The sequence below is a fragment of the Vulpes lagopus genome, chromosome 5, assembly GCF_018345385.1.
Source record: "Vulpes lagopus strain Blue_001 chromosome 5, ASM1834538v1, whole genome shotgun sequence".
NCBI classification, from domain to species: Eukaryota; Metazoa; Chordata; class Mammalia; order Carnivora; family Canidae; genus Vulpes; species Vulpes lagopus.
Window position 1 is genome coordinate 94,514,355 of NC_054828.1, and position 136,380 is coordinate 94,650,734.

Genomic DNA, 136,380 nt, shown 5'->3' on the forward strand with positions numbered 1-136,380 from the left:
CCCTGCTTGTGCTCTCTCTTTCTCTCTCTCCTTCTAATAAATGAAATCTGGGGAAAAAATTGTAAAACAAATGAACAAATAGGTTCATCAGCATTGTGTATAGGGCAAAAATGGGAAACAACTTGAATGTCAACCAGTAAGGCATAAGCTGAATGAATTGTATGGCAGAGTCAAACTATATAGTATATTCTACTGTTATTAACAGAATGATTTTGCAGAACTTAACGCCACAGATTGTGCACTTAAAAGTGGTTAAAATTATATTTGGCTAAAATTATATGTTTATTTTACTACAATAAGAAAAAGAAAAAAAAATGAATGACTTATTTCCAGTGTCCTGGAGAAATGGCCATGAAAAATTTTAAGAGAAAAATCCAAGTTTCATGTAAAGTGTGTATTTGTGTGTGTGCATGTTAATAGAAAAAGGTATGAAAGGATACAAACTATTTTTTTTTTTATTCATGAGAGATGCAGAGAGAGAGGCAGAGACACAGGCAGAGGGAGAAGTAGGCTCCACACTGGGAGCCCAATGTGGGACTCGATCCCAGAATTCCGGGATCATACCCTGAGTCAAAGGCAGACGCTCAACCACTCAACCGCTGAGCAACCCAGGCGTCCCCAAACTAAATTTTTTTGGTAAAAATTTTGTTTAATGTAATCTCTATACCCAACATGGGGTTCAAGTTCACAACCCTGAGATCAAGAGTTGCATGCTCCACTGACTAAGCCAGCCGCGCACCCCAGATATAAACTAAAATTATTAGTTATCTCGGGTAGTGTGAAGTATTTATTACTTGACTTGTAAGAAATAGCAGGAATTTAGAGCTCAGACCTAAGCTCAAGTCCCAGCTCCACTACCGAATTGATGTTTGAGCTGGATGACTCACGTGATAGCATCTTCATTTGTAAGGCAGGAAAAGAGGTAGTAACTGCTCTGTTAGAACTGTCGTGGGGCATAGATATTAGAACAGTGACGGCCACAATAAATTATATTGTCATCATATTATTGCCTCTTTTGGTGTTTTCATTATACTCTATCCATTCTTCTCTACCTCATGAGTTTTATTGGGATTGTCAAAAGGTTTGATTAAGAATTAGGGGGGAAAAAGAGAAACAAAAACAAATTTCAAGAAGCCTAAAAATGAGGGAATTCACATTGTATATGTTTCAGATCCCACTAGAGCTAGCTTGTATCTGAGGCCATCTGAGATGTCTGAGCTTTGGCCCTAAAGGACTAGACCAATTGTGTAGACATCTGGTCTAGATTTCCTTCTTCTTGGCCTGTCATCACATAGAAGATACTCTTAAGATTCACAGCCTAGCAGCTTTCTTCTCATATCTCCACACCTTCTCTATTGCTCTTTGAAATACCTACTGTTATCTTCCTCTTTTCTCCAGCCCCATCAACAACTCTTTGCATGCTAAATGCTTTCTCTTAGTTACTGGAACTCTTTTCTTCACCAGCAAACTGATAAGACCTGGAGTTACTATATTTGCTATGTGAGTTACAAACACTAGTTTATCCAATCCCAACCTTGCCACTTTCATAGACTACTGACATATTAATATTCTTCGTGTTGAGAAATCTGCATCCTTTAGGCAGTGATTTTTTCTTTGTGCTTTACAACATTTCACATTCAACAAATCTCAATAATATTAAATATGAAATAAACCAATAATTTCTCCTGGTTTATTTTACCCTTAAAGGCACTAATGTATGGAATCAGAAATCTCTTCTCAGAACAGGATGGCAATGAACTTCCCTGTTAGTAAAAGGTCCTCAATTTTATTATGATGCTTGCAATTAAAACCAAACTGTAGCTCTTTTCATTGATCCCAAGGATTTTACATGATCCCCAGGATTTCTCATTTCCCTATTTTCTTCTGCCATTCCCAATATTTATTCCTTCTTTATGTTTCCTATTTTTTGTCTTGCTCTTCTCTCCCCCTCTCCTCAAACATTCTTTTTTTTTTTTTTTAATTAATTTATTTATTTATGATAGTCACAGAGAGAGAGAGAGAGGCAGAGACATAGGCAGAGGGAGAAGCAGGCTCCATGCACCGGGAGCCCGATGTGGGATTCGATCCCGGGTCTCCAGGATTGCGCCCTGGGCCAAAGGCAAGCACCAAACCGCTGCGCCACCCAGGGATCCCTCCTCAAACATTCCTAATCAGCTTCTGTGTATCAGACACTAACAAAGCTTGAGCAAAACAGAACACCTTCTCATTGTCATGGAACTTACAAATTACAGCAATAAGTGCTGTAATTTCAAACAGCACTTAGTAGGAAACACATGACCCTGTGAGAAATCAGTGTAGGTGAAGGCTTCATCCAGGAAGTGGCAGTTGAGCTGAAGTGGAAGGTTGAGGAGGAGTTAGCCAGGCATCTCCTCCCATTTAGAGCTCCGGGGTGGGCAGAGACCAGGACTACCATAGCCCCAGTCCCCAGGTCTGCCTACCAGGAGTGCTCATAAATATTTGTGGGAGTAAGAAACAATGCGAAAAACATACAATCAATGAAAATGTGTCTGCTTTACTTTGAAATTAATCAATAATGTAACTGTTACTAATCAAGAGAAATTCAAACTAAAAAAAACAAAAAACAAAAAACAGGAGAAAGTGACATAAGATGAGCAGCCAAATCACACTCAAGATACGTAGGTATTTTAGTCTATATCTTAACAGCAATTAGAAGTCACTGAAGGGTTATTTTTTACAACTGATGTTTTTTAAAAAAATCTATTACGTTCTAAAGCTAAAGACTATTTGCATGATTTCATTTAATCCTTGAAGTAATCCTATGATAGTACTATTAATATGCCAATATTATAGACTGAGGACACTGAAATGCAGAGGCTGTTTGCTCAACACTGTTAAGAAGTGGCAGAGGCTTGACTCCAAAACCCCTTATTCGTAACCACTATATTACACATGCTACGAGCAAGAAAGACGTAGCTAAGCAAGTATGAACAGCTGATTCTAATCTCCTTGGCAGAAACAGCCCCGCTATGGAGTTGGTAGCATAGGGGTATCAGGGTTTAATTAGCTAATCATTAAATTTAACTAATCCCCTTGTTCTGACTCTATATTAATCAAATAACCTTCTAATTATATTCTGGCTTCCCATATAGATTTTTCTGCTGGGAGATAATGCACTGACCAGCCTACACATGCAATTTGTTCCGGTTGGCAATTTTATTACTCATTGTGAGTTAATAAATTTGCATTCTGCTTTAAAAAAAAAAAGGTGAAATACATTAAAACAAGAAAAATTATGAAATAGTCTTATACAGTTGCTTTTCCGTGGTTATTTTAAGAATCAACAACAACAAATAAAAGCATACATGTCTCTTTTGAGATTTAACCTTGCTGCCTGCTTTGAGTGACCATGGATGTGGTCCGAAAGTCTAGAGCTCATGAGTCCTTTCTTAACCTTCTTTGTCAAAGCCCCTAGCACAGCCCAAGTGCTGCCATTGTTTCCCAATGGCAAACTCCCACCTTTCCTCCCACTGCCGACAGGATTGTTCTTCAGAATTTAGCTAATTCTCTGAGCGTTAAAGCTGCTGGAAGCTGCTCCCAGGATGTGTGTGTGTGTGTGTGTGTGTGTGTGTGTGTGTGTGTGTGTGTCTCATTCATCTCCCCAGGGTAACGTGCATCCTATCAGGGCAGCAGATCGTTCCCTAATATCATTCAAGTCGATGTCGATGCACTCGGGACCACTAGAACAGCAGCCCCTGTCAGACCCTGGCCCAGTCTCAGCCCCTGGACCAGAGCGGGTGACACGGTGACACCTGCCCTCCTTTCCACTTGCGGGCTCCTTCCAAACGCAGACTCCATGAAATCCCTTCCTGACTCCCTACTCCTTGTGGGCTCAAGTGTTGTTGTGTTCTTCTTTTTTTTTTTTTTCTTCTCTCCCTATAATTCCCTTCATGGGCAGAACTGGGACAAACGCAGGCGGATATTTTAAAGTGAAAGCTTCACGAAAGGCACCATTTCACCTTAGCAGGACATTTGCTTAATCCCTTACAAAGGCGAACATAAGGCTTTTCCCCTCAAGTAAAAAGTCTCCTGAACAGAGGATTGAAAGGACACCCTCCACATCGATTACTACCCCTTACAGACACAGGGAAGTCTGCAAGTGCAAGGTCAGCCTCGCAGAGGGCCTCCTTTCTTGGGCCGAGAAGGCGGGGGCCGAAGGGGCCGGAGCGCGGGCCTCGCTGCCCGAGCAACAAAGGGCAAGGGCCTCTCTCAGAAACTTTAGCGCTGGGGTGGAAGTACGAGGGCAGTCGTTTACATCGGTGGCAGACTCTGGTTATTCTGCTTTTCGGCCATTTTTCACCATCGAGGCATTAAGCAAGAAATCCGTAGCAACCCTCAGGACTTCCAGCCGCCAGCAGGAGTAAGGCCGTGCGAGGTAAGGCGCGCTGCCCAGCCAAGATGGCCACTCTCTCAGGGCCGAGGGCCCCTGGCTCCCCGCCGCCAGGACATCTAAAGGCGGGGCGCCCGGAAAGACCCTCCCGGCAGAGCCTGAGGACAAAACCTCGGCCGATTCTCGCCGCCACCACCGGGGGACGCGGCCTCGCGGACAGATAGCCCGATCAACGGTCGGAAGGGAGGTGCCATGTCCCAGCAAGGGGAACGGGCCCATTAAGTCCTCCGCGCTTTTCCTCCCACTTCGGATCGGAAGGGTACAGGGGCCCCACCCACTCGCCCGTCCACTTAGCCCCTTGTAGGAAGTGCTCAGGGTAACTAAATACCCGCAGGAGGGTCGCGCTGCCTCCGCTCGCTCCCCCTGCCCCGCAGGGTGGTTCAGCCCGGGCTCCCCTGCCGCGCCCCGCCCCTTCTGCCTACCCCCGCGCGAGTGGCGCATTGGCGCGCGGCGCCGGGGGGCGGGGTCCGGGCCGGGCGCGCGCGGGCGCTGTGTATAAATACTGGGCCGCATCGCCCGCCGCCTCGTTTGCTCCGCGCCGCCCGCCCGAGCTAGGTAGGACGCCGTCATCTGCTTGTGCATTTCGCAGTCGTCGCCTCGCCGCTCCCTTTTTTCTCAACGCCACTTACACTCACCGCTACGAACACCAACATGAACGGGCAGCTCAACGGCTTTCACGAGGCGTTCATCGAGGAGGGCACATTCCTCTTCACTTCAGAGTCTGTGGGGGAAGGCCACCCAGGTGAGGTGACGGGCCCTGGAGCGAAGTGAGGGGCGGGGCGTGGGCAGGGCAGGGCCGGGCCGGCCGGGCCCCGCAGGTGGCAGTGCCCACGCTGGTTGCCCTCGCCCGGCGGGCGGTGGGAAGAGCGGCGGCCGCGCGCTTTCCTCGTGGCGCCGCCGGTGCCGAGCGCGTGGCCGCCGCTCCCCTCCCCCTTCCTCTCCTCTCCTCTCCTCCCATCCGGCCGCGCGCCTCGGCATGCGGAAGATTCCAGAAAACGAGAAGGGCGGGGGCCGGGGCAGCTGTGCTCCTCTCGGGGAGGGCACTATTTCCTCATCTCCGCCCTGCTGTCTGAAAGCCCTCGAGTGGGCAGCCGGCCCCGAGTGCTCGCGTCCGGGCCTCGGGAGCGCGCGCCCCGCATTGCAGCCGCAACCACGTGTTTGCCGCATGTGGCATCTGGGCTAGGGGGAGCCGTCTGGCTACCGGCGCGCTCGGGTGTGCGGACGAGGGGGCCCAGGCCACCGGATGGCTCCCGTTTCCGTTAATTCCTTGTTTTGGGCCATTACGGCTCCAGAAGACGGTGGCCGTGCCCTTCGGCAATATATGGCCTTGCCGTCAAGGTGACAGCCTCCAACTAAATATAGCGCAGGTTGGGGAAGGCCTTTCCTTATTTGGACCGCGTTTGAAGAGGATAGGAAGCATGAATTAAGCGTAAGCTATCATTGCGTTGGATTTCCCTTTAAAGTCTTTGGTGCTTTACCGTTAGGCAAGGTTTTACCGAACAGTTCCTTCTCCGGGCTTTGTCCACTAGTCCGCCATTATGGAGATCAATTTACACGTGAACGAGTGAAGCTATTTCAAGGAACTTTGAATCTCAGCCTGAAAACATCATCTGATGAAGATCACTATTTAGCTTTATTGGTTCTGCCTTTTCTTAGGATAACCAGGATGACATAGTTATCTAGTCTAATGGTTTTAAGGATCCATTTCTGTATACTAAGTCTACTGTGCCTCTGATGAAATCCCACAAGCATCAACCTAGTGGTGTAGGAGAGGACAGACATCAAGATCCTGATTAGGGAAGGTCACGTGTTCTGGTGTGGGTTACCCACCTTCCCTCAGTGTTGAGAACTTCACACATATTTGACCCACCTTTTATTAATATAATCACTTAAGTCATAGGCATTTATAGCAGTTCATAAAATAAGCCTTGACCTTCCTCACTTGAGTGCGATATACATTTTGCTTTAGTTACGGATGGTTGTAGAAAATTCAGGAAAGTGGTAGCTCAGGGGGAGGTATTTCTGTTCTCTCACTTTTTAATGGCAATACAGTGGGGAAAGAAGGATTCAAAATACATTTGGATATTTTTCAGTTTGTTCAGCTCATGTTCCTGGACTATACCTCTGGCAAAATAAATATTTTATTCCTAATGTTTGTAAAGTGTCCTTCCATTGTTTTTAACTTCAATTGACATTATCTTTTGTTGCTCTGATTAGTGTTCCTTAGGATCAGGGAGAAATTGATAACAAGGAAAAAAAAGTTCAACTTTCTGGTTGGTTAGATTTATAATGAAGACTTTAAATTTGGGGGCTAAAATGTAAGTATAATTGTCCTTGAAGAATAATACTGTAGAGTGAAATGTTTCCCAGCTTTGCTTTTGGATTTGAATATAAACTATTCTGCTTTAATTTGATTAATTTCAATTATGTGCCTGTACTTAGTTAACAGTGGAAATTGTATTGCCTGGGAACTTAATTTTTCAAAATGTTTGAAATACTTTAGAGATGGGATGAAGTCCTTCAAAGGTTAAGGTGCATGTATTACAGGTTAAGTGTATTAAACGTGCTGGGCGTTCTGGCTAATCTGAGTTGGTGAGCTTGTGGTGCATCTATATTAAGACTGGTGTCAAGTTTTCAAGTAATATGCAGCATTATATCCAGCGTTTATTCTTAAGGCAAATGGTTTCTGGTAAAGCTCTGCTTTGATTAGACAGCAGTTAAGATCTCTGTACTTGAAATGCCATTGAATTGTACGATTGAAAATGGTTAAATTGGTAAACCTTACATTCTGTAGGTTTTACCACAATTTTTAAAAGCTCTCCCAAAGATCCGTACAGCAGTAATTATAAGACGGCATGACCTACTTCCATTGATAAGATAAAGAGATTGAGCCAGGAATTTTTTTTTTCCCCAGATAAGATTTGTGACCAGATCAGTGATGCTGTCCTTGATGCCCACCTTCAGCAGGACCCTGATGCCAAAGTGGCTTGTGGTAGGTTCTAAACACTGCTTATCAAGGTAACATCAAGAAAACTACTTTGTAAGAGTGACATCTGAGTGTGAACTTATCTTTTATTAGAAACTGTTGCTAAAACTGGAATGATCCTTCTTGCTGGGGAAATTACGTCCAGAGCTGCTGTTGACTACCAGAAAGTGGTTCGTGAAACCATTAAACACATTGGATATGATGATTCTTCCAAAGGTGTGTTGTAAGGAGTTGGCTTTTCTAAGCTCATTTTCCCAAATATTTTCAACCCTCTTTAGCTCTTAGTTCCTGCTAACCTGTAATTCCAGTTGTACAGTGTTATTATCCCTTTTGTTCCAGCCCTGTTCTCCTAAAGTTCTAAGTGTTGGTACAGGTTTCCACTCATCCAAAAATAGGACATTTCTTAAGAAATTTGTAGGCCGAAACAATGCAAAGCAAGGTTTCACTTTTTTACAATAGACATACGTTGTTAGTACATAGTTATTTCATAAAAGCAAAGATCCTGCAGGTTTTTTTTTTTTTTTCAGTTAATGAAAACAAGTACTAGTGTAGGTCTTTTTGTTAAAATGAGCGAAACACTATTGAAAAGTGTGTGTGTGTGGGGGGGTATCTGTATTTGATTTCTTTAGTAGTAGTTAAAATTCCAGATACTTGTAAATAGAAGGCATAGGTATTGCCATGGCTCCTTTTTTTTTTTCTTTTTAAGGCATTGTTTTGTTTTTAGGGTTTGACTACAAGACCTGTAATGTGCTGGTAGCCTTGGAGCAACAGTCACCAGATATTGCTCAAGGTGTTCATCTTGACCGGAACGAGGAAGACATTGGTGCAGGGGACCAGGTACCTTGGTATAGAGTCTGTCTGCATCTCTTCTTCTATCATTAAATTCTGAAGCTTGGACTGATCACATTGGTGACTTTTTCCTTTTTTAGGGTTTGATGTTTGGTTATGCCACTGATGAAACTGAGGAATGTATGCCTTTAACTATTGTCTTAGCACACAAGCTTAATGCAAAACTGGCTGAACTACGCCGCAATGGTACTTTGCCTTGGTTACGCCCAGATTCTAAAACTCAAGTAAGTGATGATTATAAACCTGGATTGCATTGGCCCAGAACGTCAGTAAAGTTGTTTAAAGCTGAGAAAAGACAATATTTATCCTTTGTATTATAACTTAGCTTAGTCTTGGTTCTCTGTCCTAATAAATTGATGTTCTGGTCCTGTGCTTTGCCTTCAAGGTGACTGTGCAGTACATGCAGGATCGAGGTGCTGTGCTTCCCATCAGAGTCCATACAATTGTTATATCTGTTCAGCATGATGAAGAGGTTTGTCTTGATGAGATGAGGGATGCCCTAAAGGAAAAAGTCATCAAAGCTGTTGTACCTGCAAAATATCTTGATGAGGATACAATCTATCATCTACAGCCAAGTGGCAGATTTGTTATTGGTGGGCCTCAGGTAAGGCTTTATAATACAATTCCATTTACTTTTTTTGAGTTCTGTAACGGTTACTTGCAGATTTGGCTACTATCACCTTTTTCTGGATTTTTATAAGTCTGCATGTGAATCTTCTGAGGATATTTGAGTGACAGAGAATAGGTGTTTTAACAAACCCGACCTAGAACCATTTGTTGGAAAGCACTAGGTATAAAGTGACTTAAATCCTGTAATTTCAGGGTGATGCTGGTTTGACTGGCCGGAAGATCATTGTGGACACTTATGGCGGTTGGGGAGCTCATGGAGGTGGTGCCTTTTCAGGAAAGGATTATACCAAGGTGGACCGTTCAGCTGCTTACGCTGCTCGTTGGGTGGCAAAATCCCTCGTTAAAGGAGGTCTGTGCAGAAGGGTTCTTGTTCAGGTATATACTCTTTTATATAACTGGGAGTGACTAGAAAGGCATGCAAGTGGGAGGGCATTTAGCGTAGTATTTCTTTTTTAAATGCCAGCATATTACATAACTGTGTGGGTCTTTTAATCACTGACTCTTATGACATTTGAATCCTTTTAGGTCTCTTATGCTATTGGAGTTTCTCATCCATTGTCTATCTCCATTTTCCATTATGGCACCTCTCAGAAGAGTGAGAGAGAGTTATTAGAGATTGTGAAGAAGAATTTTGACCTCCGCCCTGGGGTCATTGTCAGGTAAAGATGGTAAAGCCTATTGCTAGTGAAAAATGAGGGTGTGGGTGCGTGTGTATATAGGAGATATATTCAAATCCGAGAAGGTGAAGGTGTGAAGACTCAAGTGGGGAAATGTTTTAATTCCTAGAACTGTTGATGTTATCTTTAAATTGCCTTTAGTAAAGGCTTATATTAAGAAAAATCTAAAATTAACAGTGTTCCATGGCTTAGACTAACCACCCTAAAAAGAAAGTTTTCCACATTTGATACGGGGATTTGTGCTTGTGTTATTTAAGAATGTGTATTTTACCTAAAAGAAATTAGTGTACAGTTAAGTGGGATATCGAGGCTGCTATAAAACTAAACAGGGTGTGGGCATGGGACCTTGGTAAGTATGCCATAATCTCAGATGAGCTTTTGATACTTGGAATTTCTCAGAATAATGACAAGTTTTCATATTTGTTGAGCCAAGGATGGAAAAACAAGAACTATAGTTACTAATAAGGACTGTGCGAGGAGTTTGGACACCAGGGAAGTAACAAACACTTCTGCCACAAACTTTTTTCCTAGCAAACCCCAGAGAACTGAACTCATTTGCCAGAACTCTTGAAAATGAGTCTTGCTGATTGTTTTGCTTTATTTTAATTGAATGCTACATATTAAGTTACGGACTTGTATATTCCAGGGATCTGGATCTGAAGAAGCCAATTTATCAGAGGACTGCAGCCTATGGCCACTTTGGTAGGGACAGCTTCCCATGGGAAGTACCCAAAAAGCTTAAATATTGAAAGTGTTAGCCTTTTTTCCCCAGACTTGTTGGCGTAGGCTACAGAGAAGCCTTCAAGCTCTGAGGGAAAGGGCCCTTCTTCCTAAATTTTCCTGTCCTCTTTCAGCTCCTGATCAGTTGCAGTCACTCTAGTCAATGACATGAATTTTAGCTTGTGTGGGGGACTGTAAGTTGGGCTTGCTATTCTGTCCCTAGGTGTTTTGTTCACCATTATAATGAATTTAGTGAGCATAGGTGATCCATGTAACTGCCTAGAAACAAACCAACAACACTGTAGTAAATAATGCTTTTTGAAATTGAACCTTTGTGCCCTATCACCCAACCTTCTAAAATCCTAATTGCATTGACTTCCCCACCAAATGCTGAAAATGTCCTGTAATGTGCACGTAAAGTACTTGTAGTTCCATTATAGCCTCTGTCTGGCAATGCCATAGCCCTGTCAGCATGAATTTGTAATGTCTTGAGCTCTATTATGAATGTGAAGCCTTCCCTTATCCTCCCTATAACTTGATCCATTTCTAATTATGTAGCTCTTTGTCAGGGAGTGTTCCCTATCCAATCATTCTTGCATGTAACGCAAGTTCCAGTTGGAGCTCTAGCCTGACATTAAAAAAAAAAAAAAAAAGGCAGTTACCATTAAACCATCTCCCTGGTGCTTATGCTCTTAATTGCCATCTCTTAAATAGCACCAAATCAAAATCTCTCCACTTTCCAGCTGTCTTTTGGAGGACGTACGTAATAAGGTTTTTACTTAGTAAACCAATCCTATGCATGGTTTCAGCACTAGCCAAACCACCAACTCCTAGCTCTAGAAAAACAGGCACTTGGCACCCTTGTGATGTCATACAGAGAAGTCACAGGGCAGTACCTGAGGGTCTGTAGGTTGCACACTTTGGTACCAGATAACTTTTTTTTTTTTCTTTATAAGAAAGACTGAGTACTCCACACTGCACAATAATTCCTCCCAGGGTTTTAACTTTGTTTTATTTTCAAAACCAGGTCCAATGAGCTTTCTGAACAGCTGGTGTAGCTACAGAGAAACCAGCTTCCTTCAGAGAGCAGTGCTTTTGGCGGGGAGGAGGAAATCCCTTCATACTTGAACATTTTCTAATTGCTTATTTATTGTATTCTGGGGTATGGCGTAAGTACAGAGAAGCCATCACCTCAGATGGCAGCTTTTAAAAGATTTTTTTTTTCCTCAACACCATGATTCCTTTAACAACATGTTTTCCAGCATTCCCAGGTAGGCCAAGGTGTCCTACAGAAAAACCTTGGGTTAGACCTACAGGGGGTCTGGCTGGTGTTAACAGAAGGGAGGGCAGAGCTGGTGCGGCTGGCCATGGAGAAAGCTGACTTGGCTGGTGTGGTACAGAGAAGCCAGCTTGTTTACATGCTTATTCCATGACTGCTTGCCCTAAGCAGAAAGTGCCTTTCAGGATCTATTTTTGGAGGTTTATTACGTATGTCTGGTTCTCAATTCCAACAGTTTAATGAAGATCTAAATAAAATGCTAGGTTCTACCTTAACTGTGTCCATTATTCTTTAAAAGTGTTTTGGTATGCATATGCTCTAAGAACATCTTATCCCTGAATAATTGTAATCTTTTGCCTGGTTCAGGGAAATTACCTCAACCCCTTTCATCCATTACTGCAAACATTTTAACAGGTTTGTAAATCCATACCTAGCATTAAGAAAAATGCCCGAAATTTGAGGTGTTCATCCATCATTGCTATTTTGGCTGATGCAGTGGTCAAAATCCATGTGTGCTTATTGCAGCAGCCACTGAGCTGCCAATGTCTTAAAATTGCCCGATTAAGGACCTAAAACATGGAATGGGAATGTTCAGTCTTAAACCCATTCCTTTTTAGCTTTCCAATGTGGGGAAAAAAATGAGTTTTTGTGCCTTAAGTATTAATCCTTTTATTATAAACACATGTTAAAGGCTACAGGTGACACACAGTTGGCAAAATTTTTGAAGAGTGGTGAGGGGCTTACAAAACTAATCCATTTTATGTTACGTAAAGTGAAAATTTGAACATCAAATTAGTGAAGATGCTGTACGTTTCTAAAGCCTTTATTCTTGTACAGGTTTACTACACAAGACCTTGAACCATCCCTTTTTAAGCCTAGAAACCAAAGTACAGCCACTTGGCACATGTTTACACTGGCATGTATGAAATCAAGTACTATGTTGGGAGAAGAGGCAAACTTAAATCTTGAGTGAAAGTCTCAAAATTTTTTTTAGAGAACAATGTGTTGCTGTCAAATAGCAACATGGCTGGCCAAACGGAATTGGGGATGAGCTGGCTGCCCATTGGCTGGTGGGATAGCACCAGAGAAATTAAGGTTAGGTTCAATATTTGCTAGGAAGATGCCAGACCTTGAGGAGCTCTAAACTAAGAAGGATCTTTGTAAAGGCCTGTCTTCTGTGTAACAAAAAAATTAAGGTTGAATAAATAGTAACCAACCCCGAGAAGAGCAACCAAGGTGTCAAGGTGATGGTGACTGCAAGTGGTTGAATATCAAAGTATGCAACGTTATGGAATAAACCTAAACTGTTTGGGTTAGAAGGAAATATGACCTATGAAGTTTTGAAGGGATGACTTGACAAAGGATTAAAGATCCAAATGCTGGGATGGAATACTAAAGCCTGGCTAAAAGGACGTTGATAGCCCATTCCTAGAACTGCACAGGACCTGATTTCTCCTGAGATGAACTCCTTTATTCCTTTGAGCTTTTCTTAAATGTATTAAGATAACCACCTTTCTGCTGCATCCCACCCCAACACTTTCATTGGAGAAAAGATGGCATACTAACGGTTTGGGGATAGCATCCTTGCCTATATTAAAACTATTTTTGTAGGAGTCCCTTTCTCTAAACTACTTTTCATACCAGTCAAGTAATGAATGGGTGGAAGAGTTGGGGGTCAAGCGCAGGGGAACAAAATAGAGCTGAACTCACTGGCAAAGGACATTGTGCCAAAGTATATTGTGTCACTGAGATCAACAAAACAAAAAAACAGTTTCCCTCACATTGCTCTTACCAACCTGTGGCACAGCTACTGGCTAGCTAACCCACAAAATGCCTTGTAGGAATCAGGTCAGGCCCAACCTGCACAATTGCATCTGATCTGGCCTTTTAACTAAATTCCAATATAAAGGCTGAAGGAACACAGAGGTAGTAGAGATGAATAGATTGAAGAGGTAGAATTGATACAACTTGGAATTTAAGAAAGAAAGGTGATAAAAAAGGATGAATCAAGGCTGAAAATTCAGATGACAAAAAAAAATGCAGTTGCCATTCACTAGTAAAGGAGATGCAGGTCTGAGTTGGGGATGAACAGAAGTTCTGTCTAGGACAGAGTGAAAGCTTTGTGAGATCCCCAAGTGGAGCTAGTTAGGTCTATAGGTACATGGCACAAGGAAGCAAGCTAAGCAGCAGCATAATCATCCTCAAGTGTGTATAGTGAGAAGGCACCTACCCAGTAAAGAACCACTATCTGAAGAGGTGGGCGTGGGGTGGGGCATGAGAAACCTGAAAACAGAGATGCAATTCTTTATCAAAATTACTGGGACTGCCAATTTACTGCTAGTCTTTGCTATGAGGCCATGAGCACCCAAAATAGGAACCTTTAGGTTTTCCTTTTTTCTCTACGCATTTCTCACTTGCTAGCCCGATGCCCAAGGAATTGAGGTGCTTCCTCAATCACCCTGTACATCCAAACCTACAAAATAACTTCAAACATGTTCTAATCCATCACCAAGTTTGGTTAATTCTTACATCATCACTTTCTTCTCACCAAAGGCTAGAGTAATGCTAAATTAACACTAAGCTTGAGAGAGCTACTACTACCAATCATCTAAATTTCCTTATTAGTTTATCTTTGTCCTATTCTCATTGCTGCTAGTGAAAAACTGGCTGTCCCCATAATAAGCACAATGAAGGAGAGAAGAGAAAATTACTCTCTGCATTTAGAACTTAATCACCATCTTAATCTTACCTATAACTAAGACAAATTTTAGTCTACACTATTTCATAATTATTGTCAGTGATTCTGCAAATTGCAAGAGGCAGGGTATGGGACCTTAAGTCAAACAGACAAAATTCAAACCATCAATACATCTCTTATTAGGTGTTGTCTTTGAGCAAATTTATCTCTGAGCCTCACTTCTTCCAACTGTAAAATAGGGCTAATGGCCAGTAAAGACTAAATGCAGTAACACAGGCAAAATACGTCACACAGTGTCTAGCATATAACAAATAACTTGAGAACAGGCACTATTGTCATCATGGTACATTAAATCTTTTTCCCTAAGGAGCCAGTCACTTTAAACCTGACTCTTACCCCTTCTTATCCTAGAAGGGCATTCTCATATTGATTTTAAACCCCTCCTAACCCCTCAACCTTGATGTGATAAATCTTATCCTTGCTTCACTTCCTTGGCTACTCTATCTTCTCTGAATTTAAAAGAACTATAAACAAGGAGGAAAAATGTCTAAAATATCCATTTCTTCACATTTCCACTGCATAGGTTAATGGTCCTATGACTGGTTGCTCCCACATCTGTATCCAACATCTGCCCCAGTCAGAACTCTGAGTGGACAGGGTCAGAATTCGGCTCAGAAGGATTAGAATTTGAAGAATCTGTGTTTGAATGACCCGACTCTCCAACTGGCTCAAAGGGTCGCAAGTTTGCATAAGTCACCTCTTGGGCCAGCTGCTCCAGGGAAGGGCGACCTAATGCCAGATTTCGAAGTGAGATACAAGTCATCAGGAAGCTGAAAAAGAGGAAAAAGGCCACACAGTCCAAACTCCTGCTTCTATGTAGGAATTCCTGCCAAAGCCCTTAGGATTCCCTGGTCCTACATCCTCTCATTTTAGGCATTAAGTGAAAATATCTCCACAGTGACCCACCCATCCCAGCTGGAAGGGCATCCCACTCTTTATATGGTCTGGTAAAGGATTCAACAGTGGAATAGGAATAATCCACGGGAGGCTGGTGACAGGATGAGGCAAAACAAGACAGCAGGCCATCAGACAAAGGTCATTTACTCTTTCCATTAAACCAGGGAAAGGTAACTGGAGAGGGGGAAAAAGATTTTCCCCAGTGAAAAGACTCCTTTCCTGGGAGTGTGTGTCCTGTCCCATCCCCCTACCCCTGGCCCCATTACCTTTACCAGAGAAAAGTTACCCAACTTACCAACATCTTGATGATAATGACCAGTACTGCTGTGGGTAAAACTTACCTGCGGCGAAAGATATAGAGCTTCCGTAGCAAGAAGCGGGAGAGCCGCTCATGGAATGGGGTATTTCTCCGGCGTTCAAGCTCTTGGAGCCTTCTCTGGCGTCTAAGAAAGGTCTGAACCAGAGGTGTTGGCTCAGGGCCCCCTTGCACTTCCCCTTCCAGCAGAGGCTGCAGCTCTGGAGGTAAAGGCCCCGTTTCTGCCCAGAAGATGGCAAAAAGAGAGATCACTGAGATCACACTGTTTTAGAATTCTCCTTTCACCAGCCAGAAGCTTCAAGTTCATTCTCTGATGGCTAGATCCTTAATCACAACCCTGATTTCTCATAACCAGGAGCTTTCCCAGCCCAACTCTTTATATACTCACCAGTTCCATTCTCCACCTTCTCTTTTAATTCTTGCAGATATGCCAGGTCTTGCTCCAGTGCAAGCTCTGTAGTATTGACATAGATGTACATGTAGCAGGAAGGACTGGGTGATATCGTATACACCTTATGGTACTCCCCAGCAGGCAGCTGACAAACGGGAAGAAATGGATATATTTCACTCTCTGATCTTTCCCTCGGCAGCCTACGGGCTTCCTACAATACCCACTGTACCCCAATCCACTCCCACCCCGCCCCGCCAAGGCATCTCTCTTCTGTGTTTTAGAGTCCAAAGGAACTGACTTCTGGAATCCTGGATGAGGAGGTTCACAGCCCCACAGACCCTTGCATTTTGATCTCCCTTTTAAGCCTATAATAAATTAACTCCATTTATCTAAATTTTTCTGCCATTGTTAACTGCAGTGAAATACCTGCATTTTTTCTCCCTCGTGAAGAGTCTGATTCTTCTGTTCTGCCACCAGCTCTACAGTCACCTCCCCTTGCAGCAGCTGAATACTAGTGTTGCCTAGGTCTTCACTCACAAAATTCTCCAGGTGCAGCCCTGCCAGGGGCAACAAAGTTCCCCATCCCATCTTATGGAAGACAAAATCACTCCCAGCCAGAACGGAGACATCACACCTTTACTGCTGCCACCAGTCAGGTTTTAAGAACCTTCCTCCCACCAGGAATGCCCTATCCCCCTCGCCACATGCAGTGTCCTCAGCCAAGGAAGCCACAAAGAAAGGCAGAAAAGCTTTCTTTGCTTTCCTCCATACCAGGGAAATCTGCAATGAAGACCACCTCTGTGTGGTTGTCCAGGCTACTCTTGATTTCCTGTAACTTGGTCCTCCAGGGAGACAGGTCCATCAACAGTGGCTGCAGCCAAGGTGTACGCTGGAAGGGGGACCAGGCGGCCTGCACAATGTCCACACGAGGGTCAAAAATCCTTAGGAAAGAAAACCATGTTCTAAGGAGACCACAGCCACCTACTCACCAGAATTTCTGGTTCTGTTCCTTTCATCACTATTCTCACACAGAGGGAACAGGGTTTCCAGATAGAAGAAATGGCTTATGTCACCATGTCTGAGGGCAGAGAAAGAAGAAAGATTCTGGAGCATAGGAAAGAATCAAAGTTAGTAGCCACCTGAGAATTGTGTTAACAGCATCTTACCAAAAAAAAAAAAAAAAAAAAAAAAAGTCAGTTACCTTTCCTTCTGGTTGATGGTGCCCCCTGCTGGAAGCAATCAGCTATGCCCACAACCAGGCGAACAGGGACATGCACCAGAGGACAGCCTTTCAAGCAAGACAGCACTGGGGAGCATGGGCTATTCGTCTCGGCAAAAGGAGTGGGACTTCCATTTCCCCCTTCTCTGTCCCCCTTGCCCACCTCTGCTGGAAGCGGTCATTGATGGAGACCCAAATATCAAAGTAGATCTGGGGCTCAGTGACATTGTACTTGGGAAGCAGGTGGCTCAGGCAAGTGGCATATTGCTTCAGCATGTCTGCATGATCCTTCCATCGCCGGCTCTGCGTGAATACCTGCCCCAAACCCCCACATTAGTCCCACCTCATCATTATCCACCTCTCGGATAGGTCATGCAATGCACTGCCAACAGCACTAAGAGATCCCTGCCTAGTGCCTGTTTTGAGCAGGAAACACACACACACACACACACACACACACACACACAAATGCATCCCAGCCCCCCTGAACTTGTCTTTGGGGAAGAATTTTTCACTACTAGGCTTTTTATACTTACCTTTCCTAAATCTAATTTCAATTCAAAGGAAATGAACGGCACTGCCCTATTTCAACTTCTACAAAAGAAGGGTCAACCTGGCTCCTGAGAAAGGGCGGAATGGACCCAAATGTGTTTTATCATTATGTTTCGGAGGGAATCAGACCCCGACACTCCAGGGAGCTCTGAAGAACTGTAAGTGGTCAGCATCACACATCTTACCCCAGGGTTAAGGTAGCCCAGCTCGCCAGTGCGGCCGTCCCGGTAGGTGATCTTCACATGCTGGTGGGAGCGTGAGTGCACCATCATGTCCCACGAATAGCCATACAGCCCATTTGTCCAGTTGTTATAGCCCTGAGAAGGTAGGGCAGCAGCAATCAGCCCGACAGTTCTCCTATTTAACTCCATCCTCAACCAACACAGCGCTTGCAAACCAGCTCCCACACTTCCCCTACTGCTCTGCCCTCTGCCACTTCCCCAGCTAACCCCCGGCCCACACATACCTGGGTGAGGAAATGGGAATAGGGCAGGAAGAGCTGCTCCAGGAGGTACAGCAGGGTGAAGGCGGCACCGAGCCGATGGCGCAGCCCTGGCTTCTGGCCACCTTTGGCCCGGCTCCTCTTATACACGCAGGACATACTGGGCTGAGGGGCAGCTTTGACGGGCAGCAGCTCCTGCAGCCTTTCGGGGAATCGAGATACTAGCTTCCGGGGCCACTCAGGGGAGCAGAAGAGAGGGCTGCTGGCCAGCATGACGTAGGGGAACATGCCTAGGAAAGAACAGGGAGAAAATAAGTGTTTCAGATGCTGGGTTCAGCGGGGTGAACATGGGTAGTCCCCTCAACCCCCTCTCCTTTGAGAAACCTCTCCCAGGTATTCCACTTGTGATGAAAGAAGCTATTAGCTAGAGTAGTCTGAGTTCCCCGAGATTCCTTACTTGGCAGCATTCTAGCTGAGCCCAGAGGCCCCGGTTCTCATCGCCTGTTTATTGCCATTTCAGGGACTGCATCCCCGTCTCCCACTGTCCACACCTGCACACCTGTGGCTTCCCACCTCCTACCAGACCACAGGTACTGACCGATGCTAAAAAGCTGGGAATTCATGCAGTGGAAGTAGGACACGAAGAGGAGACCAATGGACCTCGAGGCATCAAAAAAGAGCAGGAAACCAGCTGAGAGGTCGAGCAGCAATCCGCACCAGTGTACCACTAGTAGACTGGTCATCTCCTCAGACAATACTAGTCTGCAGACACCAGATACAAAGATCAAAGGTCAGGCACCAGCCCACTGGGGAACCCAGAATTTCCAGCACATTCACAGCAAAGGTACCTCTGCCACCCTGTCCTCACCAGAGGAAGTACCCCAGTAGGCAGATAGAGGAACTCCACATGAAGACACCTATGGGAGAGTTTCCAAGAACCTTTCATTTCCACACACTTTAGGTGTTCTATTTTTTTCAATATACCATATGTGATAACCAAGGGCAGATTTCCTAGGGCAAATCTGACTGAGAATGAGTGTTTGGGGGTGGGGCGTGGATTCTTCAATTCTTCACGGAGATTATAAAAGAAGAAACTTTAAAAGGTAAATGTCTAATTAATATAGTAAAGTCAAATGTTTGGAACTGGGAAATAACAGGGAAGAGGAAAAAAGAAAGTAAAATATGAGGAAAGAAAAAATGGGAGGAAGGCAGAAATCGAGAGGCAAACCTGTTTTCTACAGAGTTGGCAACAACGGGTTTGTCAGGACTAGGATGCTGACCGTCCTTTTTTTTTTAAATAAGATTTTATTTATTTATTCATGAGAGACACAGAAAGAGGAGGAGACATAGGCAGAGGGAGAAGCAGGCTCCTTGTAAGGAGCCCGATATGGAACTCAATCCCAGGACCCCAAGATCACAACCTGAGCCAAAGGCTCTCAACCCTTGAGCCACCCAGGTGCCCCGCCTGTCTTAGAAGATGGACAGTACGCTGGCCAAGGTATCCTGGCAAGAAGCTAGGGTGGCCACACAAGGCACAGGCACCACCCTTGGTGGCTGCTTAGAACACCAACTCATTCACCAAGTCACCTTATTCTGATTTTCCTTTCCTCTTTTAGTTTTTTTTCCCTTCGTTCTTGCCCATACCATACATCTCCCAGGGGCTGGGAGGACCTAGATGTTTTGGTATCACTGACTATGCCTTCTGCTGAATAGAAAGATGAATGGACAGAGGAAAGCCTGTGGCAAATCCCGGTAAAGCAGGAACAGCAGCCATTACCACAGACCCGAGGGAGGCGAGGCCCCCACTGTGCACCTGTGCCCCAGTGAGAACTCCGCCATGACTGCCACTCACTTGAAGGGACTGAAGAGCCAGTGCCGGGACAGATACTCCATAGAATAGCCTTCAACCCAGTCTGCGTCCAGCTTTTTCACACCCGCAATGAAGTACACAATGAAGATCTGCCAACACAAAATGCAAAATGAACGTTCAAACCAAAAAGAACCTTGTTTTCTAACAGAGTATCAAAAATAACATGCGTTCTGATCAGAGTTCAGGTCCTATGGAAGATTGGATTCATTCAATTCACTCATCCAACAAGTATTTATTGACATTCTACCAATGCCAGGCACAGTATTAGGTACCAGGGAAAGTCATGAAGCCTGGATCTCTCATAATGATGCTAATCTAGCAGGGATAAAGTTCTCTCCTTCCATGATGCGATGAGAGAACCCAAAGACTAGGGGACTGGAAACAGTCAGCCTTGCTTTCCAGCAAAGGGGAAGAAAGGGAAGATCCAGGGAGGCGGAGTACAGTACAGTCTGGTACCAGGAGGGCCATGCTGACAGTGGCTGTCAAAGAACACTCCCCTCTTTCCTAAAATTCCATACCTGGCCACGTAGCATGGCATAGTTCCAAAGGGGCACATGGGCATTCCGCTTACGAGCATTCAGCAGGCCGTCCACAGACCTGCACCAAGGGAAGTAAAGATTAAGGAGAACTTCTTAGCCCAGTACATTTCTACTTTTCTTTTTTAAATGTAATTTTCTATCCCGGGATATCTCCCATATCCTGTCTCGACCTCTGGGCTATTCTGAGGCTCTTGAGAATCATATGAGCAAATTTAACAGTGATCATTTTAAGTTGTAACAGAAAGATTACTAGTGAGTTATAACAACAAACAGTTCCATGTTTACCATTAGTTAGTTAGTAAATTAATTTGTCTTCATGGAACAAATCAGGAAGAGGATTACTAGAATATGCTAGAATATGATTGAATTTGAAAAATAATGAATTTGAGGGAGTGTTTAAAAAGGTAAAGGTGTATGGAAATATATAGTGCATTTAAGAAAAAAAAATTATCTAAGGCAAACTTATAGACCTAGATGCCAGGATCTAGTGCTGGAAAGTACCTGCTAATAGCTTACCTTGAGAGAGACCTTATAAGCCCAAGATACTAAGACTAGACACATTCTGGGGAGGCAGAAGCAAAGCAGGTTTCAAGACAAGGACCGAGCAGAGAAGTTGGCAAAGGAGCAGCTTACACTTATGGTTAAGAGCACTGAAATCTATGGTCAAGGAAACCTGGATTCTCACTTGTGTCTCTTACCCTCATAGGTGACCTTAAGCAAATCCTGTACTTTCCTAGGCCTAAGCTTCCACTTCTATAAATAGAGCAGCACTATGGGCCTCATGGCATTGTAATGAGGAAAAATTTTAAGTGTTTAGTATAGTGCCTGACCAAATGGAAAGCCCTCAGTAAGGGAAAAGTATTTTTTCAAATTGTGGAAAAATTATAAAAATGAAATTTTTCAGAAGTATTCTGTCAAAACTGTCTCTTAATTTTATATTATCAGAGCTGGGCATTCTGAACAAGTTTAAAGGTTTACAAAAAGGCAGCTCGGGTGGCTCAGTGGTCTAGTGCCACCTTCAGCCCAGGGTGTGATCCTGGAGATCCAGGATCAAGTCCCGTGTCGGGCCCCCTGCCTGGAGCCTGCTTCTCCCTCTGCCTGTCTCTCCCTCTCTCTCTGCGTGTCTCTCATGAATAAATAAATAAAATCTAATAAACAAACAAAGGTCTACAAAAGGGGTATCTATAGGCATAATTAATGACTGATAAATCACTAACAAAGTCAACGTTTGAGATTTTTCTCCTATATTCATCTTACTAACATGTCATATTTGCATATGTGTTTTTCACTTAATAGGAAGAATCCCTAGAGGTCATCTGCTCTGCCACCCTATCTCCAAATAACTTCACCACCTCCCCTGAGAGATGGTCACCTAAGCCAGAGGTTGGGGAGGGTTACCTCCTCCCAGGACAGCACTGCTGAGCAGCCCTGGTGGGCCCTCTCCTTCTGACATGACTCTGCCTCACAGCAACTTCTACTCTTGGCTCTAACTCTGCCCCTCTGGGCTCACACAGAGGAAGTCTGCTCCCTCTTCCACATGACCACCCTTGAAGTATCTGAAAACATCTATGTCTGGCTTTAGTCTTCTCTTCTTCTAAATGGGTTACAGGAAGTGGATAGATCAGGGCACCTAGGGAGATATGGAAAGAGTAAAGGGGGTGGGAATGGAGCCATTTTGCTTTCTGTCATCCCATGTGCCCCAACCTCACTGACCCTTCCCCCTCCCAAATTCATCCAAAGTGTGACCCTGTAACCACACTTTACAAAGCATGGTTGAAAATATGCTTGCTGGGGCATATTCTAGGACCTCACCGGGCTCCTACCACTGGTCACCATCCTGACCCAGCCAACCCCTCCCCCTTTCCCCTAGATTCATACCAGTAGTGGTTTGCATCCATGAATGTCAGCTGAAAGGCCAACAAACCATACAGATAGGAGTGGTTGTTCCATGACGTCTTGTCCAGGAGAAACACATACCAATATGGCAGCAGGAATAACACACAGCTTATCCGGTAGCACAGGCCCAGCATCATGCCCAGTGCCCCTGGGATTTGTGAGGGAGAGGATTAAGAGGTCAAAGGGTCACCACAGGCCCAGCTCCCCCAGGACAGGCTGTGGGTGGGATTAAGAAAAATCATTGGACATTTTATAATTGTTAAACCAAATGAAAATCAAATGTTAAAAAAAAAAAAAAAGAAAGAAAATCAAATGTTATTTTAATACTTTAAAAAAGACTTATGAGGTCACAACTCAGATGACACACAGGTCAGTAGGATGAAATTATGAGTCACAGCAGAAGGGAAATAATGAACCCAAGACTTTGGTCATTCACCAGCATGCTTTGTATTTCTGGGCTTTAGGGAGGCCAGTCAATTCTCCCATCTCTCCCATACTTTCCCTCACCCAGAAACATGATGGTATAGACAAGATACATCCAGTCAAGTGGTAGTGGTTGCAGGGCATTCAGCAAGGGGAAGCGGCACACATCCAGCCCATCCAGGTATCTTCGGTCCAGGGAACTAAGTCCCCGCTCTTGGGGAATGTCCAACACCATCATCAGCCCTGAGAAGGCAGTTAGGGAGGGGCTGTTAGGCCTCAGCAAAGGAAGCAGTAGAATATACTAGAATACAGCTGGATGCACTCAACTCCAGGGTCAGACTTTTTACCTAACCCTGGCTCTGCCATTTATTCATTCAATTTATAATAATTACTGAGTGCCTACTCTGTGCTAGGCATTATGCCAGTTTTGTGATCTCAGATGGCCACTGTACCTCACCGAGCCAATTCCTCATTCCCTATGTGAAAAAGGGACTCATAATATTCTACAGGGTTACCAGGATAATTAAGTGAGAAAAGTAGTGCACAGAATGCTAAAAAAGCTGTTCAGGATTTGATTTTTTTTTTTTTTTTTTTTAGGATTTGATAATTTAAGGTCTGTCCTACCAGCCCAGAAAAAGTGTTCTAAGGTGGTGTATTTCAACCTTCTCCACTTCCCAGCACACCCAGAAAACAGTATTTGGCTTACCACACTAGAGTAAACAGAAGGGGCTACTCAGGTCAAGAAGCCAGTTCCAGTTAAGGCAGGGTTTCTCAACCTCAGGACTACTCACATTTTGGGCTGGTTAATTATTTGCCGGGAGGGACTATCCTGTGCATTGCAGGTCACTTAGCAACATCCCTGGCTCCTAAGCAGATACCAGTAGCCAATTTCCCTTCCCCCAATCTGTGACAAATAAAAATGTCTACAAATATTGCTAAATGTCCCCTGGAGAGCAAAACTGCCACCAGTTGAGAACCACTGAGCTACGGGGACTAAGATCTCACTACATCTGTCACCTATTCCAAGCATACATGCTGTGGCCTGAGTTAGGAAACTCTGGATTAAGGAGTCACAGCCAAAATGTCTGCCCTGTCACACCTGCTATTTCTCTGAGGTCTAGTACTGAGTAGTTACTGGGCAACTTCAGGCTACAACCAAGATGGGTCTCTGTTCCTCTGCCTCTGTATTCCTTATGGCCTCAGATCAAGGCCATTTGTAGCCTCCAAGCCCTAATCAGAGGCGACAATGCTGGATTTGATCCTAAACTCCACAAAGATCTCTTCCAGGATATCTTCAGGTCTGGGGAAAAGGGAGGCCAGTCACTAAGTAAGTAACCCAGAAACGCACAAGGGACGATGGTTATTCTCCCACCCACCACCACACTGGCCCCTCCCAGAAACTCGATTTACCAAAGAGAAAACGGAAGACGGCCAGGCTGGCAGGATCCGTTGGTCGATTCAGCAGAGTTACCAGTCTTCCCCAGCTGGAAACATCTGTCCACTCAAACCCCAAGAGCTTCCCCATTCTGCTGCCCTGACTGGGCCCTTTAGACTGTCCAGCCTTGTCTTTCTGTACTTTATCTGCAAGCAACAAACAAAGTGTGTGTGCAACTGTGGGGATGGAAGTGCTTTAAAACTGGCTCCGCCCCATAGGAACACCTGGGTGCCTCAGCGGTTTAAGGCCTGCCTTCACGCCTTTAGGGCGTGATCCTGGGGACCCGGGATCGAGTCCTACCTTGGGCTCCCTACATGGAGCCTGCTTCTCCCTCTCCCTGTGCCTCTGCCTCTCTCTCTTTCTCTCTGTCTCTCAGGAATAAATAAATAAAAATCTTTTTAAAAAATAAATAAAATCGGCTCCTCCCCAAATCACAGAAAATACGGCCCCAACATCCCCAGGGTTTCTGCCTACCAGGGTTCTCCCACTGACTTCTGACTACTGGAAACACCCTTGCCGTGCCTCTCCTGGATCTGCCAGTGTCCCAGAACCCCTCTCAGACCACAGTCCCCTCACCGCACAGCTCCCCCAGTGGGACTGCAAGCTTGCTCTACAACCCCCTTCCCGAGGCCCCACAGGGCATCCTACCGCCCCCGCCCCTTTGAGACAGCGCCCCTCTCTCCGTCGCACGGGAGGACTCTGAGCCTACGTGAGTCCGGCGGGCCCCGCGCGGACCGGGCCGACGCCGCCATGGGTCCGCGGAGGGAAAACGGCCAACGCACGAGCGCCCAAGCAGGGAGCGTCGTGTCGCGTCCGTCGCGTCGGGTCGCGAGGAATCGCTGCCCTAAGCCCCGCCTCCCCGACACATCAGCCCGCGCGCGGCCGGCCGGAAAGCGCCGGGACTGTCGTGAAGGGCTCTCGCCGGCGGCGCCCGCTCCCTGCTTGGCGGCAGGGGGCGAAGCGAGGGGGAGCCGAGGGGTGCGGGCTGCTCTCGCCTCACCGGGTGACCCGGGAGGAGGGAGGATACTCCCCGATCCGCATGTCTTCAGCAGTCAGATCAGTCTTACCCCGCAGCGTCCCAAAGCCTGACGCTTTCAGCCCTAAAAAGTCTGAGTTCTGACCATCTCCCTGGGCCCCTCTCGCCCCATGAGGTCTCTCCAAATTGTAGTGTCCCTGCAGTGAGTGCTCCCAGACGTGAGCGAAGCGGGGGTAAATGTCCAGCTCTTCTTCAGACACGCTCGCCTCCGAGTTGAGGACGCAGCTGCAAGCGCTGTCCTGGCGTAGGGAGGGGGTGCGAGTTCTCCTTTATTCTCTCTTCCAGTACCAGCCGGGAACCAGGGGCTTGAAATCAGCTGGGGAAACCGGGACGCCGCCGCTGCAGAGGGGATGTAGACGAGGGGCGGAGCGCAGAGTGTGTAGTCGATCCGGGAGGATTCCTAGAGGTGAGGCTTGAACAGCACTGCCGTATCTAATTTTCTGCCCCGGAATTGGCCAGCAGGATCACAGGAAGGCATCCTGGAATAGCGGTTCTCACATTTTCTTGGTGTCAAGGACACTTTTACGCTGCTACACATTATTGAGAACCCTAAAGAGCTTTTATTTATGTGGGTTATATTTTCCCGCATTTACCATATTGGAAATTTACACTGAGAAATGTTTAAGATATGTGTTGATTATAGGGCAGCCCGGGTGGCTCAGCGGTTCAGCGCCGCCTTCAGCCCAGGGCGTGATCCTGGAGACCAGGAATCGAGTCCTACGTCGGGCTCCGTGCATGGAGCCTGCTTCTGCCTCTCTCTCTCTCTCTCTGTCTCTCATGAATAAATAAATAAAATCTTTAAAAAAAAGGATATGTATTGATTTACTTAAAACAGTAATGAACCCATTACATGTATACATAAATAACTTTTGTGGAAAAGGTATATTTTCCACAAAAATTGCACAAGTAGTACTATATTGTTTTACATGCATATCTAATATCTGGGGGCGCCTACGTGGTTCCCTCCGTTAAGCGGCTGCCTTCTACTCAGGTCATGATACTGGGGTCCTGGGATCAAGCCTTTCATCTGGCTCCCTACTCAGCGGAGAGCCTGCTTCTCCCTCTCTCTCTGCTGCTCTTCCTGCTTGTACTCTCTCTCAAATAAATAAATAAATAAAATCTTTTCTAAAAAGCTAATGTCTGGGATCCCTGGGTGGCGCAGCGGTTTGGCGCCTGCCTTTGGCCCAGGGCGCGATCCTGGAGACCCGGGATCGAATCCCACATCAGGCTCCCGGTGCATGGAGCCTGCTTCTCCCTCCGCCTGTGTCTCTGCCTCTCTCTCTCTCTCTGTGACTATCATAAATAAATAAATAAATAAATAAATAAATAAATAAATAAATAAATAAATAAATAGCAAGCTAATGTCTGGCTTAATTGGAATAGCTGGATTCTCATATCTGCTTCTGCATTTGATCTGGTGTTCATTAAAGTACATGAAGGAAATCTGGCCTCACAGATACTTATTTGAAAAAAGGAAAGGTATTTTAATGACCTTTTTAGGTAATTGTGGGTATCCTCTGATACCACACCTAAACTTTATAAAAAGTGGTAGTTTTTTAGTTGGATATGGAATCTGAAACCATATCAATGAACCTTATGCTCTGTCACATTAAAATCATTGGTATATCTTGCACTTTGAATGAACCTTTTACAAAATCATACAATTGTTATTTGGAAAACATTGGTTCACTGAGTTACGCTGCTCTTCCAAATGTGGAGTCGCTCTCTCTTTTTCTTAATTTATTAAAGATTTTTATTTATTTATTTATTCATGAGAAACACACACAGAGAGAGGCACAGACAGGCAGAGGGAGAAGCAGGCTCCATGCAGAGAGCCTGACATGGGCCCGGGTCCCCAGGATCACGCCCTGGGCTGAAGGCGGCACTAAACCGCTGAGCCACCCGGGCTGCCAAATGCAGAGTCTCTTAACTGTGTTAGGAAGCTGCCAGGTTCACAGTGGCAAATACAGGTTTTCCAAAATTCAAAATTTTATTTGAAAGCTCAAATTTTATCATTGGCGACAAATACTGTCTATTGTTTTCCCTGAAGGAAACGCCTTTCATTTTTTGAAAAAATATCTGCCAAATGTGCCAATTTGAATAACCATAGTTTATCTAATATCCACAAGTAAAATGATGTTTCATTTTTTTAAAAAAAAGAAAAAACAACAAAGGTACTCAACGTCTTTTATTAGGGAATTGCAAATTAAAACAACAGTGAGATAATCATTAAAATGGTTGCAATCCAAAGCATCACCGATAACAAATGCTGGTGAAGATGTGGAGCAACAGGAACTTCACTTCATTGTTGGTAGGAATACAAAATGGTACAACCACTTTGGAAAAAAGTTTGGCAGTTTCTTATAAAAGTAAACATGCTTTTACCATATGATCCAGCAATTGTGCTCCTTCTATTTACCCAAATGATTTGAAAAATTATGCCCACACAAAAGCTGTACACAAATGCATAGCAGCATTATTCATAATTGCCCAAGCTCAGAAGCAACCAAGATGTCCTTCAATCGGTGAATGGATAAACAAACCAGCAAATTCATACAGTGGAATATTCAGTGGTAAAATGAAATGAGCTATCAAAACACAAAAGGATGAGGCGGACCCTTAAATTCAAATCCCTAAGTGAAAGAAACCAATCTGGAAAGGTTACATACTGTACGTATAATCCAAACTGATATGCTGGAAACGGCAAAACTGGTTTTAATGCAAAAGATCAGTGGTTGCCAGGAACTGGGGTAAAGGAGGGAGGAATGAACAGGTGGAGCACAGGGGATTTTTAGAGAACTGAAACTATTCTGTATGATAGTGTAATGGTATCATGGGGCATACATTTGCCAAAACCCATGGAATGTGAACCCTAACATAAACTATGGATTCTCTTAATAATCATGTATCAATATTAGCTCATCAATTGTAAAGCAAATATACCATACTAGTGCAAGATGTTACTAATGAGAGAAAAATGGGAGAGTGCTAAGGGGTGTGTGGGAACTGTCTATGCTACTAAAAAAAAAAAAAAGTTCTGTTAATTTAAAAACATTACTTCAGCTCACAGCTCACAAGTGCTTTTTCTAGGAACAACTGTGAGACAGCCATCATACTTGGGTATGCAAAGTGTTGTGTATTTCACATTTCTTCACACAAAATAGTTAAGGATGTATACTCCAGTGTCAAGAATTAATAAAATTAATAATTCATACTGCTTCATTAGAGACATTGAAAATGGCATTTTTTGAAAATGCAACTGTGCAAGGGGGAATAAATGTATTGAATACTACTACAATTTGGTGCCACTGGCTCTTTCCTGCTAAGTTACCAACAGTTTCATAACTCCCAATTGCTTTTGTATCATCAGCACAAATGGCAACATAGTTAAAAGGACAAATAACGTATCAGTATTAATATAGAAGTAGTTTTGTCTTTGAAGAGTCCAGGGGTTCTTGGACCATGTGTTGAGAACCACTATCCTAAAGGAAAGGAACATCTGGAGTATATGTAAAAGTAGAGATTACTAGGGACAGATGCGTTTGGCAGGTAGAATCATGGGGCTAACAGTGTTCCTGCTGGCGAGGGTCTGGCCCACTTCCAGGTCATCCTAACAAGACAAGTCACCTTGGAAGCCATAGATCTATTTAGGGGATGAATCTCTTGATCTACTGTAAAACCCCAGTTCAAATGAATTCAGTGTGGGTCAGAAAGTCTGGGATAGCTCTTCTTTTTTTTTTTTTTTTTTTTTATTTATTTATGATAGTCACAGAGAGAGAGAGAGAGAGAGAGAGAGAGAGAGAGGCAGAGACACAGGCAGAGGGAGAAGCAGGCTCCATGCACCGGGAGCCCGACGTGGGATTCGATCCCGGGTCTCCAGGATCGCGCCCTGGGCCAAAGGCAGGCGCCAAACCGCTGCGCCACCCAGGGATCCCCTGGGCTAGCTCTTCGAAGACCATTCAAAATTAGATGGTTCCATCAAACTCAGCATTTATATTCTGTTATGTGCCAAGAACTGGACTAGTTACAGAGAAAGAAACAGATTATTAAGCTGTGGCCTTTGTCCTATAGGAGTTAAAGGATAAGGAAATAAAAGAAATAATAGAATAATGACAATAGAATATACAAAATCCTAAGTATTACATGAGGTTCAAAGTGCTGCGGGAGTACTGCGGAGGAAATGAATCACGACTAGAGAACTCAGGAAAGTTTTCTGAAAACTTGGAGCTGGGCTTTGAAGGATGAATATCATTTTAAGAGGAGAGAAGGAATTCAAAAGTTTTTAGTATGTTCTTGGGTGACCAGAGAGCATTCTGGGTAAGAGAAGTACAGCTGTGATAACTCAGTACCTCTCTACCCCATGACTTGTTTTTTGTTGGATCCAGTTTATCCTTTCAGGATCAGTATACAGACTCATGCCATTTAGTATTCATTTATTCATAAAATGGTCCAAAATTTAGGAAAGAGATTTCTTCATGGGCTCTTCTTCTTCTTCTTCTTCTTCTTCTCCTCCTCCTCCTCCTCCTCCTCCTCCTCTTCCTCCTCCTCCTCCTCCTCTTCCTCCTCCTCCTCCTCCTCCTCCTCCTTCTTCTTCTTCTTCTTCTTCTTCTTCTTCTTCTTCTTCTTCTTCTTCTTCTTCTTCTTCTTCTTCTTTTCTTCTTCTTCTCCTCCTTCTTTTTAAAAATATTTTATTTATTTATTTATTTGAGAGAAAGAGAGTGCATGTTGGGGGCAGGGGGTGAGGGCCAGAGGGGGAGGGATAAGCAGATTCCCCACTGAGTGTGGAGCCCGATGTGGGGCTCTATACCAGGACCCTGAGATTATGACCTGAGCCAAAGACAGCCACAACTCAACCAATCAAACCACTCAGGTGTCCCATGCCCCAATGCATGGGTCTTTTCTAATAAAAATTGTATTTTTACCTGCACTGCAAAAAAAGAAGCTCTCTGTCAGATCTTTTGGTTCAATACCTGAAACATTTACTGAGTGACTACTCTTGCATGATGTATGTTATTTTCAACAAGGGGTACCAAAATAAAGACATAGCCTCCGACTTCACAAAAGTTAGAGTCTCGGAGGTGTCAAATGTGTATGCCACAAATGGCAAAGTATATTATGGATTCTATAAAAGATAAAATGTGGGATCCCTGGGTGGCTCAGCAATTTGGCACCTCCCTTCAGCCCAGGGTGTGGTCCTGGAGTCCCGGGATCGAGTCCCGCATTGGGCTCTCTGCATGGAGCCTGCTTCTCCTTCTGCCTCTGTCTCTCCCTCTGTGTGTGTGTCTCTCATGAATAAATAAATAAAATCTTAAAAAATAGATAAAATGTGTTTAGGGATAAGCTAGCTTATCCCTGGTAGACTGGTAGAATGGGAGTACCACCCTGCAGGAGGAACATGGGGAAAACATAAAGGGTTTGGTTTGGCTGTTGGAGGTGCCTGTGGAGAGGGCACTGGAGAGGCAGCGATGGCAATTGAGAACAAGGTCAGGGCTGGAGATACAGATTTGGGGATCACCCATAAATGGCTGCTGAAACCATAAAGCGTTGCACTTCCCTAGGGAGATCAGGGTTTCAACCTCAGCATTATTAACATTTGGTCTGTATAATACTTTGTTGTGAGAGGGCTGTCTTTTGCACGTAGGAAACTTAGCATCCTCGGCTTCTACCTACTGGATTCCAGGAGCACACCCCCCCCCCCCCGGCAAGTTGTGGTAACCGAAAATATCTCTGTTGTCAAATGTCCCTTGGAGGGCAAAATCAGCCTCATAGAAGACTGTTGCTCTGGGAGAGTGCAGAGTCTAAAGTGAAGATGGTCACAGGTGGAAGCTTCTGGTTCTAAAAGCACAGTCAGAAAGAGAAGGAGACATTGGGAATGATTGGGGGTGGGGGGGTGGAGTGTGACTGTCCCCGATGGGATAACCAGCAGTATAACAGTTAATAAAGGGGTTTGGAGGCAAAAGAGGCCTTGGCAGTGGTGAGAGCTTTCTGATCCTTCAGGGACCAATTCCAGGTGTGCCTCCTGAATGCTCCTTTTCCTTGTTTTCCAGCCTTTCCCCAGAGAGCTATAGAAGCAAACTCCCCACTTATGCCATAAATAAGAAGACTAGCATCGAGGTCAGTGCACTCTCAAGTTTGCCTGGTTGCTTTGCAGGCTGTTAATATTCCTCTTCCACTATTGTCTAATCTTATTTTCTCTATCAGTCTCTTTTTTCACTTGTAAAGTGCTTTAGCAGGAATATAGAAATATATATATCTGTATTATTTAACCCTAATAATAACCCTGCAAAGCAGCTTTCATTCTTCTTCCCATTTTGCAGATGAGAATACTGGAGCTCCTAGAGGGAAGTGGCCTGCCCAAGTCTATATAGCCAGGGAATAGTGGAGCTGATACCCAAATCTTCTGATCACACAGGCACTGAGAACACTCTTCATCACATCATGATTGCTTCTTTAGTACAACTCTTATTATCTAGCATTTTTCTTTGCAAAGTGACTGCTACTACATTTCTCCTGGGATAGAGCCTTCCTTGACTGCAAAGGAATCGATGACTTATTTCTCTTCTCGTACCCTGCCCATAGTACCATTTCTTTCTTTCTTCCTTCCTTCCTTCCTTCCTTTCTTTCTTTCTTTCTTTCTTTCTTTCTTTTTCTTTCTTTCTTTCAGATTGATTGATTGATTGGTTTATGATAGACATAGAGAGAGAGAGAGGCAGAGACACATGAGGGAGAAGCAGAGCAGGCTCCATACTGGGAGCCTGACGCAGGACTCGATCCCGAGACTCCAGGATCACGCTCTGGGCCAAAGGCAGATGCTAAACCACTGAGCCACTCAGGGATCCCCTCTTTCTTTTTTTTAAAGTAAGTTCTAGGCCAAACATGGCTTGAATTCACCACACCAAGATCAAGAGTTACATGCTCTTCTAACTGAGCCAGCCATGCACCACCCCCCGTCCCCATAGTACCATTTCTGTTCACAGTGCATTGTTTGGTACCTTACTGAATGTCTCATCTTCTGAGGGCATTATCAAGGTGGTCTTTTGACAAAGGATAGAATTGTGATGTTCCTACAGGAGAGGCCAAGACTGCAGGGGCTCTGCATGGTGAAGAGGAGGGGGAGCACGCTGCAGTCCCAACTGTGGGTGCTGGAAAATCTCCCCAATGGTTTCTGGGCCTAGGCCAAGGGTCAGCTCCCCCAGGGACACCAATGTATGTCCAAAGCTGCCAGCAGCATGCTAGAGCCTGGTCACTCCTCAAATCCTGTAACCCTGATTTCTTTCTTTCTTTTTTTCTTTTCAAGATGTTATTTATTTATCCATGAGAAATGCAGAGAGAGAGGCAGAAAAATAGGCAGAGGGAAAAGCAGGCTTCCTGCAGGGAGCCCAATGTGGAACTAGATTCCAGAGCCCAGGATCACACCCTCAGCTGAGGGCAGACGCTCAACCGCTGAGCCACCCAGGCGTCCCTGTAACCCTAATTTCTATTCTGGAAATCCTCCTCCATGTCTTCATGCTCTCCTCAGACATCCTACTTTGGCCCTTTGTTTCTTGGCACCTATCCTATGTCCCTACCCACCACTGCACTTAGCATCTGGAATCATTAATAATAGTAATCATAATAGCCACTATTTACTGAGGGTTGTTTCAGTGCCAGGCATAGATGGTGAGGTAACTGAGGTTTATAGATGTCACATCAGTCTGTCCAAGGTCACATGAATATTAAGGCATAGATCAGTGTGTCTTATAATAGAAATATAATTTGAGCCACATTTGTAATTTTCAATTTTCTGCTCATCAAATTAAAAGAAACAAGTGAAATGAGCATTAACAATTTTTAAAATTTAACTCAATAAATCCACAACATTATTTCAACATGTTATCAATATCAGTTAAGTGTCTGCCTTCAGCTCAGGGCATGATCCTGGGGGCCTGGGATTGAGCCTGGATTGTGCTCCCGGCTTCTCCTTCCCTTTGCCCTTTCCCCTGCCTCATGCTCTTTCTCTCAAGTAAGTACATTAAAAAAAAAAAAAAAGTCTTTGAAATACTTGGGGTGCCTGGATGGCTCAGTGGGTTGAGCATCCCACTCTTGATTTCAGCTCAGATCACTGATCTCAGGGTTTTGAGACTGAGCCCAGTGTAGGGTTCCATACTCAGAGAGGAGTCTGCTTGAGATTATCTCTCCTTCTGCCTCTGCCCTTCCCCTCCTGATGTGTGTGTGCCTGTGCTCTCTATCTCAAATGAATAAATAGATAAATCTTAAAAAAAAAAAAAAAGAAATACTGTGTGTACTCTTACATCACTTCTCAATTCAGACTAGCCACAGTTTAAGTGCTCAGCAGCCACATGTGGTCAGTGGCTATGGTAATGGACAGCATAAGTACAGATCAAGGATTCTGACCCATCTCCACTTGACCTCTTTATAGATTTTCTAAGGATGATGAGAAGTGAGACAGCCACATTCTCTGTGAAAGTAGGCTGGTACTGTCCATCAAATTTCAGATTTGCAAAATATAATAATCTTATTTAATTGGAGATAAGATTTCATTATAAAGTAGAATAAAGTATCTCAAAACAGAGGTCCAGAAATTGTCATTTCCTTTAACAAAATATGTGTTAGAGAAACTGACATTTCTCTCTTAGAACTAATAATACTTCTGGGATGGGACAGGAATGTTTGTTCTCTTTTGCCTGTCCTTGTTTTTGTTCTGTCTTGATAAATACCATCTGGGAAGACTAGATATTCTGTGGCCTGGAACCAGGTGGTGGAAAAATCCTTTGCCTGGGGCCCTTCTCTTGTCCATAGGGCAGGCCTCTGACCATTTCTGACTAGGCTCACCAACCCCTCAAAGCGGCTCCTGAAGGAAATGTTGAACTCTGGAAGGGAAGAAGGGATTGGTAAACCATCATTCCCTCGTCCCAACAGTGGACAGGTCTTCCTTTCAGAAACTGTGGCAGGCACACTGAGTGCGCTATCCTGTTATACGTCCCCACCATCCTCTGAGGTCCATATTAGCACCTGCCAAAACGAGAGAGGTGAAGAATTTCACTCAGGGTCACACTAGTAATCTGGAGCTTTCTGACACCACAGCCTAGGATTACAGCACTCCAGACTTTGGGGGATTTTAATACTTTCTGTCCACCCCTGAACATGGGAACAGGGGTTGCCAGCAAGAAACTTTCATATCTGTGTTCTGTTTCCATGTGAACTACCCCTGGTGGTGTACTTAGAGTTGACTTCAGTCTTTAAGATTTGGAGTCAGATATTCAGGACATTAAAAAAAGGGGGGGTGGGGGAGCCAGCTTCCCTATCTATATCAGGAGGTCCAGCCTCAGGAAACCTAGGAGGGCTGCTTGATCTTTTTTATTTGTTTGTTTGTTTGTTTTTTTCTGGTTCTGATGCGTTAGAAGATCTCTGGTGATCGGAGCCCTGTTGCTTTAAGCCCGAGCCCAGGTTCGGGAGGAGACTGGGAGGGCTGCGGAGGGCGCCCGCCTACCTGCCGCCCCGCGCTAGGTGAGGCTGGAGCGGCTCGGGATGCCGGCGGGCGGGGCAGGCTGAAAGTTGGAGCGAGCAGGAAGTGAAGCGAGGGCCGCCCGGGAGGAAACAGACGAGGCGAGTGTCGCCGCCGACAGGCCCGAGCCGCTTGGAGACATGGTGAGCGCGCTGGGAGCTCGCGAGGGGCTGAGCGAAAGGCGAGCCGGGGGGGTGGGGGCGGGGGCGGGGGCTGGGGGCGGGGGCTGGGGGTCGCAGGGCCGCTGGCCGAGTCCGAGGGCTCGCCCGGTGCAGCCGGGGGCCGCTCTCCTTTGACAACTTGGCTGCCCGGGCGGCTGCTCCTGCGCCTTCTCCCTCCCCTGCCCTCGGAGCTGGCCCGGAGCGGGGCTCCGGTGGGGGTGGAGGCCCCGAATTCCAGGCCGGGAGCCGCTGAGAGGCCCTTCCTGGCCTCCTCCGGCCCGCGGGCGCCGAGCCCGGTGACCCCCCTTGGGCAGCGCCTCCGAAGTTCCCAGGGCGGATTCCAGCCCAGCGGCGGGAGCCCTCCCCGTCGGCCCTTCCCTTTATCCCTGTCGAGAAACTCCAAGAATCCGTGTCTCTCTGCCCGGCCTAAGGAATCGGCCCCCTCTCTTTAAACACGGAGAAGGAGGCGAAGGGTTTGTAAAAGAACCAGAAGTTGGTTCTCCGTGACAATCCGTCTAGTTTGGACCGGCGCTCCTGGCCTGTTTCGGAGGTCTAGTGGGTCAGGGAGGGAGGAGCCTAATAATGGTTTGCCCTCCCTGTTCAAAAACTTTATCAGCCAGGGAGGACTTGCCCTCCATTTCCCTCAACAGCCAGACTGCTGTTTTTATTTAATATCTGCTTAAGCAGGCAGTGGCAGCTTGGTGCCGGCACATGGGGCAATGTGTTGGGGGAAAGCAGAAGTTTATGGTGCAATGGCTCTCCCGCACGGGGCCTGGTCAGGGCCTTGGAACCCGGTGGCTGTTGCTCTGGGTCACAGCAATTAGGCAGCTCTGGTGGCCTGGGGAGGTCTGGGGCGGGAGCAGCTCTCCAGCTGCTGTCCAGCAGTGAGGGGGGTGTTGTGCCAGCTGAGGGTGTTCTGCTGGCCAGCACAGATATTTTTAATGAGGATCCTTTGGTTAATGCTGGTGGGTTTCTCCCTTGTGAGATGCCAGCTCAGCAGTTCTCTGCCCCCCATCTGAGGAGCAAGGCAACAGTGGAGTGGGATTTAGGGTCTGTGTTTCTTTTCCTCCTCAGGGGCCCTGAGAACCTGAAGAGAAACTCGATCTAGTCTGTCTAGCATCAGCACTCACCTTCTGGGGCTTAAAAGTGCATTTGTTTTTGATCACATGAGTAATACATGAAAACATTCTTTGTAAACAGTTCAAGCATTAAAAAAAAGCTAAAGTCCACCTTAGGCCTTCCCCTCCCCTGGCCTCTGAGGCTGAGTCTCAGTTCCTCCACCACTTTGCTTAATTAACCCCTGCGTTGCTGCCCAGGAGGAGGCCAGTGGAGGTGTTGGAAATGATCGAGTGCGGAACCTGCAGAGTGAGGTGGAGGGAGTAAAGAATATTATGACCCAGAATGTGGAGCGGATCTTGGCCCGAGGAGAAAACCTGGACCATCTCCGCAACAAGACAGAGGATCTGGAAGCCACAGTGAGATGGGGAACCCACAGGGGTTGGGAGCAGGGCGGCTGGGAGCTGGGCAGTAGAGGAAGAGAAGGAGGGAGAATTGCTGGGGCTTGGGGAATTGGTGGTGTTGGGGGCAAAATGAATAGGAGGGAAGTCTGCCTTTTCACTTGTTTTGGGAATTGAGAAGTGAGCCCCCTGTTTTGATTCTGCTCTACTCCACTAATTGGTACTGGGGTCCAGGAAATGGCTCCAGTGACCGGGTGGGTGGGTGGGTGGGTGGGTGGGGCTGATTCTTGGAGGCCTTTTCTGAGACAGAAAGGTAGATGGCCCAGTCAGCCCTCACATTCTTAGGCTTCCCTCCCATGAAACTGATGTTTCCCTTTGAAGATTGCCCTTGACAATCATTTGGACCTGACCTCCCTAAGCCAAAAATATTGGCTCCAGAAAAACCTCCTAGGGTCTTTGGCCTTCTTGAGGAGTCACTAGGCAGGGGGTGGAAAACTGCTAGAGTTTTGCTGAGTCTGCTTTAAAAAGAAGCTGGGAAGAGCAGTGAAATTCTTTGATCAGGGGGTCCTCTGCTAGCTGAAGGCTAGAATAATATCTCCCACATATCTTGCTAGACCTCATTCCTTTCTCTCTCCAGCCATGGGCTGAAGCCAGCTGCTCAGGGATGGAGTAACTCTAACAAAATACTCCAGCAAAGGTTGGGGCCTAAGGTTCTTTGTCCACAGGGAGAGACTGGCTGTGGCTTTCCAAGTCTTGTGCATAAGCTTGGGTCTAGTTTCCCTGGGACTTAGTGTTTCTTTCCGCAGCCTAATCTGGGGAGCATGGCCCAGGGAAAGTTAATTTCTATAATTCCAGTTGAGGAGGAAGAGCAGTTTCTCTTACCTCTGACGTCTGTACTGCCCTGGTCTGCCCTCCAGCCGCCGAGGTCCCCATAGGGCACGGAGTCATAGTCCCAGAGAGATGTGCCCACCTGGAGCTTGCACCCATTCGCCCCAGTGTGTGCTCTCCCAAGGGCGGATTGTGCAGACAGTGTTGCACCTCTGGGTGTGAGCATATGTAAAAGGCCCCTCAGTGTACATGACGGTGCATGGGTAAGAAGAGAGGAGGGGCGGCAAGAATTTAGAATTCTAAATTTGAGTCTGGCCCATCAGATTGTCATGAAGGTATATTTGTCAGGGTAGGAGGACAGAACATTTTTTGTGTAATGGTCTGTTCCCTCAACTGCTCACTTCAACATTTAGATGTATAGCATGTGGGCCTCTGTCTTCTTGTTCTGGTGGGAAGAGGCACTGGTTCACTCTGCCTTGTCCTCAACAGTCGGAGCACTTCAAGACCACATCACAGAAGGTGGCTCGGAAGTTCTGGTGGAAGAACGTGAAGATGATTGTCCTCATCTGCGTGATTGTTTTTATCATCATCCTCTTCATCGTGCTTTTCGCCACCCATGCCATTCCCACATAGGGAGCCCCTCCTCCCACCCCGCCCTCTTCTTAGGGCAACCCTCCATAGCAGGTGCCAAGAAGGGCCCTCTCTTCCATCCTTGTCTGCAGGAAGTGCTGCTGCGTCCTCTTGCCCCTCACTCTGAGGCCCCTCTGCCACACTGTCTGCCCCAGGCACCTTGGTCCCCCAGAAGGAGAGAGTTGGACTGTGGCTGTTTCATGGGCCCTCAGAGTTGGTTGGAGAGATATCCAGAAGGCCCAGCATGGGGCTAGGACACTGATGGTGGCCGGTGGGCAATAAAGACCTTTCAGTATCCCTTCACATGTGAGGTAATTTGTCCCCTTCCATTTTTGCCTTTGGTCCTTCTATTTCTATTCTCCCTGGGGACAGCTTCTGGCTGAGATTCTCCTATTTGAGGCCCCATTGTTGGAGGGGTAGAAAGTGTATGTTTGGAGAAGAAAGTCTTCCCATCCTTCTCTATTTTCCATTCATTGTGACACGTCTCAAGAACCAGAGTTTTCTGAGGGTTTCTACATATGGAAAATTCAAAACCATTTTAGGGTGGTACACAAGACTCCTAAGGCCTTGAGCCTTGCCATGTGCCTTTATTACTTTTCTACTAGAAGTGTTAGCCAAGACAGGCTGAGGACCTCCTTTCATCTCTTTTCTATGGCCCTGGTGTAGTCTAGAACAAGGCGCTAGAGGAACTGGGCCACTTTTCCTTCTTTTTGGTTCTGCAAAGTTCTTTTGTTTATTTTTTTAATTTAAGTAATCTCTTTACCCAATATGGGGCTTGAACTCATGACCCTGAATTCAAGAGTCACATGCTCTTCTGACTGAGCCAGCCAGGCACCCCTGGTTCTCAAAGTTCTATTTGTCTTTTGTCTGCCCTTTTGGGACTTAGCAGGGCCTCCGGGTCTCAGCTGAGAGGGTGAACATCTCTCACCATATCTTGTGGCTGGGCTCAGTCAGTGTCACAGGACAGGGCCTATGGCCCTCCTTCCCCTCCATGTACAATGGGCTTCTTTGTCTTCGGTCTTCCCTTCTCCCTGCCAGGTTCCACCTCATTGTCACTCTTTCCTGTCTTGGTTTGGGGAAAGGGTTCTTGCCATCTCTGTCCCTGTTTCTCCCATGGGCTTTCCGGTATTGAAAACAATCTGTTTTGGGGGTGCGGGGGAGTGTGGAAGGGACAGGGTTGGAAGACAGGATTTGGGACTCCTCCTGGCAAGTCAGGTTCTGGAATCATATTAGGAGAACCAGGGAGGGGGGGAAAAAAAAAAAAGCATAGAAAAGCCCTCAGGGCAATCTTTGTCCTCCTGTGTCCTCCTATCTCAGACCATGGTCATCCTCTCTCCTCACGTCCCTCATTCCTGGACTCAAAGTCCACAGAACTGGGGTGAAACCACTTCCTTGGGACCCAGACTGCCCAGGGTAGGAATGTGGGCTGTGCTCAGGCAGGCTCAATGCTAGGATGGAAGCCCTCAACCCCCTTCCCCAAGAGGAGCCACAGTTGAGGTGGTGGGGGAGGCTGGGGGTGGGGTGGCCACAGCCACGAGGGGAGATGAGCAAGGAGTCAGGCTCTGGAGGAGGGGCCTCGCCCATCCTCCCTTGGAGGAGCAGGGTTATATGAGGGCAGGGCTGCAGCTGGCCTTGTGGTGAAGAGGGAAACACCGAAAAGCTAGAACTAGTAACTTCTCCCTGGGGGTCTGTTTTCTTTATTGAGGTGAAATTCCCACAACCTACATTGTGTAAGTGGACACACAATTGTAACATACAGTGGTACCATTCTGAAATTCACAATTCAGCGGCAGGTGGTGCATTCACAATGTTGATGGTGAATAAAGTCTCTTTCATTTTGAAACTTTTCGCGGCTTCTGGTTACCAGCGACTGCACTTCACACGCGCTAGCTATTCCAGGCGTCGCTAGCACAGGGCCCGACGGTGGCAGGGATACAGATGCTTGTGGACGAGGGAGACCTCGGCCCCAGAGCCCGCTCCACGCCGCCCGCTTCAGAGACTGGGTCCCCGACGGGCCCGACGTGTGGCCGCGGGCCGAGCGGGCGGGGCTGCCCAGGCGGGAGGTCCCGGCTCCGGAGGCCGGCACCGTGCGCAGCCGGGCGGGTGCCTGCAGCTTTCGCTTTGCCTCCCTAGGTCCGGGCTCCCGGGCAGGCGCCCCCCCGCCCCCGCCCCCGCCGGCCCCGCCCCTCCGCTTCCTCCCGGGTATCTGGCACCGCGGCCCGCGGCGACACAGGAGCCCCGGCTGGCTGGCGAGGCGGCGGCTGCAGCTATGGTGAGCGCCGGGCGGGGCGGAGTGGAGCGGGGCCGGCGGCCGGGGGCAGAGGGCGCCGTGGGGGTGCGAGGCCCGAGTCTGAAGTCCGAGGGTGGGGGCCTTCTCCGGTCCCCCCGAGAGTGGCGGCCGCCCGGAGCCGGCTGGGCCAGAGCCTCCACCGGGGGCGCGCAGGCCGCCCGTGCGCAGTGAGCAGGGCTCTGGCTTCCCCCTTCCCCGAGCCAAGGGGTTACAAGCCGTGGCTTCGGGTTTCGGGGCTTCGGAGTCAGGCTTCCAGTCGGACTCCGGGCTGAGAGCCTGGTGGTGGCCACTTACCGGCGCTGTGAACTGGAGCAAGTCACTTAACCTTCTTGAACTTTCTTTCCGCATCTATGAAGTGGGGTCAGCATTACCTGCCTTACTGGGTACTTGGGAGGTTAAGGGTGCTCCTTAGGAGCCTGGTGCTCCTGAGCAGTGTAGGTAGTGTGGTGACCTCTTCAGCCCTTCCTGGAGCTGTGAGAAGACAGAGCAGTGTGGCCGAGAGTTGGAAACCCGAGCAGATGGGGTGGTAGCCAGCCGCATGGCAGGGTGTTGGAGGGCATTCTTCTGACCCTAGGTAAAGATAAACGTACATGTTAACTATACAAGTTCCATTGAAGTTATCAGACTATGGCACAGGCCTGTCTCCTAACCTCTACCCAGGGACACATTCTTGAGGTGAGTCATCCCCTACTCCTGCTGCAAACTCTGGCCTGTGTCCCCACTTGCCATCTCTAAGACAAAGGTGTCAGCTGCGAACAGGTGGTGGCAGTAGCTTTCCTCCATCCTCTGGACTCCTGGAAGATGGGCTGAGCAGGAAGCAGGCTTGGTACGTTAAGCTTCTGCCCTGGAGGAGCTGACAGAGGTGTGATGGATGTGGCCTGGCTGGAGGTCGGGATGCCGGGATGGCCTCATCTCTAGGGAACCAGAGGCAGGAAGAGGAAGCGGGACAGGAAGGTTGTACTGAGCTCTAAGGCCTCGCCAGGAAACCAAGGGAGGCTACAAGAATGGGACAAAGCTCTGAGCCCACTTCCCAGCATACAGGGCAAGGGATCTGGCAGGGCCAGGGGTGGGCTTCCAGTTGGCCTTGAGCACGTGGGGGAGAAGAGGAAACTCCTAAATGAAGGCTGAGGCCAGGATAATTTATTGGTGGATACTGGAAAACTCTGACACTCTCACAGGTTCATCTGAGGCCAGCAGTGGATCAGAGCCTGGGAAGGGTGCACTGATCTTTCTCCCTTCCCATCTCCTAGTCCCATCCCTCTGTTTCACACCTGCCCCTGTCCCTGGCCCCAACTCTTTCCCTTCTCCCCACTCCCTTTGCTACCTGGTCTTTCTTCCTTGTCCTCTCCTCTGATTCATTCAATCAACAAACATTTCTTGGGCATTTCCTCCATGCCGGATGTGGTGACAGGTATGGGGATAGAACAGGAACAAATAGTGATGGGTAAGGGCTTGAATTCATTCATCCTATAGGTGGTCTTCTCTCGTGCAGTGTCCAGTGAATGTGAGTTTTGAGCCACCGGCTTCCCTCATATGCACAAGGGTTGGCTTGGCAGCATTAAAAGGTCTGGGGAGTCTTTAGCAGCCAGCTAAAATATTTGCCCCACCCCCCCGCATTCATTTTAGCACCGTGGTGAAGAATGTGATTCTTGGAGTCTATTGGTTCCACTCCTGGATCGCCTGCTTACTGACTGTACAACCTTGATGATTTAACCCCTCTGAGTCTCAGTTTCTTATAAAATTGGGATGATAACATGCCTTCAATGGATTGTTGTGAGGATTAAATCAGATCAGGTGAACAAACAGCCAGCAGCATGGTGCTTAGCTCAGAGTACGTGCCCATTGAATGGTGGCTGTTATCACCTTCAAGACTTAAAACCTTCTCAACAGCCTGCAGTGCTTGATGGAAATAAACTCTATGCCAGTTATCAAAGGCCCAGGTAAGGTTCTGTGTTTAGGTTAGAGACAAGTGCACGAGTTTGCAATAAGGAGAGCTTGCTTGGCTTTGTATTTTGTAAAATTATCTAAGAGGTTTTATTGACCATTTGTATTGTATAATTCTTGAGATCTGACTGCTTAAAAAGTAATCAGCCGGGGAGCTTGGGCTCTGTCCATAATAATAGCTCTTACTCATTGAGCATTCAGTATTGTCAGGTATTGTGATAAGCACTTTGTTCGTGACACGTCATATGCCTTAGTTAACATCATGTAGGTATCATTCTTGTCACCACTTTACAGATGAGGAAGTGGAGGGTCAGAAAGTTTGCATAGTGGGTGAGTGGCAGAGGCAAGATTTGAGGGAACCCGGGGCTGCAGTGCAGAGCCCCGGCCTCCTTGGCTCTGAGCTCAGGTGAATGCTGACCTAGCAAGGAGCTGATACACCCATTCACTGCCTGCCCGCTGCACACACAGCACCGCCCCCCCCATCCCCAGTTCTTTGACTAGGACAGTGGTGACAGCTGGAATAGGGTTTGTCTCTCTCCCAGAGAGAAGGGAGACAGGAGAGTTAGGGCAGAGAGCTTTGTTTTCAGAAGAACCAAGGGTGGGGTGCCTCGGTGGCTCAGTGGATGAGCATCTGCCTTTGGCTCATGTTGTTGTGACCCCGGGGTCCTGGAATTGAGTCCAGCATCAGGCTCCCCGTGGGGAGCCAGCTTCTCCCTCTGCCTATGTCTCTGCCTCTCTCTCTCTGTCTCTCATGAATAAATAAATAAAATCTTAAAAGAAAAAAAAAAGGAATGAAGAACCAAGGCTATTTGGCTTGGAAAAACCTGAGATATTTGAGGGTTGAAGGCAGATATTCTGTACAGAGGGTAACGGTCTGTTGAGAACATTTCCTGTGTAACTGCCACCCCCTGTCTGCCATCCGTGCTGCTGCTCCCCACTCCACGGCCCACCCTCGGCCCTGCAGACGTCAGGCAGGGCTGGGAAATGACCCAGTCACCCACATTTTCCTTCTACACTCTCTGCTCCCCACGAACTTGGCAACTCCTCACAGCCTTGCTGGGGGCACTTTTCCACTCCTTCTGGATGGCCTCCCTGCCCAAAATTTTGTCACTGCCATCTATGCCAGTCTACCACGAATAGAGAAATTATTCTGAAGCCTCTCTCCAGTGTCCTCCTTGGCTCACAAATCCACACTAGGTCTTGCTCAGCCCTCTCTGCAAGTGAATGTCCTCTATTTGGACTTTTACTCTGTGCATTCGTGGGCTCCACCCTGCCCCTCCGCCCTTGCCCTCTGCCTGGTCTGCCTCTGCCGGAATGCCCCAGCTCCACCCCATCCTGCAAGGGCTCATCCACCCGGGACTGTCTCTGTTCACAGGAATCCACTCTCTGAGGGTGGCTCCAGCACTTAGTGTTTGTCCTTCACAGCGCAACCCTTCACTCTTCTCTACTTGTGCCATGCATGTCTCTTTCTCCCAGCCTATAGTGAGCGTCTTACAAATAGGCATTCAGAGATGTTTTTCCCTTGTCCACTGTGTGCCAGGCACTATGCTGGGTTCACTGTGGCAGGAGAGGGAGCATGGCCCCGTCCTCTGGTCCCTTACCTCCTTCCACATCCTGTAGTGCTTTATTTCTCCCTATGCCACTGGAGACCTGGGCCTATAGGATCCTTTTCCCTCTGGTGCAGGGAGGGCCAAGAAGGGCCCGGGGGTTAAGCCTGAGGCCTCTCTGTACCCTGGAGCGAATGTGTTCATTTAGGCCTGGTCCCACCCTGGCCCCCAGATAGGCCTGGCTTCGCAGTGTGGGGAGGAGGCTGCAGCTCGCAGTGGGAAGCACAGCCAGCTCTCCTGGAGAATGGGACCCAATGTCACCCCACATTGGAGAATCCAAGAACAACAGCTGTGGTTTTCATAGCGGAAAAACCAATATTCAGCATCCCACCAACCTCTAGTGATGATTGTTATTTTCAAACTTTGTTCCTTCTCAAGTTTTTGCCTTAGGCTATTAGGAATGTGGGGTTGCCTTGGACTCTGTGAAGGTAGGCTGTGTGAATTTGTTGACCACCATTGTAGTAACAATAGCGGTGATGACGTTGACCAGATGAGTGCAGCTTCCCTGCGCTCTGCATTATTGCTCCTTGCTCCCCAGTCACTGCTCCCCCAGCCTGGGAGTGCACCCCTCTGGCATGGTTTGCCTGTCCCCTCTCCAAGTAGGTTGCTTTTCTAGCTCATGGGTAAATATTGACCTACTTGGGTTTCAGATGCCTGCCCCTTGAAACTCCTGCTGGGCTGGATAAACATACTGGGATAACATCTCTTGAAAATAAGAGTTGCTTTTGGAGAGACTGCAATGTGATTGACCCACTCACTGAGTCCTTATAATGGTCAGCACTACATTGGCCCCCTTGGGGCCACCAGGATGGGAGCAGACAAATGTCGCCTCTCCCTCTGGGGCTTGTGGTCCACTTGGGGAGATAGGACTCATAAACTGGGAATGCTCGGAGGCTGTGTACAAGGCAGCTGCAAGGATCCTGAATGTGGATTCTTGCCTGAGTAGGAGTGGCCCTCTGACCACCAGATCCTTCCCCTTTCTCTGGTTTTAAGTGGAATTCAGTCAAGTGCCAAAATGTCTGTTGTAGACAATGGGCAATGTGGTCTGGCAGGAAAGGGAGCTTGGCCAGGGCTCTGTGGGCAGGAGATGAGAACAAGGATGGGCTGTGGGGGACTAGGCGGGGAGGATGGAGCTTCTGTGGTTTGTGGATATGCTGGGATTGAGCTCCCTGATGCATCCCTGGACCTGCTCCTGAATTTCCAGCTCTCCCGGGGGTGGGGGTAGGGGTGGGGGCCTTTGCCCTAGGTCTGTCTCAGTTGCATGTGTCCAAAGCCTGATCTCTTTCTTGCTTGTGATGCACACTCTCTCTTCCTCTCCCCTGTTCTCTCAGCACTCCCCACCCTGCCACACTTGGTCCCTGCCCCTCCCTTCCTAGTCCTCTGAAATGAGCTGGGTTCTTTTGTCAGGTGTGGTTGCTGCTCAAGCCGAGAAGTCAAAGAGTTGGTCTTTTCTCTGTGAGTTGGACCTCAGTGAAGATTCTTGGGTAGCTGGAAGGCTGAGGCCAGAGGCCAGGGTTGGTGAGGTTTCCAGGCAGACAGAGAATCAATTTTGAGCACTGATGTAGGAGGCAGAACTGGCCTGGCCTGGCCAGTCAGAGGGAGGTCTGATCTCAGTTTGTTTCTGTCTGTGTGTCTGTAGGGTTAGGCAAAGGTTATGATGCGTGGTGGTCCACAATTACCTTTCTAGTCATATGGGGTCGGTATCTGCTCTGTCTGGCTTCTAGCCATGTAGCTTGGTTCCCTCTTCTTTACTGCTGCTTTAGGCCAATAGGAAGCCACAGGGCAGGTACACATTTGGTAGAGGCCATCCTAGGGCAGGTGAGCAAAGTATCTGCTCTGTGGGAGAGTGAGATACTGGGAAGTTTCCATCCTGAGGCATCTTGGAGGAAGCTGAGATGCTGTAGCCAAGGCTGACCTAGGATCTGCCTTGATGGGCAAGGAGAGGAAACTGTGAGGTCAGAGGCAGGTCATACACATTCAGGAGACCAGTCCTTCACTCTGTACATGCCATACCCTCACATGAAAGATGCTATTTCCCCTACCTGTACACCCCCCCACACACAACTCACACATGGGGTCGGGGGTGGGACAAGGAGGCCACTAGGTCTCAGGATCAGATGAGGGCCGGGTGGGGGCCTCATGCAGTTCTGACCTTGGGCTTGGTGCCCAGGCAGGGAAAGAGTTGGAACGATGCCAGCGGCAGGCGGATGAGGTGACAGAAATCATGCTCAACAACTTCGACAAGGTCCTGGAGCGCGATGGGAAACTGGCCGAGCTGGAGCTGCGTTCAGACCAACTGCTGGACATGGTGTGAGGCATGGGGGAGCAGGGACGGGGGAGGGCCAGGAGGAGTCCTCAGGTTGTGCTCAGGGTCTCCAGGCTCTGGGGGGCCTGAGGCTTGCCTGAGCGCCTGGGGGGCCTGTGGGTTTGTGGAGGTGCCTATAGCCTCAATAAGCTAGCTCCAGGTAGGCCTCATGAAATAACAAGTCCTTGGTTTGACCCTCCTACAGGTTGAGGGCTGTTATTGTTGACTGGGTGTGAGCCTTGGAGGAGTGCGAGTCAAGGGCTCCATCAGTGTCAGACCAGCAGTCAGGCTGGGAGGGTCCCGGGGCAGGCTCTGTGGAAACGGGGAGCAGACAGGTTGGGAAGATGCAGGAGGAGGTTAGGTCTTGTGAGGGGTGTGAGGGGGTGGTTGGGAGAACCTGGCCCTGGGGCTTGGGGGGGAGCCACTAACTCCCAACCTGTGTCTGGGGATGTCCACAGAGCTCAGCCTTCAGCAAGACAACCAAAAACCTGGCCCAGAAGAAGCGCTGGGAGAATGTCCGTTGCCGGATCTACTTGGGGCTGGTGGTGGGCATTGGCCTGCTCATCATCCTGATTGTGCTACTGGTCATCTTTCTCCCGTGGAGCAGTGGGGACAACAGTGCTCCACATGCCCAGGATGCCGGCGCTGCCTCAGGGCCTGGGGGCTGACCCAGGTGGGCCTTGAGGATAGGCCGAGGGGCCGCACTGGCTGGTTCTGGTCTCCAGAGAACCCTGGCGTTTGCTCCCATCTGAGCCACCCAACTGAGCACTGAAGAGCAACTCTGATGTGTGCACCTTTGCATCTCCTATCACGCCACAGACTGGCCCTTGAGGGCAGCCTTCTGCATTAGCTGTGCCAGGCCAGCCCTACCTGGAGCTCAGTAAAAGCTGCTGTTTGGTTAAAAGCTGGTGTTTGTATGTGTGTGTGAAGTCCTCCAAGTTGGTTCATCCTTCTTGGCCTCCACTCCTGGGGTTGTTTAGAAAGTTGGTAGAAGGACTTCACCCTTGGGAGGTGGCCCCTATACTCTTCCTTCCTTGTATGTGATCCAATCCTACCTGGACAGAAACTTCTGGGGTGCAGGTGCAAAGAGAGAGTGGCTCCCAAACCAGAACCTTCAACTGAGCCTGTTTACCTCAGAATGAAATATTTTTTTTCTGATGTCTTTTTTTAAATTAAGATTTTATTTATTTATTCATGAGAAACCCAGAAAGAGAGGCAGAGACACAGGCAGAGGGAGGAGAAGCAGGCTCCATGCAGGGAGCCCAATGTGGGACTTGATCCTGGAACCCCGGGATCATGCCCTGAGCCAAAGGCAGATACTCAACCACTGAGCCACCCAGGCGCCCCTTTTTCTGATGTCTTGAAGATGCTCAGAATTGGACTCCAGAAGAAGGCACCTCAAAAATTTTTATCTCACGAGGCTTTCACTTTTGGATAGATTTTTTTTCCTCTCTGGACACCCTGTCCTCCACAATTTTTCTCCTGGGCGTTCTTCCTCAAGCTTTACACCTGATTACAGATGAGGCAGATCGCAGTGAAAATGGGGAGATCCCTGGGTGCTCAGCGGTTTAGCACTGCCTTCAGCCCAGGACGTGATCCTGGAGACCTGGGATCGAGTCCCACGTCGGGCTCCCTGCATGGAGCCTGCTTCTCCCTTTGCCTGTGTCTCCACCTCTCTCTCTCTCTCTCTCTCTCATCAATCAATCAATAAAACCTTAAAGAAAATGGGAAGGGCTTTTCTGGTGCTGTAATGGACAGTCACAAAGGATGGCCTAGACTTTGTCCTGTAGGAAATAATTCAGCCTCTTCAAAGCTCCAAGGCCATACAGGGCCAAGCTGGCAGGGCCTTAGGGTCACAGGAAAGATGATTGGGTAAAGGCTATGGAAAAAGGAAAGAAAGCCCTACCAGGGCCATGGAAGCTGGGCAGTCTCTGCCTGGGCTACTTGACTGCACCGCAAACTCAAATGTGGAAGAGGAATTCAGGGTCAAGTGTGTAACAGAAGCAGTTCCTTGTTAGGTGAAGTGAGGGCTACTGACAGAGAAACAAGAACAAATCTGAGAGTTGTGTGGAGCTTTACCCCTCACAGAGCTTGTTGATTCCACTGGGCTCATTACCATCTTTTTCTGGGAAAGATGGAGAAAACTGCTTGGCTGTGTAGTTGGTCGGTAACACCACTTAGAGGCCGTGTGGATTTGGGCAAGTCACTTGAGACTTGGGGTTTACATACGAAAAAAGGGATATTTAACTCCCAGAACAATTGTGAGGATTATTTATATTGTGTGTAACATATCCATCAGTGTAATGGTTCTAGATGCCAAATAAAAAGTAGCTGTCATCCATTTCATTTAGTGCAGTTCTCAAGCCTGCCTCACATCAGAATCACCTGTAGAACTTCTAAAACTATCACCCCCAGGCCTAGATTAGTTAGTATCAGAGCTAAGATTTAAGTCCAAGTGTGCAGGATGCCTGGACACACACATTAGCCGCTGGCCTACACAGCTTTCGTATAGGGCCTGGATCAGTTCTATCAGAATCTTTGAGGGGAAGTATCTGACGCAGGGTTATTTCCCCCTAAAGCTGCAACCCCTGGTTCCAGCTCCAGGATAGCCATGGGTAGCCAGGGATGCAAACTCCTTGAAATCAAGCCACTAATTTTACAGAAGCTAGCGGAGAGGCTGAGCAGTGGGCTGAAGGTCACACATCTAGTTCTGTGAGCGGGTAAGGCCCTAGATTCCCTGGCAAGGATCTTCCCTCTCTCGTTGGGGGACTTTTACCCCACCCTTGATTGTGTCTAACAAAAAATAATCAGGACATTTTTGTTTTGCGGGTTGAGAGGGTAATCAAGGGCCAACTCCTGAACTACCCAGAGTGCAGCAGGTGCAGAAGCACTGGGCGGGGACCCGGCAGAGCAGCGGGGGAACGTCGTCCTTCCAGGTTCGCAGGACCCTGACCCCCTGCGCCACCGCCTCGCTCTCTGGAGGGCCTCTAGCACCTGCACGTCCTAGGCCCTCTGAGCCGCAGAGCGAACCGAAGGCCCTACAGCCCCGACACTTGGCTTTTCAGGGCGCCGAGCACGCGACCCACACGTCATTCGCAGATACCCTCCCCCAGGTTCGGAGCCCCAAACAGCTGTTTTTCCCGACCGGCCCAAGCCCCTGCCATTGGCTGTAGCCTTTGGTCACCTGACTTGTCCGAGCCAACGAGAGGCAGCAGAATTAATACTTCCGCTTTCATGCGCCTAACGAGCCTCTGTGCCCGCCTTTCGGATGCTCTGATTGGTCTTCCTGGCTCAGGTCCGCAACTTATTGGCCAGCGCCGTGGGGCCACAGTCCAGCGGCCTTCGAGGGCTGTGTCAGACAGCCCCGCCGCCATGGCGTCCTATTTCGATGAGCACGATTGCGAGCCGCTGGATTCCGAGCAGGAGGCCCGAACCAGTATGTTGCTGGAGCTCGCAAGGTGGGTGCACGGAGCTGGGAGGTGGGGGCTCGGGTAGCAGGTATCTGGGCTGGGGCTGGCTGGACAAGGCGGATTATAGAGGGCAGAGAGTCTGGGGAGGACGGATGAATCTTATGATGGAGAGTTAGTCCAGAGACGAGATTCGAGGAAGATCGATAATTTGGACCATCCGTGGGCGGGCCGGGGATGGTAGGAAAGACGGGAGCTGGCGAATAGGGGGGAGTGGGGGGCGGCAGGGCAGTCGGTTCTAGCAGGGGAGGGGCCGTGTGGGTGTGAGTAGGTACCTTCGTTAGGAACAACAAGCACGGAAACCACCATTGCCACTTGGAATCTGGCTTTACCAGGTCATGTCTACATGGCCTGAGTAATTTCGCTGAGCCTGTTGCCTCATGTGTAAAATGGGACTAGGACAGCCCCGGTGGCTCAGCGGTTTAGCGCCGCCTTCGGTCCAGGGCGTGATCTTGAAGACTCGGGATCGAGTCCGACGTTGGGCTCCCTGCATGGAGCCTGCTTCTCCCTCTGCCTGTGTCTCTGCTTCTCTGTCTCTCTCCTGAATAAATAAATAAAATCTTTAAAAAATAATAAAATGGGACTAAATAGCTTGCATGCTTGGGGTTGTCTTATAGCAACTGTAAACCATTTTCCATTGTGCTTTTTATCTAGTGAACACTTTTGGGGGCTAGCTGTTGGTACTAGCTCGACAGAGTATTTATCTATTAATGCCTACTGGATTGTGGGGGCAAAAAGAAAGTACGGTTTTCTTCGGTTCTGATCATGCATCGTTCCTCCCAGGTCACTTTTCAATAGGATGGACTTTGAAGACTTGGGGTTGGTAGTAGATTGGGATCATCATCTGCCTCCACCTGCTGCCAAGGCTGTGGTTGAGAACCTTCCCAGGACAGTCATCAGGAGCTCTCAGGCTGGTGAGAACACTAATTCTTACTATTTGGGGCAGGTTTGCCAGACGCACCTGCTCCCAAGCTAGACTGGTCTAGCCCTTCAGTTTTCCAGGTCAGGTTGGGGCAAGAATGTCTTTCAGGAGTGGGAGCCGGGAGGCAGGGCCTGTGGCAGCTCTCCTGATCAGCACTCCTTCCTAAAGAGCTCAAGTGCCCCGTGTGTCTTTTGGAATTTGAGGAGGAGGAGACTGCCATTGAGATGCCTTGCCGTCACCTCTTCCATTCCAACTGCATTCTACCCTGGCTAAGCAAGGTACTGCTTCCTTTCTCTCAGCCCTTACCCTGCCCTGGGCCCAATTCTCAAGCCTCTTTCTGTTTATGGACTGTTAGGGGATCAGAGAAGGGAGAGGGTACAGGTGGGAACTGGGAGCAAGGGGCAGATGTTAGCTTATGAAGACCAGACTTGGGCTGGAACACTGCCCTCCTTTTCTCAGACAAATTCCTGCCCCCTGTGCCGCCATGAGCTGCCCACTGATGATGACGCTTATGAGGAGCACAGACGAGATAAGGTAAGGGCTGGTGGTAAGTGAAGAGGGTGGTAATGCGGACCCCTTAGTCGCTGTCCTCAGTGTTCTCATTCCCTACCTTAGGCTTGGTTAGGCCTCAGAGTCACTGACTCTGGTCGTCTTCCTGGTGACTTTGGTGAGGGACAAGAGCCTTGGCAATGCACAAGCTTGGGGCCTGAAAACAGTGATCTGCTGTCCCATCGCTTCCCCCACAGGGCTTCAGGTATGACCCATGCCCAGTGTTTCCTCTTTCCTTCAGGCTCGCAAGCAGCAGCAAAAGCACCGGCTTGAGAACCTCCACGGAGCCATGTATACATGAGGTGCCTGGGGTTGAGCACTCGTCCTCCACAATATCTTCCTCCTGCACCTTGAATCCTCATTAAAGATTTCTTTACCCACCCTGCACTGCATTGCTCACAAGCCTGGGCAGGGGTTCTGTATCCTCCATGAGGTCCCTACTGTGGTTGGGGGAACCACAGAAAGTACCGGGCTGCATGTCCCTTCCTGCCAAGCCTACTGGCCTGAGAGCAGTGGAACCCAGGTCAAGAACCTGGCCACTAGAGCAGCCAGTGACTGGGCCTAGGTGTTCATCGTTGGAAAGCAAAATGTGTCAGGGTCTGGCATCCAATAGCTACTTACGTATGGTAAACAAAATCTAGCCTCTGTCTCTCTCCCCTGCAATTTTTAGTCAACCTTGGAATCCCACGGGCTTTTTTTCATTGTGAAAACTGTTTCTAGCGTTTCAAAGTTGCTCTCTGGATGACCTCCTTCCCCCGCCCCCATATCCCTTACTCGAGAAGCAAACTTCACATGGAATTGGGGAAGGATCAGGTCAGTTCTTTAGACTGTTTTAACGCCTAGAAAGGGTTTCAACCTCTTGAAGGATATTTGGATAGCACCAGGCAGCCTTTATTCTTGGCAGCCCTGCTTTCAAAGAGCAGTGGGCACTCTCCCTGAGGGCAGGGGATTCCTCCCACCCTTTGCCTAGGGAAAGCCGACCTGGGTCAGGCCCTCTCCTGATTGTTTAGAACAGACTACAAACATGCAAATTAGAATTCTTTTAATAGATTAAAAAAAAAAAAGTATTAAAATACCCACGTGGTTCTGCTATGTTATTTGCCTGAAAGTAAGGGGCTGGGTGAAGAATCCCAGTGCAGCTCAGTGGGCCCAAAAGTGGGCCTTCCCACAGACTAAGGAGTGCTCCCCCTTCTATTCCCTGACTTCTATCCCTCCTGCTGTTTCCAGCCCCCAATTCCTGCAGCGGGAAACCCCAGTGGTGTTGCCTTGGCACTGGGGAGTAGAAGGCACCTGAAGGGCTGGCTGGGTGAGTGAGGATATGTGACCTTTAAACATAAAACACTGCAGAGTCAAGCAGTAGGTTGCGTGTGGCCCAGGCAGCAGCCAGGCCTGCTCTTCTATAGCACAGGTGGGTATGGGATGGCCGTTCCTCCAGCAGCAAGGAAACCCATATCCCAACAAAATACTTTCTCAAAATTGTTTTTGGTACAAAATAAATGCAAAGTTATGAGGTGGGGAGCTGCTGAGGCTGGGCCAGCCACCCTCCCCAGGCCTCAGATCATGGCGATGCTTTCCGGAGCACAGTTGAGATGAGTGGAAGTGCTACTGCTTCCGGAGGACTTGCAGGCCCGGCCAGGGGCAGGCTGCAGGGCAGCCACCAGTGTCTCTGAGGAAACTGCCCCAAACTCATAGCTGAAGGTGCCGTAGAAAATGAGGATGTCGATCACAAACACCCACTCGCACAGGGCTGCCCCGTGCTGCAGCTGAGAGCTCTCATGCATAAAGAAGACACCACCTGGAATGGGGCTAAGGAAGCGTTCAGTAGGACACGTGGGATGTGGTGACACTCCTACCTTCCCAGATAGATAACTAAGCTGGGCCAAAGAGCCTGGTCTCTCCACCTGGGAGGGGAAGAAGGAAAACACCCTGGGCAGTATTTTCTGGATATATGTGTGCAAAGCTCTCACCCACTCCCCACCACCTACCCCCCAGCATCTTGGGTGGGGAAAGGCTGGGCTTGAGGATGCGCTCCTGGCTGCCCTGTCCTGGAAGGATACTGAGGATTAGGGTGACAAAGGCGATGGCTGCCAGCACAATCCGCAGGTAGGCCATAGCCAGGTCTTGGGGGGCAGTGGCCCCATGGTAGGAGAGAGCACAGTGCAGGCAGACAAAGAGCAGGCCAGCAGGGAAGGCCACACCAGTTCCGATGTAGTGCAGAGACTTTGCATGATCCACCTGGGCCCAGAGAGAAGGGTTGATCTGTGAAGCAGCCCTACCTCCACCACCCCTCTTCCCCACCTCTATCTCCCTTCCCTCCCAGACCCTTCTGTCTCCTCCCTCAGCCTTGAAGGGCTATCTCTGCAACTCGGGTCAGCCATCAGGGGACAGGGCACCTGCAGACAGCCAGGACCCATTAGTTAAAGTTCAAGAGGTCCAGGTGGGCCCACCTGGAAGTTGCCAACCACCACCAGGCCCGCAGCATTGGTGCAGCCTGTGATGAGCGTTGTGGTATTAACCCAGGAATGACGACTCTGCTCCAGGAGCTGCCCATAGAGTAGCAGGCAAATCAGGACCACTGGAGGAAGAGAGCACAGGTAGGGCCAGCTCTGGTGCCCTCCTCCCAGACTGGCCCAGCCCAGCCAGCCCACCGACACCCCCACCCCCGTCCAGACACTGAAGGCTGAAAGGGAATAGAAGGGCAGGTGGTGTACTGGGTTTCCTCAGGCTCTGGCCAGCAGGGTGGCTGTGCAGGAGACTTTGGCCCTTGTTGAAGAGGAGAGAAGTAGCCCCTCTTGCTTTTTAGCCCTTGGTGGGAGGGGGCTACACTAAGCAAGGGCTTCCTGGGCCTTTCTGGGAGGGGGATGGGGGTATGGGTTGGACTGGGCTGGCTAGTGGGGCTGAGGGCACAACTCACCCATGAAAGCACCCATGTTGCCAATGAGGCTGAAGAGGCAGCTCTCTGGGGGATATGTGCCACACTTGCTGGGGGTGGGGGGCAAGGACAGAGTGAGAGAGGGGCAGGAGCACTAGCACCCCCATTCTGGCCCATCTGTCTCTTGCTTTATCTGTGCCTGTCCTTAGGCAGGCCACTGAATTATGAGAAGGGCCAGTTGTGTATCACAAACAACCCGCCCCAGGCTGGGCCCTCCCCCAAAGCAGAGCTCATGTGTGTGATGGGTAAGAAAGTACCCAGGATTGCTTGGCAGAGGCTGAGACTCCTTGGACTCGCTGTGGCTGTCAAGGCCTGCAGCCAGTCTGGCTTTCCTTGTGCCAGAACTGGGGCTAGGCAATCAGAGGGCTTGAACTTAAGTCCAGGTGCCTCCACTTACTAGCTGTGTGACCTGGACAGATGACATCCCTCAGTCTGTTTTCTTGCCTATAAGACGGTGAAAACAGTAGCTGCCCCAGTGCTGGTACTGGGATTAAATGGCCCTATGCATGTAGAGCATTCAGCACACGGTGACTGGCATGGAAAATTGTTATCAAGTACTCTTAATACACTCATTATTCCTGAGACTGAAAGACAGGTCCTTGTCTGAGGGGCTTGGGTCTCCCTGACCTGCCCAGTTTCCAGGCCTTACCTGATGAGGGGGATATCATCCAGGGTGCAGCAGGTCTTGGGGCCCCCTTGTTCAGCAGGGTCAGGAGAGCAGGATTCGTTGTAGGACCTGGTAGGCAGGACAGAGGGTAGTCTGGGGGAAAAGTGGTTCCCCTAGGTTCTCGGCCTATAGTCTCAGGCCTCTCAAGGATCACCCTCCCAGACTTCCCTTGGCAGGGACAGAAGAGCCCACTTCCCAGAACTGGCCTGAGAGAAGCCAAAGGGGTGAAGGGATGGTGGGAAACAGGTAGATGGGCACAAAGCCATGCCTGGGGAGGGACAGGCGTTGCCAATGTCAGATAAAAGCAGTCAGGCTCAGAGTCTCCGTCTGGCTCGCAGCAGCCCCGACCCAAGAGGGAACAGAGATGAAGGGAGCTTTAGAGGGAGGCTGTCTGCAGAGTACACCATACCAGTTCTCCACAGGGCATGCGTGGCGGTTCATCACGGCCATGGCATACCTGCGGGAACACAACCGTCACCCCACACCCACGACCCTCCCAGCCCGGCTCTCCCCTACTGACTCTTCTGCCTTGACTCTGGCCCCAGTCAGCCTTTGTCCTTGCTGGGAACTTGTGTTGAGGTGATCCTGAAGCTTGACACCACAGGAGAACCTACAGCATGGCCCCAAACAAGAGGACCTGTGGAAGTAACCCTGGCTAGAAGTAGGTCTGTCTGGGTCACCCTACTGGACAGCAGTGGTGCCAACGTCCGAGGGGACTGTGTGCCCAGGCACAGGGCAGGGCCAGGTTTTGGAGACAGCTAGTGGTCCTGGGTACTACCCCGGAGCCTACAGCAGGACAAGGGGCTGTATGTGTGCCATCGAGCTCCCGTTGGGTCCTGGGAGTCCCTATCCCTTCTAGGCTGGGGCCCATTTTGTCCCGTAGTTGCCGTCCCCCTCCCCCTCTTTACTCACACAGTCCATAGGCCAGTGATGGAGAATGCTGACAAGCTGACAGGAAGGAGGATCCAGGCGGTCATGAGGGAGGGGAGCCAGGGTGGTGGTGATGTGGGGGGAAGGACAAGAGGTAGGTGGGAAAGAGGGGGCCGGCCCAGCTACCTTAAGGTACTTCGCCAAAACCATCAGCGGCCCAGGCCTGGTGGAGAGAGACAGGTCAAAGTCCAGGGTCCAGTGCCTGGCCGAAGTCGGTGGGGGGAGAAGGTGGTCAACACTCAATTCTCAATGCCCACGTTTTGGGCTGAGCCCACGCCAGAACGTGGACACCTGGCTTACACCGGGGGCCTCCGCATTCCAGCCCAATGCCACCGGTGCGCCCAGAAGCTCAGGCGGGGCTCTAACTTCTGGGGAGGGAGTCCCGCTCCCACGCCCGAGGGACCGGGCAGGGGGAGGGGCTGCAGTTAGGACTGTCCAGGGGGCTGCGCCAAGAACCTGCGGGCAGGTGCGGGCCCGGGCCGAGCGGCGGCCGCGCGCAGGAAACCACCTGACCGCTGGCGCCCCGAGGGGGGAGGCAGGTTAGCGCAGGAAGCCCACCTCGCCCGCCCCTCCCCCCCGTGTGGGGGCACGGGGCCCTCCTCTCCGCCCCCCGGAGCCGGGGACGCGAGTCTCCCCAGCATGTCCTCCGAGGCCGCGGACATGAAGGGGCCCAGTACGCACCTCCCCGGAGCGCCGCGCCCTGCTCGGCCCCGCGTGGCGCCGTCTCTGGCTGCGGCCCTCGGAGCAGCCCTGGAAGGTTTAAAGGGCCGAGCGGCCCCGCCCCTGGCGCCCCGGCCGCGCCGCGCCGCCCGACGGGACGTGGAGTCCGCGCCGCTCCGGCCCCCGCGGCCGCTCCCGCCGGGAGACTACAACTCCCGAGCCCCCGCGCCCGCTTGGCGGTGGAAGCGTGGGCGGCGCCCCGCCTTCGGGGGGGCCTGAGCGCCGAGGGCTGTGGCGTGGAACTCGAGCAGAGGCTTCGACTCGGAGATGCCCATAGTCCCGCGTGCCCTGGGGCTGCTTTGGAAGCTTCGGGAGGCGGGAAGCCCCCGGGGCCGCACCGCTGTGATTGGCATTGCGCGCAAGGCTGGAGGAAGCGTCTCTAACCATGGCGCCCCGCGCCTGCCTCTGTCGTGGGCGAGGCGGCTGTGCGAAGAAGCGAGCGCGAAGTCTTGGCTGTTACTTAAATTCAAAAGCCCTGGATCTGGCTTGTGCTTCCCTCGGCTCAGCAAACTCTTGAGGGCTACTTTCAAGACTTATTTTCAAGGGTTCAAGAATAGAGTACTGTAAGAAGTCAGTGTCCAAAACATGTTTCCAGGGTGATGAACACTTACTTGAAACAAGGCCACAGATATTCATGGTCACACGTGGCCAGGTGTTGGTAACCAAGAGAGATAAGGCAGGCTAGAGGCCCAGAGCAATTTGGGAAGAGTGAACAGGATAGTGTGGGAATAAATTACCATTGGTTTCACCAAAATGTACAGGCCAAAGTTGCCTTCTTGGACATACTTTTCACATACCAAGTGTGTCTCACACACTAAGAATCCCAGCATGTGCTGGAACCTCTGTAAGACACCAGGGCTGACAGACCACGGGCCTAGGCTGCCAGGAGCAGGGGAAGCTTAGATCTGGCAAAGGTAATGTGCAGAAACGGGCCCCTGTACTGTGGGGGAAAAAATAAACTAGACAAGGACCTGAAGCAGCAACCTTTTTTGGACCCAATGGAAAGTAAAAATGGAAACAGGAAATCTGTTGGGAGAGTGCTTTTCTGAATTGCATCAGGACAAGTAGTTAAGGAAGGCCCAAGAAGTATGGTTGTGCAGAGTGATCACTGTACAATACCTGGCTGAATGGATCAGTGGGGTTTAACATCCAGTCCACTTTTTGCTGGCCATGCTGTGCTCCAGGACACAGAGGTGTTGCTTCTTAATACACAGAGAAGCACCATCTTCCTGCCCAAGTGTGTCACCATTGGAGCAGGCACCTTTTCCTCACCTGCCCAATGGTACTGTGAACCCTCAGCATTTCCTACCTCATTGGAAGCTTTGCAAATCTTAGTCAACATTTACTATATCCTGCTGATATATAAATCCTGGGTTTGAGTGTCTGTCCAACTGTTATGGGGGAAGACTTGAAAAAACTACTTAGGTCCTAAACTGGCTATTCTAACATACAATGGGAGTAAGACAAGCACTCTAGAACTGGGACAAAGAAGCAAATTTTGGCCTAATGGGATAATCTCAGCAGTCCCTAAAGTAGAATTACTCCAAGATGGGACTCCCTATGACAGAAGGGCTTTTCATGGAGAGTTGGTAGGGGGGAGTCACTTATCATTTAAGAAATGGGTCCAGACATCTTTAATAGTCCCTTCCAACTCTAATGCTACATGACTCTTGTTATGCTCCAACCTGGGCAGTTCTTAAAATAGTCAAGGCAAAGCAAGAGATGAGATTTCAAGTGCTGATTCTGTGGTGCTGAATGACTTTAGGGCAGGCATTTAATCTTCACTTCCCTTATGTACACAAGTGATTTCAAAACTCTTGGCAAAAACAGTGCTGTAAAAATAGTTTATTGCTTAAAAAGAATACTGTTTTTGAAAAGTACCTTCCTTCCAAGATTTTCAAATAATTGCACACTTCATTCACAGAGCAGAAACATTGAAAATGAGAAAACAGAATAATATATGGCTTGTTACGCATTTAACACAACTTGACCAGTGCAACCAACCCCTCATCCTGGAGGCTCTGAGAAGGAAAAGGAGCCAAATATTCAGAAGGTTTTTACTTTTAGTGTCACTAACTACTGGAGAAATTTGGGGTGGGTGCCTATGGTTTCTACCATCTGAGTCCTAAATAATAGGAATTCAACAAGGGAGCTTAAAATGTTTCAGATAATTGTTAACAATCTCTGCTGATTTTCCCAAGAGGTAGGAAAATAATCTTTCCCCATTCCTCTTTCTATATGCAAAGGTCTCATGTATACTTGTAAACCAGCTGGGGATCCTCTACCCTACTATCCATGCATCCTGGCAAATGCATAGCAGGTTGGATACACATTACCTCAAGGTGTTTTCTTCCAGTCCCATGGGCTAAATCTCTAGTTGGCAGTGCCCTTCAGAGTGGACCATGGAGGTGAAATGCCCCTTTCAGAGACTCATACATAGGGAGAAGCATGTTATTGCCCACATTGGTCCTACTGGCTGGCCAAGTGCCAGACTCCTACTCTCAGTACAAAAAGCTTTACATTCTTGTTTTCCCTTCTTGTGTTACATTCTTCAAAGACTTCTATGCTTGCCAACTGGCTAGAACTCAAACTTTAGTATTTACTCTTATGCAGCCCAAAGCCCCTAAGAACCCCAGATTCCTTCTATTTATTATATCATCCATGGTGGCCCAGGAAACAGAAAGCCTTAAAATCCAAGACCTACCCTCAGTAAGTGGAGAACATTCATGGACATGAGATACATCAAAGAGGCTACCAGACTTTTTTTTTTTTTTTTTTTTTAAGACAGCCAAGAATGTGTCTAGTCAAATGAGTGTTTATTCTGAAGCAGCCTGCCTAAGAGCTCCAGTTAATCTGACACTGTTGCCACTGTACCAAAGTATGGGGCAGTCTTCTTTGTGACATCCCTAGAACCTGTGGGAAATGCTCTGTACATGCTCCTTGATGGCAAAGCACTGATTTTTGAAAACAGCTAGAAGATATTTGGAGGCCAGTCTGGTGAATCAACTGCATAGTACCAGTACCATCCTGGACCCCAGACTGAGGGGTGGCAATAAGCAATGAGCCTGAGCGGTAAATCTGTCAACTGGCTGAGGGCTATATCACCAGAGAAGTGCTTTAGGCATACCTGGAGCAGTGGCAGCATCACTACCAACAGGCCTCCCTTAAAGGACAACCTCTCATTTAAGTACCAGGCCTAATGCTTTCTATAGTTCTACTGCTTAAATTAAGAATTAGGATGCTTTCTTGGGTGGAAAACATTCTACATGAACTTGATACGCAAAATGCCTTAAGAAAATAAATTCACAAACAAGGAGTTTTCATCAATCTCTTACCTGAGAGTGTGAGGATTACATGACAGACACATAAAAGGTCACATTAGGTACACACTTCCCTTCTCACAAACAGGAATGGAGGCTAGAATTTCAGGTGCCATGCCTCTGGCTTCTTCTTCTGGTCTTGTTTCTAAATTCTTTAATAAATCCGTGAAATAGGCCATCCAGTTGTGAGAAGACAGACCCAAGAAGTATTTCCAGACTAGGAAGCCTAAGAGTTCCAGTGAAATCCTATTTCCAAGTCAGAAGATCAGTTGAAAAGCTGGAAGACTAAAATCCCCGGTCCTCATAGCTGCAGGGAAGATTGGGCATAGAGTATGGCATGGCCTCCTTGACTTAGAGGCTCTAGAGGGTAGTCAACATTGTAAGTCAAAAGGCACTTCTAGCCTGGCTGAATAAGCAGCAGGCAGATTTTCTCCCCTGAAAGTAGAACTGAGCCCAGGACTGGCAAGTTTAAGGTATTTAACCTTGGGCCAGCTCTGTGGGTCAGGAACACTCTGGTCCCTGGCTCCCTTCACAACCAGGCCCATCTAACTTATCTACCTCACTCACCTTCCCAGAATTTCTCTGGCACTGCAAGCTGTGGCTTACTGGATTCTAATGATGCAGTTAGTTTAAGTAGTTGCCTTGCCCCGTTTCTGAGGTGGTAGATTTTCAGGGGTGTAGGACACAAACCAACAGTGCCCTTAGGTGTCCTTTAAGAGAAAAGCTGCTGAGATGGAACAGCCAGGCAGATCTTGAGACCCAGATGTAGAGAAACCCCTGGGGCATGGGGACTTTGGTTTCAAGAAGTCTTAGTGTTTATGGGCTCACTTAAACCCCATACTTCCAGTCACTGAGGTTAGGTCAATTGCTGGAAATCTGAAGTGGCTTGGAACTGCAGTGCATAGGATGTCTTATGAACTTCTCAGACCTTAGCCTAACCCTGTGTTAGGGAAAACGTTCACTGAGGTGAAAGCAGTGATATTCCTAGGATTTTTATCCTAAGGATCTCTGTTTATATACTCTTGGGAAATAGGAAAGGAGAAAGAATGGGGCAGGGGAAGGGCAGATGAGAGAGGCTCATTTCGCTGCCCATTGTTTGGGCTTTTTTTTTTTTTTTTTTTTTTTTTGCAACTAGGGATCCAAATAGGCAATTATTGCTCATGTTGAATTTCCCTTTGTATGTACATTCAGGACTGTTAAATCACATTTGGAGAGTCAGCTTCAAGCTTGTTTTGAGGATTCCCCCTTAGCCTGAGCAGCGGATGGTCTGTTCACAGCCAGGGATGAGGCTGAAAACTGGAATCCCATAGCTCTAACCAAGGCAGGATTTGCTGCAAGAAATCCTTGCAGTTGAGTTCTGGCATCATCCTCCTAGGTCTCTTTATCTAGACAGTGCCAAACAGTGCGTTATAAGCGAAACTTGCAAAAGCCATGGAAGGGGTGGGATACATGCTTGCAAGTCAGTCTCAAAAATGAAGATCTCCCACTTTATTGGTATTGGAATTACTGGGAGAGCTTATCAGGAAGGTAGCCACCCCCCGCCCCCGAACTCCCCACCTTCAAAGTCCTGAGCAGCTGGGAGGTGAAGTCACATTGGGAGGTGGGGTGGAACTGATGGATTCTGAGACAAAGATGAGGGAATGGAAAGAACAAGGAAATGGCTGAAAAAAAGGTCTAGAAAATATGGACAGAAGTGAGCAGAAGCAAGGAACAAAGGAACCATAGAACAACAAACACAGTTCATTGAGCTGGGTAGAGCAGCAGTGACTAGATGTCCCATTGCATAGGACTTCAGTAAGAAAGCAGCATGTTGGCATAAGGTTTCATACACCTCAGCTGTCCCTGGAGTCTCTGCTTCTAGAACACCAAGCTAGCCAAACAAAATTCTCAAATCCCAGAATACTAAGCTGGTCAAATGGGCCAACATACAAGAAAGAATGGCTGCAGAGGAGAGGATTAGGCTTGTCCCTGCAACACTGTTCCTGCGGATGTGTGTAGCTCAGGGGTGTGTGTGTGTGTGTGTGTGTGTGTGTGTGTGTGTCTCAAGATTAGCTCAGACTGGTCCTGGCACCCCCAAACTAGGAGTGAGCTCCCTGGGCAGTGAATCCAGCCTGGTGAGAAAGCCTTCAGCCTGGTCAATGTCGGCTCTGGCGCTTTGCAATCTCTTCCTGGATGCGCAACTTGAGGGCCTCTCGCATGGGTGGATCCAGAGGCGTGCGTGCTGACACCTCTTCACTCACCCTTCCTGGATCATCATCCTACGTGGAGGAAGAGTCAGGAAGCTCAGGGCCTGGCCTCTTCTGAAAAGGCGACCTGCCCTGTCCCTAGACAACATTCTCACAGAACTTCATTTGACTCACAGCTTCTTGCCAGTGCCTGTCATTTCCCAGGTGCCCCTGTAATAGTGATTTTCAGCTGGAGGCCATGAGCCCTCCCTGGTTCCTGCTGAGAATCACTGTGTGGCAGGCGTGAGTTGTGCTCAAAAACATCGCCCAACAGTCTATGCTCCCATGTGGAGCCGACACTTCCCACTGGCCCCGAGGAAAATAGCGGCTCAGGCTCTGGCATTGATTTCTAGCATGGCCAAGGACCTTCAGGCTGCAGCTGTTTCCATGAGGCATACCTGATACACAATAACTGAGGTGACCTCTCCGCTGTCTGCCTCGTATTCTAAACAGAAGAGCTGATGGCCAGAAGGTTCTGGCTCAGAGCTGCCACTACTGCTGCTTTCACCGGACTCCTCACAGTCTGGGTTGCTTGGGTGGGTAGAGCCATCTGGAAGGATGAATCACAATGAGAGGGAAGAGGGGAAGGCTGCTGGAGCCCCTGCCCACATGGATAACACATGAAAACATACCGTAAAGGAAGTCCCAATCTTCTTATGGACTTTGTGCGTGTGTTATATGTTAAGTGTGGTGCCAATCGATAGTTTCATTTACCTTTGTATCCCTGCTCTGGGGCCAGCACAGTTCTATCATGTAGTAGGTACACAATCACAATGCATCTTCATCTAGTGAATAACGTTGGAAGGTAGTGCAGAGATGGCCAGAGTCCTACGTGGGTTTAAATTCAGGCTCTGCCATTTATTAGCTGTGAGACCTTGGGCAAGTTAATCTCTCTGTGCCTGTCTCCTGACTGTGAAACAGAAATGATAGTAGTTTCCATCCTAGGGGATCTTGGGAAAACTAAGTGAATCAACGTACCCAAGATCTAAAAACACTTTTAGGTAACGCTAAACAAATTTAGTGCCACAATAGTTAGCTATTGTGATCTCTAGGTCCCGGGGAAGCTGGAGAAAAGGCCATTTAGAATACTTAGTTTGAGTTTCATTCCACACCCATGTCCTGGTCAACTACAGGTGTGCCAAACTCTGTCAGGCCTAAAGCACGACAGCATGGTGGGCAGACCAGTAAACAACGACTTGCTGGTTCCCAGATAATTCCCGTTAATCGTGATGCTTCACTGGGGGGGGGGCGGGGGCACGAACCTTCTCTGTTCTCAGGGAGAATGTGAGTGGAGAAAGGGGAGCGTCGAGGTGAGGGTTCCGGGAAGGGACGACATGAACTGAGCCCTGCGGGTTCAAAAGCGGGTTTTTTCCATGTAGAGAAAAGAGCGCAAAGAGACAGGGGGCTGGGGGCCGGAAGGGCGCGCGGGCTGGAGTAGGCAGGCGGGGCGGGCGGCCTCACCTCGGTGTCGCGGCAGGTACACCTGCAGGTCGGGTTTGCGGGGCCGCGTCGGCGCGGGCGTGTGCCGCCTCCTCGCCTTCTCCTTGGCCGCCTGCTTCACCTTCTTGTCATAGTCGTCCCTGCGGGGAGCCGAGCGGGAGTCAGGGACGGCCGGGCAGAGCTAGGCTGGGGGCGGCGGCGGGGCGGGGCGGTACCGGGCCAGCTGGTTCCGTCGGATGTGGTGCACAAAGCCGTGGCTCATGTCCAGCCGCCCGCCAGGCTTGCAGCAGACCCCCTGTCCGGGCTCTGGAGCTGCTTCCATCTGGAGCCCTGCGCTCGGAGCCGCCGCCGACTCAACGGCCCCAACGGCCGCGGTCCCGCCGGGGGAGATCCGCGCCGCCCCTCGCCGGACTTCCGGCCCCGCGCCCTGAGGTCCCGCCCCGAAAGCGCCTGCCGGGCCGAGCGTCGCCCCGCGCAGAGTTCCCGGCGCGGGTGCTGCCTCGGGGCATGCGCGGCTTCCACGCCTCTTCGGGGATTTTCTTTGTGACATTAGCAATACGAAAGAGGACTTAGGCTGACTGCTGACACATCAGAAAATTCAGAAAAACACAAAGCACCCATTACACCACTCAGCGATCGGTGTGTGGAATCTTCCTTTCCTTTTTGTGGGGACAAAATGCTGTGTAACTCCCATCACCAGTTGCCTGACCTCGGCTGACTATTGAACGCCGCCGAGCCTCGGTTTCCTCATTTGTAAACGAGAACACAGCGCAAGTACGTCAAAGAGAGGTTGTGAGGAGGCGAGTATTCAGGCGGGTCACCCAGCGGCACGCCTGCTGCGCAGCCCCTCCAGCCCGCCCAGCGCCCGGGTCCACCCGTGGGTATGGCTTAACTGTCCCCGCGGGAGGACCCAGCGCTGTTCAAAATTTGTATATAGTTTTGGAGTCCTCTTTAAAAAAGGAGAGGGGCACCTGGGTGGCTCGGGTTGAGCTTCCGCCTTAGGCTCGGGGCGTGGTCCCGGGGTGCGGGAATCGAGTCCCACAGGGAGCTTCCGGCAGGGAGCCTGCTTCTCCCTCTCCTAGGGCTCTGCCTGTCTTCTCTGTCTCTCATGAATAACTTAGAAAAGGACAAAATTGGGAATTTGTGATTAGCATAGCGACACACTGGTACATCCACACATAGAACACCACTGAGCAATCAAAAGGAACAAGCTGTTGGTACAGGAAAAGGCGTGGAGGAATCTCAAAATAAATTCTCCTAGCTAATAGGGCCCGGCCAAAGAGAGGACACGCCCTGGGCTTCCATTTACATAAAGCTACTCCCCGTAGTGACAAAGCAGATGTTTGGGGAAGGACAATTTTGGAGCTGGTGGGTAGGTTTCTTATCTTAATCGTGGTGATGGTCTCAGAGTGTGTATACACCCATCCATCAGTATTTAGCAAACTGCACACTTTAAACATGCAGTTGATTGCATGCCCATTCCATCTCGGTAAAGCTGGACAAACTCGATCAGGGCCGTGGAGGGGATCGTGAAGGCCACAGGCCCTGAAGTTTGAGCTTTCTTAGCTTGATCAAGGCCGTCTCTCTCTGCCTGCGGTTTGCATTTTCCTGGGACGCCGAGAACAATCCTCCAAGTGGGGAGTTGGAGTAGCTAGGTTGCTGCAGGAAGGGGATGATTTGGGGAGGTCGCCTAGTTCTCTGGTGAGCAGCGACTGTGGAGACAAGTCCACAGTGACCTCCCGGGCACAAAGAAGCTCGAAGAAATCCGGAGCCCAATGACACCTTTTTTTTTTTTTAAATCCAGAAAATTATGGGTAAGGCGGCAGTAGGCCCGCAGGCTTTTCTCAGGGGCGCACGCAGAAGCTCAGAGGCCACAGGAGGCGCAGTACTTCCCAGAGAATTTCTCGCGGCAGAATGTGTCCTGCACCGCGACTCGTAGAGAGCCCTGGGCACGATAGCAGCGCGGCTTCTGATTGGCTCCGTGCCGCGCGCTACGGCGTGCCTGGAGCCTGCGCAGAGAGACCGGGCCGGCAGAGGAGATGTCTGGGCGATCCAAGCGTGAATCTCGTGGTTCTACCCGCGGGAAGCGCGAGTCCGAGTCGCGGGGCAGCTCGGGCCGCGTCAAGCGGGAGCGGGAGCGGGAAGCCGAGGCGCCGAGCTCCCGGGGCAGTCCAGTGCGTGTGAAGCGGGAGGTCGAGCCGGTGAGCGCGCGCGAGGCTCCGACGCCAGTCGTCCCGGCTGTGCGGGTGAAGCGGGAGCGCGAGGTGGACGAGGACTCTGAGCCTGAGCGGGAGGTGCGAGGTGCGCGGGGCTCGGCTGGGCGCGGGCTCCACTCTCGCTTTCTCCTTTTTCCATTTCCAACTTTCCCTGGGGGTGGGGGTGAGTGGGGAATTCACACTCCCTGGTGTCCGCGACCGGACTCGACTGCATTGTGGTGAGGACCGTACTAGTTGTCTAAGACTGTAATTTTGCCTTCCGGTCCTGGATATCTGTATATGATTATACTTTAATAGTAGCTCTTAAACTTCTTGCTTAGAATCCTCTGTTTGGGGCAGCCCCGGTGGCTCAGCGGTTTAGCGCCGTCTTTAGCGCCGGGCGTGATCCTGGAGACCCGGGATCCAGTCCCACGTCGGGCTCCCTGCGTGGAGCCTGCTTCTCCCTCTGCCTGTGTCTCTCCCCCTCCCCCCCCCCCGTAACAAGTAAATAAAATCTTGAAAAAAAAAAAAAAGAATCCTCTGTTTGAACTATATTTGCATTCCTTATAGAGTCCGGAATAGCACCTTGCTCATAGAGTGCTTGATAAAAATATTCGTTGAATAATTAATTTCAGGATATTCTTTGATTTTTTTTTTTAAGTGCCTTGTCAGCTTCATGTTTCCCTTTCTTTGGAAGAGACGTTGTTTCTTAGGTATCTTGTATAGTTGTGATAAGATTGTTTTTTTCTGGGACACACTAGAATCCCATTTGTTCTTCTGGTTCGTCTTTTTGTTTTTGTTTTGTCTTTCCCTTTTTGTTTTTATGATGAAATAGATCACAGGCACTAAGATGGACCGAATATAATGCACAAGTATGGTTTAAAGGAGAGTGGAAACATACATCTTTAAATTTGCCATTTGTCAAGAACTGTGAAGGATTTGAGATTTTATTTGCAAGCTGCCTAGGTAGCCTGCCACAGTTTTCTGGATGCTAATGAAGACCGTGGAGTTTGTAGTGTCATTCTCCACAGTGCAGTTTTTTTTTTTTTTTTTTTAAGATTTTACTTATTTATTCATAAGAGATAGAGAGAGGCAGAGACACAGGCAGAGGGAGAAGCAGACTCCATGCAGGGAGCCCGACGTGGGACTCGATCCTGGGTCTCCAGGATCAGGCCCTGGGCTGAAGGCAGACGCTCAGCCGCTGAGCCACCCGGGCTACCCTTGAAGGGAACTTATACTCACAGTGGAACTCTGGGCTTACAGAATTTTTTATAGTGGTTTGTGAACTTGCCTCCTATTTGCTCTGTGGGGAGATCCCTGTGTCTGTCTTCCAATGCTGTTTACTATACATCTCCTTAACAAGGTAGTCTGAAGGCAGATAGTGCCTCTGGTCACAATATGGACAGAAACATGAGAGACCCATGGACAATTGTCTCCTAATGCTATTCACCATTAGAAGTGGTACATAACCAATACCTTAGAAGCTCCCATATGCCCCTTCTCAATTGTATCTACCTTCTTTACTTGCTTAGGAATTGACTGTTCTGAATTTTTATTTTTTAATTTCTATTTTTAGTTGTATATCCCTAAATACTACTAGTTTTACTTTGTATTTGATATAAATGGAATCATACTATATGTGGTCTTCTGATTTGCCTTTTTTTACTAGCCATATTTTTGAGGTTCATCCAAATTGGTGTTTATGGCTACATAGTGTTATATTGATGATACACCAAAATATGTTTATCTGTTTTATTTGTGGTGGATATTTGATTTGTTTCCAGTTTGGGCCCTTTCAGATACTGCTGCCATAAATATTTTTGGTAAAGCACTTCCGGTGTACAAATGCAAAAGTTTCTCTAAGGTTTATAAGTAGAGATTGCTGGGTCAAAGGTTCTCAGCTTGATCTTGCTGTACTGTTTCCAGGAGGTTGTAACAGTTTACACTTCACCAGCAGTGCATGAGCATTTCTATTGCTATTTGTATTTGCCCACACTGGGAATTTTCTGATTTTATTTTTTCCTTTCTGGTAGGTGTGAAGTGGTATATCATTGCACAAGGAAATTGGCATTTTCTTGATTGTTAACGAGGTTATATTCCTCATTTTCTGTTGGGTTGTCGTTTTCTTATTGCTTCACCAGATTTCTTTATGTAATCTGCAAATGAGTCCTTTGCTGGTTATATGGGTTTCAAATATATTCTCCCAGTTTGGTGCTTGTTCTATTAGTGGGCTTTTTGGTGTATTCCTGGGTTACCTGTGTATGAGTTCATACTGTTTAGTTTTTCTCATTTTTTGGTTTGTACTCGTAGTTGACCCTGAGTACGAGTTTCCCATTTTCACAGCCTGTGATGATTTCCCTTTCAGCAAAGAATGGCCGTGTGGATTCTGAGGATCGGAGGAGCCGCCATTGCCCGTACTTGGATACCATTAACAGGTTGGTAGGACAGGGATGCTGAGAGCAGCACAAAACATTGGAATCTATGCAGAAAATTCTTTGAACTGTACATCAAAAACACATTCACAAATTTTATCCCTTTTAAAGCTTTCTGCCCAGAAAATTGTGCCTCCTGCGATGTTTATTAATTGTTACCTTTTATTTATTTATTTAAAAATATTTTATTTATTTATTCATGAGAGATACACAGAGAGAGGCAGAGACATAGAGAAGCAGGCTCCCTGTGGGCGACCCGATGTGGGACTCCATCCCAGGACCTTGGGATCATGCCCTGAGCCGAAGGCAGATGCTCAACTACGGAGCCACCCAGGCGTCCCCAATCCTTACCTTTTAATATAAAGTGTCAGAGGGCATTTTTTTTTTTTTTAGGAGGTGCATGTACATAAAAAGCTTTTAGTTTATTTTGAATCTGTTTGATGGAATATATATGGTGTCCTTAAAATGACAGTGGCAAATTTAAGTATTTTTTTGAGTACTTACTACATGCTAAGTACTACTTTAGATGGCTGGAATTTAGTAGAGAAAACAGATAAAAATATGTCCTAAAGCAGAAGTGGTTACTTTATCCTTGTTTCATTTCTCTGATCCCAGATGGCATTTTAAGATGTTTTTAAATTCATGCCTTAAAAAAAAAATAAATAAATAAATAAATAAATTCATGCCTTAAGATAGTACTGTTTAGTATATAGATTAGATAAGAACTTCTCTCCGTAATGAAATGACTCTTTATAAGGGCTATTTATTGTGGCAGGTGCAAGCCATTTATGGCTAGAGAGGACTTGAAACATGACTTGAGGAACCCAGTTTCAAATTTTAATTATTTTTAATTAATTAATTAATTAATTAATTTAAAAATTACTTATTTATTTATGATAGACAGAGGGAGAAACACAGGCAGAGGGAGAAGCAGGCTCCATGCCGGGAGCCCGACACGGGACTTGATCCTGGAACTCCAGGATCGTGCCCTGGGCCAAAGGCAGGCACCAAACCGCTGAGCCACCCAGGGGTCCCCTATTTACTTTTTTAAATATTTTAAATTTATTTATTCATGAGAGAGACACAGAGAGAAGGGCAGAGACATAGGCAGAGGAGAAGCAGGCTTCCTGCAAGGAGCTCAATACGGGACTGGATTCCGTATCGGGGATCACTCCCTAAGCCAAAGGCAGATGCTCAACCGGCTAAGCCACCCAGGTGTCCCTAATTATTTTAAATTTAAATGTAAATATTCACTTGTGGCTATTGCCTCCTTTAATGGACAGTGCCACTTTACTGGGACCATTACCAATTAATTAGAGTTAACATTTGAGGAGAAATTTCTTTGTCACCTGTGGATTCAGTGGAAGTAAAAGTTTTTTTGTCCCTTAACCTGCCGTGTACTCATATAACATTACTTTGCAGTTAATTAAGTACATCTATTTGTAGGTATTCTAGTATTCAGGCTTCCCATTTATTTTTATGGACAAAAATAGATTTTTCTTTTATAAAAGGATTTGTTCACTCGATGTCTTTTCACTGCCTCTCTCCTTCTTTTTTTTTCCCTAGAGAAGGGGGTGGGCAGAGGAAGAGGGAGAGAATCTTGAACAGGTTCCACACCCAGCACAGAGCCTATGTGGGGTTAGATCTCACAACCCTGAATTATGACCTGAGCTGAAATCAAGAGTTGGGACATTTAACTGACTGAGCCAACCAGGTGCCCCCATCCGTAGTCTTTTATTTATGTATGTATGTATGTATGTATTTATTTATTTTTTTAGTGTTTGTTTATTTATTTTTTAAAAAGATTTTATTTATTCATGAGAGACACAGAGAGAAAGAGAGGCAGAGACACAGGCAGAGGGAGAAGCAGGCTCCATGCAGGGAGCTCAACATGGGACTCGATCCCGGGTCTCCAGGATCACACCTCAGGCTGCAGGTGGCGCTAAGCCACTGCGTAAGCGGGACTGTCCCATCCCTAGTCTTTTAATTTGGAATGTTGTTAGGGCCTTGTTGCTTTAGTCCTACTTTTTTTAGCTTTTCCTCCAGAGAAAGTAACTGCAATAGAAGGTTTTCTACTGGTTGTAAATTTGAAAAAGAAAGAGGATCATTGGCATTGTATGTTTGGTAGAGATACCTTGACATTGCTTTGGGAATTGGTGTGTAGGGGTGCTATATTAAATGTCTAGGGGAGGAATAATGTTCCTCACAGTTTACATATGGTCGTTGAACTATCTCTGAAGGATGCTATGTGATGTTGTGGAATGTGGAGCCAAAGCTGCTTCACTTGGGGGCTTTCCTAGACATCTCTCCCTATTAACTGTTTTTTTTTTTTTTTCTTCTTTTGTTTGGCTCTTTTAGGAGTGTGCTGGACTTTGACTTTGAGAAACTATGTTCCATCTCCCTCTCACATATCAATGCATATGCCTGTCTGGTGTGTGGCAAGTACTTTCAGGGTAAGTAAATGCTGTATATTATAAACTTGCTAAGTTTTCAGTGCTAGCTACAGGTCTGCTCCAGAGAGGTTTTTTACTTTCTTTTAAAGAAGGTAAGCTGCTGCCAGGAGTCACATCTGAGAATATCTATCTTTATTCCCAGGCAATTGGGATACTCCTAGGAAATCAATAGGAGGTTCTTCGGTCAGAACCTGTATATGTATGAAAGAGAAGAAGAACTAGTTGAGGCTTTGTAGGAGGTCTTAAAGGCTGTGGGTTTTTGAATCTCTCATGTTTTGTGTACTCATGTCTTATTTTTTATTTTTTATCTTTTTTTGAAAATCCTTTTGCTCTGAGGGCTTTTTCATCCTATTCTTTTCTGGAACTAGTCAATTCATTCAGACCAAGCACATGCTATGTACAGTATGCTGGAGGATTCAAAAGAAACATAAACTACATTCCTTGCTCTTATAAAGAGCTCATAGTCAAGGTTAACACATAAAACAATAAGCAAACTATAAGATCATAAGGATTACTGCTGGACTGTGGCAGTGAGTATGGATAAGGACTATGGGAGTTAAAATACGTAGAGATCAATATTAGCTGGAGCATTTGTGTTTAATTCATGGAGGAGGTCAATGTGGGACTTGAACTGGTAGGATATAGAGGATTGAATGGGTTAAGGTAGAGAGACTCTAGAAAAGAGTGGCATTCTGAACAAAGTTACATAGGTACAGGATTGTCCTGAATGTGGGTGTTTGGAAATGCAGGACTGAATGATGATGGATATTTGTATTTGTACATGTATATATGTATATATGCATATCTATGTATGTCTGTGCATATATTATATATAATCTATGCGTAGGTAGTCTTACTTTTAGATAAAGTGGAACTAGCTCATACACAACTGCATGCACACACACATTTCACATTTATGTGTATGAAATTAGTTTCTCTAACCAATGTTTTATGCCATCCAGGGAATAAAGTACTAATGTGCTATTCTTTTTTCCTCTTTTTTGTGATGGGACAAGTTCATGTAAGAGATTCACTGCCCAAATGGTATAGTACTTAGTTTTTGCTGGTATTAGTGTGTTCCAGTACAAAGTTATGAAAGGAAAATCAAATCTGATTTGTGTCTCTCTGGCATCTGTCCTACTCTTACAGCCTTTCATCCTTCTTTACAGGCCGAGGTTTGAAGTCTCACGCCTATATTCACAGTGTCCAGTTTAGCCATCATGTCTTCCTCAACCTCCACACTCTCAAGTTTTACTGCCTTCCAGACAACTATGAGATCATCGATTCTTCCCTGGAGGATATCACAGTATGTGTCCATGAGGGTTGATTTGGAACTAGTTCTCTTGGGAGCCATCCTAGGGCTCCTGGGGATCTGCCCCACCTGAGGTTAGGGAAGAATCTCAATCCCTTGGGCTTGGAGAGGCTTCTTTTTCTTTGGGAGGAACCAGGGAGACTAGTAAGGTCAGGATTCATAATTGTGGTCTGATCTGTAGCCTAGCTGTTATTTCTGCATTTAATGTTGAGAGTTAGGACTAAAGAAATATGGCTACTTTCTAACTTTAGGACTAAAGAAATATGGCTACTTTCTAACTTTAGGACTAAAGAAATATGGCTACTTTGTGAACTATATTAAGCTTTCACACTTTGGAATAGGGATATGAATTGGGCCTGGTGTAGGAGGACAGTGGATATCAAGCTGCATACCAGCTCCTGGCTACTTTTGATATGATGCGGCCAGAATGGCCAGTGTATCCCATATGTGGGCTCTGGTGTGTGATCTGTGCCAAGAGTCCCTGTATTTTTTTTTTTTTTTTCCTTTTTAAAGATTTTTAAGATTTACTTACTCATGAGAGACACAGAGACAGGGCCAGACACCTAGGCAGAGGGAGAAGCAGGTTCCCTGCAGGGAGCCTGATACAGGATTCAATCCCAGGACCCTGGGATCACAACCTGGGCCAAAGGCAGACCCTCAACCACTGAGCCATCCAGGTGCCCCAAGAGTCACTGTACTTAAGTGGAGAGCATGGAAAGTCTTCTTGGGTTTGATTAATGTTGGAACTGTTGATTATTATTTTCCTTTTAAGCAAGTGTTTACATACACATGTTGACTGCTCTGTTCATTTTTAAGGAAAGCTTGGTGTTCAGAGTTTTGAAACTATGCTGCTTTTATAAGTTTTATAGGCCTATTAATAATCGAGGTTAAAGTAGTTCTAATACTTGGAGAAAGAGAAACAAATAAATGCAAGGTTTTAAAATGAGTTAGTAGAAGACCTTTGTTCAGCCCTTTACATAACGACCCTTGTAACTCTGGGACTGGGGAAGGTTCTGTTCCTGCCCCTCTAATCACAGAGAATTCATGAGGTCTCAGGTTTGCATTCCTGCTTCTGTGCTGGGCCTATACTGGCTCTGTGTGAAGTCCTATGTGAGACTCCTCCTGCTGCTTGCAGAAATTTGAGTGTCCTCCAGCTTCTGACAGTCATTTATCATGGAGTTGGCCAGACCTGGGGCTTGAGGAAAGACCTAGGATTCAGTGATTTTGGGTTAAACACAGAGATCCCTTTCTACATTAATAATGTGGAGAGGGCCTGTTCCATATTACTTCAGCCTTTATACCTATTGTTGGGAGCCCTTTGGGTGTGTGGTGAGGCATTCACAACCAAAGTGTTTCTTGTTTCTGGCAGAAATTGCTATTTCAGATATATCTTGTGAACTCTATAGCAGTCCTGCAACAGCTTGGAATTTTCTTTTGCTTTGCAGTATGTTTTGAAGCCCACTTTCACAAAGCAGCAGATTGCAAACTTGGACAAGCAAGCCAAACTCTCCCGGGCATATGATGGTACTACTTACCTGCCAGGTATTGTGGGCCTGAATAACATAAAGGCCAACGACTACGCCAACGCTGTCCTTCAGGTAGGATCAGGATGGGAACAGTGGGGGAGGGAGAGAGGTAACCTGGGAATACCATGAAGTTTAGCCAAGAAATGACTCCCTTCTGTTATGATCATTGGTTCTTGAAGACACCAAGTCTTGCTGAGGACTGTACATGACTATTCTTTTTTTTTTTTTTTTTTTTTTTAAGATTTTATTTATTTATTAGAGAGAGAGAGGGAAAGAATGAGTGGGAGAAGGGAGGGGCAGAGGGAGAAGGAGACTTTCGGCTGAGCAGGGAGCCTAACACCAGACTGGATCCCAGGTCTCTGGGATTATGACCTTAGCTGAAGGCCCACGCTTAACCAGCTGAGCCACTGAGGCGCCCCTGTACTTGAGTGTTCTATATCAAACAGAACATTTCTGTGTCAGCTCAAAGGGCTGCTGCCAGATGGTGAGGCCTCTTCTAGCCTCTGGAGTCAGTGGCCTCTGGAGTTTTCAAGGAATGAAGGATAGAATGTGTGTATGGCTTGGGAGTACCAAATAAGAAACATATGTGCAAGATGGTGTGTGTGTGTGTGTGTGTGTGTGTGTGTGTGTGTGTGAGAGAAATAGTGCAGATGTTCCTGTGCTAGTTGTCTGATGTCTTGATCCTGCTCTTAAGCTTAAGGCTTGAACTGAGGAATGCAGAAAACCAGAGTTGTCTTATTTGCAATTAAGGTTTGTTTATGTAGAGGCGCCTGGGTGGCTCAGTAAGTTAAACATCTGCCTTTGGCTCAGGTCATGATCCCTGGGTCCTGGAATGGAGCCCTGCATCTGTCTCCCTGCTCAGCGAGGAGCCTGTTTCTCCCTTTCCCTCTGCCTGCCACTCCTGCTGCTTGTGCTCTCCTATTCTCTGTCAAATAAATAAATAAATTCTTCAAAAAAAGTTTTTTTTAAAAAACTGAGTAATATTATGCATTGTAGGATGGTTAGAAAATGTTGATAAACACAAGAAAATTAATAATTTTGCTTAATTGACCAAAATTACTTAAAAAAATATCTTTTTGGGGGTAGAAGATATAGAAAGTTTAAAGTGAAGTCTTCATTCTTCCCTTTCTCTAGTAGTCCATTATGGACTGGTTTAAAAGCAAATTTTGAAAGAGGCATCTGGGTGGTTCAGTTGTTTGAGCATCTGATTCTTGATTTTGGCTTAGATCATGATCTCAGGGTTGTGAGATTGAGTCCTGCCTTAGGCTCCCTCCTCAGCGCTGAGTGTGCTTGAGATTCTCTCTTCCTCTGTCCTTTCCCCTGCTCATGTGCTCTCACATATTCTTTCTTTTTTTTTTTTTTTTTTTCACATACTCTTTCTTTCTTTCTTTCTCTAAAATAAAGAAAAATTTAAGAAAAAGGTATATTATGAAATCATTACTGGGATACTTCATTTTATTGCACTTTGCTTTATTATACCTCTCAGATGTTGTTCTTTTTACAAATTGAAGGTTTGTGGCAACCCTGTGTTGAGGAAATCTTTTTTTTTTTAAAGATTTTATTTGTTCATGAGAGACCCAGAGAGAGAGGCAGAGACACAGGCAGAGGGAGAAGCAGGGTCCAAGCAGGGAGCCTGATGCAGGACTCGATCAAGGAACTCTGGGATCATGCCCTGGGCTGAAGGCAGACAGACACTCAGCTGCTGAGCCACCCAAGCATCCGGAGGAAGTCTTTCAACACCAATTTTCCAATAGCATTTGCTTGCTTCTTGACTCTCACATTTTGAGAATTCTTGCAGTACTTCAGGTTTTTTATTATATTTGCATCACTGCAATCTCATGATAAAACTTTAGTGAATGAGGAGTTGTTTCTTACGAATGAGTGAAGAAAGTGGTTTCTTGAGGTGGAATCTACTGGTGAAGATGCTGTGAGGATTGTGGAAATGACCACAAAGGATTTGGAGTATTACATAAACTTAGCTGATGAAGCAGTAGCAAGGTTGTAAAGGATTGACTCTAATTTTGTAAGTGGTGCCGTGGGTAGGATGCCATCCAACAGCATTACATGCCATAGAGAAATTGTTTATGAAAGGAAGATTCAGTTGTTACCTTATTTTAATAAACTGCCACAGTCACCCTAGCCTTCAGCAACCTGATCAGTCAGTAGCCATCAGCATGGAGGCAAGACCTTCCACCAGCAAAAAGAGAGTGACTCACTGAAAGCTCAGGTCATGGTTAGCAATTTTTTTCGTTAGAGAGTGTGAGCATGAGTGGGGTGAGAGGAGGGACTGAGGGTGGGGAAGAGACAGAATCCTAAACAGGCTCCATGCCCCTTGGGGAGCTTGACATGGGGCTCAGTCTCACAATCCTAAGGTCATGACCTGAGCCAAAATCAAGAGTAGGATGGTTAACCCACTGAGCCACCCAGGTGCCCGGATGGTTAGCATATTTTAGCAATAAAGTATTTTTAAATTAAGGTATGTATGTTGTTTTAATTTTTTGTATGTTGTTTTTATAGATAGAAGCTATTGCATACTTAAAGATTACAGTGTAGTGTAAACATAACCTTTAGGATGCCTTGGGAAACCCCAAAAGTTCATTTGACTCTCTTTATTGTAGTATTATTTATTGTGATGGTTTGAAACTGAACCTGTGATACCTCTGAAATAGGCTTGTACGTATTCTTGTGCAGCATCTTTAATAATTATATGTTAATCCATTTTGTGGATGAATTAAAGCTTAATCATCACCTCTGTGTTAGTGTATTTAAGGCCTAGGAGGGGACAGTGGGGAGACTGGGCTATAGGATGTTTGTAGCAATTCCCATACCCATCAACAACACAAAAGAGGATTCATCTTGCATTGTCACACTTTACTCCCCATTTTGATACATTTAATGTACCTTTCCTCATTAGCTTCTAAAATTGATTATTTTCATTTTTTAATGTGATGTTGGGATGTATGTACTCATTTTTCTTTTTTTTTTTTTTTTAAATTTTTATTTATGATAGTCACAGAGAGAGAGAGGCAGAGACACAGGCAGAGGGAGAAGCAGGCTCCATGCACCGGGAGCCCGATGTGGGATTCGATCCCGGGTCTCCAGGATCGCGCCCTGGGCCAAAGGCAGGCGCCAAACCGCTGCGCCACCCAGGGATCCCTGTACTCATTTTTCTATTGGTGGTTTATTTCACTGAGCTTTAAGAGATATATATTAGCCTTTTTTGGTAGCATATATATATATATATATATATTTTTTTTTTTTTAAAGATTTTGTTTATTTATTCATGAGAGACAGCGAGAGAGAGAGAGAGAGAGAGAGAGAGAGAGAGGCAGAGACACAGACACAGGCAGAGGGAGAAGCAGGCTCCATGCAGAGAGCCCGATGTGGGACATGATCCCGGGACTCTGAGATCACGCCCTGAGCAGAAGGCAAACAAACGCTCAACTGGCGAGACACCCAGGCATCCTATTGTATATGTTATAAACATTTCCTTCCAGTTCTTAGGCCTTTAAACTTTGCTTATGGTATTTTTGCATAAAGAATTTGGGTAAAAAATTATGAAGTTTTTGTTAGTTTTGGTGTGTGTGACTGATGTCATGCTTTAGACCCTGGAAAGGTCAAATTCTTAGGTAGAGAGAGACTTTGCTTCTCTTATGGTCTTTCATGGCTTTGTGAAGACTTGCAAGATGAACAAAGGATTTGAAGCCTGGCATTAACCTTGGCTTTGTGATGGATTTTAGTTCCCATGGGAAGTTTTTATTTATAAAATGAGATGAACAAACCCTTTGTGATATTATTGCTGCTAGAATGGGATTGAATGGATGAAATACTCCAGCTGGAGGCTGAATAGTTTCTCTCTGACACTTACTTTTTGTATTGTTGCTGAAGCCCCTGAGCAGGCTTCCTCCAGAGCTTGGAGAACTGAGAACTAGGATGAACTTTATCCAGATTGCTTTCCTTTAGATAGTAACTCATTTTTTGGTAATTATTCTCTAAGCATGAAGTTCTTGTTTAGCTGAGCTCAGTTTGCAGGGGCTTTCCTGATCATGTCTGTTGTTACGGTACTCCCTGTGTCTGGAGTTGTCCTGAGTTGTCTTCCGCTAAGACACCTGGGTTTATTGTGTCCAGCAGAAACCTGTCCTCCTTTCTAAATGAATTACCTTGCCAAAAAAGTTGTGCCCATAGTAAGCACAGTACTGGTAAGGATTCACAAACCAATTAGGAGGGGACTGTGGGGAGACTGTGTCTATTTAAGGTCTCTTCTGTGGTCTCCCTCCCAGTTTTGTAGCTCATACTAGTGAGCATGTATTTCTTCCTGAACCCACATGGCTAGTATTGATCGTTGTGCCTCATGAGGTAAAATGTATTTTTGTTTTCCTAAATCTTTTGACCATTTCAATCCTATTTTTTTTTAAATGTTTATTTATTTATTTATGATAGTCACACACACACAGAGGCAGAGACATAGGCAGAGGGAGAAGCAGGCTCCATGCACCAGGAGCCCGACGTGGGACTTAATCCCGGGTCTCTAGTATCGCGCCCTGGGCCAAAGGCAGGCGCCAAACCGCTGCGCCACCCAGGGATCCCGACCATTTCAATCCTAACAGCATCAGTCTCTTTTATGTATATGTTCATTTTATGTCATGTTTCTATAGAATTCATTTTTATTTCATTTTGTTTATATTTATTACCACTCTCTCAGTAAATACCACATTTGGGAAAAACACCGGATTTTAAGATAATTTACATGTTATTTCATTTTATTTTATTTTTTTAAAAGATTTTATTTATTCATGAGATACAGAAAGGCAGAGACATAGGCAGAGGGAGAAGCAGGCTCCCTCTGGGGAGCCCAGTGTGGGACTCAATCCTGGGACTCCAGGATCATGTCCTGAGCTGAAGGCAGGTGCTCAACCACTGAGCCACCTGGGTATCCCCATATTATTTTTATGTACAATGAAGAGATGTGGGATCTTTGGCCTCCAGGTAGTAATCTGTACCCTAGCCAAATGGAGTATTTAGATTTCTAGCTCTCAATTCCTTATGAATCCAAAGATAATCACAGGCCTAATTAGAGTAAATAAAGGAAATTATTTTAAAAAGCTGGTCAGTGGGGGCATCTGGGTGGCTCAACCAGTAAGCATCTGAGAATAAAATCTTAAAAAAAAAAAGTCAGTGAATAGGGACTTAAATACCTTTTTTTTTTTTTAATTTCTTTGGGGCACTTGGCTGGCTTAGTTGGTGGAGCATGTGACCCTTGACTTGGGATTGTGAGTTCAAGCCCCATTTTGGGAATAGACATTGCTTAAAAAAAAATTAAAATTGTAACAAAACTTCTTCATTATGTCTATGTCAGTTAAGTGTCTACAGAACTGGACTTTATGTGAAATAGTACAGAGTTGTTTCTATAACATGAACTTTAAACCTGAGCATTTCCTTCTGCCTCTTGAGGGCCATCACAGGCCCAATTCTAGTAGAAGAGCTTGTTTCCGGGGTTGTGTGCAGGGCCCTGCATGGGGGTTCTGGATTAATTGGAATGTTCTACTTCTAGGCTTTATCTAATGTTCCTCCTCTACGGAACTACTTCTTAGAAGAAGATAATTATAAGAACATCAAGCGTCCTCCGGGGGATATCATGTTCTTGTTGGTCCAGCGTTTTGGAGAGCTGATGAGAAAGCTCTGGAACCCTCGAAATTTCAAGGCGCATGTCTCTCCCCATGAGATGCTTCAAGCTGTTGTCCTTTGCAGCAAGAAGACTTTTCAGATCACCAAGCAAGGTAAGGAACGAGTCCTTCATCTTTTCTAATGGAAGGGCAACAAAACCAGTTTGATGAGCAAATTTACTTGCACTTGAAGTGAACCTTGTTATAACTGGGTGTGCTTCTAGTTGATAGCATGATTGGGTTCCTCATTCCTTTCATCAGTCTGCCCTGCTCAGAATCCTGTGACTTCATCTGGATAGAAAGTCTGTCTTATTTGGTAAACTAAACTGTATGGCTGAGGGGAAGATGAGGAGGCTTTGAGAAAGGCACCAGCCCTGAAGCACTTGCCATGTTTGCTTCTCATTTTGTCATTCTGCAGACTAGATACTCCAATGACCTATTTTGACTCTTTTCATCCCTCCTAAGTACAACTAGTTATTGCCATGTGAGTAGAGAGGACACTCTGTAGCTCTTAGCACTTGGATCTCATACAGCATCCTCTCGTCTCGTGTCTATTTATTCACCATCCTTTCGTGCTGCTAGTAGGTTTTAGAGCAACAGGGATAAGCTGCACAGTTTTTTTCTTCCAGGAGCTCCTATTCTAGTGGGGAAGATAGTTGTGTAAAAAGCTGACTCAAGGGTGTAAGTGCTATGATAGATGAAGTGAAGTATGCTTTGGGAGGGGGCATGAAGCAAGGAGCCCCAGCTGGGCACCTGGGAAGTTGGCCAGGGTCAGAGTGGAGGAAGAGCTAGCTGAGTTCTAGGCACAGTGGAGATAGGTCAGGGCTGGGCATTCCAGGTAGCGAGGATGCTTCCAACAGCGTGGACATGCCCAGAACAGATGGAAGGCTGCCAGTAGCCAGGTGCCTAGAGTCCAAGGGACAGTGTGAGAGCTGAGGTGGGAGGGAGGGACTAGATCATCCGGTTTAGGTGCCACAAAGAGGAGCTTGGGTTATACCCTGACAACAGTGGGGAGTTAGTGAAGGCCTTTAGGCCAAGATGTGACATCAGACTTAAGTTTTAAAAACATGATACAGGCTGAAGAGTGATTTAGAGGGGAAATTTAATACTGGCTTTTGGTGGGTGGTGAGATACAAGTTTGAAGTAGAGATGATAATCGAAGGTACTAGTTGGGTCAGAGAGCCCAAGGAGAGAGTGAAGACTGGAAGACTAAGAGCTTGACCTTGAGGAGTGCCAGCATTTACTGACCAAATAGAAGAGGCAGCCAGGGGAAGGAATGGTGAGGCCTAGAAGGAAAGGAAAACCAGGAATGTGACATCATGCCAGCCAGTGCATGGTTTGTGTTATACTAATTTCCAGCTTTGACGTGTCCCACCCTTCCTTCTTTTCCAGGGGATGGAGTTGACTTCCTGTCCTGGTTTCTGAATGCTCTGCACTCAGCTCTGGGGGGTACAAAGAAGAAAAAGAAGAGTAAGTCATTTTCTTTTGTAAGAGCTCTTTTCTGTTTACTTATTTTTTTTATTTTTTATTTTTTTGTTTATTTTTTTAAGATTTTATTCATTTATTCGCGAGAAACACAGAGAGAGGCAGAGACATAGGCAGAGGGAGAAGCAGTCTTCATGCAGGGAACCTGATGCGGGACTTGATCCCAGGATCATGCCCTGACGCTCAACGCTGAGCCACCCAGGGATCCCTGTTTGCTTGTTTTTACGGCACTTTGCAATTTCCCATCCTTTTCTTAACTGTTTATTTTTTTGTGTCAGGGTAGTGTCTATGTACACGTGAACTTAAGCTTTATTCCTGAACAGGCTCCTCTCCATTTAAAAAAAATTAGGATATGGTTATTATCTGATGGCATGCTTAGTTAATACATGGAAATGGATACAATTGCGCTCTAGAAATCCTGATCCAGTTCTATGCTGAGGGGCTGGCAGCATTTTGTCAACTGGTAGTCTGGTAGTGCAAGAGTTAATGTGAGGAGGGCTCACTGAGGTGTTTGCGTGGCTTCTAAATTGGTAAAGCAGAGTAAAAGCTAGTTCCTCCCCCTGAGCCTATACTTGGAGAAATGAGGCTGTCTTCCAAAAAGATTCTCAGTCTTCAAGTCCTCTATCCTTAATATCCATGTTGGCATTACAACTAGACGGTTTCCATGAATGCCAAAATTAACCATTAGCTTAGAGACTGCTGAGCTAGATGAATAATTTTGGAGACCTAATGCAGTTTTTTTCTTGTCCTTTTTTCGGTTCTGCTGGTGTTGATGTTTATATTGATGTGGAATTGTGGGCTGGCGTTCTTTCTACTAGGTTGCCGTGCCACCTCTGCTGGATGTCTTCAGCCTGTGCACATCCTCTGATGAATTCTGTAACTTGTGTCCTATCAGGATTCTAGAACCCTGTTGTTCTTTCTCTCTCATTGCTTTGGTTCTCTTCTCTGTCCTGTCCCTTAGTCTGCATTTCATTCATTCATTCATTCATTTATTTATTTAGATTTTATTTATTTATTCAGGAGAGAGAGAGAGAGTCAGAGACACAGGCAGAGGGAGAAGCAGGCTCCACGCAGGGAACCCGATGGGGGACTCGATCCCAGGACTCCAGGACCATGCCCTGGGCCGAAGGCAGTTGCTAAACTGCTAAGCCACCCAGGGATCCCCTCTGCATTTCTTTTATGTCTAGCGCCAGGTGGACTCCTGTCTTCCTTTGCATACAGCGTATGGTTATGGGAAATTCTTTGGATCTGTCTTATTTTGCTTATGAATTTTTTTGTGATAAGTCTCTAGGCCTTATAAATCATTCATTCATTTCAAACACACTTAATTTTTCTCTTATGGGCCAGACCCTGTGCTGGAGGGTCAAGGGGCATCTTGTGGAGAAGACAGACATAAAATAATTACTTGCACAAATAATGTAAGGTACCATGGTGGTATATGTTACATAGGTACTTCTGTGTTTAGTGAGAGCTTTAGGTCTTATGCTAGAAGATGCTGGTTTATTTCATAAATTTAGAAGTTAGGACTATATTTTGGAAATGCTTTCCAACCTGACAGAATTTGCATTTTGATTTCCATTTGTACAGCTATTGTGACTGATGTTTTCCAGGGGTCTATGAGGATCTTCACCAAAAAGCTTCCTCATCCTGATCTGGTGAGTTGAACCTCAACCTGACTCTTGGCCTGATTTATCTTGCCTGAGAGGATTTAGGGTTGACAAAGAGAGTCTTAGCTATCAAGGCCCGTTGCCCCAGGATGAGGTTCTATACAACCCTGCCCGAGAGACAGTTCCTTAGATTCCTGTCACACTGGTGTGTTCATTAAGTTTGGAAGTTAGCCACTGGGTGGTGCTGGCATGGATTTTCAGAAAGGTCAGATGAGCTTTCTAAACCATTTGGAAATATTTTAAAAAGTCCGATATTTAAGTTAAATGTCTTTGGAGATGGAAGTCCATCAGTTTTTGCATTACCCTAACCAGGTGGTGCTGCCCATGAAATGCGCAGTCTCTTGGGTACCCTTTTCATTCACTTACAAACAAAAGGAAGTAAACGTAACAAAAACATTTTCTTTTCGTGTGATGGTCTCTACTGCTCATTCTCCTTCCCTCCTTTATCTTCTCCTTCATTTCTAGCCAGCAGAAGAAAAAGAGCAGCTGCTGCATAATGATGAATACCAGGAGACAATGGTGGAGTCCACCTTCATGTACCTGACACTCGATCTCCCTACTGCTCCCCTCTACAAGGATGAGAAGGAGCAGCTCATTATCCCTCAGGTGCCGCTCTTCAACATCCTGGCCAAGTTCAACGGTATCACTGAGAAGGTAGCCCATTTGCACAGCTGCCTGCTGATGCCCCTTTCTCGGTTGATTTTTTCAGTTTCTTTTTATTTTTTAAACATTTTAAAAATTATTTTTATTTATTCATGAGAGAGAGAGAGAGAGAGAGAGACAGAGACACAGGCAGAGGGAGAAGCAGGCTTCATGCTGGGAGCCCGATGTGGGACACGATCCCGGGTCTCTAGGATCAGGCCCTGGGCTGAAGGCAGCGCTAAACCAATGAGCCACCCAGGCTGCCCCCAGTTTCTTTTTATACTTTGAGGTCACCATGTGTGTGGAATGCATTTATCATAAAACGTATTATCTGTATTGAGGCTCCCAGACTCCATGCTGTTTCTAGCGGATTACCCCAACTCTTAACTTGATTTGCTGTGCCCTTTCTTGTACTTCTCATATGTTCCTTTAATCCATCTGCCTCTGGGTAGGTTGGAGAAAGAAGGGGATATTTAGGACAGTAGACGCTCAGAAAAGTAGGAAAAACTCCCATCTTTGAAAAAATGTAGTGTCAATATTAAAGTGGAAAAAAACAGAGCCAAAATATAAATAAAGTGAAATAACTTATTCTGTCACATTACTTTTTTTTTTTTTTTTTTTTTAAGATTGACTTACTTGAGAGAGAGAGCATGCGCACATGTGCATGAGCAGGGGAGGGGAGGAGCAGAGGGAGAGAGAATCCTGAAGTAGTCTTCCTGCTGGGTGCAGACCGGATGCAATGCAGGGATCGATCCCAGGGCCCTGAGATCATGACCTGAGCCAAAATCAAGAGTTGAATGTTTAACTGATGGACCAGCTAGGCACCTCTATGATACTACTTTTTATGAAGTTAAAAGTATCTTATCTATTGGATTAACTGTTTCTTGGTTTCATTCCCTTTTTCATGCTAGACAGATTTAATCCTTTTGGTTCTTTACTGGAAGAATTTTTTTTTTAAGATTTTATTTATTTATTCATGAGAGACACAGAGAGAGGGGCAGAGACACAGGCAGAGGGAGAAGCAGGCTCCATGCAGGAAGCCCAATGTGGGACTTGATCCCAGAACTCCGGGATCACACCCTGAGCCGAAGGCAGTTGCTCAACCACTGAACCACCCAGGCGTCCCAGAATTTTTTTAACTTAATGTCTCATTCCCTACTGTTTCTGCCTTTTCATTAGCTAAGGTTCTTTTGTTTTCAGATATTAAATACCCATAAAAAGTTCACTAAAAGAGAAACTGTATTGAAAGGCATCTATCTCTTTAGGATCTTAGGGAGACTTGAACTGAGCAGGACTTGGAAGGATGAAACGAGAGCGCAGGTGTTGTCAGAAGTGGCGGTCTGTTGATTGTCCCTTGTACAGGTTGCCATTACCTTATCTCCAAGGCCCTGCCTCTGCTCCAGGTTCCCTGGATGGAGTTGAAAGGCCTGTTTGAATCAGGTGTCCATTCTGTTCAAGGACCCTGTGACTAGGGGCCTTCCTTTGAAAAGGCTGAATTGTGAGCTTGACAGGCACCCCAGAACTCCAAAACACACCTCCCCTGACCTCCATCACTGTTTCTGTCCAGTGCCCAAGTCCGTTGTCAGGTACTGTTAGCAAGTTTAGTAAGCAAAACAGTCTCTTGATGTCATGTATAGTGGCAGCTGCCCATGTCTCTCACATACACGCACACACACAGATTGGTAACAATGATACCTAAGATGTCTAACCTGTGTTTTAGACTCGTTTCATTTTGGGGAGGTGAAAGAGACACTTTAGGGTTTGTGTAGCTCAATTTCTTTATTTCATGATTTTAAGTGACAGAACTGGGAGTCTAAACTCAGATTTTTCATCTGACTTTTTCAGCCATGCCACTCTTGGTCCCTGTTATCACTGTTTGTTCAAACTTAAGTAATTTTGAGATTCCCATGAACCCTCAGTATCGATTTAAATTGATTTTTACTATAATAATACTTTAGTTAGTATAAATATAAACTTCGGTATAAGCTCATTATACCTATAGCTTTTAAGCAAGCATGAAATTATAACACGTTTATAAGTTATGCAGAGGGGGATCCCTGGATGGCTCAGCAGTTTAGTGCCTGCCTTTGGCCCAGGGTGTGATCGTGGAGTCCCAGGATCAAGTCCCACATTGGGCTCCCTGCATAGAGCCTGCCTTGTCTCTGCCTCTCTGTCTCTGTGTCTCTCATAAATAAATAAATAAATAAATCCTTTATTTCTTTTAGGTTTTATTTATTTATTGGAGAGAGAGCGCACGAACAGGGGAGGGGCAGAAGGAGAGGGATAAACAGACTTCCCGCTGAGCAGGAAGCCTGATGTGGGCTCCATCCCAGGACCTTGGGATCATGACCTGAGCCAAAGGCAGGCGCTTAACTGACTGAGTTAGTTAAGTGCCTGGGTGCAGGCACCCAAGAAAAAGATAATTTCTTACCTAGTCAGCCTTTCAGAGACTAATTCTGGAAATCTGCACTTTAAATGCATTATGCACTATAATTACTTTTGATGTAATGTTCTAGATTAGCTAAAGCCTGCACTCTTTTTAAAGAATTATTTATTTTAGAGAAAGAGTGTACACACACACAAGACCGAGAAAGAGCAAGAGAATTCAAGCGCCTCTTGATAGTATTGTTTGAAGCATAGCGATTTAAGTTTCGATGAAATTCTGTCTAGGCGTTCTTTTGAAGTGTGTGCTTTTGGTTTCATATGTAAGAATCCATTGTTAAATCCCAGGCCTGGAAAATTTACCCTTATGTTTTCTTCTAAGACTTTTGTGGTTTTAGTTCTTAGATATGCTAGGATACTCTCAATGATAAGCAGCCCCTCACTGCTTCAAAAGTACTTGTTCAGTGGGTGTATGCCTCTCTGGTCAGGAGGTGCTTCTTTATTTTGAATTCAGTGAGACTTTTGTCGTTTTAATTCTGCAGCTTTTAACAAATCTTGTTTTTCATCTGACATTTTTGTTTTTATTGTAAAAACACACACCCACATTGCCATGGGTGGAGTTCAGCAGCATGCTCATGTGCTGGTGTAAACATGGCCCGCAGTTGTATTTTAGGCAACCTTAGCTGCATTGCTGTCCCAGACCCTTTATGTGGCTTCTGGAATCAGGTGTCTTCTGAATTCTTAAGCGCAAGGTAGGATTATATTTAAAAATCAAACAAGGGGACCTGGGTGGCTCAGTGGTTGAGTGTCTGGTTGTGATCTCAGGGTCCTGGGATTGAGTCCTGCATCAGGTTCCCCTCAGGGAGCCTGCTTCTCCCACTACCTATGTCTCTGCCTCTCTCTCTCTCTCTGTTTCTCATAAATAAATAAATAAAATCTTAAAAAAGATTTTAACAAGCCAAGCCAAAACAAAACTTACTCCCTGGCCCAGTATTCCAGCACTGATTTGATAATTTCCCTCTTACTCTTTCTAGGAATATAAGACCTACAAGGAAAACTTTCTAAAGCGCTTCCAGCTCACCAAGCTCCCTCCATATCTCATCTTTTGTATTAAGAGATTCACTAAAAACAATTTCTTTGTGGAGAAGAATCCAACTATTGTCAACTTCCCTATTACGTGAGTATTCTCCTGTTTCACTTCCTCTTAGGGGTAGTGAGCCTGAATCTCTTTTCATATTTTTGTACCATTAATTTGGGACTGTCTTGGAGATTGCTGGGAACAGAGCCTACAGACACTGCGTAAGTTAAGGGTTCTTGTTGGAAAGATACAAATATTTCAGGGACTTCAAAGATAGATGTTTACCTCGAGGCGGTCTTCCTTTCACCTTTTCTCCTCTTGTCCTCTTGCTTGCTGGGAAGTGTGTAGTCTTTCAATGTAGGGAAAAATAGTTGATGAAAGTAGGGCAGGACAGGTAGGATGCTGCCTGGCCATGAAGATGCTCTCGGGCAGTTGGAGTCTGACTATCTTGGTGGTCATTGCATCTTCTTGCATATTGTAGGTAGGCATGGATAGTGGTGATGGTTCCACATTTGTCTTGTCATCTTTGGGTCCTTCTGTCTTAATTTTTTCCCCAGAAGGTAAAATCTAGATTGCATTTAATTTCTCCCTAGTGGCAAGAAAGATAAATTTTGATGTATGGTCTTATTTTTAGTTTATCATGCAGTTGTTTTTTTACTAACATTTATGAGTATTTTATTATTATTATTATTATTATTAAAGATTTTATCTATTTATTCGTGAGAGACACAGAGAGAGAGAGAGAGAGAGAGGCAGAGACACAGGCAGGGGGAGAAGCAGACTTCACGCAGGGAGCCCGACATGGGACTGGATCCCGGGTCTCCAGGATCATGCCCTGGACCAAAGGCGGCGCTAAACCACTGAGCCACCCGGGCTGCCCATTTGAGTATTTTAGTGCAAATTGGGAGGAGTTGTACAAGATGCTTTCATTTTGCTGTACTTTCTAACTCAGAAAGTTCCTGCAAGATCCTTTTGGAGGTAGATAGTTGGTTTCCAATTCTCAGGAGACGTGGTTTTTCATACTCTGAACAAAATATCTTTGAGAACATGGAGAAACCTGGTGGTAGGACTGGCAGGAGGAAGTGTGGGTCTCTTTGCTGGCATTTAGAAAAGATAAGAATGGAGCCCTAAAGTAGTTTTTGGTCAAAAAGGATTTGGGTGTATATATGACAGGATTAACTTGATGTTTAGCTCAGTAGGGTTGTTTTTTGTGTTTTTTTTTCCCCCCAAACCTTCATAGAGTAGTTTGGGAGCTGTGATTTATAAATACTCATCCCTTCCTTCCTTTCTTTCTCTCTCCATCCCTCTCAGTTTCTCAGTTGCCTAAATTACACCAAGACTGCCAATTTTCTCCTTTGAAAATGGTCCTAGGTCTTACTTCTGTGTAGTGTTTTTAAGACGGTAGTACCTGAAAGTGAAGAGGCTTCAGTGCTGTGCCATTCTAGCTGTGTGACTTTGGGCAGGTTATTTGCATATATACTGGAGTTATTCATACATGGATAAAATGAGAGCTTGGACTAGGTGAACCCTAGGAATCCTTCCAAAAATAACGTTTTATTTTTCCTAGTTCCACAATCACCAGGAATCTGAGAACAATTGTGGGGATGAGGAGAGAAAACCTCTGTAGTTAGTATTACAGGAAAATCTCTTCGCTTTTCAAAACCACACTCTTTGTCATGTTCTTCACTAGCATCTTGTCTGTGTGACAGATAGAGTGAAATTGGATATGGAAGCCAGCTCTCTGCTATCTTGAGTGAGACAGTAGAGAACCTTTCTCTGTAAGTCCATGTAGTGAGGTTTTCTTTCAGAACTGGACTCTTGTGAATTGTCACAGTCACCAGTGCGTTCCTGGTAGGAGGGAGTGCTCTGGACTCTAGGACAGTTCCAGAGGAAGGCCGACTGTGTATTGATAATAGTTCCTGCTCAGTCACCACAGAAGTGTCCTTACTCTGTTGGTTTCTTTTACATTGCACTTGGATTATGTTTATTTGGCTACCAGCTGCATTTAGGTTTTTGGTAACTGACTTCAGTAGTTTGTCCTTGGAAAGCTTACTTTGGAGAATTTGAGAAAAAGTTAAATCCTTTATTTCTTTTAGGTTTTATTTATTTATTGGAGAGAGAGCGCACGAACAGGGGAGGGGCAGAAGGAGAGGGATAAACAGACTTCCCGCTGAGCAGGAAGCCTGATGTGGGCTCCATCCCAGGACCTTGGGATCATGACCTGAGCCAAAGGCAGGCGCTTAACTGACTGAGTTAGTTAAGTGCCTGGGTGCAGGCACCCAAGAAAAAGATAAATTCTTACCTAGTCAGCCTTTCAGAGACTAATTCTGGAAATCTGCACTTTAAATGCATTATGCACTATAATTACTTTTGATGTAATGTTCTAGATTAGCTAAAGCCTGCACTCTTTTTAAAGAATTATTTATTTTAGAGAAAGAGTGTACACACACACAAGACCGAGAAAGAGCAAGAGAGCAAGCTCGTGCAAGTGGCAGGAAGGGCAGAGGGGAAGGGAGAGGAAGAGGAAAGAATCCCAAGCAGACTCCATGCTGAGGGAAGAGCTAAATGTGGGGCTCAGTTTCATGACCCATGAGATCATAAGCTGAGCCAAAACCAAGAGTCAGACGTTTAACTAACTGAGCCACCCAGGTGCCCCTAAAGTCTCTACTTTTGCAAAAGTCTCTTTTCATACCTAATTTTTCTCCTGTGTTTTATTCATAACACATCTTTTTACCAGAGGTTGAGCAGACTTGCAATGATTAGGTGCCCTCTGCTGGTTTGGGGATAGGGTTTTGGAGCACAGGATTAAAGCTGTACTTCCAGCTAATTAGGTGTTCTCTGAATTGAGCTGTTTTGATTAGGAGAGGAATGTGGTGGGCTCCTTTGGCTATTTTCTATAACAAAATGATTTTTTAAAAAAGATTTTATTTATTCATGAGAGAAACACAGAGAGGTGGAGACATAGGCAGAAGGAGGTGTAGGCCTCCTCTGGGAAGCTGGATGTGAGACTTGATCCCAGGACCCTGAAAGTAGATGCTCAACCACTGAGCCACCCAGGCATCCCAAAACAAAATGATTTAACATGTTTTCATTCCCTTGTCACTTAACAGTTTTGATTCAGTCATGAAAACTGAAGTATTTATACTTCTGAAGATTCTCTAGGATTCTTAAGACAGACATGTCTGGACAGCTGTTTTTATGTTTTTTTGTTTTTTTTTTTTAAGATTTTATTTATTCAAGAGAGATACAGAGAGAGAGAAAGAGAGAGGCAGAGACACAGGCAGAGGGAGAAGCAGGGTCCATGCAGGGAGCCCAACACAGACTTGATCCCGGGTCTCTAGGATCATGCCCTGGGCTGAAGGCGGCGCTAAATCGCTGAGCCACCACAGCTGCCCAGGACAGCTGTTTTTAAAGCTGAGGATCGCTAGCACTAGAAGATAGCTCTTTGCAGCCAGCAGGCATTTGGCTCTCTAGAGCTTTCATGGATTTCTTTCAACTCATATCTAAATTATCTTCAACAATAAATGTTGCAATCTACACTGTACACTATTAGTCTATAGAAAAGGATAGCTGTTACTAACATGTAGAATGCTATTGGAACAAAGTTGCATGTTTATTACTACATGGTTTACATAGAAAAATTTTTGAATTTTTGGGCAGGTAATATATACACAGTCTATAATTCAGAGGCAGATACACATCTGGAAGTGACCACAGACATGACCACTGTTAGCATTTTCCATGAATCCTTCACTTATGATGTTACTGGATTTCATATTTTGAGTGGTAGTATGTCATCAGGCAGCACACCAGTTCTATAGAGATTAGGAATATGATATAGTCTCTCTTATTTATGTTACTGGTCACAGTTTCCCTGTTTAACTATAGGGAAGTTCTTCACAATTGTCTTTGTTCCATCTTCACAGTTGACAATTATCATAACATTGACTGCAATAACTGGTGTATACATTTATGCTTCAACTGATGGTTAGAATCCAACAAATAAAACGCAAAAGGAGATTTTATTCCAGACTCAAGAATGCTTCTCTATACTTGAAAGTGAATATTCAGATACCCAAAATAAAATAGATATATCCAAGTCCCAGTTGAAGGGACAGCTTCTTCTGGCAACCAGAACTGAGGAATTCGGACGCTGTGGAGTAGCCAGGGTGGATACATAAAGAAGAGAAAGCCGGGCTGCCAAAGGAGGGAGAAGAACAACGCGAATGTCAGAAGCAGAAAAGAGGGCAAATGGCCCCCTTGGATTTTGCTTCTTCTTTAAGTCCTAGTTTTGGCAACATTTCTGCTTTACCTTGAGTAAATTCCCCTTTTGTGTTGAAGCTACTGGTTTGCCTGGTTAGCCTTAGTAGAATTGTTCAAATGATTCTCTACAGTGGTGACTCGCAGAATCATGTGGTCAGGCCTTCCCTAGCCAGAGGCTGTCAACGGAACACTGCACCTGTGGGATTCCCAGAGAGAGCAGGGGGATGATGTGTTACTCCTATGGTCTCCCTTAACCCTCACCATCTCCGAGGAGATGGGGCCGCTCCTTTTCATATCTGAGAAGAGCTTTAGGCTCAACCTGCTCAAATGCCTACATACCTCTGAAGTAGCAGAGCCCTCATTCCATTTCTAATGTGAATGACACGAGGCTGTGCAGTTTTGATGGCAAGGCCTGCTTTTACAGTGTGCTTTCCCCGTAGAGCCCATCTTGCTCGTTTGACTCATTTTTGTGGCAAAGTATGTGAATTTCCAGCAAGCTGGATTTCATGGTTCTGCAAGTATACCTAGATCCAGGGCCCTAAAGTAGGGGTCAGTAGCTCTCTAGGATGGACAGTTTCCCTGACCTCCATAGCCTTTGTCTGATACTTGGATTTATTTTCATCATCACTAGAAATGTGGATCTGAGAGAATACTTGTCTGAAGAAGTACAAGCAGTGCACAAGAATACTACCTATGACCTCATTGCCAACATTGTACACGACGGCAAGCCCTCGGAGGGCTCCTACCGGATCCACGTGCTTCATCACGTGAGTGGCAAAAATGGTGGCTGTTCCTTTGGCATTTCAGTGGCCTGCTCTCTTCACCTCGCCCTGTCTTGGCCTTGGCATTCTGCAACTAATAGAGCTGTCAGTGATTAGTTCCAGGCAGTGGGTCTCAGTTGTGGCTGCATGTTGGACTCACCTGGGGAGATTTTAAAATCCTGATTGATGCCTGGGACACTCAAAGCCAGTTATATTAGAACAAATTGTTTTTTCACCTGGAATAGAGGCCAGGGCTGTTGCTAAATATGCTGTAGTGCACAGGAAGCCCCCATAACAAAGAATTATCTGGCTCGAAATGTCAGTTAAGATACTATTAGATTATGTGGAGGTGGGAACCAGGTGTCATGGTGTTAAATTTATCCAGGAGATTCCATTGTGCAGCCAAGGTTGAGCACCACTATCCTAGACTAGAGCCTTACCCTCTGAAGTGGAATCCTTGAACTAGTAGCACTGACATCATATGAGAACTGGCTAGAAATGCAGAATCTTAGGCCCCATGCAAACCTACGGAGTCAGAATCTGCATTTTGACAAGACTCTCTGGTATGTAATTACAGTCTATGAAGCACTGGTCTAAAGGTTCCTTTCAGCGAAAAAAACTGTTTTGAATTTGTCTCAAGCTAAAAATGGATGAAACATGTACTTAAGATATGTTTGGTATCACATGGATGATTAGCATAGATTGTTTTAGTTTGATTAGCCTTCTGGGAATAGGGGGAAAATAAGTAGCTCTGTTTATCAAAGATTTTACTGTGTGCTAAAAAGTATGAGTGTTTATTATTTAAGAGGGAGAGGAGTGCAGAGAGAATCTTAAGCAGGCTCTGTGCTAAGTGCAGAGCCCCATATGGGGCTGGATTGTGTCTGGATTGCATAGCCCGGAGAACATGAACTGAGTGGAAACCAAGAGTCGGATAATTAACTGACTGTGACACCCAGGGGCCCCTGACTTATATCTTTAATACAACCTCTAAGACAGGCATTAATACCTTTTTTTTTTTTTTTTCCTTTTTTTAAAAATTGAGAGCGGGAGAGAAAACCACAAGTCAGGGGAGGGATGGAGGGAGAGGGAGAAAGAATCTCAAGCAGACTCCCTGCAGAGGGAGCCTGATGCAGGACCTAATCTCAGGACGAGATCATGACCTGAGCCAAATCAAGAGTTGGACATTGAATTGATTGAGCCACTCAGGGGCCCCAGTACCTTTTTTTTTCTTTTCTTTTCTTTTTTAAATCAACCAAGGAAACCTAGCTTCAGAGTTTGAGTAATTTACCTGAAGTTGGTAGATTTGGGATTTGAACCCTGATACTTACTTTTTTTTCTTTAAGGTTTATTTATTTATTTTATAGAGAGAGAAAGAGGGAGAGTGCATGTGTGAGCAGGAGTAGGGCAGAGGGAGGAGAGAGAATCCTCAAGCAGGCTCCCTGATGAGTGTGGACCCTACTATGGGGCTTGATCCCAGGACCCTGAGATCATGACCTGAGCCAAAATCGAGAGTTGGCCACTTCACTGATTGAGCCACCCAGGCGCCCTTGGTTTCACCAGGTTCTTAACCAGTTCTCAATACAGGAATAGGGGCTTGATTATGTGATCCTGAGCATTTCTTATGTTTCCTGTATTCTGAACTATTGGACTATCTGGAATATCTATAGTCTGTAGTATCTGTCTTTGGCATTTCTTTGAAGTTTGGATGGATGAGGCAGGTGAGCGTCCAGCAGTGCCCCTGCCATAATCCAGAAGCCTCTTTTTCCCCCTTATGTATGGCATCATGAAGTAAGGTAGGTTTGCTGTATTTGCAGCACTGATTTTATGGACCAAAGGAAACAGGTTAGTATTTTGAACTGTGTCCATGAAGGACACTTTTCTTGGCTCTTGCTGTGTTCTCTGGGATGGGGTGTGGGGATGTCTACTTTTAGGCTTTCCCAGTAGTTAACACTGCACCTGCTCAGTGTGTGTAGTCTGTCTTTTTTTTTTTTTTTTTTTTTTAAGATTTCAATTATCTATTCATGAGAGACACAGAGAGAGGTAGAGACATAGGCAGAGGGAGAAAGAAGCAGGCTCCTCACAGGGAGCCTGATGTGGGACTCAATCCCTGGACCCCAGGATCACGCCTGGAGCCGAAGGCAGATGCAGGCATCCCTAGTCTGTCATTTTTGAACAGCAGGGAGTTATCTTAGATGAGGAGTAGAGGGCTACCTCTTACCTAAATTCTTCTTAAAAGTCTTGGGAGACTCCATTATACTTCAAGGAATCCTCGGCAGGGGTTGAGTTTGCCAAGATCAGCACTCCAAAAGCTCTTTAAATTGAATAATGCCAAGCAGAAGTCATGCACCCTCTTAATTATGATTCTTGCTGAGAGATGGTCTAGTGGCTATTCTGATTTTCCTCACTTTTTTTCTGCAGTCCTTTCCTTCTGTACCTTTTGGTTTTAGGGAGGAGACTAACCTATCCCTTAATACTTTTTGCAGGGGACGGGCAAATGGTATGAATTACAAGACTTGCAGGTGACTGACATCCTTCCCCAGATGATCACGCTCTCGGAGGCTTATATTCAGGTGCGTTGGCCACGAACTTGCTATGTGCTGAACAGATAGGGTGTGGGGCCAGTGAGAGGAATGATGTGAGTGAAGGCAAGAAGTGATATTGAGTTAAAGCCTTGGTTAGGCTGGGTACCTGTTGGGATGCACTGAGGAGTGCATCTGGCAAGAGGAGGCCAGATTATATAGCCCTGTGAACCTAGGAATGATTGTTAGAAAAGAGAAGGGCAGGGAAGCGTGGGAGATTTGTGGATGAGCGAGGAGGTTATGTGTGTGGCCAGGTTAGTTTTGCAGAGGTATGTGGTCTGATTTCAAGGAGGAAGAGTCTAGGCTTATCAGAACCCTAGCTAAAAGTTGACTCTGAAGCTTTCCCCAGCATCCCAGGCCAAGTTAGCACTCTTTATGACCCCACAGCATTTTCTGCATGTCTTTACCAGAGTACCAACCTTATTATTTTAACATCTTCTCTATCGAGAGCTCATGGAACAGAGTATCTCTACTTTTTATAACTGTCTGGTACCTGGCAAACAAGGAAGACAGAGACTAAGAAAAAGCTATCACTTTGTTTTGTCTTGTCATGCAATAAGTTTGTTTACAGACATTCTGAATATGTTGAATTTAAGTTTGATCCATTTTTCAAAGAGACTGCACCTCTTAAAAATGTTCTGTTTTACATCTGCTTAATGGATTAAATAAAATCTCCTTTTTTTTTTTTTTTTTTAAAGATTTTGTTTATTTATTCATGAGAGACACAGAGAGAGGGAGTCAGAGACAAAGGCAGAGGGAGAAGCAGGCTCCATGCAGGGAGCTCGATGTGGGACTCGATCCCGGGATCATGCCCTGAGCCAGAGGCAGACACTTAGCTGCTGAGCCACCAGGCATCCCAAGATAGCTTTTTCTTTAGTGACTTTGTCTATGAGAATAAGCTTAACTATGAGTTCTTTTTTAGAAAGTGAGTTTGGCATGGAAAGTAAAGAGAAGGGGGATGGGTAGAAAAATAAAAAGCAAAAGAGAATTTTCTGAAAGATGATTGAGTTAGTTTCGGAGGACATGCAAATATGGATGTGGAGTGACAGGCTGTCCCTCGCCTAGGGTGGAAGAGGTATTTGATAAATGTGTGTGGGTTGAATGCCAGCTCCTACCTGCCTGTTGTATTCATTTCTTACAGATTTGGAAGAGGCGAGATAATGATGAAACCAACCAGCAGGGGGCTTGAAGGAGAAGTTTAGGGCTTTGCTCCCAGTGGCTTTGGCTGAAGATGTAATAATACCAAGGCTGTAGCTGAACATAGGCTGATTGGCACATTCCTGGAGCCAGCCTGTTTTGTGGATTTGGGTTCACACCAGGACATCAGAGGGGCCCACCTGCCTAGGATGGGTCTGCACTGTCCCCCAGCTGTTCTTTGATCCGTTGATTATAGACTGATGCCCCCTTCTCCTTCGTATCTAGCTCCCCTCTAGTTTTAGCAGGCCAGAACTCTTTTACATATGTGTGTAATTTTTTTCTGGGCATCTGGAAATATCCAAAGGACAAGATAATGTCTTCTGCACATCACAGCCTCAGGATTCTAGGAATCCAGTAATATTCTTCTGCCATCATAGAAATTTTTTGGTGTGGCTCTCTTCATTTCCTGCTGTGTTTTTTGGAATGGATTAAATGTTTTCCTGTTTTTAAACCAGCCTCTTGTTTTATATCCTTCCCTTAGGCTATTGTCAGCATGTGGGTGGTGTGTCATTTGGGATGTATTTTGTCTCTATTGGTAACAAAATATCTGACTAAAGCAATACATTCCTGTGCTTAACTAGAAGTGTGAAGATGGGCTATTTCAGCCTTAGATGCAGGACTCTGTGAGGGAAAAGGGAGGGAAGATAAGCAGGAGGGACATCTGACTGTAGCACAGTTCTGAGAAAGTCTCAGCCCGGCCAGCGGGGAGCCCAGAGCAAAGGTTGCCAGTCAGAAGAGTCAAGCAGAAATGGCTTTCTTCAAGTTCAGTCCTTGATATTAAGACCGGCCTGGAGAAAGTATGACCTCAGCCCAAGCACTGTGGCAGAGCTGAAAATGTGAGATATCTGGATATAGTGGCTGGTGGCAGCCAGTCAACCACAGCAAGTTCTCCTAAAGGTAGGAGCCCTGCATGTCTGTGGCTGCCACCCTTACTTCTGGGAGTCAGTGCTGTCCCTGGGGCATCCCTATTTTCCTTTACCTCTTTGACAGCTTCAGTATGTCCTTTGCTGACCCCTCTTCCTCTCCAGCTGTTAAAGCTTGAGATTCCTCAGGACTGCTAGGCCCTCTCCTCAGTGTGCTTCCTCCTTGGGCCATTTAAAATATGTCCATGGCTTCACCTGTCCCCTTAAGGGAGATGGCTTCTCTCTGGATCCTAGACTTCTCTACGTTCTTGAACTTTAGAGCCAGCTGCCTATTTAATATATTTTGGGTGTCTTAAAGTCAGTTCAAACCCAACATTGTTCAAAACTGGGCTTGTGAATTTTCTTCTCAAACTTGGCCCTTTTCCAGTGGTTTCTATAGAGGTGTAGGGTTCCACCTTCATCCTGTTAATAATTTGGAAATTTATGCCAGAATCCTTCTTTCCCCACCCCCACTTCCCCCATCTAATCTATTACCAAGTCCTGTCAATTTCACATTTTAAGTGTCTCTTGAATCTCCATACTTTAATCCCCTCCCATTGTCTAGGCTAAACTAGTGCCAGCCTAGTCCAGGTCCAGTTAAAAGAGAGAAACCATACAGTAATTTGATCAGGGAAAACTTAATTTCAAGAATTATTAACTATAACAGGATTGGAGTCACAAGGGATTGACTGGTATAAAAGAACTCGAAAGAATTGTAGGAACAGCAGGTGTAAGGAACAGCTATCACCCCTAGGGCTGAGATGGTGTGTAAGGCTGAGATCCAGACCTCGCTGAAAGTCTGACTCCTGTAACCCATCCGTGGTCTCTAATGTGTCAGGAAACGCTGTTTATGGGGAGTCATCTTTGCTTCCAAACTGCCTGGGGAGGAGAGGAGCCCCCAGAGCATCTGTAAGCTCTGCAGGAATCAGGCACCGGGGAATCTGTGAGGCATGTAGGAGCCTGGCGCCAGAGAAAGCTGCACGTTTCCTTCAAGTGAGCACAGGGAACTGGATGCGAAGAAGCCCTGTCTTCCTGCAGTGTGTCTCCAGCACCCTCTTTGGACAAAGCCTCCATGGCAGCTGGCAAAGAAAAATCTAAAGGACCCAAATCCGTTTTCCCAGAGCAGGTGGAAAGGATAATTTGTGGAGTTGTGAGGCACAGACCATCCCTTGATGACTCAGCTTCCATAGACACTCTTCTGCACATTTATTTGAATTCTGTACAACAGCAACAAAGAAAATAGCTCTGTATTTCTGCCTAACAAGAAGCTTGCTACCCTTCTTACAAGTGAACACCTTTTCAACCTTTCCCAAAATGACATGTCCCAAGAGTCCTGTATCCACTGGTGGCTGTGTTGATTACTTCTCAAATCCACTTAGTCCCACTGAATATTCTATCATCTAAAGACTAAGTTGTAAAGTGAACTTCCAACGAGTTCTATATAAAGTGAAAGTAGGAAGAAGAGAGAAAAAATGCTTAACATAACATTTTTTTTTTGATTACTAATCGTGTATTGAAAGCAGTAAGAGGTTCCACGACACCAAATAAACCAGTTCTGAGAACTTCCCCAAGATAAAGAACAGTTCCAGCTTCTTCAGTGTTTATCAAAATACAAAAGAAAACAGTAGAGGTCGTTGTTTTGATGGCAAATCTGACCCTTGCAGGCTGAGGGAGTGAAAGCACATGTAGACCGGGGCTCCCGGGGCTCGGGGCTGAGGTGCTGGGATGACTGGCCTGCCCGCCTGCACTCCTGCTGGTGAGACCCCAAGCAGCCCAGAGGAAGCCAGAGTGCCCACACTGCCCCCAGGGAGGCTGGGGTCCCTCCGAGGTGTCCGTGAGCGGTGATGCAGCCCCCAGCCCATCTCCTGGGCGGCCGTGTAAGCACAAACATACACAAATTATCATTATATGTAATAAGCAAGTAGAGAATACAATCCATATTTCTGTGATAGGGCAAAAGGCTGCAACTGATGTCTGTGCTTCTTCTGCTGTCCCTTCTGGGTTTAGTCTGCCCTTAGCTAGAGCTTCAGCTAGTTGCGGTTCTATACCTGGTAGGGTAACCCAAATCTTCAGTCCCTAAAGACCTAACTCCTTAATCCTACTCCCCACCCTCCTTGTGTTGCTATAGTTTTCCATTAACCTTTACTACTGGATATAGTCCATCTTGCCTGCATTTATTTATAACAGCGACCCAATTTCAATGCTGATAATCAGCATTACTCTGTCAAGTAGATGACACTCCATACCCTACTACCCACTCACCCCCGCCCTCTTGATTTAGTAGCATAAGGAGCCCAAAATGTCCATGTGGTAGTCTAATTGAATGGAACCATGTTTCCTGGGTGGAAACCTTCACTCTTGGGAACTAAGACCTCTAAACAAGCAAAGGTTAAGGTTGCTAGAACAGAAGTCAAAATTCTGCAAAGTTACTAAGTGTAATAAAAGTCACATCAATATCCACTCGTTTTTTTAGACCCATGTATTGTAATAGGAGAGAAAGCACATATAATGTTCTCCGATTCAGAGCATACTGTAGCCTATAAAATGAGCACCAACTGGTACTGTAACTGAGTTTTCAGTAAGCCTTTCTACCTTTTAGTGAGACTAGCTCCTTCCAGGTGATGGTGTATGTGTTAAGACCAGTGAAATCTATGAGCATGAGCTCATTGCTGCACTTCCTTTGCTGTGAAAAGTGTTGCCTCACCAGATGCAATGCGGCATGGAATGCCATGATAGTTGATAAGGCATTCTGAGAATCCACGGTTGGTGGTGCTGCTAGAAACATGGGTAGGGAAGGCAAATGCATATCCAGAATGTGTTTCTATTCCTCTGAGGACAGATCTCTGCCTCCGTAATAGAAGATATAATCAGCCTGCACCAGGTAGCTGGCTGCTGCCCATAAGGAGTAGTGGGGACTAACTGTTCATTCCTGCTGTCAGTAAATTAGATATTTGGCAGAAGTTCTACTCAGATCAAGATGGCAAAGCCTGGGTTGTGGAGCCCATGCATAGCCTCGATTGCTGCCACCATGGCTCATGAGCTCATTGAGTAAGCACTGGAGAAAGAGGCTGCTGGCTGACATTCCATAGGTCACGTCATTTGTGTAAACCTTATTAAGAGTCTCCTCTGCAGCAGATGACTTTTGGGGGGCATTCATATGCAAAATAATTATTTTCATAGTATATATATTTTATTTCTATGATATATGTAGTATATATGTAGGATATAGTGTAGCATGTTATATACATTTATATTTATTCTTCTATTCTATTCTATTCTATTCTATTCTATTCTATTCTATTCTATTCTATTCTATTCCATTCTATTCTAGAGTTTTCCTTATATCTCGTGCCCAGACTTCCTTTTCACTAGTTTTACAATCCTGTTCATTCTGAATCCCTGACCATCCAGCCAAACCATTGGCAACTGCCCATGAATTAGTTGAAATCTGTACTTCTGGACATCTCACACTCCAAATACAGTAAACAACCCAATAGACTGTTTGCAGTTAGGCCCACTAGAGGATTTTCCTTTTCTACTGTCTTCAGTGTCACTCTGAGTGAGGATAAAGTGCTACAGCTGTCCACTTGCAGGGTGTACCTGCATTTTATGCAAATATATCTATAACTCAGCCTGAGTTTTGTCTTCTTGGTCAACTGGTCTGAAGGAACTCCCTAGGAAGCGACACAACTGGAGTTGGTGTCGAGGAATGTGAGCCACCTGCTCATGTAACTTATTGTGCCTTTTAGACCTGAGATTGGCCCAATACACTACCCATTTAATGATAGCTTGCAGCCGCACATGGCCAACTTTATGGCTAGTTGAGTCAGACAATAGCAGGTTCATGAGTGGAGATTCAGTTTGCATAGTCACCGGATAGCTTACGTTTAGATGGTCAGTCTGCTATGGCCCACTAGCCAACCAGAAGCTATTTCTCAGAAGAATAGGTATCTGCAGAAGATGAGGGCAGCCTCAGTGGCACAGCGGTGTAGTGCCGCCTACAGCCCAGGGGTGTGATCCTGGAGACTCAGGATCGAGTCCCACGTTGGGCTCCCTGCATGAAGCCTGCTTCTCCCTCTGCCTCTCTCTCTCTCTCTCTCTGAATAAATAAATATTAAAAAAAAAAAAAAAGAAGAAGATGAGGGCATCGGCTTGTTCCAGAATCCTGAAATTCTGCACTGTGATTCTCCTGTTGGTTCTTGCCAGAGGTTCCATGCAGTGTTCCTATTTGCTAAGGACACTTCAAAATCTTGGCCATCCTGGATCATCAGGTGCAAGTGGAAGAGCAATCTATTCTGCTGCTTAAACATCTATGGAAACTTCTTGTCCTTGCCTCCCTTTGAAAGTAGTAGCTCTATAGCTGTCTCTAGTTGGGTTAAAGCAGCACACTCAAATGTGGTATATGTTGTCTCCAAAGCCAAAAAAGCCTATTGTATGTTGTGCCTTTTTTCTTTGGACCTGCCCAAGCAGGTGGGGGAGATGGTAGGGTGGTGGTGGTGGTGGTGGTGGGGTGGTAGGTGATATGAGGTACAGCAGCTTGTTTTTCACAGATATCTTGACATAACTGTAGACTACACTGTAGACCCCCAGAAACTTCTAAGGTGGCAGGCTCCTGAATTGTTTTAGGGTTAAATTCTACCCTCTTGTTTGTCTTACTAAGACATCTAAAGTACTTGTGACAGAGTGCCTGGTGGCTCAGTCGGTTGACTATCTGGCCTTTGGGCTTGGGTTGTGATCTTGGGGACCTGGGGTAGAACCCCACATCAGGCTCCATGGTCTTCAGGAAGTCTGCCTGTTCCTGTCCTTCCTCCTGCTCCTCCCTTTGCTCACACACTCTCTCCTCTCTCTCAAATAAATAACATCTTAAAAAAAAAAGTACTTGTCACTTCCTGCTCATTGGATAGTATCATCATAATGTCATCAGTGTAGAGGACTAGTGTGATGTTTAATGGAATGTCAAGATGATCAAGATGTGTGAACGGTATTATGGCAGAGGAGAGTTGATGTCATCGTGAGGCAACAGTGTGACAGTGTGCTGTTGGCCCTGCCAGATAAAAGCAAACTATTTCTGGTGATTTGTATCAATTGGTTTGGAGAAAAAGAAGCTAAAGCTGCATGCCAAGGACCAGGGCCTTGCTGTTATTATCAGTAAAGACATTACATCTGGGACAACAGCTTCAGTTGGAGTCACCATCTGACTGAGTTTATGATAGTCTGAAGTTCTCCAGAATCCATGTGATTTCTGCACAGACCCTCTGCCACTGTCATTCTAGTCTAAGCTGTTACTGATTTCTGTTTAGTGGTCTCCTGACAGGTCTCCTCTCCCTGTCCCTTGACTCTTTCCTCCAATCCATTCACACTTTGGCCAGACCAATCCATAAAAAATCCATTAAAATTACACACCTAACCAAGTTATTTCTCCCTCACACCCCAGTCTCCCACTAAAGACACTTTATTGGCTCTTTTTTTTTAAAATTTTTATTTATTTATGATAGTCACACAGAGAGAGAGAGGCAGAGACATAGGCAGAGGGAGAAGCAGGCTCCATGCACCGGGAGCCCGACGTAGGATTCGATCCCGGTCTCCAGGATCGCGCCCTGGGCCAAAGGCAGGCGCCTAAACTGCTGCGCCACCCAGGGATCCCCTCATTCTTGGCTTAGATGGAAATCCCTTAGCTTCTCAGCCTCACATTCTGGGAAGTTTCTACTGGTCCTCAATCCCAGGCCCACTGTCTTTCGTTCCATTGCTTGGATGTGCCACAAGATGCAGGCCTTTGTGCCATCTGCTTCCTCTGCTAGGGATGCTCTCTCCCCTTTAACTTGCTCTTCTTTCACCCCTCTGACCTCTCATACCTCAGTAGCATGTGTGTCTCTGAGTGATAGCATGTACCACACCTGAGGTATTCTTTTTTTCCCCTCTGTGATTCTATGATTAATGCTTGTCTTCCCAACTATAAGTTTCAAAAGGGCAGATAGAAACTGTTTGTTTTGGTCCTAATCTTAGGGAAATGCTTGGCACTTAAGAGTCAGTTGCTAATGCTCATTGAGCAAATGATATAGTGCTAACTCTGTGTTCTCTGTGTCCTTTTGCACACATGATTTTTGTCTGCCCTTTTTTTTTCTTTTTAAGATTTTATTTATTTGAGAGAGAGAACATGAGCAAGGGCAGGGGAGAGGCAGAGGGAGTGGGAGAAGCAGGGGAGCCCGACATGGGGCTCCATCCCAGGACCCTTAGTTCATGACCTGAGCTGAAGACAGATGTTTAACTGACTGAGCCACCAAGGCATCCCAATTTTGTCTCTTTAAACATGCTCAAGATGTTGACAATAGACACTATTGCCTGAATGGTTGGGTACATTGCTCAGAGCTGCCTGTCATGTGTGCAGAAGCTTTAGGACCTTTGTGGGTGACATGTGGCTTGCTTCCACCACTGCTGTCTGAACTGGGGTCATGTGTCGCTATGGCTGTGATCTCAGTATATGCTTCTGCTTTTGGAGCACTGAGCTTTTGCTGATCTGACCCACACATGAAAAAGAAGTGAAATTAATGTTTTTTTTTTTTAGCCAGATATCACAAAGGAAAAGACAGATACATGGAAAGCACAACCTAAAGGTAAAAGACATATGACGATGAATTTTGCAATATACAGGACAGTAAAGAAATGAATATAACTAATGTATTTTTACTGGTAAGAAAAATAATACCTCTCAGGATGCCAGGGTGGCTCAGTTGGTTAAGCATCTGCCTTCAGCAAGCAGGACAAGCAGGGTGAGGGGCAGAGGGAGAGGGAAAGAAGAAATCCGAAGCAGACTCCCTGAGTTCAGAGAGATGGGGCTTGATCCCAGAACCCATGAGATCACCACCTGAACTGAAATCAATAGCCCGCCACTCAGCTGAGCCACCCAGGCACCCTTGGGAAGATTATTTTTATTTTTATTATTTTTATTTATTTTATTTTATTTTTTTATGATAGTCACAGAGAGAGAGAGGCAGAGACACAGGCACAGGCAGAGGGAGAAGCAGGCTCCATGCACCGGGAGCCCGACGCGGGATTCGATCCCGGGTCCCCAGGATCGTGCCCTGGGCCAAAGGCAGGCACCAAACCACTGCGCCACTCAGGGATCCCAGGAAGATTATTTTTAAATGAACAAAGCAGTTGTTCAATTTACAAAGCAGCATGTATAGGATTTTTCCATTTTTATAAATCTGTTACATCTAAGGGCGCCTGGGTGATTCAATCAGTTAAGCATCTGCCTTCAGCTCAGGTCATGATTCCAGGGTCGTGGATTGAGCACCCCCATCAGGATCCCTGCTCAGAGGGGATCCTGCTCTCTCCCTTGGCCCCTCTCTCTTTTGAATAGATAAATAGAATGTAAAGAAAAACCCCTGTTATATTTATTTTTGTATATGTGCAGAAAAAGTTTAGAATTATCTGTAATAAAATGTTATAAAAGGGCAGCCCCAGTGGCACAGCGGTTTAGTGCTGCCTTCAGCCCAGGGCGTGATCCTGGAGACACTGGATCGAGTCCCATGTCGGGCTCCCTGCGTGGAGCCTGCTTCTCCCTCTGCCTGTGTCTCTGCCTGTCTCTCTCTCTGAATGAATAAATAAATAAATCTTTTTTAAAAAAATGTTATAATGATTGTGTTGTGAAATTTTTTTTATTTTTTAAAAGCTTTTATTTATTTATTCATGAAAGACAGAGAAAGAGAGAAGCAGGTTCTGTGCAGGGAGCCCAATGTGGGACTCGATCCCAGGACTCAGGATCATGCCCTGGGCCAAAGGCAGGCATGAAACCGCTGAGCCACCCAGGGATTCCCTGTGTTGTGAATTTTAAATCTCAGTCATTAATCAGGGGGACATGAAAATAACTGTCTCTATTGTTTTATAATTGAACTCATTTTGGCTCTTAAGCCCTCAAATACAGTTCTTCCATTTGAAAGTGAGCCCTTTTTTGTTTATATTTTTAATTTATTTTTCAAAAACATTTTATTTTTATTTTTTAAAAAACATTTTATTTATTTATGAAAGAGAGAGAGAGAGAATCCCAGGCAGGCTCCATGCCCAGCACGGAGCCTGACTTGGGGCTTGATCTCAGGACCTTGAGATCATGACCTGAGCTGAAACCAAGAGTTGATTGCTCAACTGACTGAGCCACCCAGGTACCCAGTCCCCTTCTTTTCATACTCAGCCCCTCTTGGGTTACTAACAACTGGATCCTACTTCCTTTTTCTCTGGGATTAATTTACAAAGTGCCCCATCATGAGGAGAGGTATTGGTGACTGTGCTCTCCGTGGTCCTCCAGGTCACCATCTCCTTGTGCTGGGATGGGCTATCATGTCTGACTTCTGCTTCTCTCAAGATCCATGAAATCTGTCAGTGCTTTGTCCCCAGGCATGGGCTTTTACAGGCCCATCGTTTTGTCCAGAGCTGATTCTGATGGCCTCTTGGGCCATGAGGGTGTGGTTGCTCTTCTGCATCATGCAGGGGGCACTCTCTGAGGCTGTCCCCAGGCCTGTCTGCTAAGTCCCTTGTTAAGGCTATTTTTTGCACTCTTTCTGATGTCATGCTGCCATCTCTAAGGGACTTGTATTCTCCTCATGCCCTGAAAAGTGAAGAATAAGTCCTCTCTGCTCTTAGGCCGTCACACCTCCTGGGGCTTTTCCTTTCCACCCTGCTCTGGAGGTGCAGGATGCTGGGCATGTCTCAGGGACCCCCTGAGTGTCAGCCATAGCCACTTCCTGCAGTTCTCTCATCACACCAGCTGGTCCCTTCTTGACTCCTGTTGAATGAAAGCTTCTCTTCCATCCTCAGGAACTCATCTCCATGCTTGCCTCACCCCAGGCTCTGTCTCGTCATTTTCCCAGCCAAGTTAAAACAAAAATTTTTTAAAAAAGGGTTTTATTTATTTATTCATGAGAAACACAGAGAGAGGCAGAGACATAGGCAGAGGGAGAAGCAGGCTCCCCGTGCGGAGTCCAATATGAACCCCAAAGACAGATGCTCAACCACTAAGCCACCAAGGCTCCCCAAGTTTTTAAAAAATTTAAAACACTTTTCTCTCAGGGATTTTGATCTTACAATTGAAACAATGGTTTCCAAGACAAGAGTCTGCTATAGATTTACAAAAATCCACTTAAATGTTCAAATGCAGAGGCTAAGGATTTGTGTACAACATCCTTTCTGCAAGAGCACGTTGTATAGAAAGTATCCCCCTGGAGCTTGAATGGTGGAGATGTGGGGAAATGGATTGGAAATGTCTGTAGCTCAATGCCAAAGTGTGCTCTAGTCCTCTCCTGAGATTGGTAGGATTGTGGGTGATTTCCTCTTCTTTTTGATCTGCAGTTTCTGAATTTTCTATAATAAACACGTATTTCTTTCATAATAAGACATATAGTAAACAAAAGTTCTTTTGTAAATAAAGGGACATTTCCAGGCACTGCAGTCTTTAAAGTTACAGGTTTATTTAATTTTGTTGTTGTTGTTTTCGTTGTATATTTTGATTTTTTTGGTACCCTAACCACCTCATCTCATCACAGTGAATGGGCTCTTTGGGAGAGGGGAGGGTGAGAGGCAGGGGCTGTGCCAGAAGCAGTTATCAGAGGGAGAGGCAATGGGGGTGCCTACTTTTCTCCTAAGGAGGAGAGTGATGTTCCTGCCTGGTCCAGCCATGAGTTCAGGGACATTTTAAATGATTGTCTTTTTTCCTTTTATTATGAAGCAATGGGTTTTTATTAGTATTGTTACAGGCATTAGATTACACAGGAACTAATTTTTAGTGTGTGCCCCAACTGAATTTTGAAGAGATAAGCTATAGCAGAAATGGAATCACATGGAATTTCGACCAAAACTTGGAAGCTCGCCTTATAAAAAGATAAAAAGAAAACCCTTTTTTACATCTTAAAGTGATAGCTTATACGCAGCAGAACATTTCAGATGTGAAAGTTTGTCCAATCATCTCCTGACCCTGCTTGAGCCCTGCTGTGTCTGTTCTTGACACGTCAGGCATGTCCTGATTTTTTTAAAGAAAAGTTTGCCTTCATATATCTATCTTCTACGGTATTTCATGGTCCCATTTTTTATTCTCCTGAATTTAAGTTTTATGAAAGTATTAGCAAAATAACTGTAAAAGCTAATGTCTTATGCACGTGGAGATGAAAGTGAGTCAAGCCAGGGAATGGCCATGTGGCTGATGAGTTAGTTCCCTAGACCCAGCCCCGGGGGGTTAACGGGAGCTGGGCTGGCTCCAGTTGGGTGTGAGTTCTGGCCGGAAGTTATCAGGCCGGAAGTCCCCTTTTGCGGATCTCCTCCAGAGGGTGCTGCCTTGGCTGCACCTCACAAGGAAGTGGCTCTGGTTTGGGCTGTGGTTAGAGATAGGAGGGGTGAGAATAATAACAGGAATGAGGTTACAACCTCTGGGCTTGTGGCCCATCAGCTTGAAGGAGGTGGGAAAGGTGACCGTGGGAGTGAAGGCTTCTTCCCAGTGTGGGCAGAGGGCAAGGGAGCTTGAGGAGGAGACTTGTCATGTGAAAGATGCCAAGAATCCCAGAAACCACCGTATTTGATCCCCACTTTGCTGCTGAGGAGAATGAGAGCCAGAGAGGGGGCAACATTATCTTGGCTGGGGACCCATGGTCAGTTGATGACAGAGTTGGAACCAGAGCCCAGGCCTTCTGGGCCAATCCATTGCTTTTCCTGTTTCAACAGGGATGGAAGGCCCAGATCTTCTGGTGCTGGAAGCCCTAGGAGCTGGGGAAAGGAGACTGCCTTGGTCTCCTGGGCAGCTCCCCAGCCCCTGGGTTCCCCTAGCTGTCATCAGGGTAGAGGGAAAGTGTTAATTTGGTCCCTGTGGGATAGGTCTGAGGGCGGACACTTCCCCTCTGACTGCCTCCCACAGGGGCTTGCAATTCTAGGGAGATTCAGGAGCAGGCCTGGGCTTCCCCACTCAGGTAGAAGAGTTGGACCTGGGGCCTGAGCTCCAGGGGGGCACGGGGTTCATTGTTTTATTCACAGCTGTTAATAGACCTTGCCCCTAAAACGTGGCCATTCCATAGGTACCCACTACATTTTAAAAAAATGAGTGAACAGGATGAATGTGACCACCATGTTAGGAGATGGCTCTGAGCAAATGGTGAAGTGGGCCAAGTTTGCTTTCAGGGATTCTTCTGGCCCACAATTGCTATGTCTGTTCCTCTCAGGGTTGTTTCCCTGCCCCGAGGCCGCTGGTCACAGAGGCTGCATCTGACTACTGCTCCATCCTAAGGTACTATTTCTGACTTAGACGATGACAGCCAGGAAGAGAGAAATGTGTCTCAGGAAGAAGGAGTCAGATGATGCTGGGGTTCCTGGCTTCCAAGGGGACAGCATCATTGTGCAGCAAAGTCTGGTCTCCCCCGAACTTCAGGACAGGTTGGCCTGGGTACATCAAATCCTGAAGATCAGCTGAGATCCCCCTGAGGCTGGGGGCAGGGCAAGGGAGGTGGGAGCTGGGCCTAGCACAGGGGTGGGGGGGGGGGTGGCGGGATTCTGAGGAGAGGGAGTGAGAGAGGCCATTCTTGAGATGGTGCTGTCAGGATCCCTCAGGAGCTTTGAGTTGTGGCCTATGGGGGAAGATGGGATAGCTAGCAGCAGTGATGACCTCTTCTTGCTTGGGGAACACAGGGCCCCCTGTTGGTGTTGGTGCAGGACCCATCCACCTCTTATTCCCCTCAACTGGGAGCCTAGACTCACCTGGCATGGCTTTGAGTCCTTGTCAGAAGTGAGGAATGTGGATACACTGGAGAGGACTGAACGTGGTCCTACATGCCCCCAAGGCCTGCCATAAGGACAGCATTAAGGCCTGAGGCCTCACACCCTGTTCCCCATTCCCAGCTCAGAGGGCAGACAGGAAGCTTCTGCTGGAAGGGGCTGCTTTCACCTCACCTGCCACCTGATGGGTACTCTTGGTGTGACCTTGTAGACCTCTTGAGGCACTCCTGAGCTATGGGCCTTCTAGGTTCAGAGCCCAAGGAGGCAGGAGGCTCACTCCAGAACACCCACTTTGCAGCACACGCTGCTCAATGAACAAGCCCCATTCCAAAATGAGCATCAAACCACACTCCTTAAAACTGCCCCCTACTTTCCTTTATGTCTCCTTGATCATTCTTTTGTGGCTTTTCCCTGACCCATGTTAAGTAGAATCAGAGGACCCTTGCCATCCTGGGCCTGCACCTCTGGGGTTGCCCTGGACCAGAGGAGCAGGGCCTCTGATGATCATGCACCAGAGAGGGTGGGGGCTTGGGGAGCTGAGGAAAGTCCTAGCACTGCTATGGGGGCGAGAGTACCTGGCAGGTGGTGTGGGCATCCCTGCCCCCGGATGCTAGGGTCTGCAGCTGAGGCATGTGCTGCTCCACAAACTGCTCGCACTGAGGAAGGAGAAAGACCACGTGAGGTGGCAGGACTCCTGCCACCTACCCACCCTGGCCCCTCCGCAGCGCCCCCTCCTGACCCGGGGGAGGTCCAGCCCTCGCCCCCACGGAGCAGCTCTGGCTGTGAATCAGCTGGCAGAGGCTGAAGTGGAGGGTTTCTGTTGGGAAAGCCAGAGACAACAGAGATGGAGGGTATTGGAACTCAGGTGCATGGGCCAAATCTTAGCCTCCACCTTCTCATTCTCCTCAAATTTCAGTTCTAGAAATCTTAAACTCATCTGGCCTTGGTAACCTGATGTGGCAGTCACCGGGGAGCCCTAAACGTCATTGAGCTGGGGAGTACCATGCAGAAAGCTGCCTCCTGGGCAGGACATCAGTGGCTTGCCTCAGGGCTTTGTGGAGGGAATTCACTGTAGGGCCCCTGAGTCCTGGGACCCTAGGACCTTCAAGCCAGCCCTGTCCATGGCTGGATTTGTCCCCAGGAGTGACACTGAGAGGAGGGATGGGGCGAAGACAGGATGGGGACCCTGGAGAGAAGGCCAGGCGCTCCCTAGTTCCAGTGGGCCTGGTGTTATTCGTGTCCTCATAGATAACTGGGCTTTATTTTTTGGTTGTGAGGGAGGCCTGAAGGTCCTCTGGAGCCCGTGCTCTTGTCCAAAGGTGACCCCTGACCTTAGCAGGTTTCACCCTGTGTTATTGTTCCATGTTTTTTGGTTTGTGTCTTGTCTGTTTGAGTTCCCCATGGGCAAGGGGTCAGACCACTCTGTGTGTCTCTGACCTGGAAGACTTTCCTGGGCTCCGCCCTCCACCGTGGGCAGGCCCAGTGTCCCAGGTTCCCCATGTGCCTGCCCAGGTTCACCTTCTGTCTGTCCAGCCAGGAGCTGAGGCAGGCCTGGCGTATTGCCTGTGGCGTGGCCTGCTCACTGTGGTTCCCTGCTTGGGTGGTTACAAACATGCAGAGCTGGCACTTGGACTCTTGGGGTGACCATTCACTGGGCAGAGACGCCAGAGCTGTGAGGAATAGAGAGAAAACTGTCAAGACTTCCCCCGCAGAGGTATCCAGTTCTTGTCTGTCCAAACTGGTGCAGTGCAGGGGGACAGGAGAGGGAGAGGGCAGTGCAAGGCCAGGGGGAGGGGCAGATGAGAGCGGGTAGTGGAGGGGGGGTGGTGCGGGAGGCTCACCTGGCCCAGCGCTGTCCTCGTGGGAGCACCGGAGGACGAGGCCGCAGACCAGCTGGGGCAGCATGCGGCCCAGCAGCGCGTCCAGCAGCAGGACAGTGTAGCGCTCGGCCAGACACTGGCAGATGCCGCCCACCACCAGGGGTACGACGTGGCACACCTGGCCCACAGCCACAGCCAGCACACCCTGGGGATGGGGGCATGGAGAGAGGGCAGAGTGGGACCTTCCCTGGCAAGATCTACTGTGTGCCCGGCACCGGCAGGCGTTTGTAGTTTTGCCCTGTTCCCTTCTGGGAGGGAGAATGATTATGCTGTTTAGAGATGAGGACATTGGGCATCAGAGAGTCCGAGGGGCCTGGCCAGAGTCACTAAGTGAGTGCAGGAGCCAGGCTGCCATCCCAACTCTAAGTCCGAAGGCTCTGGAATTGCCGAAAGGAGCATAGCCAGACCACAAAGGTGAGCATCACCGAGGCCACATAGTGGCCTGGGGCAGAGGTGGAACCAGACCTGTGTCTTCTCCCTGCAGACCTAGGGCTTGCCACATTTCCCTGAAGGTGGGTTGGCTTTCATCTGTGGCTCCTGGAGCCAACATGTCCCTGGTTTCAGGAGCCTTTGAGGGAAGTGAGAAGTTTCCCCAGGCTACCCTGATTCCACACTCAACCTCCAAGCTAAAGGACAAGGACAGAGGCAGAGGTGGCAAGCACTCTTGCTCACTCCCTCACTCATCCAACCCACACGTCTAAAGCACCTGCATGCCATAGGCTGGCCTTGGCTCCAGTCCTGCTTGTGGCCCCGCTGTCCCCCAGTGCTGGGAAGGTGGAGGTGGGAGTAGGACATGGTGAACTGTCTGTCTCTGGGGCACATTACCTTCTAAATGGGTACATCCCCCAAATGCTTGCACCTGCTTGTGTCAGAACCCACACTCAGCGTCACCTGCCCGCTTCAATGACAGAGGAGTGGTCCCTGCTCTGTCCAAGGCCCGCCTGCCTACTCATGCACTGGAACCCTGCCGCCACCCTCTCAAGTACTCTTCCCTGCATTATCCTCTCTCCCCACCTCACTGCTTCTCCCATCTGCTGGCCAGTCTCATCGGCACATAAACATGCTAAGATGGCTTCTGTCATTAAAAGCCTCCCTTGTTGGGGTGCCCGGGTGGCTCAGTTGGTTGAGTGTCCAACTCTTGATTTTGGCTCAGGTCATGACCTCAGGGTCCTGGGATCGAGCCCCTGCATCAGGCTCTCTGCTCAGCAGGGAGTCTGCTTCTCCCTCTGTCACTCCTGCTCATGCTCTCTCTCGCTCTGCTCTCTTTCAAATAAATAAATAAATAAATAAATAAATAAATAAATAAACAAACAAACAAACAAACAAACAAACAAAATCTTAAATGAATAGAAGCCAGTGTTTCCTAACTTGGCTTAGACATTTCTGTATGGCCAGGCAGTGTCTGCCCCTCGGTCCCCTGCTCTGACCGCTCTGCCCTGGCCAGCCTGCCGCGGCCACTCTGGCTCTCCGTTCCTTAGGCTTGCCATGCCCCATCTTGATCATGGTCCTTTGTCCACCAGGGCGTCATCCTCTGAATCCCCACTCCCCAGAGACTCTCCTTGACCAACCAGCTCAACCCTCTTACTGGCTGTTTTAATTCTCTGCTCTGAACTTATCATGAAAAAACCCTCTCCCCCCACAATACCAACTCCAGAAAGTGAGGACATTGTCTGCTGCTGTGAGCTCTCAGTGCTGGGTGGCCTGCAAGGGGCTGGGTGGCATCTGAGAGGCTGGGTGGCCTCCCCAGATGGAAGGGCTGATGGGGCAGGGCCTCCCCACGTTGTATCCCATGTCAAGGCAGGGCAGCCTTGGGCTCAGGGGAGTCTGGGGCAATGGTCACTACAGGTCTGAAAGACTCCCAAGTTTGGTGCAGGCAGGGGTGGGGAATCTATCTGCAGAAATTCTCCTTTTGACAAACTAAAGCACCTTTTCTAAAGAGACAACTGGGATTCTGTGCCATCTGATGATGAGCTGCCGGTGGACAAGACCCAAGTCTTGTTCATTTTTGTTCTTTGAGCCTGGCACAATGCCTGGCATTTAATAGTGAGGACTTTATGATGGTTGAATAAACTCTAGGCCTGGCACCCATGGGGCCTGAGCCTGAGCTCCAGGGTCCCTTGTGTGGGGGCAATGCACAGATGGCTTCCTTCCTATTTTGGGCAGCCAGTTGGCCCCTGACAGAGGTTTGAGGAAGGGGAGGGGAGGGTGGAACTGTGGAAGTCCCTGCTGAGCTCCATTATTCCTGGATGTCTCACCTTGGGAATCATAGCTTGGATCCGCTTGATCAGAGTCCTGCAGAGCCAGCAGTACGGGAGGGGGATGGGCAACTGCTGCTCAGAGAGATCCTGAGGGAGAGAATCACCCCTTAGGTGAGGCCAGGCTGAGCACTGGGAGAAGGCATCCTCCAGGCTCTGCCTCTCCTGCCTCCTCTTCCCTTTTACCCTTCCTGCCTTAGGCCCTGCTTAGAGCTTCTTATCCCCTTTCTGGGTCTGCCCTTTCTGGGGTAGGTGCCTATGGGTCTTGGCAGTGGCCTGAGCTGTCTTGGAGTCCCACCTCTCTTGGGTATGAGGGGCTAGTGGGGCGGGGGACCTCTGTCACCTGTGTATGAGGTCCAGTCACCTGGAGGGCTCCAGGCAGCTCAGGGAGGATCAGCTTGTCCAGCAGCGGATCTGACAGCTCTGACTCTTGCTCTGGCTCTGGAAGCCCAGGCCTGCACAGGCCCAGGTGCTTACAGATGATCTTTGGGTTCTAGGGCACAATGCAGGGTGAGGGGGTGGTCAGGATGTGGGAGGGAACCCATTCCTGCCTAGCCTGGCTCAAAGGCTTGCCCTAAAGCCACCGGCTCTGGGCCTGGAATGGGGGGCAACAGGCTAGATGGGGGCTGTGATTTGGGGTTCTGTGGTGAGGGTAGGGTGGGGGCAGCCAAAAGGCAGAGGTGGAGCCCCATGGGGTCTTTGGGCAGGTGTCCGGGAATGTGTGTGAATGAGCACAGGCATGTATGTCTGTGAGAATGGATGAGAGCAAGCATGGGTATGAGAGTGTGTTTGTATGTGAGTGTGGGATGGTGTAGGTTCTTCATGAGACTGAGTGTGTGGTATGAGTATGTGAATGAGTGTATGCGATATGAAGGGTGTGGGGGTGTGTGGCGGGTGTTTTGTAAGCCCATGTGTGGGCCGTCTCTGTACAGCTGAGCAGGTAGGGCTGTGGGGCACCTGGCTGTGGGCCACTGTGCTTCCTGGACTGGTCACGGGTAGGGGTGTGTGTGTGTGTGTGTGTGTGTGTGTCGGGCTGTGTGTGGGGGTAACTCTGGTGTGGGTGGACATGGGGGCTGTGCAGGGAGGCAGCTTGGAGGCGAGGTTGCTGGGCCCTCACAATCTGGCTTTGGAAGTAGTCGACCACCACTGGGAAGTAGGTGCCAAGCATGTGATGGCACTGGGGCGTGAGCAGCTTCAAGGGGAGAACGTCACACTCATGCTCCAGGAACTTCCGCACCATGTCCTAGGAGACAGTGAGGAGACAATGAGGTTGTAGAAGGGACAGTCAGGCTGGCCTCTCTGAGGTCTATCCCGCCTGAGTCCCTGGATGCATGGCTACCACCAGACAGACTGGCCACCCTCTCCCAGGACACCAGAGTTCAGAGAACACCAAGGAGTGAAGCAGTAGGCTATAGGGAGGATCCTCCCCGTTGGGAGAGACCATCTCTGGCTGTGTTGCTGAGCTCATTCCCAGGATCCTCTTCTAGCTGGGAGGTTCCTGGAGTTTCCAGGCAAATCCAGGCCTCACTCTTGGCCTGGAGATGGTCTCTTTATGGGGCTAACCTCTGTGCCCTATTCTGTCCCCCACCTCCTGGCCCCCAAACTTCATCCATTATCTGGGCATTACCTGGAAGATGGCCTCCTTGGTCATCTTGGTGAGGATGCGGACGATGTCCTGACATTCCTGGCAGAGGTCATCCTGGGGAGGGGGCCCCAAGGTGGGGCACTTGAGTGGGATGGGGGGTGTGCTCCCAGCTCTAGTGTGTGAGGCTGATAGAGTGCTCCAAGGCACAGGCAACTGCCTCCATCCCACCCCATCCCATCCATGTCATCTTATTCTAGCCCATCCCATCCCATCCCATCCCATCCCATCCCATCCCATCCTTTCTTATCATCCATCACATCCCATTCCCTAAAGGGGGCTTATTCCGTCAGGATTGCCCAACACCCTCTATACCAGACCTTCAGTCCCAGTGCATCCACGGGTGGTACTCACAGCTCTTGCATTGCCCCAGACTTCCTGTAGGCAGTGACCCAGGGCTCTGCACTGCAGTGCTTGCTCCAGGCTTTGGCACCAGAATGCGGGGCCCCGGGCACAAGCCAGGGATGGGGCACTCCAGTCAGCTGCAGTTTAGGGCAGAGCATCCTTGGAACTTTAGCCACTCCTGGCACTCTGACTTCACCCAAACCCCAATTCTAATTTTACGAGGAGCACCTGCCCTTAAACGTGCGGGAGTCAGAGGCAGCAGGGTTCCACATGCACCAGCGCCTGGGAGCTGTGTGGCCTTAGACAAGCCCAGTAGTCTCTCTGAACCTCAGCTTACTCATCTTGAAATGAGGATATTGTATAAAGTAGGGATAATGGTTGGCTCAGAGCCAGAGCCCAGGAAACCTGGAGATGGACGGGAAGTCTCCTCCACACCTGGACCCAGGTGAGAGGGAGGTGAGGAGAGGCTGGGGAGACTCACCAGCACCCAGGCCACACAGTGTGGGGAGCAGCAGCAGCCACAGCAGCAGGTGTGACTCGGCCATGTCACCTGCACAGCCTGGATACCTTGCTTGGGTGGGGACCCTTATACCTTATACCTGGTGTGTGGGGGCAGGGTGTATGGGAGGCCCAGGGACCTCAGTGTTTGCCTTTGTCCTGGAGAGCCCTCCAGGTGCTTTGATTCCTACCTCTTCTGAGCAGTGACGCTCTCCCAGCCCACCCACCATCTCCTGCCTGCTGCCTGGTTCCTGCTGCCTCTCTCTTCCTGCTGTCAGTCCATGGGCATGGTCTCCTGGCGGCCTGTAAGCAGGGGGCTTTGGAGTGTCCACATCTGACCCCATGTCTCTGGGCTGTGGGGGTGGAAAGAGAGGCAGCTCAGGGTAGCCAGAATGAGCCCCCTCCCCCTGCCTCCTGAGCCCCTAAGCCTCCTCCACTCTTGAGCAATGCACTTAAGAGCTTCCTGCCCTGCTCTTGACCCAGGAGAGCCCTGGAGGGGCAATCCGGGGATACTCCTGGACCTCCTACCTGCCACCCTCTCCTTCCCCTTTCCCCAGAGAACTCTTCTGATTCTATGGACACGTGATTGTCATTCCTCAGAGGAAGCTTTCCATGAAACCAACCAACCAACCAACCAACCCCACAAGTGCCCAAGAGTCTGGGACAAGAATGTGGGGACACGATTTCCAGAGTGGCTCCTGAGTAGCCCAGACCAGCCATGCTGCTTGTGGCACCTCAGCACCCCATCCAGGGTAGGGGTGGGGCACAGCTGGAGGTTTAGGAGGAAGAATGTGTCCTTGGCAGGGGTAGAGGCTGCAGGGTGGGGTCCCACTGGCAGGGCACACCTGGGGACAAGCTCACAATCACCAAGGGGCAGACGCTTCTCTACTGTGCAAGGAGTAGAGCCTTAGCTCCTTGTCACCACCTGGGGATCAGTGTATCTGCTGACTGAGTGGAGGCTGCCAGCATCTGTGCTCCAGGAAGCTCCCCTGATACTCATGGCGATGGCAGGGCGGGAGTTAGTGCCCCTGCACACAGGCTGGTCTGGTGACATGCTGGAGGGCACCCAGCGATTCGTGTAGTCTGTTGGCTCAAGAGCTTGTCAGTATGAGAAAGTCAGTTGCCATGAGGGGAGCCTGTGTCAATGTGGGAGCAAAGCCTAGGAGCAGGGTGACTGGGTCCGATCAGGAAGCTGGAACTGGAATGTGCTAAAGGTTTACTAAGTGTGCAACAACTGAGCCGGCTGGATGCCCCTGGTTTGGATACAGACAGCGGTGAGGGAGCAGCAGAGCAGGGTCTGTGGACGGCTGGCCCCTGGGTACACTGGTCATGGTAGCCTCACAGCTGTAACACAGATCCCTCGAGGCCCGTGGCTTCCCATGAGACATGTCTCACTCCCATCCCAGGGCAGACAGGTTGCCCTGTCCCAGGGCAGACAGGCTGGGGTTCATAAGGTCCCTCAGGGGCCTGGGCTCCTCCCTCTGCCTGCCTGCCATCCCCCAGGGCTGGAGCCCTGGCCTGGATCCTCTGTCGCTGGCCAGCAGGGCACAGAGAGGACGCCTGGAAGATAGAGGGAGGTTCGAGGGCCGATCCCGGGAGGGGTGTCCTTCATCTGTGCCATCAGCTCACTGTCCAGAACCAGGTCCAGGTTCCTGCTGGGAGGTTCGAGGGCTGATCCCGGGAGGGGTGTCCTTCATCTGTGCCATCAGCTGGAGAGGGAGGACCTGTCCAGAACCAGGTCCAGGTTCCTGCTGACCCCCATGGCAGGCTGGCAGATGTAGCGTTCCCGTGTCCCCGGGGGAAGGGGAATGGAGTAGGACACAGGGCATGCTCTTCCATCCAGCCCAGCCAACACAGAGCTGTGTGTTTCCTGGGGTTTCCTGGATAGCGGCTCTGTGGCTCCCATCAAATCCTCGAAGAGGGGTCGGCTTCTCCCCACTGCTGAGCTGTGTCATCCAAGAGCATAAAATGAAGAAACCCAGAGAGCCAGCCAGCCATCCCAGAGAGCCCTGGCGCTGGAGGCAAAGGAGGAATTCAGCCTCGTGGTCCCTGGATGGGTCTCTGGTTCCCATCGCTCCAAACACAACTGTCACCACGAACTCTGAGCAAAGTTGGGCTTTTCAAGGGACACGGACATTGAGAGAGCCTGCACAGATCTGTCTCCTGACCTGCTGGCACATCTATTTCTCACTGTAAATGAAGAAAGAGTTATTCTGGGAAAAACCAAGCAAGCAAGCAAGCAAGCAAGCAAGCACCCAAGCAAGCAAGCACCCAAGCAACCAACGCAAACACTGTTGGCCTTCCCAAGGTCTGGAGCTTCGTGAACTTGAGTTTGTTGATGTGATGGCTCCCCTACAGGGTGCGTGGACAGTGGATAGTTCTGCGGAACAGTCTCTCCTGCCCATGCTCTTTCCACTCATGCTTCCTGCCTAGCAGCGTGTCCGCAGCTGGCCTCGGTCCCCATGGGGCCAGTCTGTTCTTGCCTGCCCGCAGCAGGAAAGTGGCTTCACACATGCCTGAGTGGCTCATTCTGTTAAGCCTCTATCTGAGTTCCACTCAAGTCATGGTCTCTGGGTCCTGGGAAGGAGTCCTGAGTGTCTCTCCACACTCAGCAGGGAATCTGCTTGTTCTTCTCCCTTGCCCTTTCTCCCACTTGTTCTGTCTCTCAAAACACATAAATGAAATTAAAAACAAACAGACCAAGCGACCAGAAGGTTGCCTTGCCACCCTCCTGGCATTAGAAGGCCCCAGGACCCCCTCACTCGACCCCTGGGTCCAGGGTGACATCTACCCCAAAGTGAATCAATCCACAGACCTGGTGGAGACAACTGGAGTTTGAATTGGGAGATCAGAGCTGCATTCCTGGGGCAGCAGAGAAGCAAAGGTGTGAAGAGTGGTCAATTCATGGTGCATGCGACAGGATGCTGGACTCCTGAGCTCAGTGGCCTGGAGCAAAAAAGCCACTCTTCCCAGGCTCAAGGATGGCTTAGGAAAAAGCAGGCACAGCCAAGTGTTGGTGGGGATGTGGAGAACGCCCCCCACCCCCACCCCCACCCCAGTGCATTACTGGTGGGAAGGGGAGGAGGCACATTGGCTGGAAAAGCAGTAGGTGCAAAACAGTTCTTCAGAAAGTCCTCAGTGTACTTCCGGCCACTGAGTGATGTACTTACAAATTGTAAAAATAGCGTTTGTGTATATTTAATATTGAAGAATGGAGGGCAGGAAGGAGACAGAGAGAGAGAGAGAGAGAGAGAGAGAGAGAGAGAGGGAATAAGGAAGCCAGGTGGGGTGGGGCAAAGTTTTTTCTCCTTTCTTTTGTAAATGGATTCATTTCTTACTGCAGTGGAGTTGCCAAACTTGTTTGTCTGTGTGACTGTGGAGAGAGATTGACAGATTCTGGGTGGAGGGGACTGGGGGGCTGGGACAGGGGTCAGGGGTGTTGTCAGGGGTCAGCTCGGAGATCTCCGGGGTCTCCTTGGAGGGGTGCGGGTGAAGAGCCTCTTCCTAGTCACTCCTCTGGGTCTGGGCTGTGTCTCTGACATCCTCCTGGGGCTGCTCCCCAAGGGCCTAAGACTGCCCTCCCTCCCCAGGCCCATGACCAAGCCAATCTCTGCTCTGGGCTTGACACTCTCCACTGAAGTGTGGGGCTTGGCGGTAAAACCCAGGGAGTGCCCGGCAAATGGCAACTTGGGAGGCCTCATGGGAGCCCTTCCAGGCACTGCTCTTTTCCCCTGGGTGGGGGTGGGGAGTGTAGGGAAGCTTGGAGTTTAGCTCTCACCCATGCACTCATTTGACCCAATACCAGTGAGTAGTTGGGAGGTGGGAGCACAGGGCTCACTGCCCTGGTGGACTTCATGTGCCTTGGGAGCACAGACAGGTAACCAGAGCGGGGCATTGCCCTGGAAGAGGGGAGATCTGGGGGTTCGGGTGGGAGAGGGGGGATCTGGGGGGCGAGGTGGGCACAGGACAGCTGGGCAGGGATTTCAGGGAGTCTAGCAGTTGGGCAGTTTTTGAAGGCTGAGATTGGGTAGGTGCTGTGGGTGGAGGGAGTGGCTCCTGCAGAGACCCAAGAGGGAGAGCACTGGGGTTATTGGCTCCTGCTTGATGGAGGAGGCACCTGAGGCCCCCTTCCCAGTAGTGACTTCAGGATGGGGGTCCTCAGTGTGGGGTAATGGGTGGTCTCTGAGCCTCCAGCCCGGAGAGGGAATCCATTTCTTTCGTTTTAAGTCCCTCAGTTTGGTAATGAGTAAGGGGCTCTACCAAAGCACTCCAGTTGCCCACCATGTACAACGTGTTCCGTTTTTCTGTCCCTACACCAGCAGCCTATGCCCATACTTTACAGATCTGAATTAAGAGCTGCCACGTACAAGGAGGCACCCTACTGGTCAATGCTGCCATCAGCGTTGTTGTTTCTGGTGACCAAGGGTCTGATGGCGGAAGAGGCCTTTGAGAAGAGCACAGAGTCTAGGTGTTAGGAGAGCTGAGTCTAGGCGCCAGCTCTGTGGACGCTCCAAGGTTAGGCCACGCCTTGGCCTTTGCCAGTAATTACTTTGGAGTAAGTATGTGTTCAGGTTCTGGTCCAGCAGAAGCCTGCTTGGGGCCTGCAGGGGTGGGTGCATGTCTCGGCAATGTGTCCTCCTGGTTAGGAGACCGATGGGGACAGATGTCCCTATCTCCTTTTGGACATTCCCGTGCAAGGATGTGATGTAGCCATTGTGTCCCAAGAAGGGAGAAACACGAGAAGCCCAGAGAAGCAGTTCAGAAGCCTGACCTGGCTGAGGTGCCCATTTACACTTCTGGGCTCTTTTTACTGCTTATACAATTTCTAGTCAGATATTTTCTTGTGTGCAGCCCAAATCATCTTAGCCAAAGGCAGAAGCCAGGGAAGAAGGGAGTCGGGAGGAAGCAAGGGAAGAAGGAAGTCAGTGGATTCTTTCCATCCTTTCAATGTAGATTAAATTCCGTATCCTCAAAGGAGGTCTCCCAGTTTGTCCCTGGTGGAGTCCATCTCCCGTCCTCTTGCCCCCATGGACATCTGTCCTTAGTGACATGTCTCAGCACTGGCTCAGTTGCATGAACTTTGGCTTGGGGGCCACAGCTTGAGCCTCAGAATGACCCTCCTGGGTTCCACACACACTCTGTCCTGCCCTTGTCCTGGGATGGTAGCCCTGGGATGAACAGAGCAGAGGTCTGGGGAGCCTCTGGGAGACTCTTCTCCCTGAGGGATGAGGGAGTCAGCCAGCCAGACTTGACCCTCTGACAAAGCCTCAGAATCCCGACGAGAGGTGTGGGGACCTGAGCTCCCAAGGTGTTGGCCACTCCTCGGCCCAGCCCTGCCCCCTGGACTGAGGCCGAGTTGTAGGAAAGGAGAGAGTAGAGACATGTCCCCCTAACACGGTTGGGAGAGGCTAGGATGTCAGAGTAGCAAGAGACAGTTTGACTTTGGGGAACATTTCCCTTACCTTGTGTTCATTAATGAATTTCTGTTTTCAAAAATATGTATATCAGGATCAGTATTACTTTTTTTTTTAAAGAACAAGAGCAAGGGGATCCCTGGGTGGCGCAGTGGTTTGGCGCCTGCCTTTGGCCCAGGGCGCGATCCTGGAGACCCGGGATCGAATCCCACGTCGGGCTCCCGGTGCATGGAGCCTGCTTCTCCCTCTGCGTATGTCTCTGCCTCTCTCTCTCTCTCTGTGTGTGTGACTATCATAAATTAAAAAAACAAAAAACAAAAAAAAAAACAAGAGCAAAATTGGTTCTGACTACTTATACCAGAAAGAGTCAGAAATAGATCAAGTAGTTGTTGGCAAAGCTTGATGCATAGGTTCCCATTCTGACACCAAGATCAGGCTTCTCTCAGTTGCTGTCCTCTGCTTTGTAGGGTTTTTTCCTGCAGCTGTGTCTCTCTCCCCATAGGAGTGACTTGTGTTAGCCAGTCCAGATGTCACAGCTCCACCCGGCTCTGTCGAGGCAGGATGGGGGCTCCTCTGGTAGCCCTGCTGATGGCCAGAGGGAGCCTTTCTTCCCTGAAGCCACAGCAGACACCTCATATCTCATTGTTCAAACTGGGGTGGAGGCCCATCCTGGAGCCCATGCGTGTGGCAGGGCGGTGGGATACACTGACTGGCTGTCCACAGGTGGAATCTCTCCCTTCAGATGGCTGAAAACAGGGAGGGTCAGAGTCCTGAAAGTTTGGCAGTGACATGGATAGTGGAGCAGATAGTGGGAGGAAACCTGAGAACCACGTGACAGGGTTCCTGCAGGAAATCCATGAGCAGTGGACACGTTAGATGGGGAAGGCCCCGGGGGCCCCAAATTCAGGGCAGGCTCTGCTAACTTGGAAGTAGGTCCCTCTCAGCCTCCAGAGGTGAGTCCAGGGTGGGCCTTGTTGCCCACTCAGGTTTCTGGTCTTAGAACTGTGAGGTCCTAAGTGGGTGTTGTTTCCAGCCAGTTTGTGATCTGGTCGATGGCAATAGAACACTAATGAAATAGGGAGCCATCTTTTCCTAAAACAGAGACTCTCCTATGCCTGTTGCTCTTTTCCGAGTTAGAGAACAGGGCTTTAACTCTTCCCCGTCTGCATAATGTTTCATTTTGTGACCTACCATAGTCTGTGTACTCATTGCCCCAGTGATGGATTACTTTCAAGTGTTTAGAAGAGGAACAATGTTTCAAAGAATCCCCTTCACATCTGTGTTTGTGGGCTTGTTAGGACTTTTTTTTTTTTTTTTTTTTAGGACTTTTTAAAACTAGGTTCAGTCTAAGACTGACTGAAAGTATGTGTATTGTGTTTATTTTACAGTTTTTTAAAAGATTTTATTTATTCATGAGAGACAGAGAGAGAGAGAGAGAGAAAGAGAGAGAGAGGCAGAGACACAGGCAGAGGGAGAAGCAGGCTCCATGCAGGAAGCCTGACGACTCGATCCCGGGTCTCCAGGATCACACCTTGGGCTGAAGGCGGCACTAAACTGCTGAGCCACCGGGGCTGCCCCTATTTTACAGTTTTGAAAGGCCAGTGTAAAATAGCTCTTCAAAGATGTCCTTTTGACCTTTACTCTCATGAAGGAGTGGGTGTCTTTCTTCTCCCTGGATTGTGAGCCATTCTTTCTGAATCGCAAAATGTATCTGTGAAGGTTTTCCATCATAAGCATTCTTTTTTTTTTTTTTTTAAGATTTTATTTAATTATTCATGAGAGAGAGAGAGAGACAGAGAGAGAGAGAGACAGAGACAGAGACAGAGACACAGGCAGAGAGAGTAGCAAGCTCCATGCAGGGATGCAGGGAGCCGGAGGCAGGACTTGATCCAGGGTCTCCAGGATCATGCCCTGGGCTGAAGGTGGTGCTAAACCGCTGAGCACCCCCGCCCCGGGCTGCCCTCATCATAACCATTCTTAAGTGTCCAGTTCAGTGGTGTCGAGTCCAATCACATTATTGTGTAACCATCATGATCATTCATCTCCAGAACTTGTTGGTCTTTCAAAATAAAGTCTGTATTCATCAAAAACAAATACCTCCCTTGAAACCAATTTTCCCATACATGTTAGCTAAGTAGAATTTAAATAAAAACTTCTAATCAAAAAAGAAAAAAAAGAGGGAAAAAGAAACCAATGACTCCCTAACCTCCCAGCCCCTGGCAACTACCACTGTACATCCCATCTCTATGATTTACCTACCCTCCGTGACTCCTATGAGTGGAGTCACATAGTAATTGTTTTGTGTTTGGCTTATTTCACTGAGCATCGAGCACAAGGTAGATATGGGGAGAGACTGTGATATAAAAACAGTAACGTCTGAGAGCAAAAGCCTTGGTGAAGCTGGGCCCGTCTTGTGGCCTGGGAACTTGAGACACTGGTCTTGGGTAGTTCTGATGATGTTTTCTAAGACTTTGAGAAACTTCTGATCTCTCCTCTGTGTCATTATCTGAGGTATCACTCAAGTGGTGGCAGCCTTGTGGTCAGGAGTCTGACCTCAGCTTTGATCGGGAACATCAATGAGAGGTTTGTGAGTCAGTTCTCCCCATCTGATCTGTTCAGTTGTCCAGAGTGCTGCATTCAGGAGCTTCTATCCAAAACACAAAGCAGGTATGCCCATCAGTTCTCAACCACCAGTCAGGTTCCAGCGTCAGCAGGCTATCCTGGCACTGGAAGGAGCCCCTGGGGTCAGTTGATGCATGAAGTGTACCTGTAACAAGTAGTTTAGAAGGTATCCAGGGAGGTGCATCCAAAAAGTGAGAGGAAGCTATATCATGTGGAGCTCTTTCCAGTCATCCATCCATCCATGCATCCAAGCAATCCATGTATCATTCAGGTCTCCTTCCTTCACTTCTTCATTCTGCACCAACTTCATCCATCCATCTACCCACTATTAATCCTTCCCTTTATCTATCTATCCATCCAGCATCTGTCCATCCATCCACCATGTATCGATTCATTTATCAAAAGGACACAAGGAAGTGATGAACATGTCCACCTTCTTGACTGATACCATAGTGTCATTGATAGTCAAGGTTGTACATGCATGCATGTACAATGCATGCAGGTGAGTGTACTTTAACCATATCTTAATAAAGGTGTAAAAAAGAAAGATAATGAGTGTGCATCAGACGGTCAAAACTGATACCAGCTCAAAACATCCGTCAGTAGGAGAATCAATTAATTAAGGAAACTTAACACAGTGGCATAGTTGCCCCACAGGCAACCCCAGGAACACGAAAGGAACAAATGCCTCCTGCACCCAACAACATGCATGAATCTCTCACACATTAATGCTAATCACAGTCAGCCACAGAGAATGTAGCATGTCTAGTTCCATTTACTTACATTGCAACAGTAGAGCAAATGGGACTACAGTGTTTAAGAGCATGTGCTCAGATGATTTTTGCAGAGACAAGTAAGGAGGTGAGTATCATTAAGGCCAGGTAGTGTCATCTTCGGGGAGGAGAGGGGAGGTAAGTGGGCTTCTGGGGCGCTGGCAGGGTTCTTAGCCTGGGTTGTGGTGACATGGGTGCTTCATTCAGAGGCAGCAACCGAGCTGTCCATTTTGCTTTGTGCACATCCCTGAATATGTTTTACATTTTGTAACTAAGAGTGGAGCAATGCATATATACTAGGCTTGTTCAGAAAGATAAAAAAAGCAAGTTTTAACAGTTTTTCCTGAGGATTGAGACTATGGAATAGTGGAGAACTGGGGGGAGGCGGGCAGGTGGGGGCCGTTATATCTGTGTCCTTCAGCTTTTTGTAAGTAAAGCAATTTAGAAATATCCTTATGCTATTCATAAATATAGGCCAAAAATTTAAATCGCAATTTGTTGATGATAGAGCAGAGAAGGGCCTCTCCAGCTATAGGTCATGAAGTGGGGATCCAAGTGGAGTCAAAGAAAGAACCAGAAGGATGGGTTGTGGGTGCTTGTGAGTCCGCGGTGTGGAGTTGGACATAGGAGATGAGAAGATGTTTTGCATCTTCAGAGAGATGCAAAGCAAAGAGAGAGCTGCTTTGTCCACTCTCCACTCTGCCCACTTGGAGTAGAAAGAAAGTGAGTATAAGGAGGACCTCATCTGACAGTCTGGGGCAGGGGACTGTGTCTGGGTGTCTGTGAGAAGTCTCCATGTCAGTTGTCCCTCAGGCTCCACAGGCTGCCAGGCCAGCAGGCCTCATGCACACACATCCCAAGCCAGTGACGAGGTCAGCTAGTGTCTCTCCATCCCTCTAACAGCTCCTGAACCAGAAAATTTTGTGACCAATGAGGTTAGGAAAGGGTGAGAAATTGGGGGCTACAGAGGAGACACTGGTGTGTTAAGGGTGCTGAGGAGTCCATGTGGAGGAGGCTTGTGGCACCGTCCTAGCCTGGGATTTAATCTTGAGGACAGGAACCCCCCACCCCCTACTCCCCTCCACAGCACCTGTTACCCTCGCATCAGAGCAGTGCTTACAAGCTGCCTGGGGAAGGCTGCTCCAGAACAGCCACCACCACATCCTGTGAGGCAGGGAGGCTGATAGCAGCTACTGCCCTCCTATCCCAGCCAATCAGCTCACAAAGCTCTAGCAGTGTGTGTGGGGGAGGGAGAAGATAGGTAGTGTGAAACTTCTCCTCCCCCCATTTCTCTACAAACTGATGGTGTTTATGGTAAACCCAGGGACCTGGGAGGTGGCCTACAAGAGGAGCAGGAGCCGGCAAGGTCAGATGCGAGGTGTCCAGCCTGTATAAAGGGGGTGTGAGCAGCTGCCTCGCCATGACCTCCTGGGCCCTCCTGCTCCTCGCCTCGGTGCTCCTGGCCACCCCAGGTAAGGACATTTCCCACGTGATCCTGGCAGCTCCTCCTTAGCTGAGGGTAAGGACAGTTCTGGAGAGTGGGTTGCCTGGGCACCTGACTTGAATTCTTTGAAGAATGTGAGAGACAAAGGAAGACATCCTTTGAAAGTAGATAAAGGGTAGTAGCCTTTCAGAGCAGTCTGCAAATCTGTGTGTGTATGTGTGTGTGTTTAAAGAGAGAAAGAACAAAGACAAGCAGAAGAGAGAAATCCGAGCAGAAAAGAGGTTCACAGGTGATGGGGGGCTAATCTTTTCTTTTTGTTTCCAGAAAGAACTTGAGAGCCTGCCTTTTGCACAGAGCCTAGATCAGGGCAGCCCCAGGGCAGTGTGAGGACAGGCCGTCTTCATTCCTCACCAAGCCCCATCCCTGTCTGGGGCTCTGGCAACCTCCTGGGCTCCCCAGCAGCCAGGAGTCCTGACTTTCCCTCCTCTTCCATCTGTGGACAGATGCTGATGCTGTTTCTTCCCCAGGTCTGACCTTTTCTGGTCTGACTCCTGAGGACCATGATGATCTGTCCACGGTTGACATGTGTCAGGAAGAGCACTTCTTTGAGGTCCCGGCTCAGGAGGCATCCAAGGTAGGCAGCTGGCTCCCTGTTCACATCCCTCGGCAACCCCTTTCACCGCCCCCCCCCCCCCCCGGGGCCAGTGTCTCCTCCCTAGGAGCACTAGGCAGGGCAGCACCCTGTGCTGGTGGGAGGGGAGGTAGGGGTGTGGGTTCAAAATACTGATTTTGTGGATACTCCTGCCGGAGGCGGGGGGGTACCTTGGTTTGGCTGACTGCTCCCTCCCACCAGGTGGCTCCTCTGCATCTGACCAGAGACCAGTAGAGGGGCAGGTGCTGGGGTGGGTACAATGCTATGGGTATGGGACAGGTTCTGGGGTGTCAGCCCCTCCAAGACTAGCAGGACGGTGGGCTGGTGCCAGCCAGCGGGCTTCAGGCCCTAATGGACCAAAAGATCATAGGTGATCTTCCTGGCCTAAAAGGCACTGAGGAGCCCCTTCTTGGGGGCCCTGCCATGGGTTATGGGGGGTGATGAGAGATCACCTCAGGGGGCATCATTTTCTGACAGGATGACCAGATGATCTTCACCTGTATACCTTGTAAGATTATAATCAGGTTGCTGATGAAATACCTGGGAGAGTATATCACAGAGGTGAGGCCTTATGGTTGGGGATCCATCTGAGGGTGGTCAAGGGCATGAGTGGGGATTTGGGGGGGCAGCTCTGAGGGAGGGGTTGATCCCTGGTTGGGCCAGAGCTTCTCAGCAGGGGATCTGTGGGCCCCACTCCCCTCTCTGGAGAGGGAATTCAGAGGATCCCATGAAATCTTGAAGCTTTGGGAGCATGGATGATGAAGAAGAGTGTGCATGGTTTCTAACACATTGTTAAAGGAAACTTATCCCTTGAGAAGGTAGGACCCTCTGCCCTGTAGCCCCACCGTACGTGTCCACGGGAAAGCTCTGTGAGGCCAGGAGGGACCTGGGTCAGGGCTGACCAACCCCAGATCTGTCACTTCTAGCTGCATGGCTGGGCCAAGTGCTAATGCTTTCTGAGCCTCAGTTTCCTTCTCTGTGCAATGGGATGGATATTAATCCCCCAACCACTTCCTTAATCTTTTTGAAGGAGCTGAGGGGTGGGATGTGCTGAGCTCCCCACCTGGCCCTGAGCAAGTGCTGAACAAGTGGATGTGTTCCTCCCAGGAAGCCTCGTTTCACCTTCCCTCCCTCCCTCCCTCTCCTCTGTTCCCTGACGCTGCTCAGCTTCTGGGTGCTGCAGGGCCCACCCTCAGCCCTGGGCACTCAGCTGTAGCCTCTCCCCTGCGATGGCAGTTGATGATACTGCAAAATGGAACGTGCCAAGGCTTCCAGCTCTCTCTCCTAACCTTCCCCACCCCACCTGAGCTTGAGCCCTGTCAGGCCTGGGACCCAGGGGGCTCGGTAGGCAGAACTTGACTGTGGGTCTAGCAGCAGGGGGGCACTGTGCTCCACACACAAGACAGTGGGCCTGGGGTGATGATGCACCAGGGACTGACACAGGACAGAGCTAACTGTCCTTGTCTCCTGAGCCTCTCCTGTCCAGGCCTGGATCAGGGCCTTGGGACTGGGCATGAGGGCCGATCCCGGTCTCTCCAGCGTCTGCTTCCATGGCCACCTGGCACAAGGGCCTCCTCCCAGCATGCCCACAATCCAGGGCCTCCTCCCAGCATGCCCATGGCCAGGAGCTGCTGGGGGCTTCAGGAGTCTGGGCAGGGCAGAACTTACCGGATTCCTGTTTTTCTGTGGTTCTGCCCCTCCAGGAAGCCATCAAGCATGCTGCATCTCTCCTGTGCGAGGAGACATTTGTGTTGACCCATTTATGCCACAAAATAATCACTAAATATCTTAGTGACATCACCCTGCGTATCCTGAATGACAAATCCCCTCAGGCAATCTGTGTGAAACTCGGGATGTGCAGACCTGATATAGGTGAGTACACAGGTGACAGCAGAGACTCATTCCTGGAGGGCCCAGGTCATGTCCCCAAGCATGTGCAACATGGTATAACAACTTGGAAATACATCTGTTATAGAGAAAGTCATTAGCAGCTCATACTTATCCCTCCAGGCTCCCTTATCGAGATACATTCCTGCCCGAACTGTGGGGAAATTGAGCAGGAGTTGGGCAGGTGAGCTGTAGCTTGACATGGCTGAGAAATACTCACTAAGAGCCTGGGCTTATGTCCCAGGCAACCCTGGGTGACATCAGGGCTCCATCTCTGGTCAGCATGCACTTGAGCAAGTAGCTTAACACCTGTGAACTTGAGTGTCCCTACCTGTGAAGGGGATAATAATCCTGATTTCTTCTTTGAGTAACGCTTGAGTGAGATGATTATGTGTAAGGAGGTTACCACCAAGGAAGTGGCCTCAGACTGGGCTATGCATAGATGTCAGAGCCCTGTCTGACTCCTGTCCCCAGCCCAGCAGCAGTTCCCGGGAACAGGAACCAGGCACCATCTAGCCCAGAACACCCGGGGCCCGAGAGCTGGGCTCCGGAACCCCGCTGGCAGGGAAGCTCTGCAACCTCTCCCTCCAGGGCTGCCCAGGCTGTGCCCACAGACAGGCCAGGGTTTGGGACCCGGGGCAGAGAAGGGCCCCTGAGTGGCTCTGGCAGCCAGTCTTGCCTTGACTGAGGCTTTGGGACTTGATGCTGGCAGATCTGGGGTCACCTCCTAATGCGAGGTCCCCACAACTTCCTGTCATTGGAGCCTGTGATTTCCATCTCCAGAACCCCAAACCCCCTCAGGCTCCTGACTGGGTTCCAGGATGTAACTCTGGGTGTGATCAGCAGGGGCAGGTGGCTCTAGTGCACATTTGCAGGGACCCCACACCTGCCACAGCTGGCTCTTCTCCACTCCAAGTGTCTGAGCCTCTGAGCCCTATGACCTCTGGGGAGAAGCACAGAGTCTCCAGCAGGCACCGCCAGCTCCTGCCTTCCTAAATCCAGGAGGGACCCTCCAGTTTCTCTCAGCTAGCTCCTTGCAGTGCTGTCCCCTGGCAGGAGATAAAATATCATGCAAGCTTTTAGCCAGAGCTTCTGTTCCTTTGTTGGATTTGAGGGGAGGGGCTCGGAGACAGGCTTGGGTGACTTATGCACTCACTCAATGAATGTTTATTGTATGTCCCACACACTGTTCTAGAAGCTGGGGATGTAGTGGTGAACAAGACTTTGCTAGCAGCTCCTCCATATATAGTCATGAGATGCTTATGAAGCCCTCACTAGAGATACACACTTCCCTAAGAGCCGGGGACACAGTAAATATACCTCTAGAAGCTCTCAGATCAGTGGGGAAGAACAATAGGGTTGTAGGTAAGAATGCTCTTTGTCCTAAAAAACAGAAACTCATACTCACTTCTGTCTGCCGGCAACCTTTGCTGTTCTTTGGGGAGTGTATTATATAGGATTATTTTGCTTGGAAACAACAAGGTCATTCTCGCTTTAGTGAATAAGACAATTTATTGGCTCAAATCATTAAGGAGTCCATATATACCATTAGGCACACAATGATCCAGAAATTTGTGGTGTCACTAGAGCTCCAGTCCTGTTTCTCTGCCATTTTCTCAGGTCCTCCCACAACTGCATACTGAGATTGATTCCTTCTGGGTAGCAGCAATAACTATATCAGATCCAAACTTGACTTTTTATACTATGTCTTCTAGAAAGAAAGATAATTCTTTGGTAGCGTCTCTTCCAGCAGCTCCCTTAGAAAAGAATGGAACTTCTTTCCCTGTAGTCCAATCAGATATCTCCAATGTTCTCATTAGTCTAATGGACCAGTTGCCCTATGGGAATAATCAATAGGTTCCAAGTGCAATGGATATATAGATTAGTGTGAGCCAAGTCAGGCACAACTCTGTTACCTAATCACTTGAGAGGGAATGGACACAAATACCTGGGTGGAGATCATTGCTGGGGCAGGGAAAGGCATCATGGCCAGCATAAAAAGCAATGGTGCATTGGTCTGAACTTAATCATAAGAGCAATTCAAGACTCCCAGTGATGAAATCTGGAACCATATGAGTATCAAAACAGATAAGGGCAATATCAGATTATAATGCACTGATTAAATTAGAATCCATGAATTCATAGAGATTTAAATAATAAATTAATAATAAAATAAGGGAAAAGGAGAAGGATTACTTTAGTATAGATGCCAACTTATATAAGTAGACATAGCTGCAAAATACGTTCCCACAAAACACGTATTGATAGATATGTGTGATGTTGGCAGGCGGGGGTGGCTTTAGGAGGGGGTTCATGTCAAGAACTGGAGCCAGTGGGGCAGAGCTGCAGGCCATGTGAGATGAGGTCTGTGTGTAAGGTGTGTGTCCGCGTGGATGACAATGGTCCCGGAAAAGGTCCGAGGCCCACAGTGTAGGACAGACCCGAGGAACAGCCACAGGGGAGGCCTTGGGGAGGGAGAGGATGGGTCCAGGGCACGATGGAGGGTTAGCAGGGACTTCTAAAGGTGGCAGCAGAAGAAGGTGGCCTCAGTCTTAGGGGTAACAGCTAGTAAAGGGCAGGGTGCAAGCCAGCTCTGGTCACCTGTCAGGAGGAGCATGCGTGCACTTGAGTCCTAATACAGACTCCTCTGGGGTACCCTCTCTCCCCCAGGACCTTCTCAGTTCTCTAACATTTCCTCTGTGATCCACCTGGGCAACCCAGGCTTCCAGCTGGTGTCATGTGACATCCCTCCCTCCTGGCCACTTCCTAGTTCCCTGACCCCAGCTGGAGCGAATGATGACCCCCCCGTCCTGGCAATTTGGAGTAGCCTCATCCTAGTGCAAACCAGCTTAGCCCTGGCCAGGCTCTGCAACCATCTCCTTGGCGTCTTCAGACGTCCTTCTGCCTTTGCTCCTAGGTCCCTTCTGTACAGGGCAGCCCCGGGCTCTTTCCAACTTACAAACCACATCTCCTCACCTTCCAGTGGCTTCTCACAGGCCTCTGGACAAAGTCCCAGCTCTGTGTTACATCCTGGTATCAGGATAGGGAACACCTGAAGGAAGACACTTCCCTCAAGCAACTGGCAATCTACCAAATACTAATATAATGTCACATGAAATAAGTCTAGCACCCTAAATCCCCTCTGTTTGTACAAGAAGGAAAAATTATCAATTTTATTAAATGTTATCGCATGAATGCATGTCTTCATGGTGTTCTGCATGACGAGATAGGAGTATGCATAGACAGTTGTGTTGCACAGAGAGGTCTGTTGCTTATCTTAAGGAAAAGTGCTTGTGTGATTGAGTTGTGAAACCAACTAACTCCTTTTTCAGGGGTCGCTATTCTTTACATTGTAAAAAATACACAACACAAAATTTACAATTTTAATAATATTTAAATGTCCACTCAGCAGTGTTGAGTATATTCTCACTGTTGTGACACAGACATCTAGGAGTTCTTATCCTACAGTACCGGGACTCCATACTCATTGTTAAGCCATGACTCTCTTTTTCCCTTGACCCAAAGCCTGGAAACCACCATTCTTTTTGATGTTTCCATTAATTTGACATCTCTAGACTACTCATTGAAATGGAATCATACAGTATTTGCCTATTTGTGACTGGCTTATTTCACTCAGTTTAATGTCCTCAAAGTCCATACAAGTTCCGGCATTCGACAGGATTTGATCTTTTTATGATTGAATAGCACACACATAATTATTTATATTGCATTGTATTTATCTATCATCTGTCCATGGACATTCAGGTTGCTTTCACCTCTTGGCTATTGTGAATAGTACTGGTATGAAGATGGGTGTGTGAATACCTCTTTGAGATTCTTAGTTTGTGAATAAATATCCAGAAGTGGTTTTATTCTTTATTTATCATTTATTATTTACTTATTACTTTACATAGTGGTTTTACGATTTTACAACAACAGTGCATACTTTCTGCACATCTTCAGCAACTCTTGTAATTTTCGGTTTTTGGTAAGAGCCAGGTTATTGGGTTTGGGATGCTATCTCATTATGGTTTTGCCTCGCATTTTCCTAATGATTATTGATGATAAGCATCATTTCATATACTTCTTAGCTATTGCTATATCTTGTGGGGAGTCTGCCTATTCAAAGTGTTTTTGCCCTTTTCAAAATTGAGTGATTTGAGGGGCACTTGGCTGGCTTAGTGGGTAGAGTATGTGTCTCTTTTCTTGGGGTCATGAGTATGAGCCTCATGTTGGGTAGGAGTCTACTTAAAAAAAAATGAAATGTATAAAATTGAGTGTTTTGATGTTTTGTTGTTGCGTTTCAACAGTTCTTTGTATACTCTGGATGTTAGTCCAGTATAAGAAATGTGATTTGCAAATGTTTGCTCTCATTCCATAAATCGCCCTTTTACTTTGTCAATTGTGCCATTTGACACACAAAGTTTTTATGTTTGATAAAATGGTATTTGCCCATTTTGCTGTGCTTTCAGTATCATATCCAAGAAACCATTGCCAAGTTCAATGTCATGTAGCTTTCACCTTGGGTTTTCTTCTAGAAATTTTATAGTCTTGAGTCTTACACTAAGTGTTTAGTCCATTCCTTTTTTTAATAAGATTTTTTTAAAAAAAGATTTTATTTATTTATTCATGAGACACAGAGAAAGAGAGAGAGGGAGAGAGAGAGATAGAGAGAGGCAGAGAGAGGCAGAGGGAGAAGCAGGCTCCATGCAGGGAGCCTGACATGGGACTCGATCCTGGGTCTCCAGGATCACGCCCTGGGATGAAGGCGGTGCTAAACCGCTGAGCCACCCAGGTTGCCCTTTAATGCCTTTCTTTCTTTCTTTCTTTCTTTCTTTCTTTCTTTCTTTCTTTCTTTCTTTCTTCTTTTTTCTTTCTTTCTTTTTCTTTTCTTTCTTTCTTTTTTCTTTTTCTTTCTTTTTTTTTTAAGATTTATTTATTTATTTACTCATGAGAGAGAGAGAGAGAGAGAGAGAGAGGCAGAGACACAGGCAGAAGGAGAAGCAGGCTCCGCGCAGGGAGCCCAACGTGGGACTTGATCCTGGGTCTCCAGGATCACACCCTGGGCTGAAGGCAACGCTAAACTGCTGAGCCACCCGGGTTGCCCCCTTTAATGCATTTCTAATGACATTTTGTATGTGGTGAAAAGTTCATTCTTTTCCATGGGTTTTCCAGTTTTCTGAGCACCATGTATTGAAAATCTTAATTTCCTTTAGTGAGTACCTTCTTACATATATAATCTTATAAAAGATGGTTAGCGTGAAGGCAAAGTCTCTAAAAAGTGGCCCACATGTTTGGATGTTCTTTTTTTTATTAAAGATTTTTATTTATTCATTCATGAGAGACATACAGAGAGAAAGAGAGAGGCAGAGACACAGGCAGAGGGAGAAGCAGGCTCCACGCAGGGAGCCCGACATGGGACTCGATTCCAGGTCCCCAGGATCAGGCCCTGGGTTGAAGGCAGTACTAAACTGCTGAGCCACTCGGGCTGCCCATGTTTGGATGTTCTTAGGAGTGGAAAGGGTATGACACTTTTTAAGTGCAGCCTGTTAGCATGCTTTTATAGAGATTTTAGAATAATTATACAAGAACAATCTCCAACTCAGATTAATCAATTTACATAAAATACACTTAGAGGCCTAACACTACCATGAATTAATTTTAATCTATGAAAGTTGTGTTGGGCAGTCTGAATCACTTGAAAATGCAGGTCTAGACATATCTCAGTGTTGATTCATTTTGTGGAATTTTTCAGTATTTCTATGTACAGGAGATGTCATCTGCAACTAGAGATAACCATACATCCTCTTTTCTAACAGATGGATTTTTTTCATTTTATTTCTTAATTTTATTTATTTTATTTTTAAAGATTTTATTTATTTATTCATGAGAGACACAGAGAGAAAAAGAGGGAGAGACACAGGCAGAGGGAGAAGCAGGCTCCATGCTGGGAGCCTGACATGGGACTCGATCCTGGGTCTCCAGGATCACACCTTAGGTTGATGGTGGCACTAAACCACTGAGCCACCCAAGCTGCCCATTCTTTCTTAATTTTATAGTTAGTGTCATGAGTGCAACACTAAATAGATGTACCGAGAGCAGACATCCATGTCTTGCTCCTGACCTTTGGGAGAAAGTATTTAGTTTTTCATCATGAAGTATGAAGTCAGCTAGGGGATTATATAGATGCAATTTATTAAGTGCAGGGCTTCCTTCCATTTCTAGTTGGTGAGTGTCTTAATGTGGATGGAGGTTGAGTTTTATCAAGTGATGTTTCTGTGTTCATGGAGAGGATCATGCACTTTATATTGTTTATTCTATTGCTATAATGAATCACATAAATGAGTTTTAGGTGTTAAATCACTTTGCATTACTGGATAAATTCTAGTTGGTCATGGTATAGAATTCTTTGATATGTTACTGGATCCAGTTTGCTAGGGTTTTGTAGAGGAATATTGCATCTATATTCATAGGAGATACTGGTCTGTACTTTTCCCAGTTGTAATTTTCCTGTTGTATTTTTCTAGTATTGACATCAGGGCAACCTCTTCTATATTTTGGAAGAGTTTGAGAAGAATTAGTATTAATTATTTTTTTAATGTTTGATAGGATTCATCTATCTACCCCAGGGCCTAGGGTCTTCTTCCTGGGTATACATGGCATTACTAATTCTATTACTTTACTTATTATATATAGGTCTTTTGAATTTTGCACTCTTTTCATTCTGTTTCAGCAGTTTGTATCCTTCTAGGGATGTGTCCATTTCAATGTAAGTTCTCTAATTTATTGGCATACAATTGTTCGTAATATAAGAGTTATCTTCCCTATAAGAATGGTCATAATGTTCATTTTTGCATTTCTGATGCTAATAATAGGGTAAGACATGTTACCATGTTGAGGGTGCTGAGGAGTCCCATGGGGAGGAGGCCTGTGGCACCTTCTGAGCCTGGTATTTCCTCCTGAGCACAGAACCCAAACCTTCCACTCCCTTGCATAGCACAAGTTACCCTCCCACAGGGGCAGCACTCACAGAAGCCACCTTGGGGAAGGATGCCCTAACACCAGCCTCCCTCTGCCAGCACAGCACATGCTGTAAAGCTTCCACATGCACAAAGACGTGTCACATGGGAGCACTATGAACAGGAGACACTATACCCATTTGAAAGAAAGGGAACTGAGGCTCCAAGAGACGGTGACCCTTGCTCTAGAGCCCCCAGCTTGTCAAGGGCTGGCTTGCCTGGGACCCCACCCTCATCCCTTCTCAGCAGAGGCTAAGTGGAGAGCAGGGTTCTGAATAACCTCAGGAAAGTAGAGTGATTTAGAGAACAAGGCTGTCAGCCCACGATGGGGTTCCCGGGCAGGTGGCAGGGGTGCAGTCGTCAGAGACACATTAAAGGGGATGCAGGGCTGGGGGTGTGAGGGGACCCTGTCAGCTGGTCCTGCCTGGGTGGCTGTGCCATCTCAGCAGCTGGTGGGGAAAGACCCAATAGGAGGTGGGAGGTGCGTTCTGGTGCCCGCAGTGTCCCCTGCAGGCCTGGTGGCAGAGGTCAGGTCCCCTGCTATCTGTACCCAGTGTCCTGGCCTGAAGCATGAAGGAGGTGGGTGAAGGCACCAGACAAATGAGGGGATGCCCAGTTGAATGTGGGTGTCAGGTAAGGAGGGCACGCGCTGTAGCAGGAGGATGTTCTGCGCAATGTCTGGGACCGACTTACCCTAAACGATGGTCTCTTACTTATCTGATACTGGCTGTTAAGTGGGCAGCCGCCACGGTTATTACGGATGAGGGCCGTGACCTTGGTGCACAGATGGGGAGTCAGGGGCCCGGGAGCTGGGCCTAGACCCCTGGCCAGGACTCACCTCCTTCCCATGGGCTGTGTCTCCCTGTGGCCCAGGGCCCTGACAGGCGGGGTTGAGGGTGGCTCTGAGGGAAGAGCCTGCCTCCACGATGCTGGCCAGCAGGCTGGTGAGGGGCTGGGGACACAGGGAGTCCTTGAGCTCATGCTGGGTGTCCCCCACCCGAGAAGGCAGGGCTGGGAGGGGCTGTCAGCATCTGCCCCGAGCACCTGTCTTTAAATCTGGTGGAGTCTGCTAGAGCTACTGGGCTGAAATGGCTGGGGGAGAGCAGGGAAATGGGGATGGCTGGGGGAGGGACACCTGCACAGACCCCTGGGAGGTGGGGGAAGGGGTGGGGGATGGGATGCTCGTGGCCTAGGTGCCTCCCTGAGCTCTCAGGTGCAAGGATGGCTCTTCCATGTCCACATCCGGGCAGGGTGGGGGCATCATGGCAGCTGTGCCCTCCAGCCACCTTGCACTCAGCTAGGAAAGCTCTGTGTGGGGGGAGGGGAAGAGAGATAGTGTGGAGCCTCTCCTCCCCCCACTTCTCCACAAACTGGTGGTGTTTGTGGTAAACCAGGGACCTGGGGAGGTGGCCTACAGGAGGAGCAGGAGCCGGCAAGGTCAGATGCGAGGTGTCCAGCCTGCATAAAGGGGGTGTGAGGGTGTGTCAGCAGCTGCCTCGCCATGACCTCCTGGGCCCTACTGCTCCTTGCCTTGTGCTCCTGGCCACCCCAGGTAAGGACATTCCCCACGTGATCCTGGCAGCTCCACCTTAGCTGAAGGCAGGGACAGTTTTGGAGAGTGAGTTGGGCTGGACCCTGTGTTGATTCTCTAGGGGAAAACAAGAGACAGGAAAGACCTAAGAGAGGAGTTGAGAAAAGGTTCCTTTTAGGTCAAATCTGTGCGTGTGTGCATTTGTGTGAGAAAGAGACATAGGGGGACAGAGAGAGAGAGAAGGGGTTGCTTGAATGGTTGTGGTGCTGTATAACCTTTCCACTTGCTTTCCAGAAAGAAATTGAGAGTGTGACTTTTGCACGGAGCCTGGGTGAGGGCAGCCTCAGGGCAGTGTGAAGGCAGGTCTCCTGGACCCCTCACCAAGCCCCACGCCTGTCCGGGGCTCTGGCCACCTCCTGGGCTCCCCACCAGCCAGGAGTTCTGACTTTCTGTCCTCTTCCACCTGTGGAGGGCTGCTGATGCTGTTTCTTCCCCAGGTCTGACCTTTTCTGGTCTGACTCCTGAGGACCATGATGACCTATTCACCGCTGACATGTGTCAGGAAGAGCACTTCTTCGAGGTCCTGGCCCAGTTGGCAGCCAAGGTTCACTGTTGGCCCTCTGTTTACTTCCCACAGCCCCTTCCCATTTTCTCTGCCCTGGGAGCTGCACGTCTCCATCAGCTGGAGGGAAGGCAGGGCTGTGGGCTGAAGATGCTTGTGTCTGGCCTGTATCTAGCTGAGGGAGGGGAGTACCTTGGTCTGGGTGGCAGCTTCCCTTTCCCACTCTAAGAGGCTCCTCTGGGGTCTGACCATAGACCAGAAGAGTGGCAGGTGCTGGGGTGGGTAAGGTGCTGTGAGTATGGGGCAGGTTCTGGGGTGCATCAGCCCGCTG

At 47.6% G+C, this 136,380-nt stretch overlaps 10 protein-coding genes and 1 long non-coding RNA gene across 16 annotated transcripts in view; 7 read left to right on the forward strand and 4 right to left on the reverse strand.

The window, feature by feature from the left end:
* Positions 1–4,946: 4,946 nt before the first annotated feature.
* MAT2A (methionine adenosyltransferase 2A) lies at positions 4,947–11,845 on the forward strand. Its single transcript, XM_041755583.1, has 9 exons — positions 4,947–5,171; positions 7,344–7,421; positions 7,509–7,631; positions 8,140–8,252; positions 8,345–8,488; positions 8,650–8,868; positions 9,087–9,269; positions 9,420–9,553; positions 10,218–11,845. The coding sequence occupies exons 1-9, from the start codon at positions 5,081–5,083 to the stop codon at positions 10,318–10,320; spliced, it is 1,188 nt and encodes a 395-aa protein (XP_041611517.1). The 5' UTR covers positions 4,947–5,080; the 3' UTR covers positions 10,321–11,845.
* Positions 11,846–12,223: 378 nt separating this feature from the next.
* GGCX (gamma-glutamyl carboxylase) lies at positions 12,224–25,498 on the reverse strand. Of its 2 annotated transcripts, none has more exons than XM_041755582.1 (15): positions 25,376–25,498; positions 24,284–24,454; positions 22,958–23,116; positions 22,433–22,598; positions 20,534–20,612; positions 19,998–20,104; positions 18,744–18,907; positions 18,170–18,435; positions 17,889–18,020; positions 17,315–17,466; positions 16,704–16,873; positions 16,359–16,489; positions 15,930–16,077; positions 15,567–15,762; positions 12,224–15,098 (listed from the first exon to the last, which is right to left on the reverse strand). In XM_041755582.1, exons 2-15 carry the CDS (start codon positions 24,396–24,398, stop codon positions 14,906–14,908), a joined length of 2,178 nt encoding a protein of 725 aa, XP_041611516.1. In that variant the 5' UTR covers positions 24,399–24,454; positions 25,376–25,498; the 3' UTR covers positions 12,224–14,905. The 2 variants fall into 2 exon arrangements, with proteins under 2 accessions (XP_041611516.1, XP_041611515.1); XM_041755581.1 differs by lacking the exon at positions 25,376–25,498 and adding an exon at positions 25,018–25,340.
* LOC121491122 lies at positions 25,377–26,041 on the forward strand. Its single transcript, XR_005987868.1, has 3 exons — positions 25,377–25,517; positions 25,630–25,750; positions 25,988–26,041. It is a non-coding gene; the product is annotated as an uncharacterized LOC121491122 (long non-coding RNA).
* Positions 26,042–34,825: 8,784 nt separating this feature from the next.
* On the forward strand, positions 34,826–38,228 carry VAMP8 (vesicle associated membrane protein 8). Its single transcript, XM_041755590.1, has 3 exons — positions 34,826–34,992; positions 36,327–36,485; positions 37,785–38,228. The coding sequence occupies exons 1-3, from the start codon at positions 34,990–34,992 to the stop codon at positions 37,926–37,928; spliced, it is 306 nt and encodes a 101-aa protein (XP_041611524.1). The 5' UTR covers positions 34,826–34,989; the 3' UTR covers positions 37,929–38,228.
* A 1,621-nt stretch (positions 38,229–39,849) lies between these two features.
* On the forward strand, positions 39,850–46,975 carry VAMP5 (vesicle associated membrane protein 5). The gene is made up of 3 exons (XM_041755591.1): positions 39,850–40,197; positions 45,937–46,074; positions 46,530–46,975. The coding sequence occupies exons 1-3, from the start codon at positions 40,195–40,197 to the stop codon at positions 46,737–46,739; spliced, it is 351 nt and encodes a 116-aa protein (XP_041611525.1). The 5' UTR covers positions 39,850–40,194; the 3' UTR covers positions 46,740–46,975.
* Positions 46,976–49,375: 2,400 nt separating this feature from the next.
* On the forward strand, positions 49,376–51,389 carry RNF181 (ring finger protein 181). Its single transcript, XM_041755589.1, has 5 exons — positions 49,376–49,529; positions 50,322–50,452; positions 50,629–50,738; positions 50,920–50,994; positions 51,251–51,389. Exons 1-5 carry the CDS (start codon positions 49,444–49,446, stop codon positions 51,308–51,310), a joined length of 462 nt encoding a protein of 153 aa, XP_041611523.1. The 5' UTR covers positions 49,376–49,443; the 3' UTR covers positions 51,311–51,389.
* A 645-nt stretch (positions 51,390–52,034) lies between these two features.
* TMEM150A (transmembrane protein 150A) lies at positions 52,035–56,349 on the reverse strand. Of its 2 annotated transcripts, XM_041755584.1 has the most exons (8): positions 56,220–56,349; positions 55,521–55,701; positions 55,018–55,065; positions 54,591–54,677; positions 53,924–53,991; positions 53,457–53,584; positions 53,067–53,244; positions 52,035–52,804 (listed from the first exon to the last, which is right to left on the reverse strand). In XM_041755584.1, the coding sequence occupies exons 2-8, from the start codon at positions 55,583–55,585 to the stop codon at positions 52,563–52,565; spliced, it is 816 nt and encodes a 271-aa protein (XP_041611518.1). In that variant the 5' UTR covers positions 55,586–55,701; positions 56,220–56,349; the 3' UTR covers positions 52,035–52,562. The 2 variants fall into 2 exon arrangements, with proteins under 2 accessions (XP_041611518.1, XP_041611519.1); XM_041755585.1 differs by lacking the exon at positions 55,018–55,065.
* Positions 56,350–58,088: 1,739 nt separating this feature from the next.
* Positions 58,089–63,771, reverse strand: C5H2orf68 (chromosome 5 C2orf68 homolog). Of its 2 annotated transcripts, XM_041755587.1 has the most exons (5): positions 63,459–63,771; positions 63,265–63,383; positions 63,066–63,149; positions 62,202–62,353; positions 58,089–61,836 (listed from the first exon to the last, which is right to left on the reverse strand). In XM_041755587.1, exons 1-5 carry the CDS (start codon positions 63,563–63,565, stop codon positions 61,714–61,716), a joined length of 585 nt encoding a protein of 194 aa, XP_041611521.1. In that variant the 5' UTR covers positions 63,566–63,771; the 3' UTR covers positions 58,089–61,713. The 2 variants fall into 2 exon arrangements, with proteins under 2 accessions (XP_041611521.1, XP_041611522.1); XM_041755588.1 differs by lacking the exon at positions 63,066–63,149 and having other exon boundaries at positions 63,459–63,694.
* Positions 63,772–65,147: 1,376 nt separating this feature from the next.
* Positions 65,148–95,329, forward strand: USP39 (ubiquitin specific peptidase 39). Of its 2 annotated transcripts, none has more exons than XM_041756762.1 (13): positions 65,148–65,544; positions 67,804–67,873; positions 70,229–70,323; positions 71,493–71,629; positions 73,081–73,233; positions 78,713–78,938; positions 80,217–80,294; positions 81,897–81,964; positions 82,442–82,582; positions 86,035–86,177; positions 90,973–91,108; positions 93,586–93,672; positions 94,823–95,329. In XM_041756762.1, the coding sequence occupies exons 1-13, from the start codon at positions 65,283–65,285 to the stop codon at positions 94,868–94,870; spliced, it is 1,644 nt and encodes a 547-aa protein (XP_041612696.1). In that variant the 5' UTR covers positions 65,148–65,282; the 3' UTR covers positions 94,871–95,329. The 2 variants fall into 2 exon arrangements, with proteins under 2 accessions (XP_041612696.1, XP_041612695.1); XM_041756761.1 differs by having other exon boundaries at positions 65,152–65,544; positions 82,442–82,630.
* Positions 95,330–105,221: 9,892 nt separating this feature from the next.
* SFTPB (surfactant protein B) lies at positions 105,222–114,245 on the reverse strand. 2 transcript variants are annotated; one of them, XM_041756764.1, is made up of 11 exons: positions 114,129–114,245; positions 113,657–113,784; positions 113,288–113,359; positions 112,778–112,903; positions 112,004–112,153; positions 111,661–111,750; positions 109,367–109,550; positions 109,044–109,195; positions 108,101–108,181; positions 107,508–107,592; positions 105,222–107,192 (listed from the first exon to the last, which is right to left on the reverse strand). In XM_041756764.1, the coding sequence occupies exons 1-10, from the start codon at positions 114,190–114,192 to the stop codon at positions 107,530–107,532; spliced, it is 1,110 nt and encodes a 369-aa protein (XP_041612698.1). In that variant the 5' UTR covers positions 114,193–114,245; the 3' UTR covers positions 105,222–107,192; positions 107,508–107,529. The 2 variants fall into 2 exon arrangements, with proteins under 2 accessions (XP_041612698.1, XP_041612697.1); XM_041756763.1 differs by having other exon boundaries at positions 105,222–107,377.
* Positions 114,246–124,269: 10,024 nt separating this feature from the next.
* The window catches only part of GNLY (granulysin), a 14,722-nt gene continuing 2,611 nt past the window's right edge, over positions 124,270–136,380 (forward strand). The window contains exons 1-5 of the mRNA XM_041756986.1: positions 124,270–124,426; positions 124,926–125,032; positions 125,528–125,611; positions 126,754–126,922; positions 135,985–136,091. Coding sequence (XP_041612920.1) covers positions 124,375–124,426; positions 124,926–125,032; positions 125,528–125,611; positions 126,754–126,922; positions 135,985–136,091 — 519 coding nt within the window. The 5' untranslated portion in view covers positions 124,270–124,374. The remainder of the gene's footprint in view (positions 124,427–124,925; positions 125,033–125,527; positions 125,612–126,753; positions 126,923–135,984; positions 136,092–136,380) is intronic.

What these genes read in the sequence shown, in the direction of transcription:
- MAT2A (XM_041755583.1), top strand. Translation starts at nt 5,081, where the DNA reads ATGAACGGGCAGCTCAACGGCTTTCACGAGGCGTTCATCGAGGAGGGC. An exon ending in ACATTGGTGCAGGGGACCAG is followed by an intron (nt 8,253 to 8,344) that starts GTACCTTGGTAT and finishes TTCCTTTTTTAG; the next exon opens with GGTTTGATGTTTGGTTATGC. An exon ending in GCAGAAGGGTTCTTGTTCAG is followed by an intron (nt 9,270 to 9,419) that starts GTATATACTCTT and finishes GAATCCTTTTAG; the next exon opens with GTCTCTTATGCTATTGGAGT.
- TMEM150A (XM_041755584.1), bottom strand. Translation starts at nt 55,585, where the DNA reads ATGACCGCCTGGATCCTCCTTCCTGTCAGCTTGTCAGCATTCTCCATC. An exon ending in ATCACTGGCCTATGGACTGT is followed by an intron (nt 55,066 to 55,520) that starts GTGAGTAAAGAG and finishes GTGTTCCCGCAG; the next exon opens with GTATGCCATGGCCGTGATGA. An exon ending in TGGTGGTTGGCAACTTCCAG is followed by an intron (nt 53,245 to 53,456) that starts GTGGGCCCACCT and finishes CTCTGGGCCCAG; the next exon opens with GTGGATCATGCAAAGTCTCT.
- SFTPB (XM_041756764.1), bottom strand. Translation starts at nt 114,192, where the DNA reads ATGGCCGAGTCACACCTGCTGCTGTGGCTGCTGCTGCTCCCCACACTG. An exon ending in CCAAGGAGGCCATCTTCCAG is followed by an intron (nt 112,904 to 113,287) that starts GTAATGCCCAGA and finishes ACTGTCTCCTAG; the next exon opens with GACATGGTGCGGAAGTTCCT. An exon ending in ACTACTTCCAAAGCCAGATT is followed by an intron (nt 112,154 to 112,777) that starts GTGAGGGCCCAG and finishes ATTGTGCCCTAG; the next exon opens with AACCCAAAGATCATCTGTAA.
- C5H2orf68 (XM_041755587.1), bottom strand. Translation starts at nt 63,565, where the DNA reads ATGGAAGCAGCTCCAGAGCCCGGACAGGGGGTCTGCTGCAAGCCTGGC. An exon ending in TCTCCCTGAGAACAGAGAAG is followed by an intron (nt 62,354 to 63,065) that starts GTTCGTGCCCCC and finishes TCATCCTTCCAG; the next exon opens with ATGGCTCTACCCACCCAAGC. An exon ending in CCTCAGTTATTGTGTATCAG is followed by an intron (nt 61,837 to 62,201) that starts GTATGCCTCATG and finishes TCCTCCACGTAG; the next exon opens with GATGATGATCCAGGAAGGGT.
- GGCX (XM_041755581.1), bottom strand. Translation starts at nt 25,060, where the DNA reads ATGGCGGCGTCGGCCCGGTCCGCGCGGGGCCCGCCGGACTCAC. An exon ending in GCGGGGCCCGCCGGACTCAC is followed by an intron (nt 24,455 to 25,017) that starts GTAGGCTCAGAG and finishes TGTTGCTTGCAG; the next exon opens with ATAAAGTACAGAAAGACAAG. An exon ending in GAAGGTGGAGAATGGAACTG is followed by an intron (nt 15,763 to 15,929) that starts GTGAGTATATAA and finishes TCTTCTGGGCAG; the next exon opens with AAACGGGGCCTTTACCTCCA.
- VAMP5 (XM_041755591.1), top strand. An exon ending in CAGACCAACTGCTGGACATG is followed by an intron (nt 46,075 to 46,529) that starts GTGTGAGGCATG and finishes GGATGTCCACAG; the next exon opens with AGCTCAGCCTTCAGCAAGAC.
- VAMP8 (XM_041755590.1), top strand. An exon ending in CAGAGGATCTGGAAGCCACA is followed by an intron (nt 36,486 to 37,784) that starts GTGAGATGGGGA and finishes TGTCCTCAACAG; the next exon opens with TCGGAGCACTTCAAGACCAC.
- USP39 (XM_041756761.1), top strand. Translation starts at nt 65,283, where the DNA reads ATGTCTGGGCGATCCAAGCGTGAATCTCGTGGTTCTACCCGCGGGAAG. An exon ending in TCAACGGTATCACTGAGAAG is followed by an intron (nt 82,631 to 86,034) that starts GTAGCCCATTTG and finishes TACTCTTTCTAG; the next exon opens with GAATATAAGACCTACAAGGA. An exon ending in ATTGTCAACTTCCCTATTAC is followed by an intron (nt 86,178 to 90,972) that starts GTGAGTATTCTC and finishes CATCATCACTAG; the next exon opens with AAATGTGGATCTGAGAGAAT.
- RNF181 (XM_041755589.1), top strand. Translation starts at nt 49,444, where the DNA reads ATGGCGTCCTATTTCGATGAGCACGATTGCGAGCCGCTGGATTCCGAG. An exon ending in ATGTTGCTGGAGCTCGCAAG is followed by an intron (nt 49,530 to 50,321) that starts GTGGGTGCACGG and finishes CGTTCCTCCCAG; the next exon opens with GTCACTTTTCAATAGGATGG. An exon ending in CATCAGGAGCTCTCAGGCTG is followed by an intron (nt 50,453 to 50,628) that starts GTGAGAACACTA and finishes TCCTTCCTAAAG; the next exon opens with AGCTCAAGTGCCCCGTGTGT.